Raw genomic sequence first — 138,418 nt, forward strand, 5'->3', positions numbered from 1 at the left:
AGAGGTCAGCAGTGACCACCGTGACGTCCAAAGTATTCCGGGACGACTCTTCGCGGAAAAGTAGTTGTCGATTTCTTTTTCACCGATACACTTTCGATATATTTTTGTTCTACGGAGTAAACATGAGATACACGTTAAAAATACAAATTTTCCGGCGAGAGTTGTCTTGGAGCATGTTGAACGTGTGATAGAAGCTTTTGAGGGAATTATTGTACGAGTAATTTTGAAGTCAGGGGTCACCAATGACCACCGTGACGTCCAAAGTGTTCCGGGACGATTCTTCACGGAAAGGTAGTTGTCGATTTCTTTTTCACTCAATACACGTTCGATATATTTTTTTTTCTGCGGAGTGAACACGAGGTACGCGTTAAAAATACTAATTTTCTATCAAGAGTTGTCTTGGAGCATGTTGAACGTGTGATAGTTGAACTTTTGAGAGAATTATTGTACGAATAATGTTGAAGTCAGAGGTCAGCAGTGACCACCGTGACGTCCAAAGTATTCCGGGACGATTCTTCACGGAAAAGTAATTGTCGATTTCTTTTTCACTCAATACACGTTCAATATATTTTTTTTCTGCGAAGTGAACACGAGGTACGCGTTAAAAATACTAATTTTCTATCAAGAGTTGTCTTGGAGCATGTTGAACATGTGATAGTTGAACTTTTGAGAGAATTATTGTACGAATAATGTTGAAGTCAGAGGTCAGCAGTGACCACTGTAACGTCCGAGATGATTCTTCACGGAAAGATAGCTGTCGATTTCTTTTTCACTCAATACACGTTCGATATATTTTTTTTTCTGCGGAGTGAACATGAGGTACGCGTTAAAAATACTAATTTTCTATCGAGAGTTTTCTTGGAGCATGTTGAACGTGTGTTGGAAGCTTTCAAGGGAATTATTGTACGAGTAATTTTGAAGTCAGAGGTCACCAGTGACCACAGTGACGTCCAAAGTATTCCGGGACGATTCTTCACGGAAAAGTAGCTGTCGATTTCTTTTTCACCGAATACACGTTTGATATATTTTTTTTCTACGGAGTAAACACAAGGTACGTGTTAAAAATACTAATTTTCTATCAAGAGTTTTCTTAGAGAGAGTAGAAAATATGGTGCAAACTTTTAAGGGAATCATTCTACGAGTTATTTCGGAGTCAGTGGTCCCCAGTGACCACCGTGACGCCGAAAGTGTTTCAAAACGACTCTCAACGGAGAGGTATTTTCAACGCATACCGGATGTTCATCTCGCTGGAAAAAAATAAAAACACGTCGACTTCGTTCTCACCGAACACTCGTTCGACTCATTTTTTTTCTTTTTTTTTTCTTTAAAAACCGACTTCGAAGATATCAACAATTTTCTCAAACCACGAAAGACTCTCTGCGCGCAGAATACAAAATATTGCGAGCAGACTAGTCGAAAAGAGCTGTATTTGCTCGAAGCGTATGACCAGAGAGCTTCGTTCTACTTGTAAGCGCGCGAGAGCGCTTATATTACTTGTCTATCCTTAACAGGATATTCTTTTCACAGACCAGTTCTACTTGCTTGGTCAGACACACTTATTCTACTTGGCGGCGTACAGTCGGTTCTGTACGTGTCTGGTCTGAAAAGTTCGTTCTCCCTGTCTGACCACAAACAGACCCTGGTCTACTTGGCTGGCTATATACCCGGATCTTGTTCCGCTCGCCTGCTCACAGACGAATCTCATTCTACTTTTCTAAACGCGTACGTGGCTCGTTCTGGTTGTCTGGTCACGTACACGGCTTATTCTACTTGGCGGTAAAAGGACAATCAGATTCGTCGCGAACCGGTCCTGTTCCATCGGTGTGCTCTTTGGCGCGCACGAAACCATGGACGATCGAAACGATCGTTCGAATTCACCGTTAAATTTCTCAGCCGCGCGTGCATCGAATCATTTTTCCTCGACGCTGCATCAACAGTCGCCATATTAACAAATTCACGTCCACGCGTTCCATACGAGTACTTCCCTCTGTCACCGACACTTCGCGGGATCGTAGTTAATAATTACCAGACCGTGGATTTTGTGCGTTTATCGTGTATGCAAATTAGAGAAACAGGGCGCGTACAGTGCACGCGGAACACATTTCATCGAGTGATACAACAACGTCGTTGTATCGTTCCTAGTATAGTTTTCAGTACGAACTATAAACAGACAAAATTCGTCAGTAATTACGAAGAAAGAGTAACGAAACGCGAAACCGTAACAAGTTTCGATTTACTCGTCCACGTAACTAAACGTAAACTATCGCGTGACACGTGGCCGTGAAACCATCGAAACGGTTCCAATGTGGGAAAAAAATAATAAAGAATCGCTCACGGGTTCGAAAAACAATTCGGTGCGTTCCTCGAGAAAAGGACGTCGCGGTTGGTGGGGGCCAAGCCACGCGCGCTAGAAATCCAGGAATATTCGAAAGCGACGTTTCCGCTCGTTACGTAGCCGGAAAAGCTTGGTCGCGATAAAAGTACAGTAAAAGGAATCCGAGCTCGGTCGACGAGCGTACCGACGTCTCTGGCGCGTTAATTGTAATGGTATTAATTACGATAATGGAGCCCCTCTCCTCCTCCTCCCACCCCTTTGGACCAAGCTATCTCTACCGGCAACCGGGCTCCTTCTACCACTTACCCTCGTACCCCTTTACCGTTTTTCCTCCCCCGCGTCTCGACACCACCTACCAGACCGCCTCATTCTCATCCCCTCACACGGAGTCAATTAAGTGGATATCTCAAACGAAAAATTCTAATAAGCTCGCGAGAAGCGACTCGACTACGAGCGAGCGCTTCGGGAGAGATCATTATTTCTCCATTCCCTTACCACCAGCCCCTCCCTTCCCCACCATCGTTTAAAACAGTTACGTTAATTCCTCGCCGGTTAGTTTTATGCCGAGTTTAATGGCGCTCAACTGGTCTCCGGGCGTTATTAGGCCGTCATCTCGGGTACTTTCGAGACGCCGCTCGCGTCGAATTTATTTCACGACTTTTCCTTACTCGCCAACCGAGACATCCTCGCGAGAAGAAGATCCTCATAGTTGTACCCGATGAAACGTAATCGCAGCGAACGGATCCACCGATGAGCGATTGGAAACGTTTCCCAGGTACGAACAAATATCGACCGGTCGCGAAATATTCAAAACCGTGGTCCCGTTCGTTTTACAACAATCTGTGTTTTCAATACTGGACCCGTGTATCGAGTACACGCGTTCGTTTCGCGATACATCCGTCTGAATTTACACGGGAAACGTTTCACAAGCGCTTCTCTGTTACCTCCGAATCGATCTACCACGCTTGAGGAACAACACGTGGATAGATTATTTAAATTCTTAACCGATTTTTTCGCGCGTACACGCAACGGTAACGAATAAAGGTGAACGAAATTATTTATCATCGAAACGTTCGTAACGAGTACTTCGTATATGTTCGCGACGCTTTGGAAAATTGTTCCTCCCCGAGCTTGCTTTCCTAAGAAAACTAGTGTAGTATCGGATTGTCCGAGTTCGTTTGGGCCTGCTTCGACCGCGGGCCTAAACAAGGCAGACCCAGGTCGAGGTAAAACATTTGATGCCAATCTTTTACGATAGGCTCGAGGATCCCTTTACAGGAGATCCTGCACGACGACCAAGTGAAAGGATGCATGGCGATGAAAGAGAGTACCTGTGGCTCGGAGAAAGTGAGGCATGCTTGGAAAAGACGAGCGATTAGGATGGTCGAACATGACCGAATGTCTGAAGTGAGAGAGACTGAGGAATAGAATGAAAGAGAACGAATGGGTATGACTGTATAAAGTGCGAGGGAATGTTTGAGGACAGTTGGTGTCCCGAGTGCAAGAGTACGACGACGAGAGTATGTCCGAGGAGTGTGTCACGGACGACGAAGACGATAAGACGAAACGATTAAAAGATACACCAAGACGAAAGGCCGGTGTAAAACTTAAACAACAAAGACGATCGAGACGCGTGCCAAAGGCACAAAGACGGTTTGCTTAGTTTAATACGCGGTCGTTCTACCTTAGTAGAAAGCGAAACCAATCACCAACGCCACGTTTAATACTTGTATCATTGTAATATATAATATCTTTAAATATACTTTTGGCGGCTCTAAGTTGGAATTTATGTGAGAAAGGAATAATAAGGAAAAGGGAGGGCGTTTCATCCCGGGCCTGCTAGTGGACTCGTCAGTAAGGCATCCTAGCAGGCTCTGCCTTATACGCCGGGACATTGGAAGATCGGTAAGGGATCGTATATATACCGATCGGAGCAGGTACGAGAACTTGCGGGAATCGGTTGGTGGTGAGTTTCCCTCTGGTGGCAAGCGTGGGTAGCGCCGCCACATACTTTAATATACCGTACGAGAACAACGGTTATTTGGGGGCTCGTACGGGGATTGATAACTTCAAAGATCTCTTCTCCGGTGATCCGAGAAGAGAGAGAGAAGAAAAACAACACTAGAAAAGAGAGAAGGTAAAAGAGTAAACGGTGGAGTCCGTTCGGGGGATGCTCGCGAAAAGCGAAGATTTTATTTCCAGTGTCTTCGCGGCGTCGTAAATTTCGAAGAAGAAAAAAAAACCGCTAACTCCGTCGAATATCCGGCGCATTCGTATTCAATGCCCCCGATAAAATCGTTCTCGCTATGTAAAGATACTTCCGGCATCGATCACAGCCCCCGCCGTTCCGTTGCTACTGTATTTCGCCATCGATATCACGGTGATCTTTCGTATCAATCTCGTCCTGGCACCCATCGACTCGATACGTAGCCGAGTGCCACTCGAGTACATTCCGTCGGCAGTGAATTCCCATCAGGGAGGGAGTAGGGGGGGAGAGGCGACGTGGGACGGGACGAAAAGAAAGAAAGGAGGGACTTCGGAGAATTTCAACCTTCCCTCGACGTATACCCTCGGCGGAACATGAAAAGAAGAAGGGAATCAGGACGAAGGGAGGGTCTCGAGGAGGGTGGGGTGGGCCGAGTGGCTGAAAGTATTTCCGAAAAGGCAAGTGGGAGGCTTTTGTCCGCGCCGAGAGGACGAAAAACTTTTGTTTTACCCCTTCTGTCGTTGCCAGCACCGGCTCCGCTCGTGTCAATCGACTTGGCCGAGTGTGATCCCCTCCAACCTACCCCCACCCCCCGCTGCGCGACAACAATCCGAGTGCAATCGCGATCCTCATTAATCCGTGTCTTAATTCGCGCCGCGTCCTGTAGCTCGTAACTGAGAGCGAGGAACGAGGAATTTGGGAATTTGCCTCGTTGGGAGTCGCACACCCGGATAACTGATACGATTTTTCCCCGGATAACGGGGACCGATTCTCGCGCGGCAGACGGCTGAAAGGAAATTCATCCCCCACCGGTGTCAGAATTCCGAATCGTTCGAATAAATGTATAAATCGTGGAACGATGGAATTTGTATAAATTGTGGAATTGTTATAATTGTATGAATTGTAGAATTATTAAAATTGTATAAATTGTAGAATTATTAACTTCAACGAGTTTCACGAGCGACTAGATTCGTTCTCTCGTAATACCGGTTATTGTAATATACATAAATTTGCAAAAGATTTCATCTTACTTTGTATCATTTCGGTTCACTTTATCTTATTTTATTTCACGATGTAATCTTAGATCGTTCGGTTCGTATACCTGCTTTGCGATACTTCGTTACACTAAATGTATAATACAAAGGGGAGACAAACCTGTTAATGTACCAATTAAGAACCAAATATATCCAATCTGAGTAATCTTTGAATTATTTTTTCACGCATATTTCTTTTTTGTTCTCGAGAACCAATCCTTCAAATTCTTATCGGTTCTCTGTCTCGATTACAGTAGGTGTTCATGGAAAAGAACTATTTCGTCGAATAATTACGGTTCACCACCGATCCCGAAACACATCTCGGACCCGTGGCTGTCTCGAAACGCTTCCGCGACAGCCAATGAACAGCCTGCGGATTCATTTGGTTCGAAATTACTTAACGCTGGTTAGTCAGTTGTGGCGAGTGGTTACTTAATCCGCGATGGAAACTTTTCCTCGGTTCTTGAGATCTCCCTCCGCGTAACGGAATTAATTTCCGACTGATGGACTTTCGAATCTTTTAATTGACAGAAATTATACGTGTTTGCGACAAGTGTGGGTGCACTTGAGAGATATCTCACCGGGACGATTCGAGCATTAATTTTCGCGGCTACTTCAATTACACGAAGGGCTCCAGCGTATATATAGAATCAGAATTTATAAGTGGTTGCGTTAATCGCAGATACGGGGAGTAGGTTCGGAATCTTAATTAAGAGATCGCAAGTTTTCAGACTTGGCCAAGTGTTGTAGACTGGAAAACACGTAACACAGGAGGTATACAAGAAAAATCTCTAATTGCACGTGTCTCGGATGCAGTTTCGAAGACGCGGTAACATCGTCGGGTTTGAAACGCTCTTCTTCTATTTAAAAATAATCTAAAGTACGTGAATTCCCTAACTAACGACTCTGTGAAAAAAATAATCACCGATGTTCGTCAAGATTGAATCGTATCGCTCGTCGTGCTCAAAAATTGGACATTTTCGAACCTGTCGAGGTTATTTCAAGGTTTATTAAGATATTCAATTTTAAGCAACTGGTCATAAGAACGTTTCATATTTGCGTTATCCTGTACGTAAATTTCGTAAACTGAATTTACTTTACTACATCACGAAGAAAATGTTTCGAAATTCAACCAACGGAATTCCTGCTCGGAATTCATTGCATAAACTGTCTCTAATTCTCTAATGAATTATTGAATTCCAATATCTACATCCAACAAAAGACGATGAAGCAAATTGACCCGTATGAACAATAAAACAACCACTGTATTATGATGTATACGTATGTGTACCTCAGTGTGCTTCGTCGTCTTTTGTTCAATTTAATATTGCAATAAATAAATAAATATAATAATAAATATATATATACATATATATACATATATGTATGTATGTATGTATGTATGTATGTATAATACATTTCATCGGACGGTTGCAATTGTACGATACGTTTCGCGATTGACTGATAAAATAAATTTCAAATTATTTCCCAATGTTACCCCGCGCCGATTGAATTAACGCAAAAGTATGAATTACTGATTAACGCGTCCCGGTCCAGGTTTGTTCGCCATGATTTATAATAGCGCGCCACAGCGTTAATTCGTAACTACACCGAGAAATTAATTATTCCGGTCAAGTTATAAATGTCCAGCGAAATTGTGTCGCTCCTTCGTGACGTGACTTATCGATGTATTAGTATTATACGATCGTTAAAAGCGAAGAACGGTGTACGACCGAGGGTTAACCGGTCTACAGGAGGTTGATTGCCCTATTCGTCATTATTGTCATACCAAATGAACTATTAATTGCAAATTTAACAACTCGAACCGCATAGTATGTAACGTTCACCGGTTATGGCGTAACAGAAGCTAGCTGAAACGTTTCGAGACAGATTGAAAAGTATTTTAACAACATCGAATAGGTTTAACTAGGTTCGAACGCGAGTTTGAGCAAGTTTGAACGATTAGAAACGGATTTGGGAAAATTAAAGCACTTTGGAGTATATAAATACAAATTGAAACGAATTGTGGACAGTTGCATCGAGTCAGGGAGCTTTCCAGAGGGTTCGAATGGGTTTGAACCGGTTTGAATCGATCGTAACAAATTCCAACGGTTTTGGAATCGCGGTGTCTTCGAATATAAACGCGTTTCGGCACGTCGCATTAATTTTAAATCAAGTCGCTCTGAATTTAAACGGGTTTGTACGAGTTTGAAATGATTCGAGCGTGTCAAAATGGATCGAAACGCGTTGGAGCGAATTAAAATTGATCGGATCGGATTAAATCGGGTTCGAGGGCACTGAAACGTGCTATAATTGTAATATACTAAACACATCAGATACGGTGTACGTATTTCAATGTTACGTGGCTGATAAAATTTTAATTTCTTGAAATTCAAGCTCGTTCGAACGGTTTTACACTCCACGTTCTCGATAAATCCGCGTATCCGGTCGACGTGGAGCAATTTCGAATACTTTTCTTCGAAATTGCAAAGCACATCGATGAACGACGATAATTCTATCGACGATTTAAATTCTCAATTTCTTGATGCATTAACGTCGATTGGGGAGCACCGTTGCAACGACCAAGTATCAAACTAACGAATCATCGACGCACCGGTGAAATTAATGAACCAAGAAACCCAATTCCAAAGTAAAAACACGGAACTGCGGTATTGTTCTGTGTAAATTAATCATTACCGCGTATCGATAACAGCATCATTATTTGCGTTCGACTCAATATCGTGTTTAATATTTCAACTTGGCGGGCTTAATGCATGCATCGAACGCGACTCCCGACCATGCCACGTTCGCAGGACGTGTCTTTCGTGACATAATAACCGATAATGCCGCGCGTTGCGCGATAAATTTCATTCTGCGCGAAAACCCAATGGCGTATCGAGCGTCCCGACGCAGTCGCATCCGTTGGTAAACATTATACATACGCGAAATATTTTTCGAAGACGCCGTTGCTCTTAATGCGTTTCGATGCTTACGGTTGGAAAAAAAAATTTCGATGCGCGGGCAAAAAAAAAGAATACCACCTCGAGTACAAGTACTCGAAACACTGTTTTCGTTCGCCAAGTTTCTATTTTCCTTCAGAGGTGCAAATGCACACGGAATGTGAATCTAATAAACCGCAATTTAACAGAATACGAAGTGCGTCGAATAACACGATTGGAATTCAACGGAACCGGAAATTGTTATATCGAGCGCGAGCGAGAATCGATACGAAAAAAAAAAAAGAATGCGTAACGAGCATTATCCGAAATTACGATCGTGTTGTCGTCGCGGAGAAATTAATTATAAAATATCACGTTTGTCTTCCAATTTCTTCGTACATCCCGATCTGTATTTATTTATAATTTAACGCGACGCTGTCCTGTTACAGGATCGCGATAAATGTTTATACTGCATAATCGTAACGTACAGGGTACCTCGCACTGTATTATCATCTTGATTTACGTCACCATTATTTTCCGTAGCGAAAAATGTTTCGAATAACGTTTTCGAGGTGTGCGCGTTCTGACGTTATTAACTTTATTACAAGTTAATAGGATATTTTAATTTGATTATTGCCAAGACACTCGACAAATATTTGCTAAATTAACGATTTTCGAATGTACACAATCTTTCAATAGTCTCTTATTTAGACACACGATTTCGTTTAAAATAACAAAATTGGTCCTTGCGAGTCTTGCACACCTCTACCTACGAAAAAAGAACAATAATATTGGTGTGCACCCCGCATTGAAATTATTTGACTTTTATCCGATACATTTTTCATTACGAGGGATAATAGTGACGTAAATCAAAGTGATAATATCAAGGGGGACATATACTACATGACGTATATTAATTTGCACAATTTGGAGAATAATTTTCGATCGTTTTAAAAATATCAGGGTTGGTTTTTCACCAAACGTTGTTAAACTTTGCACTCGATGTTCCTTTCACGGTGGTTGTTGGAAAAAAAACGAATGAAATATTTGTCGAAAACGGTATATGAATATATTATAAAAGGAAGGATCGAATAAAAATGTTGGCTATAGAGGGTGAAACAGAGGGCACGACACACCGGATGCGAAACACATAGAACGAGTTTACGAGCGTGTTCGGCCATCCCCCTCCACCCTCCCGAGATACACCTAACCGAAATCGTATACAAATTCTATCAGGGTTTTACCGTTGTCGTTAAAATTTACTACGTTGCAACGCGTCTTTCGGATAGAAACGAAATAACGGGGAAAAAGTGGAACACGTCCGGGACAGTTCGAATTCCAGACCCGCTCTGGAATAATTATACAAAAATAAAATCGTGTTTACGCGTGACGAAATGATCGCCGGGTAAATAGATTGAGTTCTCGTTATCGAGGAAAAACGACCCGCCCATTGGTTCGAACCAGCGATCGAACCGATCGAATACTGGTCGACGCTGGGAAGAATAAAAAAAAAAAAAAAAAAAGAAAAAAGAAGAAGTGCAATTAGAACTTAATTAGAAAACGGACGAATCGAACCGGTTCTTCGTTCGTGCGAAACGATACGAAATAACTGAAGCTGAAAAAATAGATTAAACACATGTTCAATTACGAGATGGAATATCAGTAGCCTCACCGTGCAATTTGTACAGAATTTTTTAAACGTTTCGTACAATCTTGAAAAATATCCCTGTACATCGTACCATTAAAAAGATAATAACCGGACAAGTACAAGCCACCAGATAAGTATACGAAACGACTAGAATTAAAAATAGATATTTAATCACGAGATGGAATATCAACAGCCTCGCGTGCAACTCGTACAGAATTATTCCAATGTATCACAGTCTTGAAAACTATCCCCGTACATCGAACCATTCAAAAATGTAATAACCGAACAAGTCCCCGTCGGGTAAGTATAAAATACAACTACAACTAAAAGTAGATATTCAATCGCGAGATGGAGTGCAAACAACCTGACCGTGTAACTCGTGCAGAGTCAGCCTCTCGAAATATCCCCGGATGGGTATCGAGCTATTAAAAAAGCGGTTTCTTAACCAGGTGTGCCCCCGAAGAGTTAATCGACGAGGTGGCTCGACGGTTGTCGATCAAAGGGTCGATTCGTTATACCGGGTAACGGGCACCGACAAACGCCGGGCGTAACAAAAATACACGAGGGGCGGTTCGGCGCGCGAGAAAGGAAGCCCATTAGCGCTCAGCGCGAAAGCGAAGTGGTCGTTCATTCATGAACTCGCCGAGACATTGCGTTGTACCTGCTATCGTACTACTATTACTACTACTACTACCACCACCACCACCAGCGCCGTTACTACGGCCACGATACGGCCGCGCCACCACCACTTTTACGCCGCTCCGCCACCGGCACAGGGTGCGCCTCAGTGTGGGTTGCGTGTTCCACCGCAAACCGGCACCACCACCCGCGGCCCCGTAGCAGTACCCGCGTTCCTGGCGTTCTTAACCGAAGGAGTTTCGAATACTCTTGCCCGACCCCGACCCCTTTCGATGTGCGTTCCACCCGGCGGCCACCTTGACACTGAAAGTGCCGCCGCGGCACTCGAACCCTCGCATAAATTAATTGTGAGAACTTCCACGGATTCGACGCCAGCCCGCGAACCGCGACTGTTCGAAAGCGAGACGGTACGGAGTCGTTCGACCGTTAACCTACAGAATCGTTGGAAAATTATGTCTCCGAACGGGACGACTTCGAGCATCGGTGAAACTTTCGTCTCGGGGTAAACCGTGACGAAACGCGACTCACGGTGTACGCTTTGATGGAGTGTATACCTACATCGTGGCGAGGATTCACTGGGAAATATTGCATTTTTTTTTTTCTTTGGTCGATTTAATAAATGTGGGTTTGAGCTGATTTGGTTTTTAGAGACGTGGAAGCTTAGAAATGTTGTAGATGGTTAGAGATGTGCGTAGAGTATTTGGTGTGCTATGTATAGAGTACGTACCGTATTTTTGTACGATGGTGTATAATTATATAGGTCTACAGACGGGACGATTTTAAGCATTGTGAAAATTTTGTCTCAGAGTAACCGAAGAATAACAAAAGCGACTCGAAGTGTATACTGTGGTGACGATCTATTGGGAAATATTGCACTTCCTTTTTGGTCGATTTAATAAATGTGAGGTTGAGCTGCTTTGGTTTTTAGAGACGTGGAAGCTTAGAAATATTGTAGATGGTTATAGGTGTGCGTAGAGTATTTGGTGTGCTATGTATAGAGTACGTACCGTACTTTTGTACGATGGTGAATAATTATATAGATCTGCAGACGGGACGACTTTAAGCATTGTGAAAATTTCGTCTCAGAGTAACCAAAGAATAACGAAAGCGACTCGAAGTGTATACTGTGGTGACGATCTATTGGGAAATATTGCACTTTTTTTTGGTCTCAAGTAACCCATAACAAAAAGCGACTCAAAGTGTACACTGTGGTGACGATCTATTGGGAAATATTGCACTTTTTTTTGGTCTTAAATAACCCATAACAAAAAGCATCTCAAAGTGTACACTGTGGTGACGATCTATTGGGAAATATTGCACTTCTTTTTGGTCGATTTAATAAATGTGAGGTTGAGTTGCTTTGGTTTTTAAAGACGTGGAAGCTTAGAAATATTGTAGATGGTTAGAGGTGTTTATAGAGTAGTTGTGCTATGTATAGAGTAGTTGTGCTATGTATAGAGTATTTTTGTATGGTGGTATATACACAGGTCTGCAGACGGGACAACTTTGAGCATCGGTGAAAATTTCTCCTCAAAGTGACCCCTAACAAAAAGCGACTCGAAGTGTATACCGTGGTGAGAATCTACTGGAAAATATTGCACTTTTTCTTCTTTGGACGATTTAATAAATGTGGAGTTGAGCTGCTTTGTCTCTCAGAGACGTGGAAGTTTAGAAATATTGCAGCTTGTTGTAGGTATGCGTAGAATATTTGTTGCTCGATGTACAGAATATTTTTGTACGGTGGTGTATCAGGAGAAATTAGTTCTCGTTTACTATCTGGATCCAAGGTAGTCATTTTTTTAAATTTTTGCAAGGTTCGATGAATAAATTCGTATAGTTAAGTCATTTTTTAATAGAGCTGGAGTCATTGAAAATTTCAGCTTGTTCGAGAAAGAAACTCGGAAAATAAAATGGGGTAGATTGACTCTGATGGTGTACCAAGAGTTTTGTAATTTATGAACAGGACCTCTGCGTACACTTGCAAGAAATACTTGTTGCACAGCGATCGTAAAATGAAGACGAAGACTTTGAATTACGAAGACGTTGTTTAAATATTACCGATCGAAGTTGGATAAGAAGTCTCGATCATTTTGTCAATTTGTCTCCATCGAGATGTATCCACCATATTTACGACAATTCGATGTTTTTCGCTCGAACGAACTCGAAAGGGTAAGAACAACCATTTTCGTGTCGGGACGGAGTTGAAAACGGATTAGAAGAATCGTAAAAGTGGGAGCCACGTTTCCGCATCGATGTTTAATCAATTTGAAGTACCTTCGGGAACAATTTTGCCCGGAGTGCTTCGATCGATAGCATATGATACGACGAAAACGAAAATTTAAAATACTTTTTTTACGCCTGCTACATGACGCTTTACGCTCGTTTTATAGGCGCTCGGTCGCGAATAAAGTTGTTACAGCTTGGAATAAAAACAGCCGTGGTGTACCATTTTACGAGGAATTTCAAAAGCCATTCTTCCCAAGGAACCTCGGCCGACACGAATCTCCGAATTATTGATCCACCGTATCCGCCGATTCGGATCGAGTAAAATATTCCCATCAAATGGAAATGTATTCGTCTTTTGATCTACCAGCCGTGGAAAAATCATTATAACGGTCCGTCGAGGATTGTACGAATTCCATTATTGCGCGTTAATACGGCCCCTTCGAGCGATCAAAATTTTATCGGGGCACAATTACGCGAAACGTCGTATATCGATTGCAGAATCATCGAAAACTAGCATCACCAAAAATGTACTTCGTAGAATCGCGTATTTGTAAATTCTTCGATCATCAGTCTTCGAACCGAGATTTTCTTCTATTATATTTCTTCTAAAACTCCTTTTAGAACTTTCGTATCGTACACGCGGAACGAATGAACACAAACGAACCGTAGAAAGATTCTTCGCGCAAGATCGAATAAAAAATGTAGAATAAACATCCCCGATAGGTACTTTCGTTTTCGAGAAAATCGATTTTAAACATTCATCCGACGCACGTGAGATCGAATACGATTCGAATAATGTATCCGACCCATTACTCGTTATTTCTACCCTCGTGCTTGCGTTTGTAAATCGCGATAGTGTTACAATAGTATCCGTTTTCCATCGATTTCACCACTCTCCGAGTACTTGGAATAAATTACTACGAATAACGTCAATATTTACAACCACCTGCACAAGTCATCCTCTACGAACTGAATTCTCAATGTCGATCTTCTCGAAAAGGAAATCTCCCAGGAACAAATCTTTTCGTCCATTTTTAATCGATTTTCTCCGCGAGAAATCACCGTAGACTTACCAATTAACTCAAGAATAATTCGAGCTACGAAACAAATACAATATTTCTTACTATAACGGTCGACGTTTGAAATTTCGAACAATCCTCTTCGTGTCTCGATTCGATACAATTCGAGCTTCCTCGAATCGAATTTTTTCCACCACTTTCCATCCAAGTTAATTTCCAAACGTGTTCGCACTCGCGTTTATAAACGGTAATTTCTTTCTCTTTTTTTCTTCTTCTTTCTTTCTTTTTTTTTTGTTTTTTTTTTTCCTCGCGTTAAACGTCTCCCCGCAAAAAATCGTTCGCACCACTCCCGAATTGAAAAGAAGCTCTCCCCCGAATGGAGCGTGAACCTTTTTTTCCTCCCCAACGACAGCGTCAAACGATTACTACGTACTGCGAATTTTCGCGTGAAAGACAGCCCCTTGAAAACAGTTCGGTTGACCTACTTCCTTCGTTCCAAATGACAGATTGAAATCAAACGTTTCCGTGAAAAATCCTCATGAAAATACTCCTCGCCGTGCAGAGATCAATGGCACGAAACGCTGGAGATTTTTACACGAATGTCACGAACGAACTGTCCCGCTGATATCGGTTTCACTTCTCTCTCTCTCTCTCTCAAAAAAAAAAAGAAAAGAAAAATTCTCGATAAAGAATGCATTCGAATATTTGCCTTTAGACGCGTTTCAAACATCACGAAGATTCGCATCGGAGCAAAACCTGGGTTCTCCCTACTTAATCGACACCCTGACCCTGAAAAGGTACCGAACTTCCTAACTTTTTAACGACTTTTCAAAGACTTGTTCGCGACTTTCGAACAGTTCGGCGGGTGAATGTGGAATTTCGAAACAGTTGCTCGAGGAATACAAGGTGGATCGCTGGCCTCGAGAAGATCAAGTCTCTCGAAATTACAGGAACGTTGGTCGGTTGAAATTTTAGAAATAAAATCAACGAGGGAACGAACCGGGTCCACTTCCCTCGAAACCGAACGTTTTGTATATTTTCCACGTGCTCGACGTGCAACACAGACGTTAAGGTTGCGGACCATGTTGCTCGAAATCGATCTCGTCTATACACGATTACGATAGCACTCAATATTCGAAAAAAAACTTTCGAAACTGAATTCAACGTTTCTTCTTCTTTGTCCGGATAAACATTTCGTTCTGCCCCCGAAGAGGACCCCAATGAAACAAGACACGTTTAAGATACATTTGAACACATCCTTCCGGACTAGGTGTTTCTTTGGCTCGATTTAGAGAAAGATTGGACACAAAAGAACGATCCGAACATGGAATAATTTCCACGAACAATCTAGAAATAAATATCGTTCGACGACGAAACGAACCCTGAAATTTTCCAAAGATCACTGAAGAGTCTCCGATCCGGTTACACATACCGAAATCGAATACAGATTCTTAAAAGAAACATTAACCGGGAACGAGAATACACTCGTGGAATCGTTCGCACTATTCGTATGGTAACTCATCGTAACTCATCGTAACTCATCGCTCACTCTTCACTCGACACCGGGCGTGACTCGCACTGAACGCTCGAACATGTTCGAGCTGTCACCAAAAGATTTCAACCTGTCTAGCTCGTCTCTGGTTGAACGCTAGCTAGCCGGTCGCACGCAAACCGGCGTCAAGAACACGTGGCGATTCAACGCGTTCCAAGAAACAGCTTCCCTTCTCGACCTCCGGAGAAGTTCCTCTCGGGTCGGTGTTCACTTGCACGATAGCAGGTAATTGCGTGGCGAGTTCGCGGGATAGACGAACCGTGATCCCGTGGCGCGATCGTTGACGAGAAATCGTGTTTCGAGTGGTCGAAAAACGAACGACGATGCATCGATAAGAACAACAACGACGAGAACTACAACGACGACAATCGTGAGCGTGGAACGTGTAGGAGAAACGAAAAAAAAAATGATATTCTCACCCCCCGCAGCAGCCAGGCCTCGCAGCTTCCGCTGGAGCTCCGACCGTAAACGCACGTCGGCGGTTGATCGCGCACTGAAGTTTCCACCGCGGATCCGGCATCCGACTTGGATCCCACACCGACGTGAACCGTTCCCCCCTCTCCGTGGAAACCGTTCGCTCGACACCACTACCACCGGCTACCCCCTCCCCCGCGACGCCAGCCGCCAGCCCGCCAACGGCGAACGACCCCCCTTTTTAACCCTCCCGCCTGCCCGACACTCGAAAACCGTCACCGTACACCTACGCACGCCACCCTCGTTCAGACCGACACCTAGCCGGCTGCCGACGCGCCAGGAAAACGTGAGCCACGGATGAAGTAGCTTCTTCTTACGTCGAGGGCAACCCAACGGAGAAAAGGGCGCCGATCGTACGCGAGAAGGGTTACACGCGACGGTGACTTCGCTACCAGTGGTTCGACCAGGTCGAGATTGAAACAAAAGCGAAAGTATTCGGGATGAGTTCGACATAAAAAAATTTGGAAAATTGTCTAGATAGTGATAAGTAGTAAGGTATTTTCAATAAGGAAAATTCTAATGCGCGAAGGGTTATCCATGACGATGACTCCGCTACCAGTGGTTCGACCAGGTCGAGATTCAAACAAAACCGAAAGTATTCGGGATGAGTTCGATGTAGGAAAATTTGAAAAATTGTCTAGACGGTGGGATAAGTAGTAGGGTATTTTCATTAAGGAAAATTCTAATACCCGAAGTAAAATGTTTTGAGCGTTTTTCGTTAGATTTCTTTAGCGAGCCATATCTCACGATATATACGATGTATCTTGTCATTCTACGACTTAAACGCGACATAACGTTCTAAGAAAAGGTTCACACGACAGTTTTGCGTTTAGTGAAACCAGTTGTGTCTTATAGCGTTCCAAAATGGAGGTAAAGAAAAGAGAAAATTCGGTAGATTCTTCGGTACCACTACGACCAAGGAGAAAAAGCGAAGCAGGCAGGCAAAAAAATTTGTACTGTTTAAAGACCCAATACAATATCGAATGCAACAGCAAAGCTGTGGTTCCAACGCTTCCGTTCTGGTAATAAGGACGTCGAAGATGAGACACAATCCGGTAGGCAAATCGTCGAAAATGTTGATAAAATCATGGAAATCGTCGAGTCAGACCGCCATGCGAGCCACTTATTCCATTGCCCTGGAACCGAAGATTAGCCAGAAAACCGTTTGGAACCATTTGCATAAGGCTAGTCTCGAGAAGAAGCTCGATGTATGGGTGCTACACGAATTGACGCAAAAGAACCTTTCGGAGCGAATCGATGCCTGCGATTCTTTGAACGAAATCGATCCATTTTTGAAGTGGATGGTGACTGAGGATGAAAAATGGATCGCGTACGAGCACAACAGGCAAAAAAAGATCGTGGTCCAAGCGCGGTGAGCCGGCCCAAACGATCGCCAAGTCCGGATTAACGACCAAGAACGTTTTACTGTGCGTTTGGTGGGATTGGAAGGGAATCCTCCTCTATGAGCTGCTCCCATAGGGCCAATCGCTCAATTCGGACCTATACTGTCAACAATTGACCAGATTGAAGCAACCGATCGACGAGAAGCGTACAGAATTGGCCAATAGGAAGGGTGTTGTGTTTCTCTGAAGACAACGTCAGACCGCACATATCTTTAACGACGCGCCAGAAGCTCCGAGAGCTTGGATGAAAGGTTATATCGCACCCACCGTATAGCCCAGACCTGGCTCCAAGCGATTATCACCTTCTCGAGCATTTGCAAAATTTTACAAATATCATAATTTTGCAAAAGATCCGCACGAATCTGTGACCGACGGTACCGCAATTAGTAAGCACCAACTCGTGCAAACCTTACTCTCATTCGCTCCAACTCGAGCAAACTTGACGCAACACGTTGGAAAGGATTCTTCGTTGGAAAGGATTCGTACCAGGGTTGAGGAGCGTTTGTTGTCTCGTTGTGGTCAGATTTAAGGTAAGCACAATCTTGGGCTTCATTTCTCACGTTTCCATTCGAACTCAACGAAACTACACAAGTAGGAGGGAACAGATACCACAATATAAAATTGTACTTTCGAGGTACGAAAGTACCCAACTACTTATCGCACTATCTGGACAATTTTCAAAATTTCCTTACATTGTAAAAATTGCACGATAGAATTTTCCAACGAAAAAGTTTCTCCTTGGAGAACAATTCTCGAATGAAAAGATTGCATAATATTAAGGGAAGTAATAGAGCCAGGCATCGGTTCTAATTAATAACAATTCGTGGGGAACTACTTCCATCTGCTCCTACACGTTTCAATTCGATTCAACTCGCTCCAACTTGGTCCAACTGTTTTCAATCCGTCATAAATTGCTCCCGACTCGACTGCGGTCTTCTCCAACTTGTATCAACTTACTCCAACATAGTTCAGTTTTCTTTCACTCTCTAGGTATCGTTCCCATTCCGTTCAATTTGCTCCAACTGTGTTCAATTCGCACCAACTCGTGCAAACCTTACTCTCGTTCGCTCCAACTCGAGCAAACTTGACGCAACACGCTCCAACGCGTCATAAATCGCTCGAATTCTTCTCAGTTTGTTTCAACTCGTTACTGCTCCGATACGCTCAAACTCGATTCAACTCGCTCCAATTCGTTACAAACTACTCCGATTCTTTCAATGTTTCAATTCGGTTCGATTCACGACCAATTAGCAATAGTATCGCAAGTGTAATACAAAAGAAAATAATAAAGAGTTCGATCTCCCGTTGGAGATCGACATTTTTTCTATCAAATCCTTCATTATTACGTGACACGTACACGTTAAAAGTTTCCATCGTATTCGTGGTGAAAAGAACGCGATACAATCGTAACACTTTGTACTAAGGGCCTCAAGGGGGGCCACCAGAAGCCCGCGTTGATACGCTGGAACTAATTATCCCGCATTCTGGTGGCGTTGGATGATTTTAACGCGACCACGTAAGAGGCTGGTACGCAAGGGAAGGTTAACCATCACGGCTAACCACGAGATCACCGCGAACCTCGAAGCCTCCGAGCTCACCGCGCAGGTTTAGCCGTTTACTGCACTTACTGAATCTGAAGCGATTAATAGCTGGTACCAGTTACGCGGACGAAACGTAAACGTGACCAACGAACGGAGAAAATTCACCAATAAATAATCCACGAGAACGCTCCAAACGATCGTAAATGTTAACGCTTCCATTGAAATTCTTTATAAACAAAATCACCGTTCGACGAACAATTTCAATCGTTAAATATTATACAGTTTGAGAAAAACGTATTTTGCTCGATAAATTTATAACAAACTTCCTGAGAGCTCGATGCATCGATTAGTAGCACTAATGGAAGCAGAAATTTCATCAATTGACAATATGTTCCGTACATCTAGTTTCTGTGTTGTTTACAGTTGTTATTACAGAACTTATTCATTGTATTTATCAATTAAGAAAAAAAATCATTTTACATTCCTTAATGTATAAATTGTACCTTTCAATTTATTCCTATTCTAACCTTGCACCGTCTTGCAGTCAATCTCAATGTTTACAGAGTTTTCTCGTCCTGCTTTTATATTCCAATCTTCTTCCCTCCTTCGTTTCATTCTCTGGCCTGAATCTTACTATTCTTCTCGTTCTCATCTCCCTTCCCATTCATCTTTATCGGGTACTCTATAGTCGTACATTGTACACAAGATAACCTACAATTAAGCTACATTTATGATAAACTACACGAGAAAGATCGCAACCCATTTGCTTATATTGCTCGCTGGGTAATTAATGATCGCAATACGCAGCTATCGGTGATACAATCGGTAATTACATACTAAATAAGATCGATTGCACCACGTAGAGGTTATTTGGTATACCGACCCGCCCTAACCACGTTCCAACCGCCCCCCACTTTCATACCGAATTTTAATACCTTCTGTCCACAGTCACCTAACACATGTTTGCAAACCGATCGAGATCGAAACGCTGTTAAAATCGAGCAACGAAGTGAATTTTTGGAAGAATCCGTCTACAAAGGACCAACAGCGACAAAAGTTTGTTCTACGTGGTACACCATACGCTTTCCATAAATTAATGTGTGTTCTAGCACGTGTACACTGTGCTTAAACAATCATATGTATTCAATTACTAATTATTCCTACGTAAACGTGCGCTTAAATTTAAATAATCTTTAATTAAACGCCGCAATACCTGTTTCTTTTTCTTACACTCTCACGACGACAATTGCAATACATTGACTGGAAAAAAAAATTAAAAAAAAGATCGTACATTAAATGTCAAACATTCTCAAAACTTTTGAATTTCATTACTGAGTTTTTCGGATTGAATTCTCCGATCCGTTGAATTATTTATTTATCGGCGTAGTTAACCTGTACTTTCCATTAAAATGTACTTCCATCCTTTGCGACAGAAGGTTATTTGATAGGTTAGTAAACTCGTTGGACAAAAATTTTAATTTCATTTTTGTTTAAATTCTTATAACGTCACGATCTGTGGTTTCTGAATGCCTTCTACAGACTAAACTGAAGCATAATAGTTTCGTCGCTCAAGTCTCTTTGTGCCTGTCTCTTCTGTCTGTGTTTATGAAACGTAACGCGAGTAGTATAAACACACTGCGACACGAACTTATTGGACGACCTAATGTATACATACACGCCCTATACATTGTATGTATACTCGTTTCATTGTAGACGAATGGAGAAGTTATTAGCACATATTCTATAAAACGTTTGGTTATTAGATATGCAAAGAAATACGAACGTAATCGAGTGAAAAATAATCAAATATATTCGACTTCAAATGGAAGTTTATTACCGTTATTTCAATGAATCGACGTAATTCCGTAAGCCTAACCAAGCACACGCGCATATGTGAAATGTACGTTGTGCACGGTATACTGATGTAGTATTGTTTGCGTTCATAAAGGAATTAAAGCATATTCAGTTTATCTTATACGTCGTCCGTGGTCACATATTTTATGGTTCTATGTATATAAATAGTTCTAGATTGTTTTAAACGTAATGCGCATTACCATAAGCTTTTACCCATGGGCTAGAACTGGTCCAAATCTTATTTTTCTAATAGACACTGCTTTAAGCAGACGGTTGCGCCATCTACCATAAAACGGCCAAGTCGGTAAGGAATGATTGTAGATCTTCGCTACTAGATGGCGGCATAAGTCCTACAATCGCTTCCCAGCAAATTTAATTTTTATTTTTTGTAAAGAAACACATGACGTGACTACTTGAGAAAGTCTTATTCATTAAGTTAAACTAGAAAATTATTAGATTGAAAAATTCTCAAACTAAGCACGATTGTAAACTTAAAGATAGCCATGTCATAGAACTATAATGTCTGAAACGAATGGATCGCGTCGAAGCCAGTATTATATTTTACAATGTCGATATTTCAGATCGTAACGTACCAACTCTAGACATTGCAGATAATTATCATGTTACATGAATCAAGAACTAGCAAATTCCCTTACCCGCTTTGTTACTTTTAACGTTATCAATTCAAATTAGAATACATTTTCAACGTCAGTTTTGGTTAGAAATGATAAATTACAACTATTCGCTCGTACCGATTTGGATTTTTCGTTTTACAACATGAGTAGAAATCAAACAAATAAAAATTTGTATATAACTTACTGATCGTAGAATACGATTCAATAGTACTTTGGTAATGAATGCTGCTGCTCGAGGAAAGACATCGCGGAAGTCATTGGCGAAATTATCGAGAAAGTTCTTCTAAATCCATGGATGCAATGATAAAATGCGAAAAACCTGTAAAAACAATGAAAAAGAAAATATTACAATTTGTTCTTAAAATGATGAAAATTTCAATTTAAATATAAAATACTCTGTATATGAAACTAATAAAACTTTCTGATCATTTAAAGAATGTGAAATCAAAATAACAAAATTTTTTATGTATAATACGGGTAAGAAACTGAAAATGGTTCTAAAATCCACATGCATACAGCATTATTACTTAACTGATTTTAATATGACGTATAAAAGAATAAAATAACGTTTATGCAGACGTGTCAAAAAATCGACTACACTACGTTGCGAATGTTTGACAACAAGTTCCATGTGTCGAATTTCTATTTCTTACAGTTTTTATTTAAAATTGTTTTTATAATAATTTTTTATTAAAAACTGCCAGGTTTTTCTCTCTGAACTACCTAATGAACCCAAAAAGGTTAAGATTGTTCTTTTAAACAGTGCCGCGTAGCTTACGAAAGATGAAGAACTACTGCTTTAGTCTGTCGATAATACATCGACAGTCGCCGGTACTCTACATATTTTCTTAAGAGATTAAGCATGACGAATCGACCAAATTTGGACAGAGTCACATGTGTTTAAGAGTATATCCCGATTTTCCGAAAGAATATTCTTAGATGTATGGAAAATTCAGCAAAATTCGAAATTGCATTTGATAACAAAAACATTTCTACGGATAGACACTTTCGTTTATACTACGCATCATCATACATCGCCTTTTTTCTCTTCACTTTCTTTTTAATTCCACCCACATGTTGGAAATATGGATATATTTAATCCAAAATAAAAAAATAAGGCCTCCCCGACGGGGAATCGAACCCCGGTCTCCCGCGTGACAGGCGGGGATACTAACCACTATACTATCGAGGACTTCCTACAGAATTTGTTTTTGGAACATCATTTAAGAAAATTCAATTAATTATTTTTCAAATTGATTTTTAAGTTTAATAATAAAAATATCAATTATTATGCTAACAAGAAAGTATTACACGGATAAAATTTATACTAGAAACATATTTGTATTTAGAATGATATGATATAGCTATTCATAAGATATCTAATATTTTTATTTAATGCTTGTGATGAATGGTTAGCAATGGTTAGAATAGCAAACTTAAATTAATTATAACCACCAATACTTGTTAATGTAAATTAATTATTGTTCATGGAATTAAATTTCATCGAGCGTTGAATTTAACAGTTATTTACGTTTAAGAAATTTTATATTACAAAAAATGCTCGTCATTGTTCAAATTTTTTGGTAAAGAAATTCATACCGATACCTGATTGTTTTTACCAACTTGATTGTTTCTTTTGTCGGAAGGTTTGTTACGTTAATAGTAGCAGTTTGGTTGATTTTGTATTATAATGTATTCCGATGATAATAATAATAATAATGATGATGCTGAGGATATCCTGATCACATTCGTTCTCGTGGTCTTGTTTGGATTTGATTCTTGATTGTTCCAATATCTTTGCCTATTTCTCTCAATTTAATCGGGTTTCCCGCGCGACGGACGATGTGGGTTAATTCTTCATTTAAAATCTCGAATGTCAATTTTTTTGTGTAAATTTTGTTCTTACTCTAATTATTTTGTTAGCCTTTCATTTTTTATGTTTAAACTGAAGATTATTTTTTGAAACTCTGCCTGTGAGACCATTTGTATTCTAGCTTTACAACACCACAATCTAATTTAAGAGCGCTGTTTAGAAACGTCCTACCTCGACGAAAATTCAAAGGGCAATGAGGATATTGCCCATATCACCAAGGATCGGTGCTAATCTTCTCAAAATTGGCAATACACTAGGCATCGCATTATACATGTAACTAATATTCTAATGTAAATTAATATTTTTAAAATTCTTACACTTCGAAAAACATTTCTTGTTCGTAATTTTGCTGGATCTAGTCTTTATATTTATTTCTCAGATCAAGAATCCATTTCGTTACCTTAACCGTTATCTACGTTATTATTTTAATATTTTATCGTATAAAACTTTCTTATCGTAATTGCTATTAACACAGTGTATTAAAGAAACGTTCCTGCAGTTTTAAATATAAAAGGTATAGTTAGTTTCTTATCAAAACATTTTCTACGTGACGTTAGCGTTTGAACATAGAAGGAATCTAGTATTACATGGGAACTTGTGAGAATCGGCTGTTGTCTACGGCTCTCTGGTGGCGAGACTAGGAAGTATCGCCGTATCCGATATTCGTAATTGACAAGCAACGTAGTAAGTCCTCGTAAGTCCATCTAATTATAGCGTCGTTCGTGGCGAGTCGGCAAAGAAGCAAGGCTCGCTCCGACTTCGCCGGAGCCGCAAAATAGTTGTCAAAATGGCGGGCGAAGGTTCTGCAAGTGTGAATCCGAATTGCGAGGTCGTTCGCGGACAAACGTTCGAGGTCGGCCCGCGGTACACGAATTTGTCATACATGGGTGAAGGTGCCTACGGGATGGTCGTGTAAGTGTCTTCGAGTCAGTTCACCCCATTACTCCCGAGAATTTTCAACCATGTATCGACTGGCTGACAGGCCGAAAGATAAACAATCAGAAATACAGTTGTTAAGCGAATTACCAGTTCTACTGAAAGATTCTCGTTCTTTGACGCGTATCGAAGATTTTACTCGTGACTTGACATCGTGTGCAGCCACTATTAAGCGCTACTCATCGTTATGTATTGTCGCCTTTTGGCGCCAGTTTTAAACACGATTGTCACACCCTTTCGAACCCCCTGCCCACTTGCGTGTAGCGTCACGACTTCCTTGTTCCTTGTCGCTTATCTCTCGCTTATCGGTCTTATCATCGTACCGTTAACGAGATCGTGATTACTTCCAGAAATTCTTTACTACCGTGGCGAGTTTCTTCGCATTGAATTTATGAACCTTCTTCTAAGAAATATGTGATCTCGAATTATTTGACGAAAACTAGGTTGTTTTTTTGACAGTAGAACAATGTAGGTCTTCCTTCTTTTTAATACGTCATCGGTATTATATGACTATTTTATTTCATGTTTGTTCCACTTTTTAACATTTCCTTGCGAAAATTTAGAATTTGCAATTTACAGTTTAACATTAGAAAATACATTTAAAAGAACGTTCCACTTAATTTACTGAGAATATTCTATGATAATGAAAAACCACTTCCTGTATTATGGTTACAGATTGAAGAACATGAATATTACTGACCGTAGGTTCCAAAATTTTACAAGATTTTTGTCTTATAAAAAAAATAATTTTCCATACAAGAAAAATATTTTTGATTTAGTTTACATGAAATATGTTGTATAACTTCATAAGAATTGATAAGATATTTAAATCAGAAAACTTTATATAATTTGTATATTCTATGAAATAAAATAAAAATAATAAAGTAAAATATTTGGTTTAGATACTTTAGAATTTTCTTTTTACAGATCTGCTTATGATAATGTAACAAATACAAAGGTAGCTATTAAAAAAATTTCACCCTTCGAACATCAGACATATAGTCAGAGAACTTTAAGGGAAATAAAAATACTGACAAGGTTTAAACATGAAAATGTGAGTGTGTCGTTCTTAATTCAAGGCAGATAAATTATCAAGTTGTATTGACATTATGTTTCTTTTTCAGATAATAGATATAAGAGATATATTAAGAGCACCTACTATAGAACAAATGAAAGATGTATATATTGTTCAATGTCTGATGGAAACTGATCTCTATAAACTTCTTAAAACACAGGTTGGTGTTATAGTATAACAGATTAAAATAAATAGATATTAAAATATGTCTAAACTTCCTATTTTAATTTTAGGCTATTAGTAACGATCACATATGCTATTTTCTTTACCAAATACTACGAGGATTGAAGTACATTCATTCAGCAAATGTATTGCACAGAGACTTGAAACCAAGCAACTTGCTCTTGAATACCACATGTGACCTTAAAATCTGTGATTTTGGTTTAGCCAGAGTTGCAGATCCAGAGCATAATCATGCTGGCTTCCTCACTGAATATGTAGCAACAAGATGGTATAGAGCTCCAGAAATAATGCTCAATTCAAAGGTAAGGTAGTAACTTAAACATTGAATTTCAGCTTAAAAGGGATAAAATAAAGTATTATATCTCATTGTCCCTTTTCACAGGGCTATACTAAATCTATAGACATCTGGTCAGTTGGTTGCATTCTTGCAGAGATGCTTTCAAGACGAGCTATATTTCCGGGCAAACACTACTTAGACCAACTGAACCATATATTGAGTATCCTTGGATCACCGTCTCCCGAGGATCTTGAGTGCATTATAAATGAAAAAGTATAAATTATCTTTTTGTATTTATTTCTGTATTTGGAAACTTATTTTCTTCGTTTTAAAATGTTATTTATTTTAGGCACGAAATTATCTTCAATCATTACCACATAAACCAAAGATTCCATGGACGAGTCTCTTTTCGAGCGCTGATCCACGAGCTTTGGATCTGTTAGATAAAATGTTGACGTTTAATCCTAACAAGCGAATCGTCGTAGAAGATGCACTCGCGCATCCTTACTTAGAACAATATTACGATCCCGCTGATGAAGTATGCATCCTTTTAATAAATTTCAATTTCGGATAGCAATAAACAAAAATACAGAAGCACGTTCTTAATGTGTAAAAATCAATACTATTTCAGCCTGTCGCGGAAGAGCCATTTAAGTTCGATATGGAGTTGGACGACCTTCCAAAAGAAGTTTTGAAGCAATATATCTTCGAAGAGACTCTATTATTCCAAGAGAATCATCAAGAAAACGCTATGTAGTCTACTGGTATCTGCGTTTACCTATACTAACTCAAATATTACACAATAATCAGCATTCAAAGCAAACAATAATATTTCAGCTGCGGCGAGTGTGCAGAACGACCAAAAAGGAGGGGAATATATGACGTCACAGAATTAAACTTCCTTTAAAGTCGTCTACTGATCGAAGTAAGAAGAAACGAAAATATTGATCGAGAAGGTCGGTCCAGCGATTAACGGGCGAAAGGAGCGGTGAACGAGGTAAAAAAAAACCAAAAACCGCAGTGTCCGTGCATACACACTTGTACATTCGCATGTCTCTACCGAAAAACAAAATACAGTGTTTTTTTGTTACATTGAATGCATAATATTAATTTGTACAATAACTTTTTATTTATCCCGAATTATATAGGTAACACTAGTTGACGATTATATTGTTAATCACCGTCATACATTGTCTGTGATTTAATTGCCGAGTGAGTGGACGCGGTCGGTGTTCATGTACGAGATATTCTGAGCCACGTAGCACGGCGACCGATGAGAATATGAATGCGCGCGAGGAGAAAACTCGAGAAAAAGTGTGCTTGTCCGTAAACCGAGTATACAATGTCTGTGTACTGCGAAACAACAGCCATTGAAGAAGTCACCGAAGTATTTGCAGCTAGTTTCCTTGTGTTATGTAACTCAGTGTCATCATTCTTATTATGGTAGTGCGTACCTTGCAGAAATTCTTTTCTGCCTTTTATCGGACTTAGCTTGTAGAGGGGAGGAAATGGAAGGGGGAAAGAGAGAATGAGAGCGCGTGCGCATGAAAAAGAGCGAGTGAGAGGCGCAAAAAAACGTTTATTCATAGTTAATTGCATACGATGCAGCTTCCAGTTCTTCTGAACCATTTAATTGCATCTTGTTTCACAATCTACTGGTATTATTACACTGATACTGCCATTCTTGTGCGAAACGCATGGTGTTTGTTTGAATGTATCTGTGTATTTTCTATACTTTTACATTTCCGATCTTTTTACACGTTAGAATACGTATCACTTTCTGTTTCTATTTAATTGACGATTCTGAGAAACTCCTATATCGTTGTTCAAGCAATTAGTATGTTGTAGTATATTCTTTTCTACATTTATTTAAAAACCAGCATCGTTTTAGAGCCCATTTATCTCTAGTGGGATTCAAACACTCACCATGTGAGTTAGATGTATGTAAACGTTCTTGTTCCGATTCGTGTTTTTTCGCTCTAAGTGTACGTGTATATTCGAACGATTCTTGTTTAATGTTCGACATACTCCTAATTAATGTGGCATCGCAGAGAAATGCGATGAATGGAGAAAGACAAATTACACTTTATGTACACGAACGTGTCGTCAACGGTCAAAGACAACCTTGTCCGATTGTGATAATGAATATACGAATTTCGGGTGATATCGAGGCACGAGTGAGTCGTGAAATTGTATCTAAATGAGTGATTAATTTAATTTCCATTTGCCTTGAATAGAGTTTAAATAATGCACAAAACTAATCGAAAAGAAAAAAACTCTTTGATTCCGACAAGATTGTAGTGTAGTTTTCATCGTGAAATCTTAATATTAATGACAATCGGATGACGAGGACACGCTTGGAACGAAAAAGAAAAGAAAAACTATTCTTGTCTCCGAAATCAAAGTCTCGATGTATCGCGCGAGGTAAATGATTGTAGATTGATGAAAGGTCAAAGCAGAAGTAGGATCTTGTTAATAGTGAGAGCAGAGAGAGAGAATGCAAGTGAGAATGATGCAAAGCGATAGAGTAAAAGGAGAGCAAAAAAAAAATATACGAAAGATGCAGTGTGAAACACTTTGCCTCCCACAACTATCAGATCTCACGTTCTTCGATGCATCTAATAAAATGTTCTTGATAACACGTCGATGGTGTGTATTCGTATTTTACTCGAGGCGTCGATAATCAATTATTTATGAAACTAACGACAGCGCTTCGTTGCCTCCGATTCGAATGGCATCCTTTTTGCGATTTAACGGAAATATTCCAAGGAATATTGTATTTTCCTCACCGGTGTCCTCTTCAATCTCTCAGCGTATTTTGTTTTACAGAACCTTGGAGAGTATTGGATTATTGATTCAGTCTTGTTATCGTTTGTGTCTGAAGCTTCGTGAACGATTTTAATAATTTATTAAAGTAATCAAGATGAGTTTCAGAAATTTAACAAATCAAGAATATGAAGGTAAAATTTGATGCCATTCCAAAATTGGCATTTATATTCGTATGTCAGAAATCCTAAAAGTTTATGAAGATATCTGTTGTTCAAGAAGATATTAAAGAAATGTTTGAAACCTTGAAATTTTACAAGGATATGTGAAAAAAACTTTTCGTTTGAAGAAATCAATATTTACTGATTCTATGAAATATAATTCTTGTTCGATAAACAACAAGAGTAGACATCAGGAGATTCAACAGGAAGTTTTTAATGTTTTTCTTTTTTATTTTTCAGTTTTCGTAGAAATAGTAATTTAGAGGAATACATTGAGTTTACTTTTCAGAAAAACACAGACACACTGTACGCGTTCCAGCAACGGCAAGGATCAAACTCGTGTCTTTTTATACTTCGTGTCCTTGTAACTATAACTGTACCGTTGACGTCGTCCGGATTTTTAGACGGTGATTTCACCCATGGAAATTAGTAATCAACCGATTACGTGGAACAACGCATTGATTTCCATTAAAAAAACTCCTTGTGAAATCGCATTTTACGCGAGTAATAGAAGAGGACACTTACTCGTTGAAATATATGTGCCATCTTATTGAATTCTTGATGTGTGAAACGTTTTAATTCGTATTTGCCATGCGCTTGATGATACTGAAAATTTTTAGAACATTATTAGCTTCAAAATTATTTAATTTTTCCTTATTAGTGTCTAATCTTTTATTCATCTCTCTAAAACTGTCAAATGAATAGGAATTCAGAGATTTGTTCTAAATCTTAACTATGATCCGTTGTTAGACGATAATTAAAAATAATAAAACTTGTCGAAATTTTCAGTACATCCGCTCATTTCAAGCACGAATCCATTTAAGATAGAATACAGGAAGAAAGTCTCTAGAAATTAGCGTGCAACTAAAAAAAATTTTAGCTTTAATTCTTATTAACATCTTTACACTGTATTTTCATTCAGTGAATTATAATTATGCAATACACTTTTAAAGCAAGAGATTCTTCTATTAATATTTTCAATGACACGGGAAAACGTAAAAGGATTACAAAAGTCTATAATTACAATCGATTCTTCAATTAATTTAGAAATAAAAAAATAATATAATTTACAAGAATTTAAATTTAGTGTAAAAGTAATAATTTGTACCTCATAAAGTCTATAGAGAAATGATGATAAATGACAATTCTTTCTTCCTCGTACCTTCCAAAATGTTGTCTTCAAAGCTTAAATAATCTTGAATGCTAAGTGAACTTGACTGATTTTTGTCGAATCCGACGTTTAAATATCCAAATCTTTCTGTGTGTACAGTGGCTATGTGTGTCAGACTTTCGTGAATATATACGAATATCTACATATATATATATATCTCTAAAGTTAATTCAAAGTTTCGTAGTTTTAAAAGAAATACCGTCAAGCGATTAGCACTGCGACATGTTTGCCGAATAATTTTCACGAGCTGCCTCGAGAAACCGAGGAGAAATTATTGGACCGGTCGGCTGACTCACGATATCGGTGTTTCAAATCACCTTTCACGTTGAAACGAGGATACTTGAATAATTTATAAACCTGCAAGTTCTACAATGTAGCTTCACAAATCATATTTTGACTTGTTGGTTTCTAAAAACATTGTGTAAACAATCAGTCTAGGAATCGTTGAATCAACAACTCTAAATCTCTATTTTTTCATAGACGTAAGAGTTACAAAAACAGTATCAAATATTATGAATTACTGCAATGTCGTAATGCTATTTAAATTCTATAAAATTTGTCTCCTTCTCTTCTGGATATCAAATATAATCTTCTACAAACTTGATGTTTAATTAGACTTCTGTGTTCCTGAATTGTAACTTAAAGCAAAGTATAAACTCTAATACAAAAAATATTGTAAATCCACTGTGATCATGATATATCAAATACCGCACCGTGTGCAAAGGTACAAATCACATGGAAGTATTTTTTCTATTATTAAGGATTGTCCAACCAAAATTCTTAAATTTTCAAACGATTGTAAAACCGTTGCTGGTATTACTGATTTAATTATAAAGTAAAAAAAAAAACAAAGAAACGAGTAACATTGGAACACCATTATCGCGAAGAAAGAAGCACAGGATGCAAGTCGAATGCGAGCAACGATAGATCGTAGTGTTTAATATACATTGATAGAAATCTTATCAATATCATCAGGCCTAATATACTTAACGTTGCGTGTATTTGTTGTTGTTGCCGATTCATATCTTATATATCCGAATATTGAAAGAATATTTCGTCTATGGATTTTCAATGTTATACGTCATTTATGATAAAACAAAAAGATAAAAAAAAAAGGGAGAAAGAGTGAGAGAAAACCGATGATGAAACGTGTCGTTTCAACAAAGAAAAACAAAAACAGTAATTAGAAAACATATTAACAGTTTTTATGTAAGATAGAAGAAAGAGATCCTCAATATCTTGCACGATTGCTTTTTAACAAACGAGATTGATATTTTTGGTTTTGCGCCAAAAATAAATAAGTAGTTGGTAAATATTGAGGCTAATTCACGATCGAGTAGACTGTTACAAGTAATGAACTATATGAAAATGTATACACATTAGAAAGTTGACTCACAACTTAGTGAATGTAGTTAGATAGTTTTCAATAATCACATCGTTTTGAATAAAGCACATAATATGATACAAATGTTCGAACGCTCAATAACATAAAAAATATCGCATCTCGTTTGTTAATGCATCAAATTACCTCGTGCCTCCAGCTGCATTCATAAAACTCAATCTTTGAATTGAGCAATTCTAGTCAGTAAACACTTTCATGCATTTTGAAGCGACTTCAAGTAGCAAAGCATTTTTGTTCTGGATAATGAACACTGCAAAGATAAGATTAATTATTAACAGAAAGACTCAAAATAACATTGTAAAAGTTTATGAATGCAGCTAAAGAATAATATTCCGATAATCCACTGTGTTCTTTGACGGGAAATCTTTCTTTTTTAAATTAACTTCAGCCATTTCTCCGAATAATTGTTATTCGTATAAATGATGAATATATATATTATACATATATATGTACTGAAATCGTAATTATCAATTATTGTATTTTAAATGACTATTCAAAGTATTATTGTGCTAATATAAAAGCGGCTTTATTGGTCAATTATTCGGAATCGATGTCACAATTATTCTTCTCCCTATTTTCTCGATTTCGATGAATCGTTGATTTAATTCTGCTTACTGTTTGTTTCGTGTCATGTGTGAAAAAGTTACACTTAACTCTTTGTTTGTCACATAACAAAAAGTTCGTTTCTTGATTAACGTTGAAGGATCGGTGATTTATCGTTATCGAACCGTATCTTTCCTTGTTTGTTTTCCTTTTTTTTTTAAAGTACAATTCTAAGAAATCACAGACCTCGAAATATTTCATTATTTGCAAAATATATAAGGAAAATATACTCTAAATGCTCTGTACGTGTCGTATTTATCGCGTACAAGTTTATTTTTATTTACAATTGTATTGAGTATCTTGAAGTCCCTCTTTTACTTTTTTACCAGTTTCATCGCTAAAATTTTTCGAAAGAAAAATGACATCTAAAATTACTACGTTGCTTCGATGCACCATGAATTAAATATTCGTTTGCATATTTTTTTCTTATGAGAATAAATTTTCTTCGTCAATTATGGAGTATCCCAAAATATTTATATTCTTGGACGATATACGTATTTTTTCAAACGATTTTCAACATATATAATATTATTATTATTAAATGTGCTCAATTTTTCATTAAGTATTTGCAGACACACAAACGAATATTTAAAAATACATTATATTTCCCTGCGTATCCAATGTATCCTTATGTATCCAATGCGTTAACGAAAGTCTGTTTTTTTCATATAGATAATATTTATATACATTCCAGGAAGCACTCATTACCCGTTCGTTAATATTTTATACTGTTTTAATAGTAGGAAGATAATGTTTTTAGTAAAAAATATTATGAGTAAAAACTATTGACACCAATGATCTTAAAAAATTAACATATATGTGAATTATACAACAGGACTAAAGAATACGAAAATATTCTATAGATATAAATATATATAATAGATATACATTACTTCAGGAAATTTGTAACTGAGGTTTGCAATATCAAATAATTGACTATTACATATAGCTGATTTACAGGCAGTGCAAGATTATTGGACCTCTCAAGTAGTCAATTAAAACTGTAACTTAAAGCTTTAAATTTAAAATACTATAACCGAAAGTCATACTTTGATAATATAAAAATTTGACTTAAAACAATGTTAAAATGTTAAAATATAATTTAGAATATTACTTTAGCTGTTTAAAATTTCTTTAATTAATATTGGCCATGAAAATCGTATGAAGTGTAACAGATTCGGAGTAATGAGTGCATTTTCTATATTTCTATACACCAATTATAAAGTTTTCACCGCGCTTTACTCTTCACTGAAACATAACGCCACGACCATGCCTCACATTTCTATGATAATTTGTTCAATTAATCAACAATTATTCCGTCTCACTTCCTTCTTCTGTGTATTTGTCATTTTTCACTTCTATCCTTAATGGAGAGCGTCCTCTCGTGTGAGCACCGATGCGAGAGCGAAGATCGCCACTTTTCAAAGTACTCCTTAGGTCTCGTACTTTTGATTGCCTTTAAAACATTATTATACGAGTTAAAACTATATACAAACTGTATATCAATTCATCGAAATTCTTACCTATCTTTGACAGAATTATCGATAACTTCGCTTTTCACGTGGTTCAGTCTTGCCCACACTGTAGAAGCAACACGAGGTTTATGCTGAACTACTTTTATTACACTGCCTTTAGGTCCTTGGACTTCTTTCGCTGGTTTGTCACTATCTTCGTCGCTGTAGTCTTCATCCTCATCTTTCTCTTCTTGCTCTTCTTCGTCGGATCCTTGCCATTCACCTTCTTCTTTTTCTTGGCTTTCATCGTCCTCTACAATCTCACCATCTTCCTCCTATGTAATAAAAAATACAATTCATATTTTAACTTTGCTATTTATAATTTAAAAGATAAGTATTGAAACAGTGATGGCTACCTCTGAATCATTGTGTTTTAACGAATTCGACTTCGATACATTTGTATTTGTTACAACTACTTGGATTGCATCACGGAACTGTGTTCCTTTTCTTGATCTTCCAAGCCTTGCTCGTAAATCACTACCTCTACTTAGGTTGCATAACATCGTCTACAAATGAATGATAATGTTTAAACAAATCATTGCTGCATTCAAATTTTTTCGATTAAAAATTTACCGACTTGTTGCCTAAGTTTTGCGCGTCGTTTGTGTATCTTTTCTTCTTCGTCATCCGCATGCATTCGCATCCGCAACACTTTACTCCTTTTGCGCCATTCATCTTCACTATCACTGCTCGAACTGCTTCGTGGTTCTTCCACGCGTGTTGGTTCTTTTGGTGGATACTTTGCACCGAGCCTTTCTTTTACACTACATCCTTGATCTTTATTATCAATTCTTGCACCAAAATCATCTTCTACAAAATCATCGAGACCCCAGCTTTCCGACAATGCACCCCAAGGATTTTTTATACGTTTCTTATCTTTAGCATCATCTTCTATTTCTTCTTTGACTCTTCTTTTACTTTGCCTAATTTGCTTGTACATTCGCTTGCGAGATTCAGTCAAGATTCCTTTAATACCTACAAGAAGAAGAACACTTATGATCTAAGATCAAGTTTAATAAGTCTTATTGATCAGTAAATTATCTTCTTAACATGTTATATTACCTCCAAAATTAGGGTTTCCATATTTCTTATAATATTCACTCATTTTTTCAGCATTTGGTTGCTTCTTATCAGCTCTTGTGGCAAACCTCAGAAATATTGCTTTAGATTTAGGATAATCTATACCCTTTCTCCATAAGCCAGGAGGCAATGGACAATCAATATCCTTGATACTTATATAGTCGTTTTGTGATGCATCTTGTATTATATTTGTACTTTCATTATCATCCTCCATTTCTATAGTACAGTCTTCAAGAGCTACATTATTTTCTTCATCAGGGCTGCTGTCATGCATCTTTATAGTTCTTTGTGTTTGTTTCTCCAAACCAACAATTTTTTTGGACAGTCCCAGCATGGCTCTGGCTGCAGACAAATTTTCTAACCAGACCACATTACCTATAATACATTCAATATCAGTGACATGTTCTTAGTTTGATATTCAGTGTCATATTACAACTCAACAAAAGTTTCAATTTTTTGTAATCATTAATGATCATATTAAAATATAATGTAACTTTAGAGCTATGGATTTATATAAATATTAATAAGATATTGAAACTTATGAATTATTATTCTTACACGACACGTCATTAATCCATTCAATGGATGCTGGAGCATAGTCCTCAAAATATTTAAAGACATCTTTGGTGCTCATTTCTTCAGTTCCTCTCATATGTATCACATTTAGTCTTATATTTTTTGTATTTTCGTTGTCCTCTATAATACCCATACTAAAAATCAAGATAATATACTGTACCACAGTTATCCAATCATTGTATCTTATCCATTGAACTAATATTTATCAGAATTTTCACCTAGAATATAAGTCTTGTTCTTGGTTGGATAAGCTAGTTTTAATCTTGTCTGTTAACCCGAAACGTTTAGCTCTTTCTTCCATCTTCAGTTTCTCCTCTCTGCTAAATATATCTACGCCTGTCATAAATATACCACCACGATTCTCATAACGGCTGTCTAATTGTTTCTATTTGCATAAAATAAATACACTGCATTAATTATTATTTCCATAATCCTAAGTACACATAATTTTTCATACGATTCGATCTTGCAAAATAATTGCTGATAAGAATCAGAAATCGACGAATTAGTAATGCATAACAAAGCTTTGAAACAAAAGGCTAAGAAGGAGAATTGATCAAATTAGGAGATTAATCGTGAAATGTGAGTAACGATAAGATTTCTTTACCTCTGGTACTTGCACATTGTTTGAATTAAATGTTTTTACACTCCCTTGGTCTGAATCAACAGTTTTACTGTCATCTACCGCGGGGACCATTTCTACATCTATAGGCTCGACTAGTTCATCCATTTTTTAAACTTTCGCTTCTACTTTCTCAAAGTATTATGAAATACAACGGTGAAAACATGAAACACCGGCTATTGGAACCACTTATTTACGATACAAAATGAAGGAGAAACAACACAATAGGTTATGGTGTACAACTTTGACTATATAAATATCAATGTTACATATTCTAGTTCTTACGTATAAGTTCTCGCGATTTGAGCGCCTCTACTAAATTAGCGGAAAATTCAAATTGTTTAACACCTTTTTCTACCAAAATGTTAAAAAATACTACAGTAAGCTGTGTAAAATAATTTATACTTTCAAAGTGTAGTAAGTATTTCTTATCGCGTGTGAAATAAAAGCATGTCATTAACAATTAACAATACTTATTATATTAGTGCATGAAATATATGATATTGAAAGTGATACTTTAATTTTTGTAACTTTTTATATCAAAATTATTTTTGTTTTCTAAATAATACATTATGATGAAAAATTATTTTCCTGTATTCAGAGTTGTGAAATTATTATCAAGATATTTTTATACGGTATCTATTTGGATTTAAACTTTCATTTAATCCAATTTTTCATTTAGTCTTTTTGAATGCAGGACTTTCTAAAAAGTTATAAATAAAATTTATCAACAATTTTTTGTATATTAAATAATCGGTAATTCAATATCGATAAATGATCTACGTAACAGGCCCAACGGTAATTAATGCCCCATCAGTACTTTTCAACAAGATCCCACAGCATACTATAGATAATATTATTTTTATCAATGAACAGTCGTATACAGGTTGGATTCCTTGGCAACTAATACGTGCGCTCAGAACAGATCTAAATCTAAATAAGACGTAAATCACGAATTGAAAGATACAAATATCGATTATAGAGAAATAAATTACGATTTCACTATCTTTAAATCTACCGGCGCCAAGTTTCTTTGAACAATTGCGGTATTTCGATTTTATGTGTACTGAATTCATTTGCGCAGCGCCTATGAATCACCAAACATAAATTACTCGTAATTATATAGAGTGTTTCAGAAAATTTGGATATAACGAGTAGCAGAAGTAATGTCAATAAAAAGAGTTACACAAAAATTAATACAAAACTATAATCATTTTATGCGATACTATAATTCGAACAAAGTAAACTGGCCGATTTAGTCCACTGGAGAACTCTCCCCACCATATCACTTAGTTCCACGTTCAAATGAACATTTATCTTATCCGATGGTGTCCTCCAAATTGAATACTTTTTACGTGTTCCTTTCTACAAACACGATTTATAATTCCCGATACAAACTATGTTAGTATGTTACACAACTATGTTATAATACAAAATTTTATCCAGACATTTACGCGTAACGTTCAATGTCTCGTGCACGACCTTATTAATTATTTATAAAAACATTCTACATGAAATATTGAACGTTGTTTACAAATATCTCGGTAATATTCGTCGTAATAACTCAGTTTAGAGTAAGAAATAAAAAACATACATATTACTTGAAAATAAGACGAAGTATAAGTTTACGAGGAGAGGGTAGTCAAATGATACGATGGGGTGAGTCTCTCGGTGACCTTCAGCGATCACTTGATTCTTTACCAGACAATAGCGTCGTCTAAAAACAATGATTCGCAAACAAATGTTTGCATAAATGTTTCATAGAGTTTCTATAAAACACCCTGTATTCGAAAACGGTGAATCATGAGTTTCTATTATCGCTAATTAAGTCCACTTTAATTGTGAACCTTGTAGTACTACACGTCGGTGGGATCGTTGTCGAAATCAATTGAGAATTTCACCAGATGTACGTCTCGCGTCTGTAAGCGGACATTTAGTGATAAATTAAGGAGCGATCGCGTCTATTGACACAGTTCGCTGCCATCTTCGTTTAAACGTAGATCGTCGATCGATGTTCGTCCGGTTCGCATCACAGAGACCTTCCGCGATACTTGTGTCGGTTCTCGGAGGATCATCGGCATTCTTCGTATCGGTGACCAACGAGGGTCTTTCAGTACATTGAAATCGGATTATTCGAATATCATTTTATCAGAGCGGTTTCCAACATGCCCGAAAACGGGTTGCAGATGACCGAAGTGGTAAGTAACTGAGAAAACTAGCGACAGTACAATATTCGCGTGGAAAGTTTTTACAATCGATCGTTAAAAATTTTACTGTTTTGAAAAATTCCTATCGATACAATTGCCAGCAATGTAGACCGTCTATTAAAGCGCGACACTGTTCTGTTCGCAGCAATTGGGGAATCTACTCGAATCACTGTCGCACCGAAATATTTACGTCGAGACGTTTAAACGAATTCAATAACTGTTAATAATCAACCTCTGTTTCCGGTATTTTCAAGAGACCAGATTTTCCGATATAATAGTGTGCTTTTAAATCGCTCGAAGAACTAAGAGTGAAACAAAAATAATTCTAACTATTTTTCCCAAGCTTCGATTTCATTTTGAAGCTACTGGATTACATTATTTTAAGTGCGAAAGTGGCCCGTACGGAAATATAATTATTTATAATAAAGTGTTTATATGTGAAATAGAAAATTGTATAAAAATTGGGGTCGAACGGGTTATTGTTTTTGATCTCACGGTATCGATGGAATTTTACGTTTAGTTTTCGCTAATTCATAGAATACTGTTCAGTAAACCTAGAGAGTGTCCTATTAAGAGGTCAAACAGTGTCTAACAAAAATTTTCCATTCACATTAGTAGAAGCCCATTCAGTGATACAGTTCCTGGTACGAAACAATGTTTATATTGTAAGATCAATCACAGTCGCTGTGAATCAAATCATCAACCGTGAATTAATCGATTCAAATGTATTACTGTAAACGATACGATTGAAAAATTAAATAACGATTAATCCTCACAATTTTTATAGAAATTAATTTAGGTGTACGGTTATCCGGATCGTTTAGATTTTTTGTGCAGCCGTGATTCTTGATCAAAAAACTCGAGGATACATTGATTCGTACCGCGACGTAAACTTAATCATGAACTTGAGCAATCGACATATTGTGAAGGACAGTATTGATGTATATTTAGATTGTAATCGAAACATTAAGAGCACGAACATCGATTGGGTCGCGTATACAATAAATCGACAGCAATTAAACGCTCGAGATTACAAGATACAATTCAACTCGTTGCCGTGAAAAAACAGATCTCGCTTCATTAAACACGTTCTGTCGATTATGTAAAAACTATTAAGCTTTCGTACAAAACGAATTAAAAATTTATTACCGTCATATTTCAAAGCGAAGATACTGTTTCTTATCAATTTTTTAAATTTTCTCGTTGCGTGTACACGTAGGAACTACCCTTGTCCCAATTCGAAGAAACAAGAAACGTTAGACCGCTCCTAATTTCGATTGATCTTCACGACAAAGTATCTTTCGATATCTTATTGTCAATAACGATAATTGTATGTAAAGTAAATGTACGCGATAAATGTGAAACGGAGAGAAACGGCACTGGTATTTGTAAATTCATCAGGACGATAAGATAATTTGCATAAAACACGATCCAAGTTATCTAATACTGTTTCCTTTAATTATGTCTTTTTTACTGCTTATTAATACAGCAACGTTATTCTCCGTGTTAACGAGCACAGCGATACAATTATCCCCAACAAGTTGGTTCTCTTACGTAATTGTGCAACACAGTTTCTTATTATAATAACAAATATTTTCTACTCCTCGCAGGGATGCTGTCCAGTTCGGTGACTATCCTAGTTTTTTTTTTTGCTTCTTTCCATATCCGTGTGTGTTCTCATTTCAGCGGCTCAAATTGGAGACGTTGCTTCCTACGGGTAGAAATTACGACGCCATTAAAAAATCGTGGAACTCCGTTTAAATATTTCTTAGAAATAACGAACCCGTTGTGTAAAATATTTGTTCAACGTAAGACAGTTTCATAAATGGTTAAATTACACAACGTCTGATTTTTTTGTCGTTTCAGGACATACAGAATTCGACCTTCAAGACGCAGGATAATAAAACCGAGAACAATGGTAACAGACGATCGAATCTTACATACGGAATTGACGACGTTCCACCATGGTACCTGTGTTTGTTCATGGCTCTCCAGGTACTCCGTGATACGTCGAAGAAGACCTGATTACAAAATTTCTCTTAACGAAAAATGAAATTTTATGACAACAAACATTTCAATTTGCCTCGCGAATTTTTCAACAGATTTACAAATTCTAATTAAAATCTCGAATACTTAGAGTTTGAAGGTTTCCACTATTTATATCTTTTGTCTTGAGAAGATATTTGAAAATATATGTTTCTTTTTACCGAATCAACAGTCAAGATTATTGTAATCGTTTCATGAACTTAACGATCAAATTCTATTTAACTCTAACGTGTGTTTTATTTATCGAATTGAAACCTACTGGAAAAAAAAAATAAAACGAGTATAATACGTTTTTCAGCACTATTTGACCATGATAGGAGCGATCGTCTCCATTCCTTTCATTCTGACGCCAGCTTTATGCATGGCAGAGGATGATCCATCCCGAAGTTACATAATCTCCACTATGATCTTCGTCACAGGACTTGTGACACTCTTCCAGACCACCATAGGATGCAGGTAAGAAATCCAACGAAAGACAAGTTGCGGAAACTAAACAAAAAATTGGAATTTTTTACGTTAATATTTTATTCATTGCTTCCTTTACGATCAATTATTTCAATCCACTTAACATGTTTCGTTCGATTTATGCGATCGGTATCGTATACTATATATGCTCTGTTCCAGTTTTGACTCACGAAAGAACTACTACCAATCATTCCAATCCATTAAGTCAGCCACAAGCAATGCTTAATAAGCGCACTCTAATTGTGCGCCAGTGTTACGGTCACGCGTAGATGGTTTTTGTTATCATTCATCGAATTGTAATTACTGCAAATAAGTTAGATAAATGTAGATAAATGAGAATTCGAACGATGAAGTGTTTATTAATCAATTATCTACTATTCAATTGTGAAAAATATGAGTAAGAACTTTATTCGCGTTACAAAGAACAACACATTTGTGGTTTCTTTGTCTTCATTCTTTGCTTTTCAGTAAAGAGTAAAGTCGTCGATGCTTCTCTTGAAAAATTCACACCCACTTCAACCATGATTACATTACTGATTTTCGTACGATTGACAAATGACTTGACACGTTTCACCAACAAGGTGTTAAATTCAAATTTACATGAATTTAAAAGTCAAGGTGAATACTCGAGTAGATACAATACTCCGCAAATAGTTACTGCATACTTATACATGTTTCATTCTTTCCACTGCAACTATAAATTAACTTGGCACTAATACTCGGTGACTTTACTACTCAAAGCTTGTTTCGTATTCTCATTCAATGAATTTATGGATCGTTCGCAGTTTCTGATCAATTCCAGGAAAATCTTGCTGTTCGATGTTTATTTAACATTCTTCAAAACGTCGCAATCCCATAAATTGCAGAACAACGCCTATGTGAATATATAAAACTAAGAATTTTAATTTCGTAATCCAAAGATCGAAACTGTAAAACTACTATTTAATAGTAAATATTGAAGAAGAAGTATTGAATAACTCTAATGGTAAAGTGAAATCTTCCCTTACTTTCGATAATCATTGTTTCCAATGTTCCTCATCGTAGATTGCCTTTGGTGCAAGGAGGGACCATATCGTTTTTGGTCCCAACTCTGGCGCTGTTAAATCTGCCGCAGTGGAAATGTCCAGCGCCAGAAATTTTAAACGAAATGTCCCCCGATAATCGCACCGAATTATGGCAGGTCCGTATGAGAGAACTCTCCGGGGCGATCGCTGTGTCCGCTTTGTTCCAAGTGGTCCTCGGGTTTGGAGGTACGAAAAATGAGCTCGAAACGCTTCTAAAATTCCTGTATACCTGTTACAAAATATCTATGCAGTATGTTTTCTCGTATAGGCATTATCGGTTATTTATTGAAATACATAACACCACTCACGATCGTACCGACCGTCTCGCTAGTTGGATTATCCCTTTTCGAGAACGCAGCTGATGCGGCGTCGCAACATTGGGGCATCGCAGCCGGGTAAGAATTCCAGAGCAATTAACTGAAAAATTAGGAATGTATGTTTGCTTTTTTTGATAGAATTTCTGTACATATATATGCATTCTTTGCTTACTAATATCATCGATACAGTACGCGCGTAGTGTGATCTGCTAGAAACGAACAACTTCATCGTTGAAATACCTAGACTTCTTCGTTAATAACTCTAATTGAGAAAGTATTGATCTTTTTCAGAACGATACTGATGTTAACTATGTACTCCCAAATACTGGTTAACGTACCGTGTCCAATCCTGGTGTACCGCAAAGGCCAGGGGATACGGGTCATCTGGTTCGAGCTCTTCAAACTGTTCCCGGTAAAAAAAAGGAATTGATATTTTCACCAGTTAGAAATATCAAAGATATTTACAAGAACACCATAAATATATTTTTAATTACTTCCTATTTTATCAAACCGCAATTAAGGTAATTAACGCTCAACCGATGTGATATCTATAATGGAAATTCGGTATCCCCTATCTCTTCATTTTGTTGTACAACATAGGGCAGAGCAGAAGAAAGTTCAACCAATATATGCTAACACCATATTTCATCCCACCTCTATCTACCCTCTACATCTGGTTCGAATTCACCCTATCCTGTTAATCGTGTAACACCCCACCGGTTGAGGGTAGCTAAGCATCTCATAATTTATAATTTATGCCCCGACTGTTCCATTATTCCAGGTGCTACTAACAATAGTAGTCATGTGGATAATCTGTACGATCTTAACCGTGACCGATGCTCTGCCAGTTGGTCATCCAGCGAGGGCGGATAGTAAATTAAAAATTATCAACCAATCTCCATGGTTCCGTGTGCCGTATCCTGGTCAATGGGGCACACCGACTGTAACTCTGTCCGGTGTATTGGGTATGCTGGCTGGTGTATTAGCGTGTACAGTAGAATCTATCAGTTACTACCCGACGACGTCCAGGATGTGTGGTACGCAATATCAGGAATTTTCGATTATTTACAGCGATCAGGGGTTCTTGTTTTTGAACAATTCGAGACCTTAAGTTTTTGTCTCTCGAGAGTCACATTAGCGGAACTTCTGGAAGAGATAAAATCATTTGAACACTATTTTAATAAAAAAAATTGTGAAAAATACTGACCTGAAAACATTCTCGTTGATAAAATCGATCGTGATGCAATCTTCAGGGGCTCCTCCACCACCGGTTCACGCCATTAACCGAGGTATCGGTATGGAGGGTCTAGGCACCATGTTGGCTGGTTTATGGGGCAGCGGAAATGGTACAAATACATTTGGAGAGAATGTTGGAACTATAGGTAAATAGTGGTATATTTTCGTAAGAAAAGAATACCGTGATTTCTATCCAGTTTTTAATTTGTTTAATGAATCCAGCAAATGCTCGCAGGTGTTACGAAAGTCGGTAGCCGTAGAGTCATCCAATGGGCGAGCGGGCTGATGATATTACAAGGATTGATCAGCAAATTCGGCGCCGTTTTCATCATCATTCCTGAGCCAATAGTCGGCGGAATATTCTGCGTGATGTTCGGAATGATTTGCGCTTTCGGTGTAGTAAAAGAAAAACAAAATAAGGAACACATTCCTCTTCTAAAAACACTCTGTATAATAACTTTGAAAATATTTACCGTCTTTTAGGTCTCTCGGCGTTGCAATACATAAATCTGAATTCGGCGAGAAACCTCTACATCCTCGGATTTTCCATTTTCTTCCCATTGGTAAGTTAGTTAATTTTTTTTTTTTTTTTTATTCCAATTCTAGCACATCGATTTTTTCCTAAAATAACAATGATTAATTAAAAATATTTTTCTCTCCAAATTCTATCAGGTTTTGTCGAAGTGGATGATCAAACACTCGGACGTGATCCATACCGGAAATGACATAGCCGACGGTGTAATCACTGTGTTACTTAGCACGACTATTTTAGTTGGCGGTGTAACGGGATGTTTGTTGGACAACATTATACCAGGTATAATACGCTCGTTGAATACGTGAGCAATATTTTGTATTTTTTGAATAATAAAATATTTAATTTTCTCGCGTTCTAAAACTTAAGGTACCCCCGAGGAACGTGGACTCGAAGCTTGGTCAAAGGAAATGGAATTAAATACTGTAACAGACGATGAAGATGATCAAAAGGAATACATACCTAATACGTTCGATTTTCCATTCAAAATGAACGTTTTAAGAAGGTAAACGAATGTATATTCTTAAGATGGCGGTTTGCAGCTTAAGAGAAGTGTGTGTATTTGAATCACTTCCTTGTACTGTACTTCTTATCCAGAATGATTGAAAAATGGCGTCACAATTTTTCTAAGCAAATTATACGTTTCAAAATTAAAACGAAAGTCTATGAAACAATATTAAATTACTTTATACAGTTGTATTAAACTCAACTAACCGTGCAATATCACTAAAGAACGATCATCCTAATCGGTTGAATACGCCGCTTTATCTCCTGTCTAGTTGTGCAACTCGCATAACTATGCATATATATGTAGTTCCGAGGTGCAGGAACTATAAATTATATGACACATTGTGTATTTTATTTGCATATTTTCTCACTAACTTGACGTATATTTTACATTCTACTGATTATCTCTCTTACAGATGGAAGTGGACATATTACGTACCATTTTTACCTACATACAAGCCGGGAATCTATTCGTGGAATCAGAAGAAATGATGAATACGGTAACATCGGTTTTACATAGCATACTCAATAATGCAAGAAACTTACGATATGAATGAATGTTGAATGAATCAATGCGCTAGCGACGAACGGCTAATTGAATATGTCTTTAATTTTATTGAAAACGAGAATAAATTTGTTTTTATATAAAGCACGATGGGTTTTATTTCTTCATAAATCTGGGTAAAAATGAATTTTTTGAGAGAGATTTTTCATATTACAAATTTAAAGGTACCTAACTTTATACATAGAGGACAGCACTATGTTCGGTATTGCTGTAATTACGTGTGTGGCGCGAATTAGACATTGTTGGCGAGTAGACGTTTAAATGTTACTTTTAACAATTCGCGTAAAAACGAATAAATATAATCATGGCTACATCCACAGACATTGCTACGGTACTGCAAATGTATATTGTTATTGTTTACTAACACAATCGACTTATGAATTGTTATGAAAACATAACCTGTACTTAACCTAAAACATTTTAACCGGCCTATTTCAAATGCGACAGGAAAGTAAACTTTTTACTAGCTTTATATGATCTTCTGTTCATAATGTTTATAATCTGAACAATGTACTGTACTTTGAAAATAAACTAGTACATAAACCAATATATACGTTGCATTCTTTTATGTTAAAGTATACTGGTATAATTTTTATAGTATAAAATGTATGCTAACTTTACTTACATGTATATAATCAATAAACTGTACTTATACATATACATCTATATATTATTTTATATCATAGCTTTACGTAAGTTCAATAATTGATACATTTACTTACCGATTGCTTTTGTGTATTACGTATACAGATCAGAGTGCAGAGATATCTGAATATGCCATTGGTACAGCGATGCAAGGAAATAGCAACGTTAATAGATGAATCCAGTACAACGGAATTACAACATGTATTTCCAATACTAATAGATTCATTATTCGGGACAACTGACAATATTGGTTGGGGTTTACATAGCATCACCTTTAAGAAAAATCCACAAGAATATGAAACACTTTGTCATTTCCTTAACCCACAGGGACCAGTTTTTTCTCTGTGTTATAAATTATTACCAGATTGTTACTTGAAGTACAATTTTCCAGTATCATATCTGCCGGTATGTTAAAACTTCATGTCGCTGTATTCATGGAAACAAAGAATATTAATTTTTGTTATGTTTTACTTTAGGTAAAAATACGTTCAATGCTGGAGGAAGGTGTAATACCACCATTTTACCTTGATAAAATTAGAGACGATCAGAGTACACGTGCTGTATCTGCTTTAAGCATGAGTATCCTTTTTTGTTGCTTTAATTTTGTAAGTACAGTAGAACACTTCTAAGAGAATTTATATAGACTATATTCTTAACATTGATACAGATCCTTTTGAATATTACATCTTTCACTTTGCATACCATTTAACAAACCCATGGTTGCAAGTACAGCAACAGGAAAATGTCTGGGTAAATTGGGAAACAGCATATGTTCAATTAGCTCATTGTTATTTATACCACTTTTTACCTAGAGATAATTCTCCAGTTTTGCCAATTATTGGCCCTTATGTTAGGAAAACACCTCAAAGAAAGTTAGTACAGTCACCTGAATCAAAAAGGTATACTAACATTGATAAACTTGCACTATTTACAAACACAACAATAAGTTAAACGTTTCATTCAGGGATTATTACAGATTACAAACTCCACGATTATTGAGAACATCGATATTATCGCCGGGATCTCCAAATTCCACGGTTACTGTACCACAGCAGCAATGTCTGCCTCAAGTTTGGAGAAGTGAAACTGTTGTTCAAGTTTTTCTCGACTTCTGGCTAGAATATACAGAAGAAGATCAGATAAATTCACGATTAGGCACACCATATGTTGCGACCGTTCCACGTCGAGTAAGTTTTATAGCAAATCATTTTTTATGAGATTCCTAAATTCACATATGATTTCAATTACAGCATAGTATTCATTCGGGGGAACATATACGTCTTGTACGAGCATTCATAAAGACTTTGCATGAATTTGCAAATAGCGTAATAGGCGATAAGAGTGCAATGGATGAACTAAAACGGTATTTAAAAATATTACATAAATGCGTTACAATTATCAAAGTTTTCTAAGTATATTTGTTACTTGCAGAATAATTTTGCCTTCTGTCCAAAGCAAAATATACACGTTTCTTCGGAAAGCTATACATCACTGGCCTTTAGATAGTTCATTTAGATTAATTCTTGAAGCATGGTTAAGTTTTATTCAACCATGGAGATATTTCCCGAGTATATCATATACTAAAGAAGGGTGTGTACACAATTTAAATGAGACCGTCGATTCATTATTGCTACAAATTTTTTCATTTTGTGTAGTAAATCAGAAGAAGAAGAACGAGGAAAAATCTACGACGCTTACAGATGGATGCCCTTCGTTGTAAACAATCTATTAGCTTATACAGCCATATTTCAACAATTACTTCCACGTTTTATGAGAACGGACCTTGTAGCGCCTAAAAATGCATTAATGTTGTTCAGGGTTACTAAGGCATGTGAATTACATCATTCAAATAATTAAAGCGTAACTTGATCTTATTGTATAAAACTTATAAAATATAGGTGTTTTCGCAACCTTACTTAGCAAAAATGATATGCGAAGTAGAGAGCCACATAGACGATGTTGGACTTAGTAGAAGCCGTGTGTCTTCAAATCAATGGACTTCAATTGTACGACAACAAATTTTAGAACTTCAAGGGCCGATGTATCAATATGTTCCAATGTTTTCGATGTCTACTGCTTCACAAGTATGTAGAATGTGTAATCACATCCTTATCGTTTAATTATTTTTGAATTTCTATCGTAGGTTGTGTGTCTCTTAAGCACAATTAAACAAGCACATTTAACAGCGACCAGTTTAATCGATGCATTGGAAAAGAAGCGAAAAAATAGACGATTTTTTATAACAATATGGGAATTTTTCAATGGCGAAGATTATTCTTCCGATGATATCAGTATAGAAGAACGACGTCGAGTTCCTATATATCTAGCAAATGCACAACAACAATTAATTGACATCTTTGAGGTAAATATTAATATAATACAAATAGATTAAATTTTGTAGGAAGTATTGTTATTTCTTAAGTATAATGTTTATAGATCAAAGTGGAAGACATTCCTCAAGTAGCTATTGAAGCTGACCAAGAGTATCATGAGAGTATTCTATCAACTTCCTTTTGTCATCAATCACAGGTATTAAATTAATTGCTTCTCTAACAATTCATGAATATTCTGTCTTAATTAAAGAATTTTAATACGCTAATTTTTCAGATGGACTCGAGTTTAGATTCAAGTAAACCAGGTGTTTTTGTACCAATACAGAAAGACAGACAAACGTGTCAGTACATTGAGTATATGGGAGATCCAGAATTACAGCCAGTGAGAAGTAACGAGTGTGCTTTCCTTGTTAGAAATTTGTATAAACTCTGTACTTACATAAACGTGAAGGTAAACATTTTAAATAGTTTAAGAAATAAAAAGTGACATACGAATGTTTCAAATTGGTATATTTCTAACAGTATCGACACAAGATAACTGGAATGTACCATCAGCGTGGTTTCTTCGGCAGTGTTTGTCGACAGATCTTACAACCACCTACAAAAATTGTGAAGCTACCAAAACGGACACAGGATGGGTTTTCCAGCGGATACGAAGAACGTATCCCGGCTCGACTGAGTTTACGACCGCTGGCTAATTATAGTTTTCTCCTAACTATATGTTTAGGAATATTTATCGCCTGGCTTACAAAGTACGAGGCTGAACCTTAACTGATGTTACGATTATTTTTGTCACAGAGCTAATGTTGATTATATAACGTCGATCTCTCTTTACAGTTATGGTGCCTTCTCATTTCTCGGATTCGTTCTTTTCCTATGGTTTGTATATATAATAATACGCGCAACATTGGAACCCTGGACAAGATGGACCATGAACAGATTCAGGCCCAATACAACGTTTCCCGTGAATTAAAATAAAATACAATTGTTGTGCTATTTAAGGACGGACGTACTATTGTACGATATTCAATGTTATTTAAAAAGTAAATTTGTATGCAATTTGTAATTTTTTAAGTATTTAAGTGAATATGGTTGTGTATAAAATAATTAAAAATAAAATACAATGCTTCGTTGGATATATAAGAAAGTTACTTAATAAAGAAACCAGTAATGAAATAAAGTAGAATTCCATACAAGTCAATAGAGACCACTGATAGAAGGTCACTTTGGCACGATGTCAGTGACTATAATAATTGATGGAGGCGTCTTCCACTTATACTTTAGTTGGTTAGTGCGACGCTTATGCGTGGTGAATAACGAGTCGAGGATTTCTAGACTTATAGGCAACAGTTTACAGTGATTGAGAGTGCGAATGTGTCCCGTATCTCGGCTCAAGGTGCAGGTTCGTAGACATCCAAAAGTGCATCGGTCAACGTGAGTCAGTCTTTAAAATCATTTTTTCAACATAAATTTGAATATCCTTCTATGACGTTACATGTTTATATAGACTGAAATATTCAGCCTACCCTATATCAGATAGGCGTACAATTTTGCTCTTGAAGCACGTACGTGCTCCGATTTGAATTTTGCTGGGCACTATCATTAACCCGTACTATATACGATATTCAATCAATACATGTTGCATACGAATAACCGATCACTTCTGTGGATTTCGTGCTGTACATAGACTACTTCATGTAAGTACGATGGTTCGTTAAGGTCGACATTGTACGACAGGAAAATTATATTGGACTGCTACGGTGACATTCCGCATGGAAGGAATCGACCAAAGAAATGAGAAGATATAAATTACAATTTTCTTTCATTGAAGAAGCAAAGTGCAGTTTGTAATTCTCTGACAGAATTTAAATTATTGCACTGTTTAATGTCAAATTACATTAGAGGGAACTTATTTACGTTTAGAAGTTTGCCTTCTTTTTTTTCTTCGTTTACCTACCTTATTGCTGTTTTTATTTTCATACGCTTATACACATCCTCGAAGCTGTACATACATACCGCGTTTAATGAAAACTAAACCCGTCGGATGAATTATACGCCGTGCACACGCCTCACGAAAACAGTAGCCCTTTAATTGGATCCCGCTACTTGCCACCGGACTCCAACACCTTCTTTATGTTTCCCTAGGCGAAGACTATCTCAATATATGTACATAACACCGAGCTAACTATTACTCGTAAACGCAATCTTCACAAAGTGTATTACATCAAAGCCGATTGTAGCTCGTTAACCACTGAATCGCAATTACATAGTAATTATACACGATGGCATTTTCAGTCTCTTTAATCTTAGTCTTTTGATCTACTTTAAAATACGAAGCGCCAAGCTAGCCTAAAAGGAAACACGATAAAATTGATAACACAGGGAAAGGAAGACGAGGAATACGTGTTCATTTATTTAACTTTTTATACCTAACTAGGAAGCTGGTGGTTGCGTCACTGTTTCCGAGCCCGCCATCAGCTTTCAATCGCATTAGTCGTATTAAACCATTAGATATTTAGTACGATGGGTGTGTTTATATGTCCCGTGTAACACGAACATGACCCGTTTTCGGTTTAGATCTATGCAACCGATATTCTTGCCGAGAGGTCCAACTTCACGAGTCATTCAGCTTCGCGACACGATTATGCATCCTTTTATACACCGTCAAACGACCTGTTATGCGCCTGTTACGAACAATAAGCACGTTTGAACGAATTACCTCGAATGGACTCGTTCACTATTCGTTAAGACCGTCTCTGCTAAGCGTCTTTAAGTCAAAGAACACGTGTCTGTTAAAATCAATGGCTATTAGGTACTTCTAGTGCAACTACACATTCATCGCGTGACGCCACCAGACTTAGGTATCGATACAGTTTTGATACCATTTATTTGTCCAACCGACAGCTAAAAAATGAAAATTAAATTATTTGTCGGATTATTTGAATAAAAAAATTATCCAAATAACTATCCAATCGAAAAAATCACGTTCGAAGAAAAATATATTCATCAACCACAGATAAATTTTATTTATCTACATATTATTCATTTCTATTCAATATCTATCGTTATCCAAATAAGGACATTTTACATTGGTTCTTCATAGAAAGACGATTTTATCGAAGAAAATGATCACGATATTTATATCGAGCTATAACATTTTCCTCGGCATAATTTCAATTTTCATCGTGATCTTCGGTTCAAGCGAATAAAATTTCCCCATTCATTTCGACGAGGGAAAACCTGAAACACAAACGTTAAAGAAAATATAATGCTTCGTGTAAATATTTAATCGCAAAAATTTTACTATCGTCGAAGTGCAACGAAGTTCGACACATTCTCCTTCGGTAAAGAAATCTAAAATTGATCAAAGTTAGACAAGGAAATGCTCTCAAGGTGCAGCGCAGGTTTCGCATCGAAAATATGTCTTTTCGTCCCACTTGGAAACTATGCCAATTCACACTTCGTACGTATTGATAACGATCTATGCAAGGATCTCGGTATCATAAATCACTGTGCTAATCAAGCTGTATAGACAACTACGAGCGAGCAAGTATCAAATAGCTACGAAGTTAAAGTACGAGACGCAGCGCCAAGTCTATTGTTTACGTGGTGAAACAGTGTTAAGTTGTTGGATAAATTTTGTCCGTCAACTTCGTAGCGTGTAGGCACACCAAAAGCGCAAAGATGTGCGTGTTTAAACGTTGAATTTCTGTCTCGTGTTTACCATGGGACAAAACTTTCGCTGCAACTTAATACGTTTGTAGGACCGTTTCTTTTTCTGCAGTGTCCGTGGGTTGTATTTCTTGGTGAGAGTACCCGGAGAAGTATACTACCGAAGAAGACGAATCTCCTGTGAGACAACAGTGTGTTTGGCTATCATCGCGAAACCGGAAATGTCGGTGTTGCCTCGTGCTTCTGCATATCAATTGGTCACGCGTTATTCCATCGATTTTCTAAAATGCAAACAACATTATTTCAAACTACGTCCTATCGAGTTTTTACATAAAAGCAAGGAAAACGTATTTTTTTCGAATCCAATCTCGATTTCAACGTATTAAAAAAAATAATTCATCGGTAAGTTGCAACGATATCGCAATATCGCTATATCCTTGAACTTTTGATAAAGAATAATGTGAAATGTAGGATAAAAAAAAATAAAATTGACCTTCGAATGTTCTTCTTCACCTCTGCACATAATTTTTCTCAACACGGCGTACCGTTTGCAAGTATTCCATTTACAAATTAAAAAAGTCTGAGCGTGTATTTTTTTTTAAGTGACGAGATAAAATACGTACTGTCGATCGAATTGTACGGTTCTATTAAAAGTTCCTCCTTCGCTTTCTTAAACGTACAACAATGAATTTCATGGAAGCCGGTGGCTCTCACTGCGTATCGGACTAATTACGTAATTGCCAGCTATTAGAACAATGTAATAACAGGCAAAGGTCGAAGACACGCTTAAGGCCACGCTGGCAATTAAAGTACAGCGTTAAGTTTATTGCGTCGTATAGTTTTCACATCGTCGATTGATTCATTGTTATCTCGGATACCTGGAACAATACAATCAAAAGCTTCTTTTGGGGTAAAAATAGAAACAAGAGAAAAATAATTTTCGAAATCACAATAACGATTTTAATATTTTCGTCATTAGGGATAAAAATATTACGTTCCGGAAAAATATTGAATTTCGAAAAGAATTAGTACCACATGAAAGTCGTAAAATACTCAAAAATAATAAGCAGTGTGAAAATCGAGTGTCGAGAAAAATAATTCCCCTACAAAAACCGTTCGTTCGTTTGAAATATACCTTTCCTCGACACACGCACTGAATATATCATCACCTTCCGTGAGAGAACGAAAAATCCGCAGACCCATTTGTCTGGCTAGCCTTGGTAGTAATCCGATCCTGTCTAATGTCGAACGGAATAACAAATACATGCTTGTTTACGAGACGATCAAACTTGATTGGTAGATCACTGTGTAAATAGACAGTCTATTTCTATGATTTCCTCGATCACGAGATGTCAGTGGCACGACACCAGTCACGTTTTAATTTAGAAAGATTTGAAAAAAGTACGTCAACATTGGAAGAAAGAAAACAATACGTTCGATTTGATTAATCAAATATTTCTGTTGAATTGAATCGGGCTGTTGCGTTACAAGAATTTATTTAAACACAGACACGATGATTCAGGGACATCGAAGCTTCCCGTATCGTTAGAATTTACACGAACAGCGATGATAAGAAAGTATTTTATATTTTCATGGACAAAATTGCACTCAATGTGCAAACGCGATCGTAAATTATAATGTTTTTTCCATTCTTTGAATTTTTCATTACAAAAATTATAAAATACATCAAAAAGTGCACTCAACAAAAAACCGCGGCAAAGATATTAATTCGTCCATACAAACGTGTAAAATTCGATTTGAAGTTTGTTCACTTTAATCGAGTGAAACAATTCAAGCTTTTATATTCGAAAATCGATAACCGTCGCAACGACGTTGTCCTCTGACGTTACTTGCTTCGAACGCTGAGTCTCGTTCTATTTGCACGCAAGAATTATCGAAGAAGTTTTATTTTTTAATATTGTCTCGGTAATTTTAATATATATTCGACCTCGATGAAACGTGCCAAGAAGAAAACCACTTTTTAACGTATTTCATCCAGTAAAACGTGTATAAGAATCACTCGTATGGAAAAGAGATTCGTAGCGAAGATTTCTCGTGAAACTCGAAATTGGCCGAGCCACTAAAATGAAATTCGTAAAGTTGTATGCTCCGAAGAGATCGCGACAAATAAGCCTAGCGTTACAAACGTCATAAGTTCACACCGGCGGAAAAAACTCTTAATTCCGCCAATGCGGGAGGACACTAAACTAATTTGTACTACTTACACCGGCAAAGAGCAAACTTTGCGCTCAACTATTTCATGCACGTGCACGTGCCACATCTTGTTCATGAAGAATTCTGTCAACTAACTGCGGTATAGAAACTTCGCTTGCTGTACGTTTATCCAATTACAAATCTGGTAAGGTGTTGTTACAGGAAATACTGAGATTCAGATAATGGCGCCACTTGTCAAACACACGAATACATGTAGCCGCGCCGCGTATTGTATTTCCTTATTGTTCCGAAAGAATGGACCTAATAGGTGACAAGCGTATAGTATTGTATGGTTACATACGTGCACCCTGTTAGTCGCGTAAAAAACATCTTTTTTTACTTTACGACTATCGTTTTATGTAACATCCGTTTAATGTATCGACAATTAGTAAAAATTTGATACGCTTGAAGATTTATCGTTAATATCGATCGCGATAGAATGTTCATTGCAGCGTCGCATTGAAATATGCAATGCAATTACCTTATCTACCGAGGCGTTCGGTCCATTTCGTTTTCTCTGTAAATCCAGTAGAGCAGAATCGCGTCACCGCTATAGAGTACCGTCGATTTTCTTCACGAGACTACCACTACCGCCATAACCTATAACCGCCTCCATTCCACCTCCACCGTCGCGGTGTCTCCGCGTGTCACGAGGAGGAACTCAGTTACGCGCCACGGGGTTGAGAAGTCGGACGCGTTTCGTACACGAGCGACGAAAATTTTGCGTTTAATTCGCGAATTTCACGAGAACAACGTCACACATGATCAACGCCGATCATCGATCGATCCGCGACTGTCCTTAAAGAGCGCGCTGCATCACCGTTTGACGTTGATTGGTTCGCGACAGGACTCGCGACACGCTGATTGGTTATCGAAAAAAGTCGAATCGGTTTCCTCGACGAAGTTGAAATTAGCGAATATCGCTCGCGATGTAATCGATTCAGTGTTTTTTGAATTAAATTCATACTCGCGAAGCACGAGCTGTTTTTATCGGAACAAAAATGAAAATGTCTGTAATGTCCAAAATTTTAGCAGAGCAGGTTATAACGATATTCGGTGAATGATACGCGAAGCCTCTATAAATAAATATGGACGTAAATGCTTAGAATAGAGTATCAAAAGTGTCCAATATTGTTAAAACACGATCGCACCTACTATTATTTACGATGACTCTAATATCTTCTCTACTTCTTGGGTCTTGGAGACACGAAGCCAAGTCTTTTAATAATCACTTGCTTGGTATTAAAGTTCGTTCAGAAATACGGTAGACCGACAGAAATAAAATTCTATCGTTTCGTTTCACGTTAAATACACACGAAGAAACAAAGAAAATCGAACTTCCGCGAATGATCGGTATCTCGCAGCATCTACCGGAAACTTCGACAGCTTTTGACATCACGAGCTGCTTCATTAATCTTCCTGTCAGCTGTTTTACATTCTGTTGCGAGACGACCCTAACTTTGAAATTGTGTCGCGACGTAATCACGATCGAAGACGATCGACGTTGATCCTCCCTTCGTTAGCGTTCCAACTTTACCAACCGTCGCCGTGTCCCCGTGAAATTAAAATTTTAATCCGTTTCTTTCTCCGAAGTTGGTGCAACTTTTTAATCATCGACCGTGAGACGAACAACACGATTCGTTAAACGGACGAGTCTCGAAATAAGAATTCCGCAGAATGGAGTTCGTTTCGTAGGAGTTTCTCGAATTTCCATGAATCTAAACGCGCGACGAATGAAATCCGGGTGAAGCGACGATCAAAGGACCGACCATAATAGCAATCTCGTCGTCGTCGAGCGTGTATCGTTCTTCCGGATGGCCAACTACAACGACGAATGGAATTATCGGACCGTTTTCTCTCGAATTTCAACTATATCATACTATCCGCGTCTCGGTGCACCCTCTTAATTGCCCGAGGAGCACACCGCTCAACGAATCTCGAGCGCAGGAAAAGTGTACAAAAGAGAAGATATCTTCCTTTCACGGTTAAAACACGTGAACCATAAATCACGCGGCTACCGTAGGATGATATTCCAAAGATAAAAGCTGCGGTATCGCCGAATTTAAGTCCAGAAAAATTCCACAAAACTGAGATAACACTCGGTGAGGTTCTCGCGACGTTTCTCCCAGGGGTTCGGTAGAAATTGGATCTGAAAGAAGAAGAAGAAGAAGTATTTAGTCCTGGACGAATTGGATCGTACTTGGAAGAGCGTGTGTTCGATTAACTACCGAAACGGAAAGTTTAGATACGTGGAGCTTACGTGCGCTACGTAGTAACCGTTAGATTCTCATCGATTAAATTATTTCGACGTTTCCTTTTTTCTTTTCGCTCGATTTCCGCCAACTGGCGCGAAGGAGGGACAGAGATCTTCAAGAGAATGGGGGTAATTGAAAATCCGATAAGAGGAGCGATCCAAACACTTCGGTTCCGTCGCGCGGAAGAGGAACATCTCTGGAACTTATGATAGAGGTACACTTCTGGAACTTGAGATAGAGGATCACTCCGTGACCCTAATATTCTACAAACGTGGCCGTCGCCACGCGCGCTGCTTACGTAGGATCACCCTCCGATGAACATGCTCTGGAAGGTCGTGGTGGCTCGTAATAAGCTTCGAAACTGTACGGCCAAAACGTGGCCGGACTCGAAACATCGATACAATGAACGCCGCGAATCAGGACTCGTCGTTCCCGATCACATCCACGCGCAATGGAAAATATGTTGCTGTTTCGTAGAACGGAGTTCCCGGGAGATTCCTTAGACCATCGGAGAACCAATCTGGAGTCCTGGTATATTTGCACGAGGCGTTCACGAAACACGTAATCGGCATTTCGGCCAACCTGGACCTACTAAATATTCAGAGACTCGAAGAATCTAAAGAAGCTGATTTTGCACTACAGTATCGTGCTCGGTTATCTCGAGACTTTGAGATAATCTTTGATAATATAATAAATAATTGGGATAATTTATCTTGTCCTTTGAAAATTTGAAGGACTATCTCTCGAAGGGACGATCGACGTGGACTGAGTATTCAGAGGCTCCAAGAATTTAAAAAACTTGATCCTGCGCTAGAATATTCTGCTGGGTTGTTCCAGGACTTTGAGAGCTAATCGTGGAACGCGGACAGAGACTAGACTTGTGTCCTTTGAGACTTTGGAAGACTATCTGTCTCATCGTCGATGATCAAGGTGGACCGTGTTACCAACGGTTCACCTTATACACAATTCTCTAATCGTTGAACCATTGGTATCGATGTAACTCTGGACACCCGACGAAGACTTCCGTGGGATCGTAGCTCAACGATTCGCGTGTACCTCGGCTACCGTGGAACCTGAAACAAAGTACATCTTTCAGCTCCGGGAAGAAGAATAATCGCAAACCGTAGCTTCGGATAGCCTACCTCGCGAGTCCTCGATGTTCCAGTGTTGCGTACGCGGTGGATCAATGCGAACCGCTAAACGGTGTCGGGCGAGCCCTGTTGCGTCGTAAGCGGAACAAATATCGGTGATCGGGGACGGCCCGCGTCCATGCAAATAAGCAACGATCCTTCTTCCAGGATCCTATTGTCGAACACCGTCGTTGAAACCGAAATCGATCCGTACCACGAACCCCGTCACGATGGATTCAGAAACGCGACGGAGGTCGTCGTCCCTCGTAGTTTCAAGGATCAGGAAGGGATAGACCAGGACGAATCGAACGACCGTTTCCTCCTGTCGTGTTGACACGCAATTCGCCATCTCCGTTGTTCGAAGGGACGTCGAACGTGGCTCTATTTAAAGACGCGGATACGGCTACGAGGCTCGCGTGACGCTTCAATTGTCGAGCTTGGATATTCTCTGTACACAGAAATTAAAAGGGAGAAAGACAGAAGGATAGAGGATTCGTTGAAAAACGACGTAGAAAAAGGTTGGTCACGCGAACCACGCCGATGCGTGTTTCCCTGGCTCGCGGCGACTTGGTTGTTCCCAATCGGTCCACGCCGAGATAAATGTACGTCGATCGTCAACGTGGACGGAGCTCGGTGCGTTCGACCATGGCGATCGTTCTCCCCGTGTTGGGAATTTCGTTGGTCCCGATGGGTGTACGGAAACACGGTCGACTCGTTCGTCGACGAATCGATACGTCCGTGAGATCCAGATGCGATCGCGATTAAACGGGACCGCATTTGAACGAGAGAGAGAGAGAGAGAGAGAGAGAACCTGAAACCTGCGTTCCAGGTGTACCAGGGTGTACGTAGCGATGGAATTTACGTCGAACGCCACCGAGCTGGCCGACAATCTCACCGTGACAGCCGTGAACCCGTCCACGCGTTTCGAGCTCAATCTCCCGTACACGGTTTGCGAGGTCCTGGTGGCTGTGTGCGCTGTGTTCGGCAACGGTTTGGTGATCACCGTTTTCAGCAAGGAGAGGAAGCTACGCAGACGTACCAATTATTACATAATTTCTCTGGCCACGGCCGATCTACTGGTGGGCCTGTTCGTCATACCGTTCGCGATCCTGGCCAGCATCGGTCTACCGACGAATCTTTACGCCTGTTTGTTCACCGTCTCGATCCTGATCGTCCTCTGCACGATCAGCATCTTCTGTCTGGTGGCGGTGTCCGTGGATCGTTACTGGGCTATACTCCACCCCATGGGATACTCGCGCACCGTACGCACCAAAACTGCCATAGGTAAGGGATCACCGGAGATCCTGGAAAACGGGAACAGGATGTTAGGATTAACTGGTTTCGAACGCGGTGATTATCGAACGCTGTGGTTTTGTTAGATGAGTTTCAAACGAAATTTAATCACTCTTTTACCGTTGGAAGTCCAAGTATTGCGTTTCGACTATTTATAAATCCTCATTATTCAACGTATATTCGTTGACCCGATTCGTCCTGGATAAATTTAACAGCAATCTGAAAACAGAGAGCGAACATTGTCGTATTAATGGACACTTTTTAATTCGATTTAATCTCTTTGCGGGCAGAGTTTCGAATGCAATTTAACCACTTTTTTATCGTTGGAAGCATTTCGACTCCGTACAGATCCTCGTCAGACGACTCGATACATGTTTCTTTTCTTCGAATTTGCTAACGATATAAGAGCAGCGAATAGAATTTCTGGAGAAAGAATTCTACCGGGGAGAAGGTAGTTGCAGACCGAATAAGTTTAACGAGCGTAAAGAAAAAAATATTTGTCGCGTTGATGGAACTTTCGAATGGAGTCTCGAAACAATTTTCACTCACCTATAGCCGAGCCACACAAAATAGAAAGTTCTGATTCTGGAAGACCAATCGGATAAAGGTTTGTTTTAGAAAAAAGGAGTGCTCTTTGTAGAACGATTAAAGAAGCTCTGCTACGTTTACCATCCTTTCAAACGTTCTTTTATCTTGAATTTATGAGTCCAACTTTTTGTAATCGCGTGTCGAACATCGTAAACAGTTTACGGTCCCGATCGAAGGCAATTCGCGAATGCAAGAACGACCTCGTAAAACCGCAAGTAGTAGAAGTCGATACTTGGGTCGACCGACTGAAAGCTTCGAAGAATCGAACACGGTAAATTAGGTAATTGTTGTCGCGAGCGTTATGCAAACCGCGGGTCAAATTGAATTCGCTTCTTCCCAGAAATATTTTGCACAACGAGCACGACCGTTTAATCAAGCAGCCGTGAAACAATATCGATACGAAGCCGTGCAATTATAATTTACGGAACTGTTTGCACAGGGGCACCTGTTACGCTCGCGACTGAACATCCAGCAATGTTTCCCATCGCGTCGGAATCGAGTGTTACGCGTTGCATAGTACGCAAACAACGAACCTGGAATATGGAAAGCGTAAAGAAACTGGAAAGTACTCGAAAATATTGAAGCGTGCAGTATAATTGCGCCCGGAAAAATACTTAGGAGTATATTCTACGAAATAACGAACGACATTCTTTTAACGAATGTCTCAAGGACATTTCAAGGTTACTCTTTTTAAAGAAATAGTAGTATTCTTCGTTCCGTCTTCAAATATGATTATTCTTCAAAGAAAGTCATTAATCTTCTTCCTGTGGTTTTGCGAGGTCGCTATAAAATGATCTTAAAGCACATTTTTAGATTGATTATAATTTACAGCTGGGCTTGCCCATCGCACAGTGATTCATTTTTATTTATATCTCTGTATGTTTCGTTTCGCCCTTCGATTCTTATTGTATATAACTCTGGAACAAGAAATACGTATTATTATTATCTGTGCTTTCGAAACGATTTCGTGTTTCTTTTCGAGAAACTGCTGAGAATGATCGTCGAGGAGACATTTTGGGAGTCAGTGGGGGTAACTTAATCTTCTAGTTCTCGTTAATCATACTGTCCTCAATTTTTAAGAGTTCGTTGACTTGTTCTCGAAAACAAGGTTCTGTACGAAAAAATTTTGTACTCAATTTTAGACACGGAATCACATCCTTCTCAGTATTACTCGTTGCCAGACACTGTGTGTACGGCTCTAACGTATTCCAAACGTAACGAAGTCGTGCTCGAAATCGTGGAGAATCGTGAACTCTCTGTTTTAATTGCGCGCGATAATGAAAGTCCATCGCGTTCCGATATGAATTAGAATACAGGGCATCAAGCCATGTCACAACTGATTAGACAACATTGTACGGATATATTACTCCGAAGTGCCATTGTTGCCGGTTCTAGTCCTTATTCAACGGTAACGTTACAGAGAATCCGTGAACACGATCGTTTAATATTCTACATCGAGCAATATTTCCTCGTGATCCGTGTCGATCTAAAACAATAAGATTATAATTTTTCACGCGACGGTGAGTAGATGCAGAGCTATATAGAATGAACTTCGTGTGGCAACAGGTGGTGTTTACGTTCCCGGTGAATAAGACGTTCCAGATAGAGCAACGTTAATTATGAATCCGTGCTCGACGATCCTCGTAAAAACTTTGTTTTATCGGTCCACGAAACAAAATTTTACATTCGGTCGTCAGTTTATAGACCTCTCACGTGTTCCATAACTCCGTGAAATACTCCACAATATTCTTATACGATTTTCGGTCAATGGTTCGATGATTCTAGGACCAAGAAACTTCGCACGATTGGAAACTTTCTTCTCGTTTGAAACGTTGCCGGTTATCGATCGCGAGCAAACGTATCTCGTCCGCGTTTCCGTGCTCCCTCCGATCAAACTGTTGCTCCCGTAATAGTCCTCTGAAACACAAAGTTCGAATGAAAAGTACACACGGTGCTCGGTGACTCGTGGACGCGGGTAACGGTATCGATTCGGTCTAATGAATTAACTACACGATGGTTAAGTAATTACCGAAGGAATTCAAAAAATTACAGCCACGTTCGATACAAACACTGAGATGATATCAAAGTGAGCGCGCGCGCGCTCACGATGCGAAATACATCGAAATATATATTCCCATTCGTCCGATTTCCCAAAGGACTTTATTACCTTTTTTTACCGGTGGATATTGATGGAAATCCGGTTACTTACATATCTGAGAATCGGTACAACGCAAACAAGATCTCGCTAGAGTCAATCTAGGCTTTGGCGAACATTCTCCGTGAAACATCGGAGAATCCATTGAAAGAGATCGACATCGCTCGAGAACGCGTCGCTCAGAATCCAAAGGATTAACGACGACGCTACCTGTGACGCGTTATTACATGTTTTTTTTTTTAAGCAGAACAAGACGAATAGCGTGTAATTTACGCCGAAGGGCGCGAGAATCCCCCCCAATTACGAATCAAAGACGAGCTGGCAAAAAATGAATGGCCGGGTGAGACGTTCCTCATTTCGCTTGGGCCAGCTGGCCGTGATTAATTCAAGCATTTCGCCTGTTTATGGCACGACTGATTTTAATTACGACCACACCGAGCGATACCGTCTCTTCCAGCGAGCGAAAAAGGCGCGTTTATTACTCTGCTCCACAATCGATAATGTTCACGTGTACTTCTATCATCGACACCTTTGACCGACTTTCACGCTATTCCCTCCAAAACACTCGCGCGTGGTTGCTCCATTCGTTGGTCAAACCAGTGTGGTTCCAGTTTTCATAAATCGCAGCAGCGCGAACATTGGTCGATCTGGAAGAACGATGTAACTAATATGAGACGAACCGAGGATATTTTGTTGATAAAAGAAATTCTATAAATTCGATTCTCCGTGGTATATATCAACGAATAACATCGTATATTTCACGTCTTGACTCGCAAAGCCTGAAGTATATCCCTACCCTCTAGAGAAAAAGGTTGTTGACTCCTGTGTCGAGACGCAGACTTTGGTTGGAGGATTTGAAACACGTTCTCTAGAGAAATAGGTTCGGTCCGCTTTTTCGCGAGAGAGAAAACTGAAAATTTTTTTAAAACATGTAGTTACACCTTTAGTATTTGTGTGAATGTATATATTCGAGAAAAAATTGATTAAGATTGAATTCCATGGCCGAGAACTTGAGAGGTGTTCTATAAACTTTGGACGAATGAGAAAGAAATTGTATTTAAGAGAATAAACAAAGTCGACCTTAAAGTGTCCTTGATAATTATGTAGTTTTTTTAATTGCAGTGTTTATGTATACCTATCGATACGTTCGAGTGTCTTCTTTATACCGTATTTGTAATTCGGAGTCGTGTGCGCGTACCAATCTAACTCGAACAATTGAAACGTAATGGCGGACATAATTTATTCCAGGTATAATTTGCGTGTGCTGGATAGCCGGGACGCTCATCGGTTTCCTGCCGCTTTTAGGGTGGAACGCTGGCAAGAAATCCAACGAGAAATGCATCTTCACCGAGGTGATGGATTACGATTACTTGGTGTTCCTGTACTTCGCCACGATCATCTTTCCCGCGCTATTAATTGCAGCCTTCTACGCCCATATATACAGAGTGGTCGTAAAACAGGTCAGATACTTTTACCGTAAATGTAACGGCAACGGTTGTATACGTGTGTGATCTGTAAACATGACAACGAATTAATGAAGATCGCCTCGTGTTCACGACCCCTCGAAATCTACCTTTTTTAATCGACCAAATATCTTACGACGTCACTGTCGCGCCAATTAGTATTTTGTATAAATACGTTGGCACTCACAAAGATTTATATAATTTCGAACGACGGTAAATACGTGTTTCGTGATCGATATTTATTCAGTCGAGCATGCTCCGCGAAAATATATTCGTAATATATTTTTTTAATATAACTTTTTACCATATATGGACGTATCCATCCGTCTTTCGTTTCGTATCGAACAAAAATTCGTAGTACGTGACGTATTTGTGGCGCAGAAAATTAATGGTCGCAATGGTTCCTTCGTAATTTATTGGTCACACCGTTCTTGCGTTGCTCGAGAAGCTTCTTAATCGGTCCGTTCCGCTTTCGTACTATTATTAGCAACAAGGTCGGTGAATCTGCATGAAAATACAAATCGAAAATATGGAATTAAATTTTTTCGTCCGAGGCTTCGTTTCGGAGAAAATTGAGTTCGAATACGAAGTAGATGCGTTTGTTGAAACCACTGAAAGTCTTACCCCTACTACCCGCCACCTGTGTATCTTTAACGGCGCACGTGCCCCGTGAGCATTCAAAATCAATTTTCTCAATAACGAGGCTTTTGGTAATAAGATTCGATTGCGCGTTATTTTGAAGCATTAATCTTAACACAATGGCAGTTACAGCAAATGGTTACAATGAATCCGGGACGTCGATCCGGAAATCAAACAACGGGGACGATGCTGCGTCTTCTCGGTGCGGCCAGGAAACGCGAAGTAAAGGCTACGCAAAATCTCTCACGCATCGTGATCTTCTTCATCATCTGCTGGTTTCCCCTTTACACCATCAACTGCGTGATGGCGTTCTGTCCGCGGTGCAAAGTAAACGATGTTCTCATGAACTTTTGCATTATCCTGTCGCATCTGAACTCAGCTGGCAACCCGTTACTTTACGCTTACCATCTGAAGGACTTTCGCGCAGCGCTCAAAAATTTCATGTGGAGGCTCCTTTTCCCGCACAGCGACGTGAAGTCGAGTATGGTCAGCGTAATACACGAACGAGGCTCGCTCGTCGGATCACAAAGACAATTTCAGAGACAATCGATCGGTCTGCACCAAGCGAGGGGCCAGAGATTGAGTTTATTGCGTCAGGTAATGTTCAAAAGCTAATTTTGTTTTTGTTTACTTACTTAATAATATTTTTCCTACTCTCAAACGATAAATAATTATTACTAACCTGAAAATAAAAAATAACGACATAATTTCCTTATGAAAATCACAAACAAAAGGAACGAAAGATTAAAGAACTCTCTTTTTCATTAGGGATGCATAAGATTGTCATTAAACTCGAATAATCTTTCCCTAATGATTCAGTCGTTATCACTACCCAACAATTGCAACTATCACTACTCATATACGAGTATCACTACTCATATACCATAGTACCGATAAATTAGTTTTTATGGCAAAGTTCCCACTACTTATTGAAAATATATCTTATCTTATCAAGAAGGTAGTCCCATTAGAGTAATAAAGTACATTTTATAAACAGGTATCGGACGTCAGAGTAAAGGGATCTTTTTCCACACCACGCAATATTTCGATTCGTGAGAAGGAATCGGGAAACGCTTCGAGTTCGTCCCAAAGCGACAAACAAGAAATCGATGGTTGCCCCAATGATAACGCCAGTCAAAACAGTAACGAGAATCATGGAAGCGACAGCGATAACTATACGAATAATAGAATCGATTCGAGTCTTTCGAGAGCACCATCTCGTGTATCTTTGATGGAACTTCAAACTTCCAAACCTCTGGTACCACTTCTTCCAGCGGAAATCGATCACGTCGAAGAGACGCCACCGGCGTCGATTTTCGTTATCGAGGTAGATGTAAATCATATCGATTCTGTCCGCGAGAAGGTGGACGAAGAATCGATAGAAAGTAAAGAAAAGGGCTGATAACCTGTTTAGATTCGTATAAATCTGAATTTGATGGCAGATTGGTTGAACAAAAATATCTATCAATGCTGCTTCCATAGTCGGTAATAAATTATCGTTCATAATAATTTATGCATGATTGAAACAGTCGTTAATAACTTTTTGAAAAGAGGATACAATGTATTTTTGGTGTTACTATCGTAATTCAATGTATGATATTCCGAGTTACACACTGTTAATACTGAGATATTGCGAAATAATTATTATACTGTATTAGATATACCGACGCATAGAATTCTCAATTGCTCGATGATGAGTACATTTAGTTTCCATACATATTGCGTTAACAAATTGGACGACTTGGTCCTATTATTGAGACTGCAAATACCTGACTGAACAGATATAGTTTGAGATTAGATTTTACCATTTGTTGCTAATGTTCAATGTTAGATACATATTATGTGACAGTGTTAAATGAAAATATTAGAACTAAACTTGAATGTTAAAAGAAGTCAATGAATAATATTTCAAAAGTATACACATAGTGTGTTATGTAAACTTTTTTGAAGTAATTTATTCTTTATAAATAATAAATGGAAAAGGAATATGTTTTACAAAAACATAGTAACATATCTGTCATAACATATCTAGTACGAGAACCATCGATCTCAGACGAAAATTATCTTTAATCGTAACAAGTGTACGATTAAATTTCTACACAAAGTTCGATTATCAATGTCTTATTCGTAATGTAAAAATTATGTCAGTCGACAAAAGTTAATGCGAAAAGTTACTATAGAATTGTCTGTATGTTAGTTTTCATTCCATATTCTGTATACTAAACATCAGACGAAATAAATGTCATAAAAATGGTCATCCATATTGTAACTGAAATATTCGACTTTGTAACCTAAGATTATTTGGAAAACAAATTATATCTCTAAAGGTAATTAATTTACATCGATTTACTCTAAAGATACCAATGGTCGATAAGAGTAGAAATAAAACGAGAACATGTTTTACCTACAATGTGTAGGAGTATTTTCTTTACTTTGAAAACGATTTTTTAAACATGGACACTTTGTCGTATGTGGAATGTTCCTTTTCTTTTAAACAAGCAATTAATACGTGTTTATTTACTGAAAAATATTATAAGTTGATTTAATTTTTAATAAACCGTTTTAACATCGCGCCTGCATCTTGAATGCATTTGAAGTTAGCATATTCAGCAACAGGTAGCGTTTTAAATATGGCAGTTGGCAAGTTCGCGCCAAAAGTTATTCTCAGTGGCAATTCAGATGCGATCGAGTAAAGATGGTCTTGACGATGTTGAATTTTTTGGAGTGAAAATAATTTGAAAAAAAAAAAAATTGATTCTTAAGTGATGGATCCGAGTGAAGTGGAATTCCTTGGTGAAAAAGAGCTGGTCACTATTGTGCCAAATTTTAGCTTTGATACGATTCATTTAATATCGGGATCAATAGGTCCCTTTCGAGCTGGTTTACCTGCTCAAGTTCCGATTTGGTTAGCAGTGAATTTAAAACAGCAACAAAAGTGTCGAATTCTTGGTCAAGACTGGATGAACACCGATGACTTAAACGAAGTCAAAGAAGAAGAGAAATTGTCGAAGTAAGTGGGAATTTCTTTTGTTCGTTCTTTTCGGAAAGTTTCTTGATGCGATGAAAATTGTATATTTTTTAGATTATTCACAAAAATGCCGAGCAATCATTTTATGGATGAAGCGCAACTTTTACTAAGCGTTGCGAGTGATGATATATCTGATGCAGATAGAATAAGAACAGCAGTGAAGGTAGGACAGATGTCAAATGTGTATACTTTTCTAATACTAATGTATATTTTAAACTACAGGATATATGGGACATAAGAATGTCCAAGCTTCGTACATCAATAGATGCATTTTTAAAAAGTGAAGGTTTACATGCAAAATTGGATCATTTAACTGCCATGGAAATAAACAGTGTGCGTCCATTACTGCCACATGCCTTAGATCAAATGCTTAGAATTCAAAGTGTATGTGTGTTTTGTATAAAATAAGTAAAATTTTATTTTTATTTACTAACCAAATTCTGACCTTATAGGTAGGAAAGACAACAGAGTCCCAAAATCCAGAAAGTACGCAAAACTGACACAATTGGTACCTATTATTGTTTATAAATTATTATTTTTGTTTACATTGTAAATATATATGTATATACTTACGAACCATCTTATTATTGAATTATATATACCTCTAGAGATAATTTAATTTTGGAAAGAAAGACAAAGATGCTGGGTAAAGAAAGTCATACAACGGTAATATACAATATACGAACATGATATAATAGTTTTATTATTTCGTACTCTTAAATCATTACATACAGTCACTAGCATTTCAATCACAATTTCTCATTATCACTAACATGTAGCAAATGCGTATTTACATTGGTAGATGTCTCTTGGACTAATTACTCGCTTGCTCGCTCTTTTTTCACAATATTTACATTTCCTAAGCTTATAGTACACAGTCCTTTAATAATCTTTGATTTGAATTCTTAAAGGTATATCGCTTCAACAAACTTAACGTTGCTTGACTGATGAAAGTGGAATAAAATTGCGATATTGAACAAAGAATTGATTGTTCATTTATTAATTTCGAACAATTTGAATATGTCGTTAAGCCTGTAAATCGAAACGTTCATTGTACGCTGTGAGGAATGGAAACTTACATTGGAAAGCAAATGATAAGAAGAATTGGAAACCGTAATCGATATGTCAGTTTGACGATACTAATAAGAGTTAATATTATCAAAAATTTATACAAATTCCGGGACGCGATATGAACACTTTTATACAGTTTCCATTGAATTTTAATTTCCTCTTAGAAAATTACTATTATCTTATAAAATTTTCAGAGATACCCTGAATCAATTTTACTATGGTATACTGTCAGTGCAACGACGTAAGTACCATGTGTCCTGTATGTAAAGTACTTTGCACTATCACACCAAGTACACGGCCGACGTTAATAAATACGGTTATCGTTAATCATTTACTGGACTGACATTACGTTTAACATAAGAAATGCGTAACAACCACATCGAAGTTTTTTACATGTAACGTAACGATATTAATTGTGTTACGTGAAACGATAGTAGGTCGAAGTTAATATGGTACAAAATTGGGAAACGGTTAAACCGTTCATTTAAACGGCCACGATTTTACTAGGATCGACTTTTACCCGAATAAACATAGTATTATCTTTAACGAAGTGCCGTTTTTTGACCATTTCGTGAGAAACGAATCTGGGAAAGCCGAAGCCAAGGGAATCAGGCTCGCGGCTGGGCCTTTGGAAGTTTTTCCATGTAGGATCCGGTATAAAGCTTTCGACGATATTGCACGCCTTCTCCGCGACCACCGTTTGATCGAATATGGTGAAAGACACGCTGTGAGAAAATGGCCATCGCAACAGAGCATCGTATTCCCCGGGAAGTATCTTTATGTATATTGAAATGTGACTTCCTTCACCGGTGCCGTTTCCATTTAAGAAAACCGATGCCTAAAATGATCAATAATGTTTGTCAACGCAACTGTACATCAGGGATTTATTTAAAAATTCAGGTACCAAATATTAATTAAAACATATACCTGTAGCTTGTAACCATATTGACTAGTATAAAAGGGGGGGCTGATCAATTCCATACCCTCCTTAGCTTTTGCCTCAGACATTTTGGCACTGTAGTCTGTGATCTTCCATATAAGCGTGCCCGTATAATTTAAGGACAATTTGTTGATGGCGGATTTAAGGCTGGTTATCTGATGCTGCTGCTTCGTCACAACGCTGCACATCAGGCTCAAGTGCATCTTTGATGATTCCTCCAAGTGTTTGTCCAAAGAGAATCTGTTACCCTGGAATAAAAAACAACATTCTGTTATAGTAATATACAATATGAAGAGTATGTTAACTGAAAGATATGCAATATAACAGAAATTAAGACCATTTATCAGCATACCTTGAAACGACAACCAGCATCCTTAAAAGTACAGGATAAAAGGTGTGTGGTGCAGTGGTCTTTCAAGTGGACTTCCAGGTCTTCTCTCGGTAGAACGGCAGTTTCACAGCGATGAGGACAAGCAACCGGAAAACGGCCACACTTGGCGTGATGGGCACCCAGCGTGTCGAAAACGAACTCTTTATTGCAGTAACGACAAGCCACCAGTCTTTTCGCGCACTCTCCCAACTTGTGCTGACTGAGATGCCTTCTTTGCACCTTCATGCCGCATTTGTTCTCACAGTAGAGAGGCTCGTAACCACATGTACCCGTGTGTTTCTGCAATAAAATAAATAGAAACATCGATAACGAAATTGGAAACATTTACAAAGTATTTATGAATTTTATACCAAAATTATTAAGAGAAGAAGTTGTACCAGAATACTGAATTACTGGATCGCAGCAGCAATTGTTGTAGGTTTGTTATCATAAAACTGCAGCTACATATTTATTATGCAAACTAGTAGAGTTGTCTGATTTAGGCAAAGAGATGGTAAAAATCCTCTAACAGTTTTAAAGTAATTTGATGTCATCACTTTTAATTTGAATATTCAGATGTGTATTATCTGACCATTACAGCAACTTCTCATTATTTTTAATTAATGCTTGAAGTCACCGACGACGTTGAAAGTTCAAATCAAAGCTAGAATCCACTTTAACTTGAAGATACTTCAAGATATTAACAAGATAAGGGGATTAAGGACCATCGTTGGTGTGCTCTTTACGATACAGTCAGTACAAAAACTTCAAACTTGTTAATATCGTGACTACTCGTTCGTTACAAATTGAAGGTAATGATTAATATATTTTACGTGAAAACCCGCAATAATTGTCACAGCAATCTGGTATTCGGAAAATCCAAAATATTTTCCTTTCGTTTATACGCTTTTCCTTCTTCCCGTTCTCAATTGTACAGTTAATAGCTGGCACTCGATCGTGGTTCTCTAATTAATGCAGGAGCAGTTACCTCGAGCGTGTGACCGGTGAATTCTTTGGCACAGAAGTCGCAGCGAGCTCGTCGCTGAGCGCAAGTGTACTTCAAATGGTCCTCCATGAGTACACGCGGAATCATTGCGCCGCATTTATTGTTGCAGGGCACTGCATCGTGCTTGCAGGTATTCAGGTGAGCCTAAAACGGAACGATGCAATTATTGCAATGTAACCGACTACTAAATATCCATTTATTTTATTTGTGTAAAGTGTTTACAAACTCTGGACGAGGGCTAATGTCAAAACTATCTGAATTTCACAGAGAAAAGAATCAGTAGGTGTATCCGTCCGGGGCATGTCAAGGCCGCATTATTTCATCGTGTCTTTGTAATCTCGAACGATCTTGCGCGATGGGAACTTGTCTCGAAAAAGATTTTTATCCCATAATACAAGGAATGTAATTACATTAAAAAAAAAAAAAAAAAACTCAATCGACCTTGAAGCGTCCTCAACACGCTTACTAATTATTTTGTGGAATTGTAATGACGGTAAATCTTTGAACCCCGCTACGTTTTCTATTAATTCAACGCACTTTCTAAAACATCTATTTATGGACTTAAATGGGACACTATATCGAACCAAACAACTATACCTTACCGAGCGGTAAGTGTCTACGATAGATGATCTTTCAACTATTTTGAACAGTTACTCAACTAATTACCAACATCAATTAATTACCAAAGACCATTGTTTTCACTGTTTATAGAGTAGAATTACAATATTCACCTTCAGCTTTCTAAGTTCGTCCGACCACTTGCAGCCGTCCTTTTGATGTATGCAGTACACAATGGAGCCCATTATTGCCTTTTCTGCTTCCAAGTCCTGGAAATTCTGGAACACACAAAGGAGACGAAGATCTTATCGACTGTCGTTTTCCCAGACAAAAAGCGCGAAGAACTGCTGCCTATCGCGACAGATCCGCCGAAGGAAACATCAATGATTTATGCCGTGTACCGGTGCGCGTGAATGGAAAAACGTGGCTTATCAGCGTAACTGAATGACGATCATCAACGAGAGAACCGACGAAATTTCGCAGCTAACGAGGTAGTCGACGAACGATTGTCGTCAAGTTCCTGGAGCGGAGACGAATCGTTTCCCCACCATTCGCGCCACGATCGGCTAGAACTGGGCCTCTTAGAACGTGGGTAGCAATTAATTGGGTAACAGGTAGTCGTTACCGGGCAGGTATGTCCACGACAGGGCTCCGCGGCGGTCCAACAAACAATTCGTTTGGTATTCTGAGACATCCACGATATAATATATGATAATTAATTTTCTCTGATGCCCGTATATCGGAAGGTATGGCAACAACGCATACCGGGTGGTTTCTCGTGAAAAAATACCACCTATACCGTAGACCTGGAGAGAATACCACTGAATGGAATTTAGATCTAACGATCAAAATTTGTAGAGAGAGTTATTTTGGTCAGACTTTGAATGGAATTTAGATATAGCGATTAGAATGTTTAAAAATAGTTGCTTCTAGATATCTCTCGATAAACCACCATGCGTACTAACAATCTGATGAGAATGTCTCTGGATGGAATTTAGATCTAACGATCAGAGTTTTTGGAAAAAGTTACTTTGATCAGGATTTGAATGGAATTTAGCGATTACGAGTTATTAAGATTCAGCGATTAGAATGTTCAAAAATTGTTTTACTATTGGCGATGATTGCATATTACATTTACTGACGAAATGATTTCTCTTAGATCGAGAACATCGCTCAGAGGCATTCTTTGTAGATGCTTGCAATACACGTGATCGAATCTCGCAACGATAGGACTGATCCGTTGACGTATCCACTAAATCCGATACATATCAATTCGCAGGTATCGTGTTTCTGGCATCAAACCGGTATCGAAATGTGTGATCGTTGGTTTAGTATCGATTAGATAGATACGAAAATACTATAGTTTCGAACGTAAAGATATCAATGCATTGGAACAGGTTTCGATCTCGTCGTTACTTACAACCGAGCATCCTCAATGTGTTCAATATGGTGTCTCTGGATAGAGATTCGAGGTTTTTCGGAAACAAAGAAGGAGAATATTTTATTTTATATTTACTTCTCGACGTAGAATAACATCCGTGGTTGCACCATGAATTAAGGTCACATTGCGAGTTTTGTTGCACGCTCAGCGCGTCAACTTCGAATCACGATGACGACTCGAGTTTCGTTCTTGGTGTACGATTTTAGCGAATAGGAAAACTTTTCTCTTAAATTTACGGACCTGGTTACGCTTGAACGATCATATTTTTTTTTGCGACAGTGCGACAAGATGAAAGCAGGAATACGGCGGTCGTAACATTAGCAAACGGAAGAGGAAAAACTGGCTACTCGAAACAGCACGATAGTGACTGGAATTATCGAGTTGTCGACTGATAAAGTTCACTAGGTCTAGTTCACACGAATTGAACTTTCTCCGGATGCAACGAATGCATATAAATGGTTCGTGAATTCGGAATGGTTTTGGAACAATGCAATCGGTTACGTAATCATTCATTACCATGTGACCGAAGGTTCATTTTTTTCTCTTCGGTAATTCGCATAGTAATACGCTTTTAACGCAGTATTTAAATTGAATAGAAGATACCATACGATAAGCGTTCCCATGGTTTGTATTACCATTCAACCATTTTGCCAATGGAATTTAAAATTGCGGTTGTTCGAGGCCTCTGTAAATTCGAAGTTCATGAAATGTAGATTCTAGATTAAAATCTGCATATCATCAAGTTCGAATTAAGCTGATATCACAGTTTAATTCAACTGTGATTTTTTCACGCGCGTATGTGTGACATTCTTCTTCGCGCATTTGTTCGCGTTTTCTTGTCAAAGAATTTCATAAATGTAACTCGCGCTTTTCTTAAAGAATTGAAAATTCACACAGTGTACGAAGACATTTTTGACTCACCATACAAATACGAAGTAAGTGGAAAAAATAAACTGCGTTTGTTTCACTTATATACATACGTACGTGTAAAATAAATTTCATCTTTTTTTATCTCTTTCAGATTGCAAAATAAATTTGCGAAAAACAACAGCCGAATAACTTTCTAAACGGAGAGAATCTTTTTTTGCCAATCGACGAAGAAAACATCTGTTCCTGTTGCACAAGAATATATTATTTATTTGCTTTGAGCGGAACTCGCAACACGAGAACTTTTATTATATAAGTTCCGTTTCAACGGAACCTATTAAAAAAGTTCTATAACCGTTTCAAGCACCGGCCGAGAGTAGCGAAACGTTCGCAAATAATTCAGAAGTTAATGGTCAAGATCTCGGAAGTCGTGATGGCGTTTAAAAGATAACAGAAATGGCGATCGCCGAATCGTTATTCAATTTATTCGAAAGTAGAGGAGCAATGAAACGGTTAACGAATAAATACGAAAACAAACGTTCCCGAAGGCGTGGCGTTCTCTAATAAATCTAAATCTGTCCTATAGGAAGCTTTCCCCGCGGAGGAGCGGCACGCGCGGACTTCGTTGGAGACGGCATTCCGATCCTTTTAGAATTTTCATGCCGCGTTGCTGGTTCCAGGAAGAACGCGTACGACGGCCGCGGAGTCGTGACGGTTTTCGGAAATAGCGAGTTCAATAATAACCCTGATGCAGGAGGTGCCCCGTACTGAGAAACCATGCGGGAGGCGAAAACGGGAATAAATTTCACAGCGTTACACGTCGTGCTTGGAAATCATTATTGCTGCCATTAATACGCACGCGACAGGTCAATATATTGCCAGCCGAGTACAATAATACCAATCGAGTCTTGGCTTTGAGTACACAGTAAGTTCATACTTCAACGATGGAGGCTAAAGATACACCGTATCAAATGATCGGAGGATCTACACGAACAAGTTTATTCCTCGACGAGATACGCGTGTTACAATGCTACTTGTAATTATTATCGTTATTGATACGTTTATTCAAATAATGCGAGAGAGATCGAGTTGTACCAAGTAGACCATGTTCGCTCGAAAGATGGAGACGGGAGATGTTTCGTAAATGATGGGAGGATCCCGAACAAGTTTATTCTCCGGCAACACGGACCATAATGTTGAGGTAATTATTAACGTTGTTAATATGCGCGTAATATATATTGCTATTTAAATAACGCGATCAATTCTTTTCTCCAAGTAGATCATGTTTGCTTGAAAGATACACTGTCGAGATGTTGTGGATAATTTGGCGGGCCTAATGAAATACTACAGAACGGATTAACACTTTTAGTCGAAAGGAAATCTTCCCATGCTGTAATAAATATTATTCTACTCGTCAGGAAATGTAAAGTATCAAAGTATTTTGATTACAGGAGATTATAAGATTAGAATGTAAATAGAGTTATATCGATCTTAGGCGCCGTTTATATGAAACCGAGGAAACATTAAATTTCATTTATGGGTACGACCATTTGCAAATAAATCGTAGCGAAAAGGGTTAAAGTATTATCCGTGGAGCTATTTTCAGTCCCAGCGATAGAGTCGTTTGAGTAGGCGACCGTCTATTGTGAGCAGTGTATACAACTAAATACTTGGTAGAAATATCGCTCCATTAACCCTCAAGTGATAGGGCGTGGTTAAACGACCCACTGTTCCTTCAAACCCTCTTAACTGATTGATTATGGCAGCCGTCTGCGCGAAACTGCACATTCTGATAAACTGACTAAAAAAATTCCACCGTAGTTTGTGCGTTCGTACACCAAGTCAATAAAAGGAGTGTCGATGGGCAGTCGTCGGTAGATTTTTGTAAACATTCAAGAATCTCGCGTTTGGTTACATATCTCTATCGATCGTCACTAAGCTTTTGATCAGGAACGATAATCCTTAATTTCGAAATTGAATTTACTTCGTAGCCACACCCAAGCCAACTCGGGTATCACCGGATAAATAAACATAGATAATAAAATAAAAGGTGGAATATAACATTCAAAGTAAATACTTTCGTATTTATTTCTGAAAATGTTTTTACACGCTTCGAGAAGTGAAATAAGAAAACGTTATATTTTTTAGATCTACTGGCAAAAAAAAATCGACAACGAAGCGGTTAAAAGACACCAATATTGGCAGTTTTCCTCGACGAGTATTTGCAAAATATGGAACAATAAATAGGTCCTGAAAATTCTGATAAATCTCTCATCGTTTTCTTTGCCTGGAATGGTTAACGTTTTAACAACTTCTGGGAAACGTGAAAGCATCGTGCAGAAGAAACGTCGATGTTTCCCAGTTAGGCCGAATAATTGGTCCAACATCCGAGAAGAGCAAAACTCCCAAGCGTGTTCGAAGGATCGAGGACGAGGAGAAGAGGTGGGTTTCCTTAAAGACACCACGCGGCCGCGAGGCGTGCAGACGAGTGTCCACTTTCGTGTCAAGTATTTCCACACAGGTACACCCGGTATACACGGAGACGTCTGGTGGTGCCTGCGAGTTGAAACCTGCACGACCGGCAAGGTCGAGGAACCTAACGCAACCAGCCGCTGCCGGCGAGATATAAACACCGCCGGGAATGGAAGAGACAGACCTACCTCTTCAGTTTCGAGATTGCGAAGAAGAAGAGGAGGGACAAAAAAACGAGCGAAAAATAAGAACACCGACCGCGCCACGATCCCCGGGAATAAAAAATACACTTGCACTGGTCGCGATCGAGTCTTGATCCCGCTCGACTCCCTTGGAGTTCCTCGTTTCGTTTCGAGACTTTTTCTTCGAAAATGAAGAACGTGTGAACGCAGTGAAGTACGTTGTATTTGGAAAGCGTTGTACGAATTTGGAAAGTCGCTCCAAGGTCATTTTGTACGCTTTAAACGGAATATTTTCTTTCATCGTAATTGAAGAAGAAAAAAGAATATTATTAACGATTTATTTAAAATATTTAATTATTTCTACGATCGAAGATGTTAGCTTTGATAAAAGAAATGGTAGAAATTTCTCGTCTATTTAAATAATTTTCACTAACCTTTTACGAACAAAATTACAAATGTTACCGTTGTTGTTCTCTAGGTAGCATTACCACGGAGTACTCTTTCATTCAGTGTCGTTACACGAGACATGATAAATTGATTGTTCCCTTAATTACTTAGCAATGAACTTCGCAACTAACGTTTCATTAGCACAATAACGATACTGTTATGCACCATCCATGAATTCGCGGAGCATGTGCCGCGCGGAGTTCAAACAGGCGTACGGAACAATTGAAAGAAACACACGGGCCACGAATTAATTAAAACAAAGAGCGTCCAATTAAACCGGTGGGGGCAACGATCCCGCCTTGCGCAAGTTCCGTAATACCGTCGAAACGAGACCGTGCTTTCTCTCTCGGGAGGCTATAAGTGCTATAACCAACGGAAAATCATATTACCGAAAGCATAGTTATGTAAGTTCGAAAGTTCGACGATGCTCGTCGAGAGATCAAAGATCGTGCAATAGTTCGATTTCGCGTTTCGACCGAATTACTCCCGGTTATCTCTTATTGTGCAGAAGAGCGTACAACGAACGAGTCGCTTCTTCGTGTGTTCTGGGAACACAAAGGAAAACGTAAAGGTATGAAATTATTATATGGAAAGAAAATCGTACAAAGGGAAACGACACAGAAGTACGGTAGAAGAAACGTGTAACGATACCGTAAGAGAAGAGGTACTTCGTTACGTCACTCGCAACCGAAGAAGTGACCTTCAACGGTCAAAATATTTGGCGCTGACCTAGTAAGGAACTCGCTGCCCAAAAATCGGATTCACGACTCGTTTAAAAGCTTCGGAAAGAATACTGGTATTCGTTGACCTCGCTTAGTCTTCAGATGCTACAGAGTATAAAATACAGAAGAATATTTCTGAGATTTTTTATAAGAAATTTTCTTTATGTTAGAATTGAATTCCTCTATGTTACCAGAATCTGAAATTTTTTTTCAGTCGTTAAACCCGTACCGGATAACATCGGTTCGCGAGAAATTATGAACGACTTGAACGTCCATGTTTCTCGATGTACCTTTACCAAATGCGTGTACCGTCAGGTCTGCCGAATTAGAATACTGCCATCGAGCATCGCGAAGAAGCTGACATCACGTGTCGGCTCTCCGGTGCTGTTACAGCGGTTACAAGTCGTCGTGACGTCACGGCGAAATAACGGACACGATCTTCGCGTACGTTCCACTTATGCTCGAGGACGATGGTGATCTCTGCGCTACGTGGTGTCACTTGGAATTCTCTAAACCTAGGCGATCGCCGCGAAAACTTGAAAGGAAACGGGAACACCGATTCTAAACCAGTCCGTGTAAGTGCTGAACCAGAAACAGTGGAACGAAGTAACATTAACTCGTATGTTTGGATGCGTCTAACTAACATGGCGCCGATTAGCTTATCGATGAATTTTGTTGACACGCGATTTCTTGAATATTTCACGCTAAATCGTTGAAATATTAATTATAACGTATACGAACGGATTTATTTCTTATACGGAGTTTGTTCTCTTTTTCAGTATTCGTTTGGACAAAAATGCAGCGCCAGGTCCGCTCAAAATTCAAAGAAGAGATGAGAGTCACCCAGGAACCTTTGGAAAATATATTTTTGTTTGCCATTATTTATAACCGATACGACTTATCCGAATGAGATTTGTTTTATCGATTCTATTCGAGACGATCTTTCCTAACGCGTTCGATTAACCATGGTGGAAACATATTGTTCTTTTGAAGAAAAAAAAACGTCGAGGTAACGATCAGCCGGGAATCCACAGTATTTTAATGAAACGGAAAGCCGTTTGACGAGCGAATCAAATATTCGAAAAATTCTCCGCCGACATTAGCGATGCACGAACGTGACGGTTACACACTCGAATCTCCAACGGACGAATTTTTTCGTCGCGGTTGGAACCACGCGACCTTGACAAGTCGATGGCCAACAATTACCATACGCTGCGCTCGTTGATCCGTGACGAGAATCGTTTCGATCGAATTTTTGAATTTCTAACGACATTTCTTCAAAAATTCGTTTCAAATTTTTCTCCCGGATTGATTACCGCTCAGATTTTCCAATATGGCGAATCGTTCTACCGTTGATGAAAATTTCGTTTCTCGAGTTATATTTTCGATCGACTTGCACGTTGCGTCGAGTAAATTCTTTGCAAAATTCGAGATTCACGTACACTTCGCCAAGGTATGACAAAATGGCGAAAGGAGGAGAATAAGTTGTTTCCCTTTTTTTTCCTCGTTAATGTTCGTTGCAACGCTAAAAAGATACCGTTTGATTACGAAGTATTACCTCCTTCGTGACCACGGAACGTGCAAGAACGATCAGAAATTACGGTTTCTTTCGTCGATCTCAAAGTTTTTTTCGTTGCAGTTACGTTCGGCGGAGGTTGATCGCGATCCGCGTCGAGAAAGGCAGGATGATCGCGTGCGAAAGGAAAACTTCCTGTCGGTTACATGCGCGCATAGTCCTGCGGACGGGGTTCGCTCGGAGAACGGGAAGACTTCGAATCCCATAAATTACTCGTCGTGGGACGCCATTGAGCGATTTCCAGGTAATTCACCCATGACCTATGAATTTCACACGAGACCACATTCTTTTCGTTGATCGTAACTAGGATCAAATACTGAAAAATTTACAAATAAGAAATTCCAACTTTATCGGATAACAACGAGCGATAAATGGGCGGGGTTGATAAACGACGAGCCGAGAATTGCAAAGTTCGTGTATCGAGTGAAATTAAAATACGCGTGAGAAGAAATACTTTTAAATAAAATTTGTTTGGACTCGATTTACCAATCAAAGTATACCCATGAAAAAAAATTGCTTTCCTCTTTTATTTTTTAGGGAGGACGTTGTCTCGAAGAAATTTTTTGTTCCCCTCTCGTTCAAGGTAAAGGCTACAACGTGGGACTCTGAGGTTTCAGGGTTCACGACCGTGAACGGAGGAACTAGAATATCACTCAGCGCATTTTAATTTCAAGCGGTACACGTTCCAGCAGTTGAGCACCTTTTAAACCCACCCGAGAGCAATCCACGCGGAGAAATATTAATTTCTCTCGACGATACCATCGAAATGCTTTTCCGCGAAGACAATAAACATTTAAATACAATACGACAACGATGAATAATTTGGATCGAGTTTTACGAATCGCATCCGGAAGACCATGCGGTGGAAGGGAAGCATTTATCGCAACGAGTTGCATTTTCGACTTGTATCGAACCAAGTATCGAATATAGTTCGTATCGTCGTGTATCCAGCTGTTTTAGAAGAAACCTCGAACGAGAGAATTCCAAGTAAAAATACCACCGATAGCCTTTTTATCTCGTCCGCGCGCCTTCGTCCTATCTTATCGAGTAAGAAAAATCTACGAACTTCAAAATCTCAATCGTCCGTGTCACGACCGTCTCTTCTGTAATTTCACGCCGAGGACGTAATTATTGTCTTATGCGCAATCTCGGACACGAAAACAAATACATATATATATATATATATATATATATATGTATATGCTTCTCGTTAACGCGGCCGCGTTACAGATATCAAAGGCTGCTCGAATCGTTACGTAAATAAGCAAATGAGATAACAGTCGCTACTAACATTGACTACTGTCGCTGATCTAATATTAGATTTTCCATTACCGATGTTTACCGACTGACCCCTCCCCTAACCATCGGACAAAATAAATATTGTGTTTTCCAAATCTTACTGTACCCGAATTCTCGTGCCGATAAATAATGCAATCTTTAATCCATGAGAGCAAATAACCATTAAGGAAACAAAAACATTGAGAAAGTGATGTACGGTGACCCACTGATAATCAGTTACTCAACAGAAGACTGTATAATATATAAATACATAAAAAGAATTCTTCTCTGTAATAAACGCAAGACAATATTTGGTTCAATTTATTATGTATTTATATATGCAAATGTAATACGTGTATAAATACTGTTTGATATTTACTAGAATGAATTCATTTTTATGTACAGATATAAACCATGGATACACTTCCATACACATGTAAGTGCATAATAAATTAACTCAAATACAGCCCTGCACTTATCGCAAGGAAGAATTCATTTTTGCCAATTGAATGGAGTTACGAGCGTAACATTACGGAAATCTTCTGCAATACCGAGTTACTCGAACCGTCGAGTATCCTCGAAGTACCCGGAAACGAACGCGCAACTGCGCCCGAGCTCGTATTTGCCGAGCCCTGTTGAATGCAATTTCTATCGCGATTACTGTCGCACCACCTATTTCTGAAGGCGAGCAGAACGAGAAGTTCATTACAACGGAATGCGCTCGGAACAATGCGCAGAGGAGGAACACCAAACACCGCAGGACTTCCGGCCCGCGATGAAGGCGGTGGCCTCTATGAGAAGGGGGACGGGGTCCGCTTTTAAATTAACACGCCGTAATTACCACGGCTTGTAACCATCCGCGTTATCTCGCATTCCTGAACGGGGGTCACAAGTGACTAACGCGCGTAGCTTAATAAGAGCTAACTAAAAAGCTCCGGCTCTTAACTCACCGACAGCTAATTTGGTGATACTTTGAGGAATACCACGCGGGATTAATTATTTGAGCGAGACATTGTCGATAAATGGAAGAGCGGAGTATCTGTATTATTCGAGTCTCCGAACGACGACGATTCGTACGATACAAATTTCTCGAAACAAGTTAGTATTTATTCGATCGTGGTACTCTTATTCCGAGGGATTTCTTTACGTTGATCTTTTTCATCGTACCGATTACAGATCTTCTATGGATTCTAGAGATGCGTCTGACAGACAATAGCTACGTTCTAAAGTTACTGACACAGATCCTATCTTGTAATTCCTACGCGGGAAAAGAATTATCATTAAAACGAACGCAGGTACAATTAAATTGTTGTATATCGTTTTTAAGACACGTTCATCCGATAAATGTATGAAAAATTCATGAACTTGGGAAAACTTTCCCCCGTTTCACGCCGCCCCGACTGTATTTGACACGCGCTGCGTACGAAGTGAATGCTCACCGATTGTATTATCGACGGCTCTATGTTGCGAATATAAAATACATTTCTGCTATAAATACCGTCGAACGATGCAAATGGCTATGGAATTATTAGTCATAGTTACGTTCAACCGGCTGCATCGAACAATATCGTGTATGCGCACCCGTATTGCGCAGCACGTGACCAAACACAACCAGAAAGTGCGAAGTGGGGAAAAGTTTTATGCTCGCATTCACGAATTGGTTACGAGACGCGTATTCGTTGTGTGCTCGTGCCTCGTAGCAATGGACGGTAATTTATTTATTTATTCTCAAACGGATCGAACAGGACAAGCATCCTTCGGTAAGAAAACCCTCTCGTTCTCGACTGCTTCGATTCGAGGTACAAGCCAAAGAACAAAAGTAACACTTGTTTTCCCGTTAAACCGTGCGACTGAACCGTTGAATAAACACAGAACGATGGTGGTTCACTACGCGATTCGCTTTTCATACTGGACGAGTCCCACTTTCACAGTGGCGCCAGACTCTGTGCAATATGCGTTCGTAATATATTTGATGGTTGCCCGAAATACGGACATCAAAGAGAACGAGATTTTTTCAAGTATACTTTCTTCTTTGTACGAAGGTAACACCGAGTTTACCGTGTAGTGGACTGGCTGGTCGCTCTGACACGACAGAGAACCCCTGCGCGGTGAACAGATAAACTGAACCAAAATGACAACGGTCCCCGAGTATGCGTGCTATTTCCTGAAGATTATGCACCCGTGAGAGGCCGCGACACTTCCTGTGACAATTTCCTGTAACATTGTCATCTTCAATTTCGCAGAACTTTCGCGATTGTCTGATTAAATTCTCTGGAATGTCGGCGACCTCGTACGCGTTGGGAAAAATATTTCTATCATACCGTAGCATTTGAAATAGAATCTCGACGCACGGGCACGGTTATCATTGAAATTTGCTTAACCTTGACAAATTTATTTTCGTTGCAAGAAAATTTACAAAGTAGAATCCTCGAATGTTCGAACTGATAAACTGTCGATGATAGTCAAACAAGTATAAATAAAAGTTTATCACCGGTTTTTACCACGTTCATCAATAAATAAAATTGCATACGAAATAACGTCTCGACTTCTGAAACGTCCAGATTTAACCGCTAACACAATTTTACGATTGCCCCTAAAATCTACTAAAGTGTGTCTGGACGATTCCTGAGGCCTTACCGATGCACAACCGGGTTAAGTGCTAAGGTTGCTCACTAGAGCACGTATGCATCGACACGCAGTATATCCGATTGCACTTTTTGTTTTGCATCGTTACCCTCTTAACCTATTCCCTGATCCCAATCGAACGGTACGCTTTGTAAGTCAATTATACAACCCTGTTTCTCTGTGCCGTTTAAACATCTGTTTTTCGCACATGCGACGATAAAAGTGTTACAACATAACTTGTGAACTTGGATTCTTTCGTCGAGATCAGCTTTAACTGTGCAATTCGTCCTACGATACTTCCCAGAAATGTTGCGAGAACACTTTCAAATTTACTTTCATGGACAACGAAAAGTGGAGTACATATGCAGGTCGAAGAATTTTGTTTTTAATTGGCGGTTGAAATTGAATAGGATAGAGTTACGACGGGTGAATGGACGTAGGGTGCAAAGGGTTAACGAATCTATTTTTCGCGAGAATCGAGTTGCATCGATACATAGGCCGCGAAACCCGCGAGAACGGAAAGCAGAGTCGGTGCCACGGAGGTGCACGAAGGAGGCCGAGCGTGTTCGGAAGCAGCCGAGGCCATCTGTTACGCTCGGTTCCCACGCTTCCGCCGTCGCCTTTCCCCGCCTTTGGACCAGTCCTCATCGCGTCCTTTTCTTGCCCCCACCATCCTCACCCGACACCGGCGGCTCTCGTCGACGGTTTATTTTATATACCCGGAGAACACCTCGACATCTTTAACCGCGAGTCCAGCGTTTCTGTTACGAGGGGGTTAACTTTTGCCCATTACCACGGGATTTCTGTGCCCCGACAATTTCGTCCAACCAGGGACCTCGACGTGTTAAGTAAAAGTTACGACTTGTCGTCTCGTGAAAATCGGGCCGACCAAAGTAGTCATCTTTCGGTCCCGCTTTACTCGCGACATGGTAACGAGAACAAGTGTCTTGCGGCTGCTGCTGTTACCTTGTGTACTACTTTAACGTTCCACATGTACGCGGTGTATTCAAATCGGTTACTTATTTTATATCGAAGTTTCGTTTCCTGTGTATATACTTCTAATTCGAATAGTTGATAAACTTGGGTTAACCTCGCTTTCTCCGGTTTGTTCATCAACCGTTCCTAATGCTCGAAACTGGTCCATATACGTTCTCGGTAAACGGAATCCTTTTTCTCCCGGTAGAGAACCATGTACGGTAGGTAGAAGAGATATTGGTAAATTATGAAATTAAACGAAGCATGAGCGAACAGAACGATGTAAGTTAGGTACAAGGGTACCTTTCTTTTTGTCCGTTAGTCGGCATCGACTACCGCTTTCGAGACCCGAAACAAGGGTTTCGAGTTTCATCTCATTCGGATATACCCCCGTGGAATTCCTTGAATCGTTTCGTCAGCTACAGAGATACAATCTCTCTTCAAATTTAACGCTAGAAGTATTTCGCTCGAAGTATAATTCGTAACAGACTTCCGGTGATGAATAAGACTCTGTGACAATCGCCAACACGGGCTTTAATTATTGTTTTGAAAACCAGTCGCGTTCGACACGGTACGAAACGTCGGTAGTTCGAATTCGTTTGCAGAGGGAGATGTCGCTTTCATGCCGGGGCACGTGCCGCCAACCGTCTGCAGTCGCACCATTGTCATCTTCCCAGAGGCTGTGTTTACACAAACGAACCCCCTCCACCCTCCTCCCGGACGACCCTGCAGAAACTTGGCACTACCGACCACCAGTCACTGTCTGCTCCCCGTTTTTAAACGTGTTCGCACAAAGGGAATCGTAAACGTGGCGCACGTGTGTTGGCAACGCGACGTCAAGGGGGCCGCGACGATGAAATCGACCGCAAAAAGAGACGAACTCGATTCCCCAAAGTACGCCGGTAATACAACGGGGGAAATTACGATGACAGTATCAAGAGACTTCCAACGACCCCTACTTCATTAACTTATGAATAAGTTCGATTTACTTTCAATACACAAGAGCACGCGACTAAATGAACGTACAAACATCGTTAACGGAAAAAATAGGTACGTATGAATGCATGTATAAGGAAGCGTGTGTGAAAAATGCACGATCGATACGGGGAAAAATGTAGATTCATTGGTTAGAAAATTCAACGAATGTTGGTAATACTCGTATGCGACGATTACATGAAACTCGAGTTGAGGATCGATCGTTACACGCCTCGATTGGTAATAGTCGCGGTATGCAATCGATAATAAAGGGACGAACGACCGACCCTACGAGTGAAGTCGAGTTTCAAAGGTCCGTATCGAGAACATTTTGAAAGTACGTTACCGGCTGTCGTGGCATAAATCACGCGGTCCGTCGACGCGATTAGAAATTCTTTCTTCGGAAAACACGCGATGGGCAAACAAGTGAACGGTTTGGTTATGTTCACGGTCTCGTCGGAACATCTGGGTGTCGCGTCTTGTCACGTAACCATGGCGACGTGACTTTTTCTGTCGCCGTTATTCTTTTAGCAGAACGACGTACCACAAAAACCTGGTATTGCAATACGGGCCGAGAGGACCTACACAAAGATCGTCAAAAAACAACGTCTGGATTATTTAGAGCTTTATCATCGTTGTAAAAAATGTAACTAAAAGAAATAACTATTGATTAATTTTTGCAGGCAGAGAACCAATAGCACGTGGAACAGATTTTTAGAAATTGTATACAACGCAATGGAACAAAAGACGAGTGGAAGACGAGGCAAACAAAGAAATCGTTTAGGTATGGTATACATTGAATGTTTCTGAAGAAGGACAGGGAAACCCTCTTTCGGTGTTCAAGATTTATAGAATGTTTTGTGCTGTCAGTCACAAGAGTGCTCACGGTTCGATAGCCACGTACGTACGTATTTACATCGATAAGAGCCAATATGCAATGGTACTTAACAGGGGCGCATTCGTAGAATGAAATCCGTGCCAACAACGTTACGATACGGTAGAATTATGAATGGTCTCGTTGTAAACGATATCGAAACGTAACCCTCCGTTTCCGTTTTATCCAATAATAGATTTCCCCCATTCTGCGGTTTCTCTTTATTCGCATGAATATTACGTTACGCACATGTGAAGGGCTGTTACGAATACAATAAACGGGTATACGTGGCGACGATCGAAACTAACAATTCTTACTTTTTCCAGTTGAAAGTAAATTTTCATCGAGGATGAGTCTATGCGGAATTAATTAAGATTAATCGTGCACCTTGTCTTTCGAGAAGTCTTCTTCTTTCTATCCCGGTGCACACAATCGACAATGTGAAAGTAAACAATCGTGTGAGGACGCGTAAGGTACACAGATGGGGAGAACCGAAACGCGTAACCAGCGATTAACCGTAGCTGGTTGAAGCGTATAGCAACAGACCGTTATCTGAAACACGTACGACGATAAACTCGAAACTCTACTCCAGTATATTCGTGGAATGACCTGCCTTGCACGCTGGTATGCCGAATGCGAATTGTTTGCAAATTGAACGAAACGTGAGGACAATTATTTTCCGTGACAATATTTAAAATTTGGACGTCACTGAATCGCATAGTATACGGAACAATGGATCGCGAAAAAGCCAATTCCATTCAAGTCAATTCGAATTCAATACCACGGAGAGAGAATTTACAAATACTATCGCCGTAAATAAACATTGTGGAAACGTCTTATAGAAATAAAAACAAAAGCAGATGGTCTAACCTCGTCGGTAATAATCGGCGCCTTGTCCATGTTGTCGTTGATCGGGCTGGGTGGCGACGTAGGGCTAGCACTGGGACTCACATGAAACCCCTTGGACTCCTTGGCAGGCCTCTGGGGGGACACTCTCGCGGGGAAGCTCAAGGTTTTCGTCCACTGCGACAAACCACGCACCATCTTTTCTTTTTTTCCTTCTTTCGTTTTTTTTTGTTTCAAATTTCACCGACAATACGCGATATATGTGTATATGCGTGTGTTAACAGGGAAGGTGCCGGAGGAAATCGGTGTTCAACACTCGCGATTATTTAACGAAACCGATACGAACGATGTCAGCATTTGTTTTACGCGAATCCTGTACCCGATCTTCTGCTCTCGAGATACGAATTCACTTTAGAGCGTTAACCGGCCGCTTATAAATATTAATAAGCGTTCAAGAGATCGGCTGGCATGTATTCGTATCGTGACACGCATGGAAACACTCAAGTCGCACGCGCGCCAGCCAAACGCACGCCACGAAGTTTACTGACAGACTGTTCGCAGTCCAGTCGGTCGGTTCTCTCTACGGAACGGTCGCGTCATGCCCGCTGGACCAAGCGCGCTGATTGGTGGGTTCGATAGAAAGCGACAGGCTACGCGCACTCGACGAGGACAGACGCACGGAAAATGGCCAACGGGGTGGTTCGCGTAACGGGAGGGAACGGGACAGTACGATCGACGGTCCCGTGCGAAGAGCCGCGACGAAGATATAATTTTCTGAAATATCCTCACTGCAAGGGAGTTGCCTTGTTGCTCCTCGACTCTCTTCCTTCGAGTGAACGAAGGGAACGAAGAGGAATGAAGAGTTCCAAGGCATCGGAGGGACGAGGACAGCGACCAGGGAGAGACGGTGAATGAAGGAACGTGTGAAAGAGATTATCGGATATGTGGCACAAGTACGGTCGACTCCTGACTTCACGGATCGCGGTTTAGAAATCGCTCGAGGTTCCACGAAAACGATCGAATCGATTTAACGAAACGAACCATAAAAATCACTTTTACAACCGAACCGCGAATAAACGGGAAACGTATTTCTCGATCGTCTCGAGCAATCAACGTGCAGTTTCGGTAAATATTAAAAAAAATATCGCCCGTATATTTTACCCAGTATATAGATAATGTAGCGAATATTCTATATGTTGCAGCATAGATTCCTTTCCTAAATGTGGCGGAACGAATACGCAGGATAAGAACGTAAATTTCTCGTAAATATGGTTCGAAATTTACCTGCGCCTACACGGTTCGCGTTACGGTAGGCAATCTAACGACTAATCAGGATTATCGGTGAACTGATCGGCGCAGGTAGTCGGAGCGGGCGTGTATCAAAGCAGTACTTTTACTGGCACCCTTTCGGAGACAAAGAATTTGACCGCTCGGTGCGACGGGTGATCGGCAAAGACACTCGTGTTGCCAACTGCAGGTCCGCGACGATGGTGGGGAGGAAAACGACATTGTGAGGCCCGATTGGCGAGGCATGTTCCTTACATTCAGCCGCGTTCAGTTGTATGTACGCGGACAGGATCTAGCCAGCTGCGGCCTTCTTCGACCTTCCCCCCACCAGCCCGGAATCGAGCCTTCTGACCAGCTACACCAACCGGTACCGGCGTTCTACCAAGGAACATCCGCGAAACCACCGCCTTCGATCTTCGCGAGACACCGTCTCACGGGACGATCGAAAATCGGGCCGTCCCGACGATGTTTTTGTCGTACGACGGAAAGGCTCGCGGCAGTATTTACACCATCGTCGCGCCAAACGAAATAAGAAACAGGTAAATAGGTAAGCCGACGTAACTGTAGCCCAATTGCAAGTGCCGCGCGAAGGTGGGGTACAGTTATGTGCTGTTGCGAACCTGACCTTGAGGTCGTTACACGAAAAAGAATTCCTAGGAATTTCTAGGGCTATTTTAAGCATCTATCGCCCAAGTGGGGGTAAAATGAAAGGCACTGGTCTTTAAACGCGTTGGACCCGATTGTCCGCAATAGGCGTTTGTCTGAAATTTTTTTTAACGGATGTCATCGACGTTGACGATGCGTTTACGATATTTCGTTCAGCTTTCGGATAAAAAAAAAGAAAAATTGCACGAGAGTATTTGTGCAATTTGTTTTTAAATTTAAACCTTTCGAATTTCCGAATGATCAATCAGACCTCACGGTCGGTACCGTGACGTTCGGAATACTCGAGGTTAAACCCTTCACGGAACAATTTGAATTTTTAATTCACCATGGCCCGCATGGGTAAGAGTTCACACCATCTGTTCCCGTTTCCCGGTTTCCATTTCTTTCGCTCCCCGGCACCCGAAATTCTTCCTCGCGCGTCCAGATAAGCCGCCATCCATTGTCCACCACCCTTCTCCACGGGGTGTGTCTGTTCTAAATTTCGTTCGCTGCTTTCAGGGCGGGTCGTGTCGAATTCGGGCCACCTTCCCCCACCACCGAATCGCTACCAGTCGATGTTAATTGGCTCGACATATGTTCCCGCGAATATTCGTGGTTCGTCTCCCGTGAACCCTTAACTTCGAGGAATTGCGGTACCCAGGACGCACAATGTAATCCGGCGAACACGTACCGTAACGGTTGTTAGAGGACGATCGGTGTTATTACGCGTTATGTCGGAAATACCTAAGCTCAGCTTAGGTACCAAGCGATTCCTATGGTTTTAAAACCATCGATCGTTTAGTACCGTAAATCGCATTGTTTCCGGTTAACAATGCATCATTAACGCGGTACGGTCTTTATTGTTCTCGTCGTTCGGTTAACGTCGGTTCCGTCCACGCACCGAATCTAATATAAATTAATTCTTGCAAAATGTGCCCGTCTACGTGTCCCAGTGACGGGAATCGATATTCCCGAAACACGTTTCGGTATCCTTTTATTCAAACATTGCAACAGGTGCGGCCAGGTCAGGTCGTATTAATTTCTCTGAAGACGTACTGCAATTTTACAGGCCTGTTATTCACGATCGCGCACCTTTTCGAACCTTTTTATACGACGGGCAGGTGTATCTCCCCTCTTCGCCCTGTAGATCAAAATCTTCTCCCCTCGGGCCCAACTGCGCGCGTCGCGGATCTCTTTGCTCGGAAATCCATCCCACCTTACGGATTTTTAGAACACCTTGTCTTCGTTTCTCTCTCTCTTTTTTTTATATCGCGAAACGCTACCGTTCGGGAACTCGGGGCACGCTCGAATGGTTAATCCCGATCGTTACGAAAGAATCGCGTATCCACGGGTCGCGTATGCATCGTTCATCGCGAAAGAAGACAGCCAGCCAGCCGATCGCAGCTGCAACTCGTACTCGTTTTCTATCGGCACGATTCAGGCCAGTTTTGCGATAGAGTATCGCACGCTACTGTAATTGGTGCGTAACGTTTCTCGTGTCAAGGGATCCGATATCCTTAATAACCAGTCTCTCCGATTTCCAAACACGTCCCTTAGTCACGGCTTATCGACACCGTATGCGCCGCCACGGCTAACCCACCCTCCCACCCCTCCACTAATGGGAAACAGTAGGGCCCTTGGAAACCGCCCTCTCATCAGTGTCACCCCCGAATCGATCCAATGAACGAGGAATAGACGTGACCCAGACGGAACTGTATCGGAGTAATCGAACGTAATCCGTATAATTAACAAACGGGAAGCTCGTCGAGGGCACGGTCGATCAACGGCCTCGATGTTCGAATCTTCCGCGACGTCCCGCGGACGGTTCTATCATCATCGATTCGTAGATCTCTCCCGTGACTTCCGGGTTTTCCATGGATTCCATCGCGAAATCCGTGAACCGCGATTTTCCATCGTGCAATCGCAATTACGTTCACCGCGTAAGCCTGGCATGCAGTCTCCTGACGTTCAGTCCAGTTTTGCATCCGGCACAGGTAGATACTGGGGAAAGGTCGAGCGGCTGACCTGAATAAGTTGACGGTTACGCAATAATTGTGGCGCACTGGCGCGCTTTTTACGGTGCAAGGCTGTGGCACCGTGGACGAGGATAATGGATCTCCGATTAGAAGAAAATCGAGACGAGCGAACGTCATTCTTCCTTTTTAATTTTTCTTTTTCTTTTTATTTTCCGTTCGTTTCTCGACTCTTCGGGCCGTCGACGCGGCAGATGGTCCCGTCCAAGTTTAACATTTATTCGAGTAGGAACGTTTATCGAAACAAACGCTCCCCCGGGACACTCGAAATCGATGGAGCTCACCCTGGATCGATATTCGAAGCGACGTATCGCGCGGAGAGCGGTTCCGTGCTCACCGTAGGGAACAAAGAAGGATTTTTCGAGGCGCCGGTGTGAGGAGCACCTGGAAAGGCGACGGAGGGACCACCATTCGGAGGATAGGAGCGGCCGGGGAATAATATTGGGAAGTCTGCAGCTGTCACAGCAGCTGCAACCCTCCTCCCTTGCTCACAATCTGACCGCCAGCTTTTCTGCCTCCTCTTCCTCCTCTGCCACCTTCTCCTCGTGCGCCATCACCTCGTTCTCGTGTCTCAACTTCTGTTTCGCGTTCCTGGCTTCTCGTTTCAACGTTTCCGAAAAGCTCGTGAAAACCGCCCAGCGAATTCAACCCTCTCATCAACGTCCTCCTGTATGAGAATCTCGGGGAGACTGGAGTTGACGTTGCAGAATTTTATAGCGTCCACTGTGAAAGTTATTGATGTTAAAGGTACCTCGAACATTGATCTTCTGTTACCGATTTAATGGGCAAAAATACTAGAGAAGCTTCACCGAGAAAATTTCCATGTGTCTTTTTATAGGAATTTTTACGATGGTCGTTCAAGTTCGAGTAAATAAAATTTACACGGTGGAGGATCGAAGGAGTGTTAAAATTGGAGTATACGCTTGACGTAAGAGTTGTAAAGAGTGTGATCTAACGATATATTGGAAATGGACAATCGGTGATCGTTTCGAGATGAGAAGAAACGATTAAAATCGGCTAAAGTTCGGTGAAATGAGAAATATCGAAGGAATGGATATCTTCAATGCGAAGATCGTTTCGAGATGAGAAGAAACGCTTAAAATCGGCTAAAAGTTCGGTGAAATAAGAAATACCGAAGGATATCTTCAATGTGAACAACAGTAATTGAGCCGTAATTATAAAAAATGATACGTTCGCGGAGCGTATAAACGCGGTGCGTTTCGTGCTCGATGTATATCCTTCGAAACGTGGAATGAAACCGTAGAGGAAATGAATGTGCCCACAGCACTTTAATGGGCTGTTCTTCAAAGGGGGCCCCCTTCGTTTCCGTACCCTCGCGAACATGTGGGTGTATCTAGGCTGAACGGAGCTGGCTCCGAGCCGAGCAATCATCCCCCTTTCGAAGCCAACCACCGAGACCATCCTCGCCTCTCCTCGAGGAGGAATGCGCACGTCGGTCAGCTGCTCCTCGTGTAAAACTAAACTTCCTGCGCCACGTGTACATCTGCTCCCCTTTGCTGCAAGGTGGGGGTAATCTCGTGGTCTTGGATACGCGTGGCCACGTATCCCATCCAGAAACTTTTGGCAGGATTTGAATACCAATAGATGCACAAAAGCATTCCTCCGCGTTGCGATTTGCATTCTTACTGTTAGAGATTGCAATCTATTATTAGCAAAGTGAGGGTAATCTTTCTGGATCCACGTGGCTATGTATCCCATCCAGAAAGTTTTGACAGGATTTGGACACCATTGGTGAGATTTTAACCGGCAAGATTTGAACACAAAAACGTTCTTCCATGTTGCAATTTTGCATTCTTGCTGTTACAGATTGCAATCTATTATTAGCAAAGTGAGGGTAATCTTTTTGGATCCACGTGACCGTATATCCCATTCAGAAAGTTTTGGCAAGATTTGGACACCATTGGTGAGATCTTAACAGGCAAGATTTGAACCCGAAAACGTTCTTCCATGTTGCAATTTGCATTCTTGCTGTTAGAGATTGCAATCTATTATTAACAAGGCGAGGGTAATCTTTCTGGATCCACGTGGTTATGTATCCCATCCAGAAAGTTTTGACAGGATTTGGACACCATTAGTGAGATTTGAACAGGCAAGATTTGAACACAAAAGCCTTCTTCTATGTTGCAATTTGCATTCTTGCTGTTACAGATTGCAATCTATTATTAGCAAAGTGAGGGTAATCTTTTTGGATCCACGTGACCGTGTATCCTATCCAGAAAGTTTTGACAGGATTCGAACACCATTGGTTACACGAAAGCATTCCTCCACGTTGCGATTTGCATTCTAGCTGTTAGAGATTGCGATCTATTATTAGCAAGGTGGGTGCAATCTCGCGATCACGTATCCCATCCAGAAAGTTTTAACACGATTCGAACATCAAACGGATACACGAAAACGTTCTTCCACGTTGCGATTCTCGTTATTGTCGTTACAGATCACCGAATAATTGACAAAAGAATTTTCACCATTCCCCACTTCTCGCCCAACGCGATATTTAGATCGCGTTTCCTGTGACCGCGTTTCCCATGAACGTCGGGTTCGTTTCGAATTAACCGCAGCCCCTTTTTAACGCACGAATTTACAATAGAAGCCACGGGACCGTCTTCAGTCACCCTCAATTAACTCAATTGAATTTTCTCATCAAGGGGCTTTAATGAACTTAAGTACTTTGTTTAGCAGTGGCAAAGGTTAAGCTCGCAGCCGCGTCCCGGTGTACGCAACAATGGTTCAATGATTCCGATGCGAAATCCAACGCGATGAAATTGCATCGTCGATCCGCGAACATATTCGTACGAAACTCCCGACCCAACGATATCTCGATATTCGAACATCGTTGCGAGACCGTGGGACGACAATTCCGCGTCCGCGGAAGGAAAATAATAACCCCGAGTAACCTTCGACGGTGATTAGTGAGTTCCATTATCCGATATTCACTAACAATTTTAACACGGTCGCTAATGAAATTATTACTCCCGTCTGAAAAGTGTCCGCGCGTCGATTTAACAATTATCAAAAGCCGTATAACGAGCGTTAACCGAGCGCTTCGGTTCGCGATCGCGTGCGCATTAAAATCGACGCTCGCGGTTCGCTCGTTTCGTCGAACACGGGGACAAATCGCGCTCGCGGAACGCGCAACTTATTCCGCGTCGCGTGGAAAATCGCCGATGACGTTAATGCGCTTATTACATCGTTAGCGGTGCATCAATCGTTCCACGTGAAAGAGAGAGAGAGAGAGAAGGGATGTCGGAGTGCATCCGAGCGATGCACTTTTTAATTAACCGGTCGTTGGTATCCAACGTGGGCAAATGCCCGTGGCAGGAGGTCGATCGCGCTTGGGACCGGAAGTCGGAACCATTACGACCGATTTCGAGAGAGTGTACGGTTATCTGGCGCAATTACATCGTGGCCTGCATGAAGGCATCGTTACGAAACACGACCTTTTCCGTGGCGGGATTTTACATGAAATCGTTCGCGAAATTCTTCGCTCTCTCTCTCCCACGTTCGTGACTACGATAAATCTCGACGGCCGCCTCCACGAGGAAGGTTCAAGTTTGTCGTGGAATCTATGCATTCCGCTCGAGCCGCGCGATTAACACGAAAGCGGGAACGACCACGTCGCCGGAGTAGAATTCTCAACAAATTGTTTTCAGCCGCGACTCGCCGTCTCTCGATTACGCGGGAAACTTGTCCGCTCGGTGATAGTCGGTGTTACTCGTATCCGCGAGTGGTACTCGAATTTCTCTGCCCCCTTCGCGAGGAATTCACCACGGTCCCGCCAACGTGGAAATAAATTTCTTTCGGTGGTCGAAACACTTACACGGTCGCGTTTTCACAAATTTATTCGCCAGAACGGTTTCCACGAAATAATTTTAACGCGATGTCGTCGGACCGGTTGGGTATTTTGTAGAAGAACCGAGGCGATGAAACTCTAGCTTTGTAAATTTAATAAAATTTCATAAATCGTAGAAACAGGACAGAGTATCCAATAATGAAGAACGATGTAGCTTTGTTTTCGGTTTGCTCGCGACACGAATGATATCGGGCAATAATGATCTTCCGCCATTGTGTCGAGCACCGTCCCGGTAAGGTAGAGATAATTATCTATACGGGGTAGTGTAATTTAACACTATTTTCGGTCGACGTCGAGTACTTTATTTGTCGGAGCGCATCGATCCGATACCGCGAGTCTCTCGTTCGATGCCGTTTCGGAAGAGTCGTTAGAATTCCACGTAAATGGGATACCCTGTATTCGCATGGTTGTGTAATCGGCCTTACGGATAAACGGATACACACACTCACGTGAGTGCATTCGCAAGCAGGGAGGTTCGTATCACAAAACGGCCAAGTGAAAGGATAGGCACGAGTTCATCTTGTGTCTCAACCTCCCGAGCAGCCTTCTCGGATACATCCTTTCGTGCTGCAAGTGCGTCAGCTATTCGCATAAAACAACAGTTAATTCAACGCGCGTTCGTTTCGCTGACAAACGATGCAGTTACATCCAGTATTTTATAATAAAACCGACGCGATTATTTATAACCGTTTTACGAGGACAGGGAAGACCCATTCGGGGAAATATTGCGCCGGTAAATTTCGCAAAAGGAAAAATATCGAACTTATGTACCTACTCGCGATCTACTAACTCCGTTCGATAAACCGGATACCTTCGTTTCGCGAGAGATACGCTCCGTGTTCTCCTCGATCACCTTTCGTGTAATCTCGCTACGAAAACACTGCTTTCTTCCCCACTTCTCGTCGGGACACGCTTTTAATATTACCGTTCTGTTTCTACTTTCTCTGTTTATTCTTCTGGTCGGAGCTGCACAGTCGAACGCCTCGATTCGCGAAGGTGTATCATTTCCATAAATAACGCAATTTCGCGTAGTGAAAAGAAGAGCATTATGCAACGTCACGCTGCCGGCCCGGAGCGTACGCGGAATAGTAATTCCGAACGCGTCGATGGAACGCGAGGAGAACATCTTGAAGGAGTGCGGAACATCTGTTTGCAACGATGTTGAATCGCCGCTGGCTTCGACGAAAGGAGAGAACGAACGAAAGAAAGAAAGAAGGAAGGAAGGAAGGAAGGAAAGAAAGAAAAAGGAACACCGCTTTCAAACTGCGACTGGTCGTGCAGTTCGAAATAGCGTCGTGCCAAAATCTCGGTGCACGGCTTGCACGGCCGAAAGATGCACCTGCATCGGGCTGCATCTTTCGCCGATCACCGGCCAGATGTGCCCCACACCCGTGTTAAACTCGGATGCATATTTCTGGCTGGCCAACGGAGATCCTTTGGGATACGTTCAACCTCTATTTAGAGCGAATTTCGGAACGATTTATGCGCCAAATCATTTTACAGAATGGATCTCCACTCGTTGTGGATCGAGATCTATTATCGTTGTACTATATTTATCGATATAATTCGACGTTCGCGAGTACTGTTACTTTACACCGATCGGGTTTAATTATTTATCATTAACGACGGTGAATCGATAATGCATCGATGCATCGATGTCGCGATATTAATTACGGTCGCGTTAATATATCGAATCTGTCGCACAGACGTATCGATAACGCGGTATCGATACATCGATGTCACACTCTCGATATTTCAATACGAAACGTTTAACGCGTACCTTTCTTTTTTCCCTTTTGCTCGCGAATCGAATATTCATCAAAAGGTACTAGTTTTTCATTCCCCCGAGTTCTCGGACTTTATTAAAACTTTTTTTTAAGGAACGCGAGACGCACTTACTCGTAATAAGCCGTAAAATTAAATATTTTACATTAATAGTCGAGTACAGTGGGTAATCTGAAAGCGATTCGAGGGGAAATAAGAATACTGTTTTCGTTAAATTTATGTTCCCCTTACGCGGGATAATTTGTACCTCGAATAACGAAAACAAATAGTCGAAGAAATCATAAAATCGATCCCAATTCCATTGCAGTTTTTGTTCATTCCCCCTCGGTGTATCTCGTATTTAAAAAACAAAGAATACTCTTTCCCTCCGTGCTTTTTCTCTACGACATCACGAGAAAGTGTTTATACGCTCGGTTCGTAAAAAGTTTAAATTGTTAGTCGAAGGCGAGTGCTCAACTCCTATCAAAATATTTGCTAACCAAGGACTACGGTGGTCGGGCAACGTGGAACTAATCTGCGATTTATTCGCGCTACGCCTACGTAATTTTCTATTTAACGGCCGCAATAGTACCGGTAACGACGATGCACCTACGATGGTCCCGTATGTAACTAAAAACCGTGGCCTTATTGTACAATTTTCAAGTGGATATTGAAACCCTCGATACGTATTAATATCCACCGGTATAAATCAAAATGCCGTACGGCCGATGTATGCGGCTTCATTAAAACGTTCATGGGCCCCGTCGGATAATTCAATGTCGCGAGACCCCGCGCGCACGTGAAATCATGGAATCATCCCAATTAATTGCGCCGTTATTTATCGCGTAATAGGATATTTTACAGCGCTCGCGTCGCTTCCCTTTCTTTCTTATTTTTTTTTTTTTCCATGGGGTTTTTATCGGCCGGCGGCGTGCGACCGGCACGATCATACCGCGTCCGACGTCTTCCGCACATGGAAACCAGAGTAACCAGTGCAGTGAGTAAAAAGCAGCAGCTGTCACTGCACGGCAGCTGCAACGCCGGTGCATCGGTGCTAGCGATGGGAATAACGTGATTCTATGTTCATTCCGTATTCACGGTGATTTCCAATTTCCCGTAAATCCACTCGTGGATCTTGGCGTTCGCGTGACGACACGCGAATTGAACTAATTTCTCGTCTCGTGGCCGAGCAACTGACACCGTCACTTCTCCACGGAGTTTCCCTCGTTTGTGAAACAATCCGTGGAAGATTCACGAAATGGGTCACTGAATTGCGTTCCGAGGATATCTATTAATTTCTCGTCTCACTTTGCTCGAAATACATTAGCCTTGGAAAGGGAAAGGTTACTCAAGGTTATCGAATCGGGGAAGAAAATTTGCTTAGTTTTAATCAGTTTTAGGTCATTTCTATGCAAAGCTTACCTAATCGAGAAAACAAATCTTTCTTTAGTTCTTTTTTTATCATTTGTAGGTAATTTTTATACAAAGCTACGTAATCGAAAAAGCAAATCTTTCTTTAGTTTTTTTTTTATCATTTGTAGGTAATTTTTATACAAAGGCTAACTAATCGAGAAAGCAAATCTTTCTTTAATTTTTTTTTAATCACTTTTAGGTAATTTTTATACAAAGGCTACCTAATCGAGAAAGAAAATCTTTCTTTCGTCTTTTTAATCATTTTTAGGTAATTTTTGTACAAAAACTACCTACTCGAAAAAGCAAATCTTTCTTTCGTCTTTTTAATCACTCTCAGGTAATTTTTATACAAAGGCTACCTAATCGAAAAAGAAAATCTTTCTTACGTTTATTTTCAATAATTTTCCCGCGATCTCCAAAGACTCGAAATCTCGATGCAGAAACTAACGGTACTTGAATTTCGTTTCGGTTTCGTCTCACGACGAATCAAAGATCCCAGAATCCCGACGATTCTAAAATTGCGCGCGATTTGAAAAACGCGACCAGTTCGACGAATCGATGCATAGAAAGGTGCGTAAAAACAAGCATCGCTAATCGGTCAGTCCCGACCGTTTCAACGTTACGGCTGTTTATCGGTCAGCGCCAGCATTCCGTGCATATGCAACTGCACACCTAAGATGGATGCGCGGAGATGAGAGAAAGTCGGGGATCCTGGCCTCGAGGTTGACTTCGAGAAAATAACCAAGTGTTCGTAGCACGTATGCACACGCGCGATCGTCGCCGATCAGGTAGGCGTGATCGTGCTGCGAGGATAATGTCAACGAATGTCTTGCCATCCCCCCCCAATCGATGTTGCTATCATTTCTTTTCAACAGAAAGGTGATTGGTGGGTTCACCGTGTCGAATAAAAGAGAACTTCGAGTACTGTCCCGGTTCTGCAGTCGATACCATTTTTAGGATAATTGTTGCAAGTCTTGGGATCTGTAGCTTCGATGTTAACTTCATCGAAGACCGTGCGAAGTGTTCTTTCGAAAATGGAACGCACTTTGGGGATGGATACTTAAAACGAGTTGATAATACGGATTTACGAGCAAGGAAGCTTTGAAATTTTTATAGACACATGGGTCATCGCGGATCACGAATAATATAACGATAATGGAAGTGAAAAGTTTCCAATCATTCGAGAATTATTTTCAATATTTTCCGCTAGTTAGATATCGTCGGTACGGTTTTGATAACAACGTCGTATTTCTTCCGGTAGATCCTACGATTCGTTTACGTTTTAACTCGGTGAGACTTTTAATAAATCCTAGACACTCTGTCTACTGGAACTAATGAATAACGCAGGTCTGCGAATGAGTTCCTCGACCTTGTTTCCCCGATTGTGGTCATTATTCTCTTCGAATGAGTCGGATGTATGTGTATCCGTTCGGGTGATGTTTAAACCGTCGCATAAAATTATCCACGATAACGTGACGAATTCGATGCAGAGATTATCGCGATAAAAAGCTCCACAGTGACTCAGAGCCCCGTCTTGCGTGGAATAATGAAGTTGGTCTTTCGTATTTGCATATTTTCCATCGAAACGAAACGTTAGACACAGAGTAGGCGAGAAACGACTCGTGGAAGCAACTCGTACACGTGGCCGCAGCTGCATGCGATAATAGGTAAATAGTCTGGGGAATGGCTGATGCATGTGTCCCCATTATTCTCCCTCGTCAATCGGATTGTTTCGAATTAATAATTCACCGTACCGGTTTACAGCGGCCTCGGCCATCCTCGATGCACACCGCGCCAACCGATATCAATGACCGGTGTAATTCAATATTCGTTAGTCCGTAATTAACGTAATCGAATACGGGGATAAGTACGATTCGACGACTTTTAATTGGGAGCTGGGAACCTTGGGATCGAATTCCAGTCGCGACTCGACGGGTAAAATGGAACTTTTCCGTTGATAATGAGTCGCTATCGTAATTGGATCGTCGTACCCTATGAAACGTACTATTATTTTCGATAAGAAAAGTGCACTCTGTTTTCGTCCGCGTGTGAATTTAAGTTCCGCGAAAGAAGAAGCGAACGAAAGATCGGACGTCGCACGGTCTTAGATACTCACGGTACAATGTAATTCTCTCGATGCAAAAACACACCGTGTCGATGTAAATATTAACATCGTGATTAACGATGAAACGTACACCGCGCAAGAACTTGTCCAGATTTCCAGGTACGTAGAAAATAAAACGACGCGAGATGTTGCAGGACTATCGCGCGAGGATAGCGCTGAAACCACGTCGCCTGTAAGTCCTTGCTAACAGCGTGGAATTTATAAATGTGGTATACCCGAGTTGTCTCGATGCGACCCCGTGGATCCATCGGGTATCTAGGATATTTTACGAAAAGATTGTACAAACCATAAACTGTCCAACGGTTGTCTTTCTGATCGTTGTTCGTCGAAAGAAAAGGAACGTCCAAACGAACACAAATCCCCCTGATTCATCGTGTACTTTTGTTACGCGAAACACATGACGCGATAGCAGGACTTTGTTCCGAAAAAGCTTGGGCAGCGAAATTACTGGAACTCGGGGCACGTGTGAATCCGTGCCAAAGGGACGCCATTACGGTCACCCGTGAGGCAGAGGCGAGCCATTGTCTCAATGGGCTCTCCTACCTGCCGTGACTAGCAATGTCCGAGATTTGTTTTTCAAATCGCGACCCTGGAATTTCCGTGGGCAACCGGTACCGTCGATCGTGAATATTTAATGGCCTTTTCTAACGACACCTTGAAATCCAAATGCGCGTTTACTTTTACCATTTATACTGGTTCGAAAACGAGACAACGAAACTGCTAGGTACGACGAGCTCGAATCGCCATTTCGTTACGCGTGAACCGCCGACGAGGGAGCTCGGACTTTCGATTTCGATCGCGCGGAAACGAAGTGTCGCACGCGTTACGGAAATCGTTTAATTTCGATACGGGAGCGTGTTGGATCGATCTACTTACCGGCCACGATGTCCCGATGTCATTCTAACGCACCGAAAGGTCAACGTTCAGGGGGGCCTGTGGATGTTCGGAACCCGAACACGAACGCCCGAACCACTTCGCGCGAGATTCACTTGGTGGAAGCAACGTGACACTAGAACAGTCCTTCGAGCACCAACGGAGAACTCGCGAGCTTCTCGGCCGTTGGATCGCGAAATTGGAAGCGCACTCGATCCTGCGTAACAAGGAGGTTCCGTGACCCTCTGCGTCGTTCACGTTGTTACCTCGTTCCGCGTACGATCGTCCCGCCTTCTCGTCGTAACGTGAAAAATAAAAACGTCACCCGTTAAACAACAACCTCGGCCCTCTCCGCGACAGAAATAATATTTCGACGTCGAACAACCATCTGCCCGGGGACCTTCCAACGAGATTCCCTTCCACGAAAGTGGACAATGGCTCTCGTGGATCGTAACAGCCACGGTGGCTCGTCTCGATCCCGTGTACCTGCCATTGAAACACCCGGAGTCGATCTTTGATCCCTTCGGTACACCCGTTGGAAGAGTCCCCGGGCCACGGATAGAGGCAAATACGGTACGAGGTACCGGGTGACAGGGAAAAGGAGACGAGCGATATCAAGGATTCGGTTACGATTCTCGAACCTTTGGATCCAACGGAGGATGCGGCGTACTCTCACGGCCCGGTACCAGCCACGAGGCGTTCGCTGTGGACACTAAATACGAGCGTGCTGGCACCAGGATCACCCGGTGCGAAGCGAGGCCGTTATCACCGCGAGGGAAACACCTCGATAGTCCGGCCGTGGTGAGCGACAGCGTAACATCGACTGCGTAGCGTACTCGATGTGTTTCCAGGTGGAAGGTGCAGTAGGCGCAACACACCGTGGCTGGCGAAACGAGCGGGGAAACTGAAGTCCCATAGGATACACGGTTAGCTCTATACACTGTGTACACCTAGATAGTTATGAAGGCAGGTGCCGGCAGACAGGTGAACGTGGCGGAACACAGGAAGTGCCAGAGACAGAGAGGCATTACAAAACCGTGGAACGGTGGGGAGAGGGCAATGGGAAAGAAGGGAAGAGCCCCAGGAAGAAAGAATGCCGTGCGACTCGAGTAGTCGCGTGCCCCCGTGCCGGCGAAATTAATATTCCTCGATAAATTCGTCGCTCCTCGGACCGCTCGAGTGGTCCAGCGATCCGAGTGGTCCGCACTTGGACTCGTTTTGGTATTACTTGCAGGTAGATACGACAAAAAAAAGAGACAATTTTAAAGGATACTTGGGCAACAATCTCCCAAACGCACCACCGAAACCGACAACGTTCGCGTACGGGTTGGACCTGTACGAGTTTGGGCCGAGTGTATATGCCCGTGCTCCGGCACCTCGCGACCCACAACCCTCGAAATGACTACTCGATCACCTGAACCGTGCGCGTCACCGTCTCTCGAACACCGACCAGGGGAAAATCCTCGTGCCCCGACCTCCCGTTCACGCCATAAACGGTCATCGAAACAGCCGTCGGTAATTCGTGGAATTGACCGCTCCAGGTAGGTAAGACGCTTGATTAGCGTCGAAACGAGCGAGACTCGAGGTTAACTAAGCGAGGCACGACGCGCGAAACGCGACTCGAATCCTTCTTCTCCTACCATCGGGTGAATTGGAGAATCGGTGGTAGTAGTAACTGGAACGTGGCTGGCGTCCACCGCGGTATCGCACGGTCCATGGAATCGTCGCGAGCTGGAAGCGGATAGGCGAGCATGGTATTCGACGAGATCGCGTTATCAATCCGCCACCCTATCTCTCGAGTTGGCCTGCCGCGCAGGGACGCACACCATCGAACGGTGCCGCGTTGTTATGCTACTTGCGAGCCGACGTTGCTACAGGAATAGCATGCGCCGCGCAGCCCCACCTAAGCGTCCCACGTGCGTGTATGCGGCACGCCATATTTCCCGTGCGCAGGAGTGCAACACCGTCCGACGAAGTCGTTGACTGGAAAACGAGCAGAGGAGAAGCACGGGGAACGGTGGCGCGAGTACACCGACATTGGGAAGCGGGGGGAACGGGGAGAGCAGGGTACTCTCCTCGTTTATTCGCACTTTTACCCGGTTCCGTTCTTAAGTGCGGCCGGAGTTTGTTTATCGGTCGCTTCTCGAGGAACGAATCGTCCGCGCACCCCCGATCCGGTACCGGAAGTTTCGATTTCAGGCGATCGTGCAACACCGTGCCTCGCCACCGATCTCCTCGATCGGATATTTTAAGAATGTCCGACGGGACACTCGGACGTTGCGTAACGTTCCCTTTCATGGTACTCGCGGCATTGCGAGGTGCCGTGGCACGAACCTTCGGAAACCAACGTCGAGATTTCGCCCGCTTCCTTTTCCGGAAGGACGTTAATCGATTTTACGTACGATGCGTGCGTGCGTTTGCCTTACACGCGTCATTTTCCAGGAATAAAAAAAAGTAACGTCGGACCGTTAAACGCATCGCTGGCACTCGGATACGTACCGTGAGCCCATCGTCGGGGATCAGGATACGTGCCAGTCCCGGAGTCCCACTTTTTACGCTCGTGGAAAATAGCGTTACAGATTTCGTTTCTTTTTTCTTTTTTTTTTTTACCAGGGTCTCCAACAGTCGATACAGTCGGCGAGAAACGCTGGTACGATACTGAATATCATTCGGATCGATTAGTCACGGTGCTTCTTGCCTCGATCAGGCGGAAAGAAAATAGCAGTAAAAATTGCATCGTGTCCGTTCGTGTTCGAAACAACGGAGCTTCCTTGTTTCGAAGTAGGAAACGAACGTTCGAATTCGAGGGAACGATACAGAGAGATGAAATACAGGGGGGGATACCACGTTGAGAATTACGAGTCACAAAGAAAGAGATTGAGGAAGCTCGAACGAGGTAGGAAATCCTAACCTACAAAAATAACCGGCAAACTGGCAACGTTAGAGCCTCCATATTTTTGTTCCGTTTGTAAATGAGCTACATTCGTTGGGAAATCAGAAATTATGCGATGCGCTGTTCGAAGGATTTACTCGCGATCGTAATGTTACGTTCGAGCTGCGTGACTTCCGGTGGAACCCGCCTTTCCTGTACCCCCATCGAGCGACTCACGAGCTCTAAGGTTTCTTTCAAACATTTCCTTCCCGTCGAAGCCACTTCATCGAGTGCCATGACAGCGTTATCTTTCGCCAGCTCGGTTCAGATGGCAGTAGAGTACAACGCGAGCTCGTGTCTGCCAGACAAAATAACCAGAACAATATTAAATTTTTTCTTCGCGTCACTTCTGTTACATTCTGTACACTTTATGGAGAACTTGGTTCACGACAGATTACTGAAACAACATCCTTCTGTAAATCGTAGAAACGTGTTTACTGTTCTATGCGATCGTTGATATTATTCTATTGTATTTGGAACACTTCGCTAAGAATTTGTCCTAGTTATCGTTGATTCAACATTTTCACGGCGGAAGAAATCATTCTCAATGTCTCGACTTCGTCTTCCGAAAGCAGAACCGCTTTCTGCACTCTGTGTGGTTTATGATTACTTAGAGAAGGATCGTGCATGGACACTCTGCTCCCATTCTTGAGGTCAGAATCATGAGAGTAATTAAAGTGCTCTAATAATCTTTCTAACAGCTCTTGAATCGTGCATCTCCTTTTTTCCCGAAATTGTTTCTCTCTCAAAGGAAACTGATTTTTCTCGCTTCCTGTTACACACTGTTGTCTTGAAGTTGCTTCTGGTCGTTCGTCGTCCGACGTTTGCGAAGCTCTGTTCACTGAAAATTGTAAGACACTAGTAACTATATTCGGTCGGATTGCTCGTTTACTTTTAATATTGGATTTTACCCAATATAATGCTGCTTTCGCTTATGGTTGACAAGAAATTTTTTAATTTGTCCTTCTTGTCGTGCCACTGATCGCTAATGAAATTTATGGAATTGTTTCTCATCCTTCGATACTTGTTGCTAATCGATGAACCCCTGTTTCTTCTTAAGGATTTGTCCAAATCGCTATCATTGTCTAGTTTGTATTGCAGAGAATTTTCTTCGCTTCCTTTCTTTTCGTTCGCAATAAAATCTTTAATTTCCATATTTCTCAAACTTGGAGTATTTTCTAATTCTTGACCTTTCACTCGAGGCACCAAACTGCGAAGTTTTGCGTGCAGTTTCTCGATTTCTTCGAGTTTCTCTAAAATATCTTTCACGTATCTTTCAGACATGATACGTTTTACAAAACACGTTACACTCTATTTTGATCAAAAAATTTGTACATTGCAGTATTTCAAGGAATTTATGTATATATGTAGCTATGAAATAATATAATAACAGATGAGCCACGTAGGAAATTGAAGTTACCGCATAAGGCTAACATATGACATAACCTATATTTCAGCAGAAAAAATAATGGACACGTTCAACGAAACACGAGAAAAATTATTTATTGAAATCCATAAAATGTAATATTTGCTAACATTTGTTGGCATCGGTAAAAATGTCAACATGTTCGAAACAAGCAAGACCAAACCGTTGTTATTGTCGAATCCATGATGAAAGAATAAGTCTAAATGACATTGCGAAAATGATAACCACTTTAAATGATAAAACCCTGCAATTGCGAAACGAGGTTAATGCATTTAATAATGACGACGGTAATGACGAGAAAAAATTGTCTAAAAAATTCGAGACCACACATCCAGGATTGTCTGCACGCTGTTATGAAAGACAGTCTGACATCGTTAGAAGTGATGTAAAATGTGATCATCGTTTGGTTCCGGAAAAATTTGAGATTTGTACAGATACATTTCATAATAATTTGGTAGGCAATTATAAAATTAAACAGGAAAAATTCGATAATGAAACATTTAAAAATATAACAGAAATAAACAATTTGCCCACAAACGAAGAGTTGCGAGTGAACGTAATATCCCAAACTCAAGTAAAAAATAATACGGATTGTAATTATATTTCTACAGATTTGCTAAAAACAAGGGAAAAGAAAATTTCCAGAGGTGCTCAGTTTGATTCAACGATAGAACGTAAACGAAAACGAAAACGAAATTTTTTTAATTGTTTTAAGACTGAACCAGAGATTAAGGAATATAAATTATTACACCAATATAAAAAAGCTAAACGCACGCCAAAGAATAATATTTGCATGTACTTTGATCTTCAAACAGAAGAAAATGATTTATTAAATAAAAAAAGAATGAAAGATGAAAATATGTTTAAAGATGTGCAACAAGCAAATAATGAGGAAAATCAAAGTTTTCTACAAGGAAGTGCATATGACGAAAAAAATTCATTCGATAAAAATGGAGTGTTTAAATCGGTTGAAATTGAATCCAAAGAGAGAAAAAAAACATTAAATCAGTTTGAGAAGTTGCAAGAAAATAATATTTTAAAAAATGAACAGTGTGAAGATAAGACAGTTCTACAAGAGAATATAGAAAACAAATGTCAAACTTTCGAGCATTTGGTAACAAATCGCATGGGCGGGGACGCAGAGTTCCGTGAGAATCGTTTAATTTCGGACTTGAACAATAAAATACGAAATATTAATTTATATAAGAACGTAAAATTCGACGTAAAGAATGTGAAAAAAAGATTGGATATTTGCATATCTGCACTGAATGGAATAATCGAAGATATTTCCTTAATCTTCCCAGATTCAGATACCTTGAAAGAATAAAAACATTGAAATACTTCGGTAACAAGTGTTTTAAATATTAAAAGATAAAATTTTCTGATTTTAACCAAACGATAATATTGACAAATTTATTAGGTAGAAAAAAAAGATCGAACTGTGATTAATATCCCCCATTATTTTTGTGAAATATTGACATTTTTTCTAACAAATTTTGTACACGAAACCATTATTTTAAGTAAACTATAGTAGGGAATTTCGCCGTATGGATAATGCAGGTGTAATCGCGTGTGCATGCAACAGAGACTATGATCGTTAATACAAATGCACATTACCCGGTGCAATTGAATCAAAATCTCAAGATGCATGAGCGATTAATGTTCAGTGAGTCCTACGGGAGGGAGAAAGACAGATTTTTCGTCAAATCGAAAGGTAACAACCTTCTGATGTATTAAATGTCACTAGTGCACCTAACCTATTGTTTATTTTGTCCTGAAGACGAGCAATCGATAACCGAAGTGTTGTCAGACACGACCAGGACAAAGTCGTTTTATTCTTATTTCGTATCGATTGCGAAAGAGGTATTTTTACCTCAAGGATATCCCGACAGTGTTCATCCTGATTATACTCTCTATCAAATATGGGACACAGTACAGGTTAGTTTATATAGGCCTTAACAGAAGTTGGGTCAAATATCATTAATATTATTATTTACAAATGTCATTATAATATTTTGTGTTTTGTTTTAGGCATTTGCAAGTACCATATTAGGTACTCTTACAACACATTCCATTATGCAAGGGGTAGGTGTTGGCGAAGCTGCAGCGACTCCACTGGCAGCAGCAATAACATGGATATTGAAAGATGGAACTGGAATGGTCGGTCGTATTGTTTTTGCATGGTGGAATGGGTAAATGAAATCATACACCAGAGCTTGATAGTCCTATTTAATTTAAATAAAAACAAAGTTCGTTTTTAATTCATTAGGGCAGATTTAGACGGACAGTGTAAAAAGTGGAGACTTTTTGCAGACATTTTAAATAATTTAGCAATGGGTATAGAATTACTCTTACCTTATTTCTCTTCCCATTCACTTGTAATATTGTGCATTTCAACAGCAATGAAATCAATTGTTGGCGTTGCTGGTGGAGCAACAAAAGCAGCGCTTACACAGCATCAGGTACGCAAAGCCTGAAAATAAATTTATTTATTATTCATTCGATCCTTTTTTATTACATGGAATACTCATTTTCATTGCAGGCACTGCAGAATAATGTGGCAGATGTTTCAATCAAAGATGGAAGTCAAGAGACATGTGTAAATTTAGTAGCATCTTTAGTAGGAATTTTAATACTCTCTATCATTCACAATAGCCGGTAAATATTTAGTTACATGTATTTATTATCACCAACAATGATAATATCTAATCTTATATTAAATGCGGTAATAGTATTGTTGATGAACCTATGGCATATATAATCTGCATGTAGATACATAATGGAACTCTATCTCTTTCTGATGGTAGTACATCTATATGCAAATTACTCGGCTGTGAAAGCACTACGTTTAAATTCTTTAAATGAAGATCGTTTTGCTTTAATAATAAAAAGTTATTTTACAAACGAAGTCATTCCTGAACCTGAGGAAGTTAACAAAAACGAATCAGTGTTGTTGCTCACAAAACCTAGTAAGATCATTTGGTTTTAACTTTATATTGCAAGTAGATAATTATAAATTGTTGCCTTCACTAATTGGTTTTTCTTTTCAGCTATAAGTATATGTGGGTTTAATATAAAGATGGGTGTTTCTCTAGCCAGTCTTATAAAAAAAGACATAATTCCAGCAAGTGACACCGAACTCTCGTTAAAACTCTTTTTAGATAGGAAATATTTGATTTCTATCGATGTACAGAATAGAACTATTTTTATATGCCTTAAAAAAGATGCGCAACCGTATGATGTCTTGGAAGCATATTTTCATGCTTGCCTTTGTGGATTATTCATTTGTATGTCTTTGAAAGTGCCACTTGTAAGTAAAATATGTCAATTTATATTTGTGTTCATTTTAAAGATATTGTATTTTTACAGGATCTTTTCGTAAAACCCGAAGTAAGCGATCTATCGTATCCCTTAATGCGTCTTTATGTACTTCATAAAAAGTATTCTAATTCCAACAATGGCGTGCAATCGTCAAAAGCTATAGAAAGCATTTATGCTACTAACTTATTAATTTCTGGCGAATACAAAGCATTTATTAGTGGCCTTGAAAGTAAAGGTAAGTAATTCTACTTTTATCGGATAATAATTTTGTACTTTTTTTTATTTATACAGATATTTCTTCTAGGATGGATTACCGAAACTAATCTGTTACCAGTGGCAGCTTGGAGATTTTTATAAAAATCATAAAATGGTAAAAACAAAATACGAACATGAAACAAAATATTGTTGCTCTTTTCTTGATATTATTTACCTTGATAAAATTGTATAATTGTTGATTATTTAAGTGATTTCATTTGCATATCTTGTGATTATTTGTTGGCAATGAGATAAATTATTTATAAATATTTTTTTACAAATTTTTATCACAGGTGATTATAGCAGAGTAAAACTGATATGGAAACCAGTTTATTTCCAATAATTTATAAAAATATAACACGCCTTTAACCTGTACAAAATTTGTGAGAGAAGTTGAACTAAGACTCCTGTTCTTGTTTAGGGCCAGTTTGTGATAAATGTTTTACTATGTCCACCCAGTCCCATCCTCGTGGTCTTTCACCCTTTCCATCTGCTTTATTCCATTGCCTACGCTTTTGGGCTTTACTCAGATGTTCCTTCTTCGGCTTCTTTGTTGCATCTTCGGACTTCAAATAATTCATTGGATCATTTTCGTGCACCTCGAATTAAATCTAGTATTAAATATAGTTATTTCTTACCTGTTGCTTTTCTTCTGTTAGTTTAAGCTGACTAGTTTGCGAATTTATTTCAGCAACAGAGTCTGGTTGTACAGACACTAGTTTCACATAATGTTCTTGGACAGATTGAAATAACGTATAAGTCATGGCACTTCCTAACCATTGATCTGCTTCTGCTTCCACGAGTTTCACCACATTGTCTTTTACCTCTTGTACACTGTATTCCAATCATTCACCTTTAATGAAAGCAACAGAATGCAAGAATAGTCAAAGGACAGCATAGTTGGACTTACATATCCTTGTTGTAAAATGTGTTCATATTAATAGTAGGCCTCTCCGATGGATATGTTGGGCCCCATGATATTTCCAATAAAAACGATTTCAAAGTGTTATCTTCCCCAAACTGTACATAAAATCAATGTTACATATACATGTATAATCTAACTTAAATATCGTAGAACCTAAATAAATATGAAGATTTAATCCTAATTGACGTTAGTTATCGGTGTACTTTACAGTTTGGACAACAGTTTGAATATTTTGGTAAAGTTTTTAATATCATTCTGAACAGACCTTGTATTGGAAGGTAGTAGGTGTCAACTGTTTAAAAGCTGGATCTCCATCGTATATTGAAAGAAGTACTTCTCTTTCCTCTTCCTGAAGTTCGGCATCGCTCATTTCCTTTTGTGAAATGTTGATAATCTAATTTTCTTTACATGCGCACCGTTCATGCGTTATGTTGAGGTTAGAAAAACAGGTAGATGCAGTTGGAAGTACGATTGTGCTGCCTCTATCTCGTCATGCGCGGTATTTTTTAACATTTTGAACGCTTATAAGAGCTAGACTTAAATCAAAATTCACATAAAATACAAAAACTTGAAATTAAAAATTTTTTAGATAATGAAATTCATAGTTTATTATATATACTTGTGTAAACTAATAAATAATAGTTTAATCTATGGATCGATTATCTATAGAACAATGAAAATACAGCAACGCTATAAAAGGTAAAACGCTGAACTTTGTAGAGAAATAGTTTCGGTTCTTGACAATAGATGGCGCAACTAGGTTTATTTATGTAGCGTTTGAAATATTTTTATTGTGGCAAACAGCGAAAATGAAATTTACATGAAAGAAGAAGGAGCGTTCGTCCCGGATTTGCTAGTGGAGTCATCGGTAACGCATTTTTAGTAAACTCTTGCCTTAAACCTTTCATCCTATAGATACGAATCAACTGCTGATCAATATTCAGTGAGAAACAATAATCGATTACGATTTCCTTGTATAGACCGACAAGAAAGGTCGCTACAATTGGTAGCTAATCAATAGTCAATTTATCGGATGCTCGAATGAAATATAGGATAGACGTTTCATCTTACAGGAGGTGGTGCACGGACGAGATATCGAATACACGTTTTATCTTACGACAGTTGGTGTCGTACGATCTGAAATATCGACCTCGTAAAATATCAGTGGTTACTGAGCGACCTCTTCGTTTAAGAACGGTGATTCTCGGAACTATTTTCGATTGAACCACCGAAGTCGAACAAGGTAGTAAACGTACAAAACTCGTCCCTGCGTATCGTTTTTGATTCCATCAAACCTATCCAGTCTTGGAGAATATCGTAACAATCTCCATTCGTTTTTACAGCTTGATGCGACAACAGATGGAGTTTGGAACATTTCACCACCGCGAAATTAAGAATATTTTCAAAGTCACAGCTGTTCTAACTGCTACAACTTCAACTTCGGTCTCTCTTTCTTTGTCTTGTAATTCAGAAAGGAAGTCCGCAAGAAAGGAAACAGAGGTAGCTACTGGTCACACTTGGAACAACACTGAGCGTAAGAGACAGCAGAATTCGACGAAAGTGTTCGCGTTGAATTCGTCGAGTTTTCGGTCCAGTGAAACGGTGCAAAACGCACACGGGTAAAAGAAGTTTGAAAATTCAGTCGGCGAAAGAACAGAAACGAGGTTATGGTATCGGTGGCATCAGTAAGTTATCATACGTAGAGATACAGACATTTCCCGCGATATCAGTGCGCCGCACGAGGAAACGTACAGACCTGTCTGCTTGGCCGTATGCCATCGTGGTGAATACCGCGATGTTATAGCGTGTTCGAGAGAGAAATGAAGCGAAAAGCGGATAGCGAAAGAGCGACGGGGAAAACTCGTGGGAGGGAAAAAAAAGAAAAAAAAAAAAACGGAGTACACAGTAGCCGAGTAGCGAGCCGCGGATTAATGCGAGTTTCCACTCGGCGTACCCCAGCCCCGCATTTACACGAACATCAGTTCCTGACCCCGTTTTGTGTTTCGTTTAAATTTCCCTCATCGCGGTACGGTGTATCGGGAATCGAAGAATGCGCCAGCTGTAACGACGCATCATCGGCTTCTTGTCGAAGAAATTTTTCATTCTCGTTTCGCGGGCGATTCGTCATCGATACCGATAACGTTCTTCTTTTCGAATCTCGAGCGATAAAAGTGTCTCGAAAGAAGTCACGAAAGACACCATCGTTGATATTTCTTCACGGTTGGAACGATTCTAACCTTAATGCTCTTTTAATATTTTTCAACCAAGATTCCATTTTCGAATCGTAGATGGCGTTGATTTAAATCGCAGGATCGAGCGGTACCGGTGGTGCTATCTCGGAGGTATCGTCATTGAGGAAACTAAAAGAAGAGGTATCAACTTCTTCGAAGAGTTATAAAACTGTCATTGAAACGAGCCATGAAAGATTCAATGTCCGATATTGGGAACAGTATTGACAGTAATAAACGAGAGGATGATTTGAAAAACAACTTTTCGTAATTTTCAGAAACTTGGTACGACCTCGGTTAACAATATTCAATCGAAAGTTTACGCAGCGCACGTATAAAAATTCTTGCATATTTTCAGGTACAAAATGGCGACCGAGATTCAATTCTTACGTTCGCGTTCCACAAAATTCAATCGGTTCAAGGGAGGTTCGAGCAAGCAAGAAAATATTTATTTAAAACCGTACGTTACCCGTTTGTAAAAATGTACATTTTTAGGTTCAAAATGGCGACGAGGATTCAACGTCCTCCCTTGCCTTGTTCAAGGAAATTTCGAGCAGGCAAGAAAATATTTATTTAAAATTGTATGTTACCCGTTTGTAAAAATGTACATTTTTAGGTTCAAAATGGCGACGAGGATTCAACGTCCTCCCTTGCCTTATTCAAGGAAATTTCGAGCAGGCAAGAAAATATTTATTTAAAACCGTACGTTACCCGTTTGTCAAATGTACATTTTTAGGTTCAAAATGGCGACGAGGACTCAACGTCCTCCCTTTCCTTGTTCAAGGAAATTTCGAGCAGGCAAGAAAATATTTATTTAAAATTGTATGTTACCCGTTTGTAAAAATGTATAATACATTTTTAGGTTCAAAATGGCGACGAGGATTCAACGTCCTCCCTTGCCTTATTCAAGGAAATTTCGAGCAGGCAAGAAAATATTTATTTAAAACCGTACGTTACCCGTTTGTCAAATGTACATTTTTAGGTTCAAAATGGCGACGAGGACTCAACGTCCTCCCTTGCCTCGTTCAAGGAAATTTCGAGCAGGCAAGAAAATATTTATTTAAAACCGTATATTACCCGTATGTAAAAATCACTGTACATTTTTAGGTTCGAAATGTCCTGGAGGATTCAAGGTCCTCCCTTGGCGAGTTCCTCGGGTCCCGTTCAACACGGTCGAGTGATCCTGTTACCGAGAACTCAGTGGGTGATAACGTGAGATCTACGGTCTGTTACTTAAGCAGATCGATGGCCGATCGGTCGGGACAAACGAGCTCGAATCGGTGAACGCGCGCGGGACACGTGGCGTGCGTAAGTCACGCCAGCCCACCCTGAGTCCACCGCAAAGGCGGCTTCGTCGAATTCGTCGGCGATTCCGTGAAATCCCCGGGATTATATTGCTCCGGCGCACCTGTATTTCGCAGTAGACGCGTGCACGGGACGATCCTCTTCTACGAATTCGGTCCGCACGACGTCCAACGTTGGACGAAACGCTCGGACCTGTCTCCATTAATTCATCGCGACCGTGCACGCACGTTTCGTGAGCCGATTTTTCGTTTAACCCTTCCATCGGCTGGTCGTTCGTGCGATGCCCCGGACCCTTTGTCGGCGTGGAACACTCGTTGGAAAAGCATTAAACTGTTGCGCATCGTTCGGCGAAAATGGAACACGATTCGGTGGGGTATTGATATAATTATGGTACACCCTGGAAAACATGTGGGCTCGGTCTCCCCTTTATGGACCCGGTGTTTTAATAATTTGTCTCCCGGGCGTGGAAGACGCACCGTTGAATACGCTTTGCCGAGGTTGTAACGTACGGAAGAAAATAAAACTACGAGTTAGTTGACAGTAGTTTATCAAACACCGTACGGAGGATCTTGCCATGGACGCGGCTACCTCGAGTCGATTATCAAGAGCGAGCAAAATGTCGAGCAGAGACCTTGCGCGCGAAACTTCCCTCGAACATTTCGACCGGTGAGAGTTATTGAAAATTAAAAATTAAAGAGTCGGGAGACGACGATAATGGCGTAGTTCGGTTCGAACGAGAGGTTTACGGAATAATAAAAGGATCCAAATTATCAGCAAGGAAGCTTACGTCTCTGCGTAATCTCAAGAAGATATTTTCGTAGCGTCCAAGACCGAGATTAAACGATCGGATACAGAGTACACGTGGACTGATACGATCCAATGCGATCGATCCTATCCGTCATCCCCTTCGATGGAAATAACCTTCTCGTAAATTCTCTCCGTCGAGCTCTACACCCAGAATAGTAATTGTTCGAGTAATTAAATTCCACAAGTAATTGTAGAATCGCATTTGGGATTTTCAAACGAAATCGTTCGAACGGTGACGTTCGTTTCGAAAGTAAATCGTGAGGGGTTGGAGAAGTAAACGATCGAAAAATTCACGTTACAGATTCGCTCGCGATCGGACACCATCCACGTCGATCTGTCTACCTAAAATCCGAAACAACGACAAGAACAGGAACAGCTGTAGGCGCCGCGGTGTCGCGAGTGCATCGATCACAAAGAGTCGCCTAGGTGCCCCGTGATTCAGAGCAGCGGTTACCTCCCTCGGGTTGTAAGTGCCTCTACGTGGCCCCTCTCTAGCTCGAGCACGAGGAGCCTCATGAAACATGGATCGTGAGTCGCTCTGGAAGAAGCTGCGGGAAAGAAGCTGACCGCCTGCCGCGCGCTCACCGATCGTCACCGATAGCGATGGGACCAATACCCTCGCGCACCTTTACCGATACTCTCGCCACGATCCCTTCCGCGGGAGCCTCGCCCATCCCTCGATCGTACGTCGTGCTCCGTCCAAATCACCGTAAATCATTTATCCGTTGATCGATGCACCGACGTCGTCCAGAACGGATGCATCTGTCCGATGGAGGGAATTCAGGACGCAACTGGATGGTTCGGGGGAACTCGAGGCGTCGAGGTGCGTCGATGTGGGATAGACCGAGTACCGCACGAAGGATTCGGGGTTACGTGAACGAGAGGATCGGAATCGAAGAGCTTCGGGCTACTCGGTATCACGGAAAACGTTGTCAGAAGGTAACCGAAGGGATACGAGGATTTGGGGGTTTGGAAGGACAGGTATGCACGGAGAGACGGATACCTGGAAATTTAGATACGTGTTTCTTCGAAGGTACACAGAGAACCTCGAGGTACGGGACATCGTTGGAAGAGGTTGAGACGAACCGTGGAGACGAACCTTGTCATTCGAAAACGAGAGGGCAAACCACCAAGAGACGTTTTCAAGTATCACCATATTCAAGGTGTTTCAACGATGACAGTCCAGGGGTAGCAAGTTCAAGAAACTGTTCGAAGGAGTCGAAGGGTTCCCGGTGATTCCGCGATCGGTCCCATCGCTAATCACCCGATGTGACTAGTCCGTGGTTGCTGGTCTTCGGCCGGGAACGGGAAGCAAGAAAAGCTTCCTGGCGCTGTACGATTCACGGAAATTAGTGCCACCGCGATGCTTGGCCTGAACATTACTCCGTACGCCGATATGCATTATGCAAAACCGGGAACTACCGCGTCGTAATTGTATCGTTTTGATAAGTAAGCTCGCGCGAGAACCACGCCGGTGTTCTGGCTCCCCGCTTCTCTCTTCTCTTTGCCCACTTCGCCACCGATGTTTCTTCTTTTCTTGCGATTACCGTTCACGATAATTGTACAGGGCGTTGCACGAACACACGTCGACACAAACGACGAATTACGTATCGAAGGAATTATCCGTAAACGTAGATCGCGGATACGCGGCCTTTTAGTTATGGGTGATTAAGTATAGATCGAAGAGGCTAGAAGACGATACGAAAGACACGATCGAAGGTTTCCGGACGTTTCGTTATTCCGTGGTGATAAGTAGTTGTAAGGATAATTGTACCGTTAAGTGTGGAACAATTTTAGGTGTAAAAAACGATCGTGTTTTAAAAAGGAAAAACACGGTCGAGAGTTTGACCTATCTTGAGTCAACGAAACGATTATGTAAACGAATGCCAAGATGGCGGTCTCGAGGCTCACACTCTGTTGGTCTTGAGAGACGTTTGATAGCACCTGTCGGCACTTTATACGTCAGGGTCGATAAAATACAAACGAGTTTATTTAGAACGTACGATACACTCGATTTAGACTCGGATACGATCGATATTTTCTATTTTACTGTATCGAATGTTTCGTACCGATCGTGAAAATTATCATCGAGGTTTTACGAGTGTTCGAGTATTTTTAAAAAATGGTTCACAATTCGAAAAGCCCGACTGCGATTTTACTCGTTTCGCGTGGCTATTCATCCCCCGAATTATCGACACGCGTTTATGTGTCGCTCTGTACCTCTGTGTCGTTGAATGGAACCGTCGACAGTGTTTGTTGCTCGACGAGATGCTGGTTAATGTTTCTGAACTCGCCAAGTACCATTGAATCTCGATACAGTTGCCATTTTAACAACCCGCGATGGATTTTACGACCCACACCCCGTTCACCGTACATCGAGAGTGCATTAGAGTCGAATGGTGTAAAAGGCTTAACTAGATTTATTAACGAGAACGTATAACAACGATAATCGCCGGTGTATTTAGCGCTCGGGTATTAGGTAACGCGTTTATGAACAAACGATCGAAGATTACTGTAATCGCGGCGCGATTATTTCGTCGTATTAACTCTTACTGAATAGCTGGATCGAGTGTAATTCCGCGTGCGGCATTGTATCCCCTGAATCCGTTATCATTTTTTCATTTCGCACTCCGAGCACGGGAAATAACGTTGTATTTCGTTTCACGAATTGCAAGGATTCTAAGCGAAATATTCCGCGCACAAAATACGAGACGTAATTATTAATTGATTAGAGGAAGAAATAGAAAACGTTTGGTTGAATCGACCTCTGAAACACTGTTAGAGGAATTTCTCGAATCAGCGATTCCGTTTTGGAAAAATGAATTTTTTACCATTCTCTAATTTTTTATCATTCTCCAATTTTTTACCATTCTCGAATTTTTTACCAGCTCTCATCGATTTATGAGAGCGAGGCAAGATTTATTTAAAGTTTGTTCAAAGACCGTTGATCCGTACGTAAATTTGTTAATACTTACGTTGACGGTGAAAGTATTAATATTTTCCATTTTCGGGTCTTTGGTATTTTTGAGCGAGGAATGTGCGTATTCCCAGCTCGGGGTACAAATATTGGTAGAATGACCGTAACAATAAAAATGAATAAATAGCTTTCGCGCAAAAATGAAAATCCTCGCTTTTTCAGACGTATGGTGTTATTCGAATAATTACGAATGGTTCTCGACGCGGACGGCAACCGGGACGCGGGTTTACTACTTCAAAGAGGAAACGAGAAATGTTTTACGAAATCCATCTTGCTTGATTGCGCCGAGTCGCCCGTGGAAAATATTTGCCCGCGGATGAAACATGTGGACTGCAATTAGAGGTGGACGTTACTGTTTGAAGAAGTAAATGGAGGATGTTTTAGGGAACTCGAGCTCGCCACGGACGTCGCCGAACGATATCGCACGAATGAAATACGCGGAGTGCAATTAGAGCAAAGAAGAAACGACACCGTATGTCGCGGACAACGAATGGCGGATATTCGGAAAAAAGCTTGGACAAAATACGAGGTGGTGTCAAAAAATTTCCGAACGAGCTTCGTAAAAAGAATAACCCGAGATTTTTAGCGGGCAGCGTCCCTCCGAAAACAGTCCTACGGGTAGTCGATGCAAACGTAGCGATTCAGTCGTTGTTGGAACGTCTTCTGTAAGTCCTTCTTTCGTGGAGATCGAGACAATCTCTTCCGAAATCTCTTCAACTGTGCCGGATCTGCTTCGAGCTTCGCTCCAAGACAAACGAACCCTCCTCTTGCACTCTGGTCTTTCGATTTGCTCATCCTTTAACTTGTTTAACATTTTCTCAAAGTCCTTCGTGTTGATCGAAATAAACTCTTCAGCTGTGTCTAATTTCTTTCCAGCTTTGTCTTCGTTCCAGGGCAGAGGAACACTTTTTCCACGGTCTAGTTTTTTAATTTGTCTCCGAGGTTTAATCTCTGACTTCTTCAACTTCTCCTGAAGATTGACTAGAACAGTCTTCGATTTTTTCAACTTCCCTTGAAAGTTAGAACAATCTCTGATTTCTTCAACTTTTCCTGAAAGTTGATAAAACAATTTCCGAATTTTTCAACTTTTCCTGAAAGTTGACTAAAACAGTCTTCGATTTTTTCAACTTCCCTTGAAAGTTGGTCAGAACAATCTCTGATTTCTTCAACTTCCCCTGAAAGTTGGTCAGAACAATCTCTGATTTCTTCAACTTTTCCTGAAAGTTGATAAAACAATTACCGAATTTTTCAACTTCTCCTGAAAGTTGACTAGAACAGTCTCCGACTTCTTCAACTTCCCCTGAAAGTTGATCAGAACAATCTCTGACTTTTCAACTTTTCCTGAAAGTTCTCCGGTTAGAACAATTTCCGATTTCTTCAACTTTCCCTGAAAGTTGGTCAGAATAATCTCTGACTTTTTCAACTCCCCCTGAAAGTTGATCAGAATAATCTCCGACTTCTTCAACTCCCCCTGAAAGTTGATCAGAATAATCTCTGACTTTTTCAACTCCCCCTGAAACTTGATCAGAATAATCTCCGACTTCTTCAACTCCCCCTGAAAGTTGATCAGAATAATCTCCAACTTCTTCAGATTCCCCTGAATGTTGATCAGAATAATCTCCAACTTCTTCAGATTCCCCTGAATGTTGAACACAGTACAATCTTCGACTTCTTCAACTTCTCCTGAATATTGAACACAATATAATCTTCGACTTCTTAAACTTCTCCTGAATATTGAACCCAATATAATCTTCGACTTCTTCAACTTCCCCTGAAAGTTGGTCAGAATAATCTCCAACTTGTTCAAATTCCCCTGAATGTTGAACACAGCACAATCTTCAATTTCTTCAACTTCCCCTGGAATAAAAACACAACTCAGAGGAGATTCGAAACATTTGAAGAGATTGTTCCAACACGAAGAAAGAGTACTATCAGGCGTTCCAACGATGACGGGATAGCTTGGACAGTTGCATCGAGTCCCGAGGGTAGCATTACGAGGGACGGTGGCCGCTAAAATCTCAGGTTAGGTATGTCACGTTTTATAGCATCCAAGTCCGGACATTTCTTGACAACAGGGTCGTATTTGTCGCATCGCGACGCGCAAATCGGCACCGTTCCTTGCTGCGCGGGCATAATTATGTTAAAAGCTCGAAGGAAGACAGCCGTGCGTCGTGTGGAAACTAATTGAAAGCGCTCACCGAGCACGCGGAACGGAGGGCTGCATTACGAAATTAAACAGGGAGGACGGTTGCAAAAAAAAACCCCGGTGAACATTTTTCTGTCTTCGACAACGAAACTGAAATCTATGGCGAGTTTTAATGTCCATTGACACACGCCACTGGGTGACGTACGATGTTTACTAGGAGATCAGTTATACGCTTACGGTCGATATCGAAGTGAAACCGGAGAAGAAGAAGAAGAAGAAGAAGAAGAAGAAGAAGAAGAAGAAGAAGTGGAATAACATAATTCTCCAACATTTCCAAAAGAATTCCAACAAACGGATTTCACCCAACGGTGCTTACGTAGCTGAATTTGACTTTTAAAAGTACAGAAGATTTTATCTCTTCGAACTTCTTTCATTCGTCTAATAGTGACCGAGATAGAGGAGCAAATCCATCCTTAAATTCGAGAAACGTTATCACCTCTTTTGTATGGACATTTCACGAGCCACGGAACGATCATTCTGGTTTTATCCTCTATATTGAAACAAAGTTGAGAAAGAAATAGTCGAAGTTGGAAAGGACTCGTCGCGATCATCACCTTTCGAGATTTAACCACCAGGATCCAGCTCTTTGACCTACAGAAGTTTTAGGGTTGCGCTCGCATCTCCGAATCGACGAACCGAGAAGTGTCATCGGATAATCATCCCTGTATCATCGTCGTCGTTATTAACGCAGACGAAAAAGAGAAGGTCACCGAGAAGGTCACAGAGCTACTTAATTTCCCGTATTAATCCAGTGGGTACTGGGGAACCGTTGGAAACGCAATTAATTAACGTCTCTGTTTCATGGTTGACGCTCGCCGTGGAACTTTCTTCGTTCAAAGGGGAATCCCATCGATCATGTTCGCCTCGACGCAAGCGAAGACACTGAAATCGTCGCCTCGAGACGAAGGTGGTTGAGCGGAGACACACGCTCGGTGGAGAAGCGAGAAAAAAGGGTCACTCGATGGGAGAAATTGATCCAAAGGAGTAGGATTGTAGCCTCGTTACAAAATACTCGATACTCACGGGAGGTCGGCTTTCGTTCGAAACGGCTCTATCTTCATGCGAAACCAGAGTACCAGGTGGCTACGCGGCCATAAATGGGTGATGTACGACGTAACGATCTCTTCACTCTCTCGTTCCGACATCACAATTAGCCATCTACGTAGACACGGCTGCGAACCAACAAACCGACCGAACAAACCGTCGCCGCGCAACGAGGAATTGCGTTCGTTCAATTAACGACAGACTCGATTAACTGTATTCCCCGTTGGACGCGTGGTCCGGCGCGAATATAAATTAGCGACTTCGATCGATTGTTTGCCCCAGGTCCGGGAGAGATCGGTGAAGTGTCGCGTCAGAGGTGCTGGAAGTTCGATAGACTTCGATCACGAAAGTGGACGATTCTCGGTTCTCGGCAAGATGGAGAGGTCTTGGTACGGAGGATTGGTAGGTTCTGACACCAGGAATGGGGAATTACAAATTTTCGAGGTAGTTGAAAAATCCTGTAGATGGCTCTGACTACAAAATGAACGATTCAAAGGTTTCGGGAAGATGGTGAAGTCTTGGAACGGAGGATTGGTAGATTCTGATAGCAGGAACGGAGATTTTCGAGGAAATCGTGCTGACAGTCTTTCAAAATGGACGACTCGAGGTTACTCCAAAATGGACGACTCGAAGTTACTCCAAAATAGACGACTCGAAGTTATTTCGAACTGAACAATTCGAAGTTACTCTAAAATGAATAACTCGAAGTTACTCCAAAATGGACGCCTAGAAGTGTTCAGGAAAATGGCAAGGCAGAAACTCGGTTTTGACTTGAAGATGTTTACAGTTCTACGTTTTCAAAAAGGTAAGAAGATCACGAAACGGAAGATTGCTCGGTTTTTACTTATAACTTTACAGTTCCAAATTTCCACAGAAAGAAGAAAATTGTGGAACGGAATTTTATCGAGTACTGATTCCAAAAGTGAAAGATTCTGTTTTAAGGGAGAGATTGGAAAGATCGTTCTGTTCCGACTCAAAAATGTACAGTCTAATGTTTTCGAAAAGACCGAAAAGACGCAATAGAGAGAAAACAAAGACAAAATAGAGGGAACCACGAGTTTTGACAATTCCAATACATTTACTTTCGATTTCACAATTCCAGCTTCATAGTGGAGGGAACCACATGTAGACAAATTACACTCGTAGCAATGCTACTGGTCATCATTTGACCGCCTCTTATCTTCAAGATTACTTCACGGAACCAAGAATGAGTATTTCAAACCCTAAGTCAAGATCTCACCTAGGGATCTTCGAAAATACATTTACCATTGAATTTCGAGTTCTGAAGAGGTGTACATCGACTCGACCGAAGCTTCTTACCTTTATCGAATTACTTTCATTGTCGCGTTCGACAATGGGCGCGAAAAAGAACGATTGTTACAACCGAAGCAGAGTGCTACTCTCTCTCTCTCTGGCACGGTACACGAACGGATGATTTTTTGATCGGACTTGGAATCGGATCAGGATGTTTGTAATTGAACGAAAAAAACACGCGCGCGCGAGCACGGATCCACGAGGGTAGAAAAAAGAAAAAAAAAAAAAAAAAGAGGAAAAAAGGAAAAATGGGGAAGAGAATGAAATCCATTCGCATTCGTCGAACTGAAATTTCGAGTAACGTCGCGCGCGTTTTTGGTCCCGCACTTCCGACATTTTACGAGCTTTTCAGCGGCTGCCAGAGATTTTCAATGGGATTGTTCTGCGGGAAGAGTGACTTCAAAGGGAGCAGCATTCGTAAATTGAGCGGGGTCCGTTGGAATTCTCGTTTTGTTTTTGAGCACACGCGCATAGATCAACGAATCGCGAAATACGACGCAGGACCGTTAACGACGAAAAGCGTTTACCACTCGACGTCGCTAACTTTCGTCGTTTCGTCGCAACTCATTTGTCGCGATCATCGGCCCCGTTATTACCTATATTATCGTCGATATTACGTACATTACCCTTTTACTCTTTGCGAGAGATTTTATCGACGAAATGTACCGGAAATTGTAATCTTCGTTGCACTTTCTGTTGCATCTACCCGTAGAAATTGAAGCTGTAGATAGCCTGCCCGGTAATAGCGATAGAAAACCGAGTCACCGAGGAAGAAATGGAGAAAGAAATAGAAAAATGAAACGAAACTCGATCTATCTTGTATTTAGTGAGCTCTTAAATCTATTTCAACAGTTGCGATTAATAAACTTACGGCGTACCTGATATTTTCTTTCTACCAATGATAAATTAACTATACACCTCAAAAAAAAAAATAATACCCTGAGTTGACGATTCTTCAAGAAGTCCAAAAATGACGTTAAAATCGTTACGTCGATTCTGAGCTTACGTCGATCGAAAGTATCGAATTTCGACGCGGGAATATTTAAACAAAGCGACGCGGCAATATTAAACAAAGCGGGATCGGGGACTCAGTCGGAGAAGTCCCAAAGGTAAACAAGAGACGCGTCGAAAGACACCGTTTGCATAAAAATTCGAGCACACACTCGATTCGAAGTCGTCGGAAATCGAAACGTTACTCGAAAGCTTTCCAACATTCGGGGGTTCGTTTTTCCGCAGAGAGGCCAATCCATCCGCGACCAGTTCAGCGTTGAATAAAAATGAAAGGATTGTTCCGGGATGCTGTTTGATCGTTCATCCAGCGTCTCGCGACTACGTTTCTTCCCTTCCCCGGTGTTTTTTTCCCCCCTCCCCCTCCCATCGGCCGTATCGCGAGCCCCAAGAGAGGATTCTCTTGTGCTCCGGGACTCCAGTTCCCCAGATTTGTCGGCGCAGCAAGATGGATAGACTTGTCCACGGCACGCTTTTCTGCGGCGCGACGCACTCCCAGCATCCTGATTGGCCCGTTTCGTGTAAGTGACGTACAAGGGAATCGTTGCGACCTGTCAGACGCCGGTTTAGACGAAACTTTGCACAAATTTCACGCTGAGCTTCGTCTTAAAGGAGAAATCATCCCTTGTATCGGGAGTCACTGGTTTTATTAATGTCTGTCGCTTTTTGGTTTTTTTATTTACTCGCAGCTTGCGTATACTGGTAGAGATAATAATAATATTGGTTTGTTCGGAAAGTGATTTCGTTTTCCAAAATGGAGGATGTATAATTTAAGAAAATGTTTATACGCACTGAAAAAATCGTGTTTCATTTTCATAGAAAAAAGAACGAAATTACTTTTCGAACAACCTAATAAAATAGTCGCAATTGATACCGATTGTGAAAATAATGATATTTGATCAAAATTTAATGAAATATTTGGTTAGAACATTCTAAAAAATAGGTCTGTGAACCTAACCTAAATTGGTGAGGTAATTTTTATATCCTAGCAGGGGAATATAATTATATTTTAGGGGATAACTTAGGTTAGGTTACAAAATTCTTTTGTAACCTAACCTAAGTTATCGATATAATTCCCTGTAGAAGGTTTCTAAGAAGCTTACTTGTGGAAGGTTTGGAATAAAAATTGAAAACCGGGACGTGTAAATTGACAGGAAGAAGTGTTCGAAAATGGAAAGAAAAAAAAATATTTATCTCAATATATCGGTGTCGCGTTTCGTTTCCCGGTTTATTCTCTCCCTCCCGCCATTTCTACCGCTACCGCACACGCGCACACGCTTTTTCCGGGCTAATACGAGCCACACGGGATTGAGTTCGAATCGAAAGTGCGTCCGGTTTTCAGCGATCGCTTACCTTTTCTCCCCCACCGACCCGCGAAGACGGAACAACCGCGACAAGTTTTTACCGGTTCTACGAATCGCCTGAGTGGCTGGAAGATTGAATTATTTACCGACCCGATCGTTCTGCTTCCGACTCGGATGAGCGTTTCATTACGACTACTACGGATCTAACTCTTTATCGCATCAATTTCATTCGATGTTTAAAATACTATCGAAAGAAATTAATCCTCGAACCTCTAACGCAACTGCTACGAACCTGATCCTCCATTGCATCGATTTTCTTCTATTTTTCAAAAATTATTCCGTCCTTGCACGTTCAAAGAGACGAAACTTATCTACGAGAAGTGACTCGGTTTCGAGGGAATAAACAACGCAAAGAATTTTTCCATTTTTTTTTATCGAATCGCAATAAGTGGTTGATGAAAGAATTTCATCTTCTTAAGTATTTGTACGAGCATTGATCTTCCTTCAATCGCGATATAACTCATAAAGTAATTCCTAGTTGTAACCTAGAACTTATAGAATGAAACCAACTCCTATTTCACTCCAACGAAAAAAAAATAAGAAGTATACCGTCGACACCTTCCTCCAATGCTCTTCAGGTTCTCCGACCTGTGGCAGGTTAGCTGAATCGAAGATTCGATCTCGTTTTCGAGCGCTCCTTAGCCCGAGGCTTCGAGAAGGACACGCTTCTAATCCGCTGTGGTCCCGATCGAGGCTTAGATCGGAGATTAGCTCGTTGGATCGCAAAGTTGCTCGGCCACGGTTTCTTCGGGAGGCGTTGTTGAACTCCACTTTCGGTTTAACATGCCACGGAAGAGCACGACATCGGAAATCTCAGTTTCGATCCCGGTTGGGGGACACCGTGGCTGTGTAAAAAAAATTTTATACGGCTGCCCGATGATACACCGATAACTGAGATCCTACAATAAAGATCGATCGGTACGTTCGCTGGGATTGAAGTTCGTGGATGCTCGTGTCGAACAGTTTTCTCTAAAACGGTGGGAGATTGCGTCATTGGGTCCGATTTGTCCTTGAACAGAGACCCTTTATGGTATTTTGTCCCGAGAGTGTCTTCTCTTAAAGATCATTCGAGAGATTCAATCAGTATTAATAATAATTGAGCTTTTGGAAGGTTAAATCGATCAAATTCAAAAATAGAAAGCAAAGAAAATTGATCACGTCGAATATTGTGATCAACGCATATTGTTTTGCAAAATTTAAATAAGTTACAAATTGTGTCGAAAGTAAAGTTTCATAGGTTCGTTTTCCAAGAGGCTTAATCGATATTAGTCGTAACTAATTCCCGCTACCTGTTCTTGCCTCTAGTACAAACAAACATCGAGTACTTGTATCGGAGACGGAGCGTGGGTCTGCAGGTTGATGCGAGGGCACAGATGGCGCGATGGGCGTGGCCAAACGTTGTGGTGGGGGACGAGCCTGGTGGGCCTCGAGCGGCCAATGCGGCTCAGAAACACTTTCACCACGGGCGGAGAAACATGCACAGCGACTCTCTCGATGAAACGAGGTAAAAATCACCGAATGTTTACACGACCTTTTCTTTGTCGTATTCGCGCGCCAAAATCACCTCTCTCCTCGCGTTCGTAGTTTACGAAGTGGCGCGTAGAAGTTTGCCAAAGATTATTTACGACGTTACGCTGGTCCAAAGCGGAGGAACCGGAAATAGAAAATATCAGGGGAAACGGTTAGCAATCGCGTATTCGTTTTCTTGTTCGCGGAGCTTACCGGTTTCCCTCGCTCCGTTTCGGCTGCCTTTATTTCATACTTTTATTGTTTTTTATTCGTTCCACCCCCGCCCACCGACTATCGGTGTACAGGGAAACATCTGAAAAGATGAGTTTCGCCGGTGTCCCATCCTATGCAAACATCCTGGTTATTTGTACAGCGTTCCGCATCTCAATGGAAACGTTATTCCGTTTCGAAATCATTTTACTTGGTAATACGATTTTCTGTTTACCCCGCTTTCTTTCCTGCAACGAAACCGCGCATGAAATTTTACGCTCGCCGCCGAACGGATTTCCGTGAGTGTCCCCGTACCCATGGAAAATTATTTTCCAACCACCGTGCGATCGGTCCGCTCCGTTTCTTTAGTTCAAACGAAGTACCCGTTCTCCTCTTTATTCGCAAAGGGACAGTCTGGCAATCTCAGATCGGAAATTAAATATTTTACTCAATTTTCTTCAAGACTCAAGCCTTGAAAACATTACCCTGAAATGATTGCCACTGAAATGAGAAGAAGCGACAATTTTTTAGAACTTTGGATTTTAAATTTTATTTTTTATCTCGAAATACACTCGGCCGATCGATTTGAAATTTCAGTATATTACAGGGCAAATATTTATCCAATAACTGCATTATTTTCTTAAAATTATGAATACTTCCATTCTTGAACTTCCTCGAGAAAAAGAGTAGGGATAGAATAATGAAAGAAACCGATATAGATTGATAATCTTTTTGATCTTTGACATCAGTAAACTCTCGACGGTTAAATTTTTCCTCGTTCGATCTCGGAGTAATTTATTACGTAATTCGAATTATAATTTACCCCCCGACGAGTATAAAGAGATCTTTTCGAAATTTTGATCCGGGCAGACATTTTTCTCATCGCTACCACCTTAATGGCGCCTCGACGCGATCCGTCGCGGCGTTTCGTTCCCTCTGGGCGGCAAATATCGCGATCGGAACAGTCGCTGGAATAATTTCTGGCCAGCTTTTAGGTCGTTTCGCGCGCACGGAAATGTATTGCCCGCCGCAAAGTGCGCGGACGGGCAACCGGTGGGCGATAAAAAACGAAAGTATACTTGATGCATGCAGCGTGTCCTGCGGAAACTATTTCCCTGCTGGAAATTTGAACGTTCTGCTGCTCCAGGGAATTTCTCCTTCCGGTTGAAAACTGCTCTTCCAGTTGGATGCTTCAACGAAACCGCTCTTTCGTTGATAACGCTAATTTTTTCTCGATTTCCTCGGTGAATTCACGAAGGGTTCACTCACCGGGATCCTCTTATCATCGTCGGTTGAATTCACGTTACACGGACAGAACAAACACAGACATTCGACCGGAATATACTCGCAATTAGCGGTCGAACGTACTCCCCGAAGTTGTTTGTACACGTAAGAGTCTGAGTCATCAGAGACCCTCTTGACGGAAGCTCACCGATCCGACTCCAATTAACCTGATTCGAAACCGTAGGCTACGTACGAACTATAAATTATAGGCTGGATCGTAGACCAGATCTAAATTTAGATACAATTTTACTATACTCGACGGATTACACTTCAGACGAGTCTCCGTTTCCAACTATGAGAAGTTATTTAGAAAGTGTAGGGTGCTCGATTCTTTGCCCGTGACAGTTCTCCCATCGTTGCGTTTATTGAGTAGCAGATTTCTAACGAAACACCGATCACCCGACAAATGAATTCTAACTGTACAGGTTAAGTTGGAACAGTAGTCCGTAGAATCGATGTACTATTTTTAGTCTCGATGTCGATCTACAATTGAATTTGAAAATGACGATTTATTTCTCGAAGATTATTTGCCTTTTGGAAGTATCTTTAAAGTAACAGCACTATTTGGAGTTCTTTTACTAGGAATACTACCGATACGTAGCCTAATCGTCCTCAAAACTCAAGTGTCCCTTCCTCCGAGACTCACTCCATCGATGTGAGCTTTCCAGCTAGATTGTCCCAAGAACCCCATCCAAATTCTAACTTCTAACCTCTAAATTCCGTGTTAAAGTCACACAGAAACCAATTGGAAAAGAACTCTACCGATACACAGAGCCTGATCATCGTCCTCAAAACTCAGGTGTCCCTTCCTCCGAGACTCACTCCATCGATGTCAACTTTCCAGCAAGATTATCCCAAGAACTCCATCCAAATTCGGACCTATCCTCTAGTCCGTGATCCAGGTGCATCTCACAGTTGGGGCAACTTGAGAGGGATCAACGGGCTTTCGTCATGAAACGACGTATCGGACGGTGAAGAAAGGACGGTCCGATCGTTTCCATGGTGGAATTACGCATTCGTCGTTACCGTGCGGGAGGCCAGGCGGACCCGGGGCTTGGTAACGCGGCAGAAACCGTGGAGGAACATGCAAGGAGGCACGTTCGTGCCACGGAAATCCCGAAGCTCCTTGAGAAGCGCGAGCTAAAGCCGTCGTAAAGTACATATCCTTGCAGTTAGAGCCGAGCATCGGGGATCTTTGCATGAGGCGGATCACCGGCGTCGTACAACCTACGCGGAGGTGGCTGCAGATAAGAGGAGGAGGGAGTACCAGCGGACGGGGGCGGTTGGAGGGAGGGGTAGCCGAGCAAAACGAAAAAGTAGAAAGAGGCAAGGGTACAGGTAGGTAGGGGAGGTGGAGAAAGGCAGAAAGAGTGTTTAAGTGCACGTTAGCGGGCGCGGAGGGAACGACCAGAAGAGGCGGCTGAGGACGATAAAAGAAAGGAGAGATGGAACGTAACTCCAAGTTCGACAAAATCTCGATATTTCCAGCTGTTTTCCCCCCGTATGTACGCGATTAGGTACGAGTGTATAATTCCGTGCCCCGAATGCCTCGAATCGAGACCGAAATCCCTGTTGCGATAGTGTAGTCCCGAGTCTATTTGTAGGTTAGAATTCTACGCGTTCGTAAATAGTTTCGAGAGATAATTTCCAAAGTAATAAGGAAAATTAGTGTACGTTTCTCGTAGATCGTAACTAGTTTAGAAACATTGCCAATGCGACCAATGTACTTTTTTTCGAAAAAGTACTATACTCGACGATTAAACGCGCCCATTGGCCACACTGGAGCCAGTGTGGCAAACGCAACGAACTTTTCACCGCGAACGTTCAAAAACGGATCGTATTCAAAATCGGAAATACAGAAACTAGAGCGAGGACGATTCCAATTGGCGGTACAGCGTAGTAACGTGGACCGTGTTAATGTTTTCGACCGTTTCGTTGCGTTTGACAGCGAAATAATTTCGAAGAGATTTTGGCTGGCGAAAGGTGGCAAGGCGGCGCGCGACTCGCGAGTGCACCGGCCAGGGGAGGGGAGGTGAAACGAAACAGGGGACAGGAAGATGGTAATAAATCCGACGGGGACACTTACGATAGCGTGAAGGTGGATCGAAGCGGCGGGGAGGGGGGAAGGACGTCGCGAAGGATAAGACCCGGCGGGAATATTCGGGAAGAGGAGAGCAAAGGGAGAGGCGATTCGGACGAAACCCGTGGGTAAACGCGAAGGGAAGAAAACGAAGAGAACACGGAATACCCGTGTACGAACGGGTAAAAATGCTCACGGAAGGATGAACGTGGGGGCAGGAGTTATGAAGCAGAAGAGAAAATCACATGCTCGCGGGAGGAAGAGGCAGGCGGAGAGAAGAAGAACGGGTACTTAAGCGTGCCTCGAGCGGAAGAGGTGAATAAAGCGCGACAAGAAGTCGTACGGCGGGGGGAGTGGGGGGTGGAGGGGGAAGAAGAGAGAACGAGGTGAAGTCTACTTCGCGGTGAAGAAGATAATTACGAAAACGACCAACGAGAACGTCCCGCACGAGTGTCGTGCTATTTGCGGATAAACGCGCGACGAGGGATCCGGAAACGAAGAAGAAAATGGGCACGAGCACGGAGAGAGAGAGAGAGAAAAAGAGAGAGAGGGAAACATTGTCAAGGGGATGTACTTATAGTTGAATTTGTGAATGGGGGATTGAAGATGGCCTTTATTCTTAAAGGAGAGACGACACCACGGACTCGAGAGTAACAGAGATCGTTGGAAATTTCACTTGCTTCGTGAGAAATTAACGCAGAGATCCGACCAAACGGAGTTGCGCTAACAACGTAGAGGAGACTCTACGAAGCTTACGAGTTCGTTTCTGAGAATTCAGCGAAGATTCCATCGATAGATCGATTTCGTGGCCAATTGGTAGCTGAAGTCGAAGTAATTCGACAATTTTTAAGTTACTTCGAATTTTGTCAGCGAGCACACCCGAACTTAAGAACTATTGTTCTTTCAGATCCTTCAAGATCAGTAAAATGTCTCACTGATCGCGAACAGAGATTCCTATTCTCGACCAAGATCGCGAGAACCTGACGTCTAACTGTAGAGTTCGTGTTCGATTAACGCGAAACGAAAACTGTGCTCACAACGTGGAGGAAAGTTTCTCGAACTTGTTCTTCGGAATCCATTCCGAAAACTTACCGAAAAATTCCATACGCATTGTTTCAATACGCGATTCCAATACGTATGGAATTTTTCGGTAAGTTTTCAAAATGGATTCCGAAGAGCAAGTTCGAGAAACTTTCCTCCACGTTGTGAGCACGAAACCCCGTCGTCCGCTCGTAATTCGGGTTCCGAACTAGAGCGATTCGAAGACGAGTTAGTCGATGCGTGGTTAACGGCGCACGCTCGAAACGTAAACATCGCGATTAACACGAAACGACCTCAGAAATTGTTTACCGGTTCGTGCAGTGTCTCGCGAGGAGAGATCCGTGTCATTCGTGTCGTCGATCGCAAAGGTTCGGTAGATGTTTCGTGACAACGAAGCTCGCGCGACGCCTCGATTTCGTGTCGTGGTAACGCGGGTAGGAGCGAGGTAGAAAAATGGCGGAACGGGGGTCGGTCGCGGTGATCGGAAAAGAAGAAACGTAACGTGGAAGACTCGCGGTGCGAGAGGAGGAGGAAGTGTGGCCGGTAGGGCCGAGGAAACGAGCAAGAGAGCGGTATCGCTCGTGGAGGAAGAGACGGTGCCAGAGGACGAAGTGGAAGAAGAGGAAGAGGAAAAAGAAGGGAGCCAAGGTAAAAGGGAGAGACGTGTGCGAGAGAGGTGGCGAGGGGACCGTGGTCTGGGTTGGGTAAGGTGAGGGCTCCTACGGGTGAGTACCACTCACTTCATTGACTCGTGCGTACGCCCGCACGTCTGTCAGTCCCATCCTCACTCACTCGATCCTCGCACGGTCTCGCAGCCGCTCCGCGTACTCTCCCCGGTTCTTCTTCTCCTTGGATCATCACGGTTTGAATCCTCACGTAGCCGTAAGCGCGCGACCCAGCGAGGTCCTCGGTCGTTGATTCGACGTCGAATCGCCGCCCGAGTATACGTGCACCCGCGATACATCGTTCGGTTTCGAGGAGATCACCGATGGACCGGAACCAGCCCGCCACCGGCACCAGCAGGATGACCATGGCCAGCCTGGGAAGGATCCTCGCGGTCCTTGCGTTGCTGCTACTGGAAACGTCCTGGACGAGGGGCAAGCCTCAACAGATCAAACCAGGTGAGTCCTACCTTACGACACGGTCTCGCGGTTGCGATTTTACCGGCTTCTCGCCGACCGTAACTACAACCTCAGCGGTGCTCAATCTGTTCTCGTCACTGGGCCAAATCGAACGAAATAAGAGTTTCTCGGGTTGCGCGCCAACGATCCGAGCGAAGTTACGCGGACCAGAGTTCGTTGTGCCGGACTCGCGCGATACGATGAGAAAGTAGAGAATTAGTTACTTAAAACGTCGTAGTTGCATAAAAGTGTCGTGGTGTCCCTTGCGGTGCACCTTGTGCAGAGTGTTCCGCAGCATGCGGCGAGTACGAGTTCGAGGCATTCGAGTCGAGAAAGAAGGTTTATATGTACAAATACGTTCTACTAGAGCCTTGTTTTCCCAGTTGCAGCGTTCTTTGCGATTGATATTAGCCGTAATTCGAGTACAACAAGGTAGTTCAACGAGGTAGCAGATCGCGCGAATTCGTGAACGTCGTCGTCGTGGACTTGGTGAACGCGTTCCTATCGAGGATGTAGGATGTTCAACTTGTTATCACTGTCGGTGATTCGTGATGATCTTGCGGCAGGTTCTGGTGCGGTTCGGTTCAACCCTAATGCGTTACTTTTAATTATAATTAACGCTACGGTTCTCGATGCATCCAGAAATGCACCCGATGCATCGATGTACCCGCACGCTGAAATAGAATTCAATAACGCGAGTTTGAAAACCTCGCCCGAATGGAAGAACGCATCAAGGTTAACAGAATACGAAACCCAGTTCGTGCCCGTTCGACAATTTTCTCCTCGTCTGCTCGCAAGGTTCACCTCGAACTGTGTTCCACGACACTCCGTGGAGGTGGTTCTAGCGATTTCCGCGGTGTTTGTTCGTCGATGTTTTTCCCAGCCGGGTGGTGTTAAGGATGGTAGATCCTATCGATCGCGCAACAATCCTCGCTCGAGTTTGCTCACCCGAACAATACGTTCCTACAATCGCGACCTTACGCTGTTACGAAATTGTTTTCCTAGTCCGCGTATCTCACCGCTGTTAAATTCCATCTAGCAACGATCGTGTTAAAGTGGAATCTGTCACGGATTGTGGAATTTCCAGCGGCTCTTTACATATGGATCTCGCGTATCGAGCTATTGTTCCGTTTAATTTTATTCCCGTAGATGGCATCGGTTATAGAGAAATGATCAATTACAATGCCAACGTATCCGTAACGAGGGAAGAGATACTTCCTCGTTCCCTCGCTCGTTATGGTTCAGAGTTTATCGATGCTGGATCTTTCGGTCGTGGAAAGAAAGAAAAAAAATTAGAAGCGACCAAGCCATTGTCGAGCGGGTGGGGGTATCGATGGAACTTCCGAAGAAAGTCCACCGATCGGCAGATGTCAGGAACGAGATCGTCGCGCCATTTTTTTCTGTTCCCACGTGCTCCGCGTGGGAGACTCCGAAACCCATTGTCTTCGACCTGGACAAGATATCCTCGTCCATTGCGCAATCCGGGTCGGGCCAGGGTGAACGCACCGGAGTCGCCGGAATTCGTTGGAGGCGCGATCGATCGGGATCGGGGATCGTGATCGATTACACGGGGGATACGGACCCGTTGTCAGGATCTTCGGTTTCGATTTTGATCGCTCCACGGACGAGAAAGCGTTCGGTTAATTCATGCAAATTTATTTAAACGGATTCCGTGCGTGTCGCGACTCGCCCGACGCGAATTACGCGTAGTATCTTCTTTCTCGCCGAATCGAGACTCGGTGTGTTCTTCGAGCCTCTAATGCGAGTCGATAGGCGATTCGAGTCGACGGATTTTTGTTATTCGAGCAACCGGCGTAGAGACTCGACTTCTCGAGGAAAATTCGGAACCGATCGAAACGCGCCTCTTACGGTGAGATCGGTATTGGAAAATGTGGAAAACGTTTGTGGGTTTTGGAAATCGATCGCGATCTTTGGTGTAGCGCATCGATCGTTTGGGAATTTAGTCGATGAGACCTGGACCTCGATACTTGTATACGAGACCCCGTTTGAAGGTGCATCGTGGCGACAAGTGGGAGATTGATTTCAATCTTGGAGAACTTTTGAATTTGGAGTACAGTTCTTCTTTTTTCGAACGTAGGGCATTGATTAGTGGAATCGATAATATAGTCGTAGTAACGTAGACCTCGATATTTGCATTCGAGACCCCGTTTGAAGGTACATTGTGGCGACAAGTGGGAGATTGATTTCAATCGTGGAAAACTTTTGAATTTGGAGTACAGTTTTTCTTTTTTCGAACGTAGGGAATTGATTAGTGGAATCGATAATTTAGTCGTAGTAACGTAGACCTCGATATTTGCATTCGAGACCCCGTTTGAAGGTACATTGTGGCGACAAGTGGGAGATTGATTTCAATCGTGGAGATCTTTTGAATTTGGAGTACAGTTTTTCTTGTTTCGAACGTAGGGAATTAATTAGCGAAATCGATAATTTAGTCGTAGTAACGTAGACCTCGATAGACGAAACCTCGATACTTGCATTTGTACTTTGTTGTATGGTAGCGAGACAAGTTGGAAAATCAATTCGAACGCTAGAGATTTTGTATGGTTTCGTGATCGAATCTCTCCACTTTCGAATGTAACATTTTAGTTCATGCACAGTAGACCTCGATAGATGCTCGTCACTTGCATTAAAAGTTTCTCTTGTTGCGTTGACGAGTGAAAAGTGTAGCTATCCAAGAGCAAATGAAATCACGACGAACGAGGAATGGAAATATAATTCGTAAACGAGAATATTACTTCGATAATTATCGCATTCCTGCAACTATCGATGTACCATAATACTCGATGTAAAAGTAGAACTTTCTCCAAGGATGAAGGTCTTTTTTTCCCGATCGAAGCTCATCGATCGTATATTTACGTCCCTGTAATAAGGCAACAGGTTCATAGAACGAATGTATACTTTCATATACAGGGTGTCCCAGAAAGAAACCGCGTATCTTTATTTCAAACACTTTCTTTAACCTACACGAGTAAACAAAGAAATACATGAAAATAAGATAAAAATAAGAAATACATCAGATAAGAAATACATAAAAAAATAAAGAAAACTATTACTCCGTTCCAATTACTCACACGTAGAATCTACTTGTAAATAAAAAAAAAACGAGCAGAAACTCTATAGAGTACACAACCTTTCCGATTCAGAACTCACCGAATATACCGGTAAAACGATTCGATTTCTCTCACTCTGAATAAGTAAAACATTTAATAACAATAAAGAAACCTTGAATAGATTCGAACTCGCGTCGAGTTCCGAAACTCAAATCGGAGAACTCGGGTGTCCACGCGACCGTAACCGCGTCCCCTCTTTCGTGTCCACCGAACGCTCGGGTAGTCGCGAGGTCCCCGTGGGAGTTCAGTCTTCACGAAAAGATTAACCAGATCATTAACCGTACCACGAATGGTCCCACATTTGGATCCGGATCGGCGAAAAATGATCGCCGGCGTCCCGAAATTTGCGTCCCGTTCCAGTGTTTCGGTTCTCGTTTAACGATCTGTCTGGCCGGGGGATTCAGTGGAATCGTCATTTAAGCGCTGAACCGAGGACGCCGTGTGCAGTTAAGTACTACGGACGTCCAAGAATAGTTGGCGCAACGATAGGACCGGGCGCTTAGAGTTTACGTACCTTAGTACACCGCGCGCTTCTGGCGTTACGGCCGCTGTAAATGTCTAAGAACTTTAGCTGTTTCGGTTAAGGCACGTATATCCCGCTTCCCGATGGGAAATTATTGTCTTGTCACGGGGCTGAGGCCGCTGGCCCTGTATCAAAGTTCCCTCGGCTGTATAAATATCTCGTCCGTACGAACGAAAGAACGAAACTGCTGGAAAACGTCGATCGAAAGAGAACCGACCAACCCCCGTATGCGCAGGCTGTTTGTAAAGCGGTATCGCGGAATTTACGGCCCGTATTCATTTTCCAAATGGACAGAGTCTATACTCGGAGGCTTCGAACGGATTTACCACGTTCGGTGGAACGGTATCCAAGTTGGCTCGTGCCGAATCCACGAAAGCCAAGGTGACGCGACGTCTATAGTTCGATCAGTCGGTGAGGATCCTCGTGGTGGGGGAACGTCGATTAATCTTCTTCGACCAGGTATTCTCGTGGACTCGATAGATTCTCTTCCGTGTCTGGTCGTTTTCGTTCTCGGTAGACTTCGGTCACGCCCATTGGGGATCTTTTTTAAGATCTCGAACTATAGATACCATTATAGGTATCCTGTTTGCCTAATGGACCCTCGGAATCCTTTGGAATCTTTCGATTTGCATTGCGTCGTTCTCGTTTTCATTAGTCAGGCCACGCCCACCGGGGATCTTTTTCAATTTCTCAAACTATACACTTCGTTACGGTTCCTGTTTTCCTAAGAGATACTCGAAATCCTTTGGAATCTTTCGATTTGCATTGCGTCGTTTTCGTTTTCATTGGTCAGGCCACGCCCACCGGGAATCTTTTTTGATTTCTCGAACTATACACCTCCATTAGGATTCCTGTTTTTCTAAGAGACACTCGGAATCCTTTGGAATCTTTCGATTTACATTGTTCTATGCGTCGTTCTCGTTTTCATTGATCAGGCCACGCCCACCGGGGATCTTTTTCGATTTCTCGAACTATACACCTCCATTAGGATACCTGTTTTCTTAAGAGACACTCGGAATCCTTTGGAATTTTTCGATTTGCACTGTGTCGTTCTCGTTTTCACCGGTCAAGCCACACCCCCGGGAATCTTTTTTGCTTTCTCGAACTATACACCTTATTACGGTACTTGTTTCCCTAATGTACCCTCGGAATCCTTCTTTCGACCCGATCAGTCTGTGTAAAAAGATCTATGGACCTGTGGAGCTATCGAGGTCCCTCGATATCGGACGCGAAAAAGCAGCGAGAATTGTTGCCCTCGATCCCCGTGTAATTCGTCCATTAGCCGCAGCTTACGAGTTGTAATTCCACGAAGTCATTCCCTCGGGTGACCTCTCTCCCTCCCCGATGTTTTGTCGCGCTCGCTGGACAGCTTAACAGGCTCCCGTTACGCTCCATTAAATCCACGAAAACCATCCTCGCAACCTATACCCCCCCCCCTCCCGACCATTGCCTTTCGAAATCTTTCAAATCGAGTTATCAATCGAAACGGAAACCCAGACGTTCCGTCCGATCTCGAACGTTCATAAATCTCCAAGCACGGACATCTCTCTCCTCTCCTTTCCGGTGCGTCTACAAATTGGAGCCACTTCGCACCGTCCACGACTCCAGTTCCCCCTCTCCAGCCCTCCGGAGCTGCGTGTACTCGTGACGCACGCAATTCAACGTACGCTCGTCAGAAGCACAGGCCACTGGTCGATCTTTCGCAGAATTCGCCAACGAACATCCATTATCTTTGGTTTCGCGATCGGATCATCCCCGTCCACCACGAATTCGATTTCCCCACCAGTGACCAGCCCACACCCCTCACCGTGGCTCGGTTAAGTGATTCTTTTCCGTGCTACCAGATTGGCCGGCTCGAGGCGAATGAATCTTACATGGTACGTCCTGGCCAGGCCCGACTCTATACATCATTCCGCTTGGAAAACTGTACCCGATCTCCTTGGTTGTCCCTCCCCACCGTTCCCCCCCGCCCCATCCCACCTTCCAGGACCAATTCTCCGTGCCAAATGCTCGGGGATATCTCGGTCCAGCAAAAGCGATATGGAACCGTTCCGGTTTATCGGAGGCGGCATATGCACCCAAACATCTGGTCCGGTCGCGAGATATATCGTCAACGCACCGAGCAAAGCCAATTTCGAAGGTTTCACGCTCGTTAGCCTTCACCGTCGTGAAACCATACGTTTTCTACCGCGAATTAACCCTTTGACGGTTCGATCGGAGCAGCAATGTTCAATTCGTCGAAGACATTGGCGTGGTGAATTATTCGAGGTACACGGTGAACGGAGATAAAGTGTAGTTCCTCGGGTCTTGTTAGACCTATCCTCGTATTGCGGTTGAGTCTTCTGTATTCGAATCGATACGGTACACACGTACAAGGTGTTCGGATAATAGTGTTCTTCGTTTATCCAGCTTGAAATTAAGAGAATTGATAGTTTGTTTAAATATTTAATATGCATTTTGTTAGACCTATTCTAGTATTGCGTATTATAGAGTCTTGTGCATTCGAATAGGTTACATACGTACAAGGTGTTCGGATCATAATATTTTAGTATTCTTCGTTTATCCAGGTTGAAATTAAGAGAATCGATAATTTGTTTAAATATTTCATCTCGTGTCTTTGCGGTAGTCGTATAATGTAAATAAGAGTATCGGTGTTAGGATGTGGGAGATATAGTGTTTTTCTTCGAGTAAAGATATTAGAATAGATGGACCTGGATGATTGTATACTTTCTTGGTCTTTTAATTACGAAATTAATAGCACGAATTACGTGTGTTCGGAATATGTTACTAGGATTTTGAATTGAAAAACGTATTAAGGTTGAAATATCGACTGCCAAGCACGAGTTAACTCCTAGTCCATAATCCATCATCAGACTCCATCTACGAGTAAGTAATGGACAGTGAACGTTTGGAAGTGGAATAAAAATGGGTATATGCTAGAGGAGCGAATATTTAGTCATTGTGTATATGTAAAATATACGAGATAATTGTTTACGAGCTTCATATATCAAACTGTTCAGGAATAGGAAAGAAAGGGAGGATAATACCACTCGTAGTATTTATTTCTTTTATTTTATTTAACGTCTTTATTGCACAAAGCGATATACGTGTAAACATATTCATTTACCTCGAGAATCTAAGTGCTGTTTTCCCCACCATCGCGCACATTGTCTCGGCCAATAGCGACAGTGCGAGCAATGGTGGGGAGCTGATAGACTCTAAACTGGAGTGGGGATGTAAACACTCGTTAGTCTTCTTCTCGCGTACGGACAGTAGCTCCTTGGACTAATTTTCTATGCCTGTATATATTTAAATATTAAACAAAATTTCCTTTTCTTCAATTTTTCTTCCCGTAACGGAGACCCGTAGCAGACTGTAAACTACAGTGGGGATGTAAACACTCGTTAGTCTTCTTCCATGGCACGTGGGTGTGGGTTGCGTCATTCGAAGATTCACTCAACAGACGACACGTTCTTCAAGACGAAACTAACATCAATAAAAGAAAAATCGCAATTCTTTCACCGACCATATTTTGATCGTTTTAAATAACGAAAATGTTAACAGGTGCTCGCTAGAAATTAGGTCGAGGAGTCGGTCGCGACCTTGTTTCTTGCCCTGGGAATAATTAGATCGTTCGTCTCTGCTTTTCTCGAAATTTCCCGCCGTTTCCTCCTTTTTCGCTCTCGAGCGAGGAGCTTCTTGCTCGGGTCGCTGCTTTATCGTGTTTTCGCGCTCGTTGGACTTCGTTGCTGTTTCGCGACTTCATCCGAGGAGTTGTTCGACAGTTGAGCGTGAGATCGCGTTACTTGTTGGCCTTATAAGTCGTTGGTAGAGACGGTTTTCGGCGCGTAGCGTCGGTTCGTTACTACAGGTGGTTGAGTTCGAAGAAGTGACTGTGCCGTGTCGCGAATAGTTTGGAATTCTTCGCGAGTGTAGCGTCGACGAGTGAAAATAATTCAGTTACCCACCTCGTGTCCACTGTACGGTTTCTCGTGGATTATTTTTGCAAAATCGATGCACTACTCGTCGACGATGAAACAGTCGCGAAATCGATTCACGTTAACCGTACTGTCTTCCTTTTTTGCAATTTCGTCGTGTTCACGACAAGGTAGCGCCTCGAAACAAGAAACCTTCGTCGCGGCTATAGTACGCGCGCGGGGAGATTGCATCTGAAATTACGACGGGTCGTAGTCGTTCGGGGGCCATATCCTCGGGTTCCTACGGCACAGATTATGCACTTGGAGATAGCCCCTGAACCAATAGAACGCACCGTAACTCCAGATGCAATCTTCTCGCTCGCGTACTATAGGTGCAGCCACGAAGGGATTAATGGATACTCGTTCGAGTCAACGTCGTCTCTCTTGTCGCGCATTTACTTCAAAATTTGGTAAGATTCGCGACAATATTTTATTATTGTTACAATTTCGTAAATTTGCACATGGTTTCTCGCGATAAAAAGAATTTTCCAATACTTGTGCATACTCTTTTATGCGGTTATCTAGTACCTCTGCAGTATCGACCTACTCAATTAATGTGTAGACGTATAAATAACCGAGGAATAATTTTCTCTTGTAATATCGTTTGAAAAATGATACAAAGTTACTGAAAAATAGTACAAAGTTCCTGCAAGATAATACAAAGTCCCTGCAAAATAGTACAATTTTCCTGCAAGATAATACAAAGTTCCTGCAAAATAGTACAGTTTTCCTGCAAGATAATACAAAGTTCCTGCAAAATAATACAAAGTTCCTGCAAAATAATACAATTTTCCTGAAAAATAGTACAAAGTTCCTGCAAGATAATACAAAGTTCCTGCAAAATAGTACAAAGTTCCTGCAAAATAATACAAAGTTTTTATAAAATAATACAAAGTTCCTGCAAAATGATACAAAATTTTTGCAAAATAATACAAAGTTCCTGCAAAATAATACAAAGTTCCTGCAAGATAATACAAAGTTTCTGCAAGATAATACAAAGTTTCTGTACCCTATTTTGATACAGTTAATTTTCAAT

At 40.9% G+C, this 138,418-nt stretch overlaps 14 protein-coding genes, 5 long non-coding RNA genes and 1 other non-coding gene across 44 annotated transcripts; 11 read left to right on the top strand and 9 right to left on the bottom strand.

Moving 5' to 3' along the window:
- Positions 1-22,625: 22,625 nt before the first annotated feature.
- Trnad-guc (transfer RNA aspartic acid (anticodon GUC)) lies at positions 22,626-22,697 on the bottom strand. Its single transcript has one exon. It is a non-coding gene; the product is annotated as a tRNA-Asp (tRNA).
- A 1,411-nt stretch (positions 22,698-24,108) lies between these two features.
- Rl (Mitogen-activated protein kinase rl) lies at positions 24,109-31,946 on the top strand. Of its 4 annotated transcripts, none has more exons than XR_012994340.1 (10): positions 24,109-24,290; positions 25,242-25,368; positions 25,439-25,549; positions 25,623-25,874; positions 25,955-26,122; positions 26,199-26,387; positions 26,481-26,613; positions 26,687-28,498; positions 28,679-28,809; positions 29,126-31,946. XR_012994340.1 is itself a non-coding variant. In XM_076327625.1 (8 exons), the coding sequence occupies exons 1-7, from the start codon at positions 24,166-24,168 to the stop codon at positions 26,604-26,606; spliced, it is 1,098 nt and encodes a 365-aa protein (XP_076183740.1). In that variant the 5' UTR covers positions 24,109-24,165; the 3' UTR covers positions 26,607-26,613; positions 26,687-31,946. The 4 variants fall into 4 exon arrangements, 1 of the variants encoding a protein (XP_076183740.1); XR_012994341.1 differs by having other exon boundaries at positions 26,687-26,846; positions 26,998-28,809; XR_012994339.1 differs by having other exon boundaries at positions 26,687-28,809.
- Positions 31,947-32,261: 315 nt separating this feature from the next.
- On the bottom strand, positions 32,262-36,043 carry LOC143155184 (uncharacterized). Its single transcript, XM_076327624.1, has 8 exons — positions 35,790-36,043; positions 35,401-35,567; positions 35,165-35,316; positions 34,589-34,981; positions 34,104-34,501; positions 33,883-34,032; positions 33,536-33,801; positions 32,262-33,468 (listed from the first exon to the last, which is right to left on the bottom strand). Exons 1-8 carry the CDS (start codon positions 35,910-35,912, stop codon positions 33,324-33,326), a joined length of 1,794 nt encoding a protein of 597 aa, XP_076183739.1. The 5' UTR covers positions 35,913-36,043; the 3' UTR covers positions 32,262-33,323.
- Positions 36,044-37,743: 1,700 nt separating this feature from the next.
- Positions 37,744-44,827, top strand: LOC143155368 (solute carrier family 23 member 1). The gene is made up of 13 exons (XM_076328014.1): positions 37,744-38,002; positions 39,878-40,006; positions 40,356-40,513; positions 41,567-41,772; positions 41,855-41,981; positions 42,195-42,315; positions 42,685-42,940; positions 43,157-43,285; positions 43,375-43,533; positions 43,623-43,702; positions 43,812-43,953; positions 44,041-44,176; positions 44,595-44,827. The coding sequence occupies exons 1-13, from the start codon at positions 37,970-37,972 to the stop codon at positions 44,668-44,670; spliced, it is 1,752 nt and encodes a 583-aa protein (XP_076184129.1). The 5' UTR covers positions 37,744-37,969; the 3' UTR covers positions 44,671-44,827.
- LOC143155369 (uncharacterized) lies at positions 41,776-42,360 on the bottom strand. The gene is made up of 4 exons (XR_012994400.1): positions 42,242-42,360; positions 42,076-42,165; positions 41,903-42,003; positions 41,776-41,815 (listed from the first exon to the last, which is right to left on the bottom strand). It is a non-coding gene; the product is annotated as an uncharacterized LOC143155369 (long non-coding RNA).
- On the bottom strand, positions 44,133-45,605 carry LOC143155370 (uncharacterized). Its single transcript, XR_012994401.1, has 3 exons — positions 45,466-45,605; positions 44,386-44,501; positions 44,133-44,297 (listed from the first exon to the last, which is right to left on the bottom strand). It is a non-coding gene; the product is annotated as an uncharacterized LOC143155370 (long non-coding RNA).
- On the top strand, positions 44,965-48,855 carry LOC143155367 (sphingomyelin phosphodiesterase 4). The gene is made up of 14 exons (XM_076328012.1): positions 44,965-45,074; positions 45,494-45,793; positions 45,865-45,967; positions 46,056-46,287; positions 46,365-46,575; positions 46,639-46,751; positions 46,820-46,978; positions 47,044-47,215; positions 47,287-47,472; positions 47,532-47,750; positions 47,825-47,917; positions 47,996-48,172; positions 48,244-48,473; positions 48,559-48,855. The coding sequence occupies exons 1-14, from the start codon at positions 45,048-45,050 to the stop codon at positions 48,692-48,694; spliced, it is 2,358 nt and encodes a 785-aa protein (XP_076184127.1). The 5' UTR covers positions 44,965-45,047; the 3' UTR covers positions 48,695-48,855.
- Positions 48,856-50,738: 1,883 nt separating this feature from the next.
- Positions 50,739-54,440, bottom strand: LOC143143223 (uncharacterized). Of its 3 annotated transcripts, none has more exons than XR_012991063.1 (4): positions 54,089-54,440; positions 52,017-52,271; positions 51,446-51,674; positions 50,739-50,961 (listed from the first exon to the last, which is right to left on the bottom strand). It is a non-coding gene; the product is annotated as an uncharacterized LOC143143223 (long non-coding RNA). The 3 variants fall into 3 exon arrangements; XR_012991064.1 differs by lacking the exon at positions 54,089-54,440 and adding an exon at positions 53,619-53,854; XR_012991062.1 differs by lacking the exon at positions 54,089-54,440 and having other exon boundaries at positions 51,887-52,020.
- A 3,395-nt stretch (positions 54,441-57,835) lies between these two features.
- LOC143143222 (adenosine receptor A2b) lies at positions 57,836-65,512 on the top strand. 2 transcript variants are annotated; one of them, XM_076304248.1, is made up of 4 exons: positions 57,836-58,276; positions 62,277-62,488; positions 63,257-63,727; positions 64,128-65,512. In XM_076304248.1, exons 1-4 carry the CDS (start codon positions 57,844-57,846, stop codon positions 64,530-64,532), a joined length of 1,521 nt encoding a protein of 506 aa, XP_076160363.1. In that variant the 5' UTR covers positions 57,836-57,843; the 3' UTR covers positions 64,533-65,512. The 2 variants fall into 2 exon arrangements, with proteins under 2 accessions (XP_076160363.1, XP_076160364.1); XM_076304249.1 differs by having other exon boundaries at positions 63,263-63,727.
- Positions 65,513-65,836: 324 nt separating this feature from the next.
- Positions 65,837-66,825, top strand: Psf2 (DNA replication complex GINS protein PSF2-like protein). Of its 3 annotated transcripts, XM_076327168.1 has the most exons (5): positions 65,837-66,140; positions 66,213-66,321; positions 66,381-66,542; positions 66,611-66,666; positions 66,767-66,825. In XM_076327168.1, exons 1-4 carry the CDS (start codon positions 65,896-65,898, stop codon positions 66,656-66,658), a joined length of 564 nt encoding a protein of 187 aa, XP_076183283.1. In that variant the 5' UTR covers positions 65,837-65,895; the 3' UTR covers positions 66,659-66,666; positions 66,767-66,825. The 3 variants fall into 3 exon arrangements, with proteins under 3 accessions (XP_076183283.1, XP_076183282.1, XP_076183281.1); XM_076327167.1 differs by lacking the exon at positions 66,767-66,825 and having other exon boundaries at positions 66,611-66,730; XM_076327166.1 differs by lacking the exon at positions 66,767-66,825 and having other exon boundaries at positions 66,615-66,730.
- Positions 66,826-66,830: 5 nt separating this feature from the next.
- Positions 66,831-85,981, bottom strand: Traf4 (TNF receptor associated factor 4). 6 transcript variants are annotated; one of them, XM_076327159.1, is made up of 6 exons: positions 85,408-85,981; positions 70,277-70,381; positions 69,528-69,689; positions 68,522-68,839; positions 68,157-68,417; positions 66,831-68,067 (listed from the first exon to the last, which is right to left on the bottom strand). In XM_076327159.1, the coding sequence occupies exons 1-6, from the start codon at positions 85,579-85,581 to the stop codon at positions 67,714-67,716; spliced, it is 1,374 nt and encodes a 457-aa protein (XP_076183274.1). In that variant the 5' UTR covers positions 85,582-85,981; the 3' UTR covers positions 66,831-67,713. The 6 variants fall into 6 exon arrangements, with proteins under 6 accessions (XP_076183274.1, XP_076183275.1, XP_076183277.1 ...); XM_076327160.1 differs by lacking the exon at positions 85,408-85,981 and adding an exon at positions 76,525-76,779; XM_076327162.1 differs by lacking the exon at positions 85,408-85,981 and adding an exon at positions 75,500-75,613.
- LOC143154992 (uncharacterized) lies at positions 72,333-81,550 on the top strand. Of its 7 annotated transcripts, XM_076327173.1 has the most exons (13): positions 72,333-72,479; positions 72,566-73,612; positions 73,691-73,834; positions 73,907-74,480; positions 74,560-75,461; positions 75,544-75,916; positions 76,021-76,346; positions 76,449-76,809; positions 77,014-77,243; positions 77,874-78,054; positions 78,348-78,857; positions 79,494-80,186; positions 80,265-81,550. In XM_076327173.1, the coding sequence occupies exons 12-13, from the start codon at positions 80,111-80,113 to the stop codon at positions 80,438-80,440; spliced, it is 252 nt and encodes an 83-aa protein (XP_076183288.1). In that variant the 5' UTR covers positions 72,333-72,479; positions 72,566-73,612; positions 73,691-73,834; positions 73,907-74,480; positions 74,560-75,461; positions 75,544-75,916; positions 76,021-76,346; positions 76,449-76,809; positions 77,014-77,243; positions 77,874-78,054; positions 78,348-78,857; positions 79,494-80,110; the 3' UTR covers positions 80,441-81,550. The 7 variants fall into 7 exon arrangements, 1 of the variants encoding a protein (XP_076183288.1); XR_012994295.1 differs by lacking the exons at positions 79,494-80,186; positions 80,265-81,550 and having other exon boundaries at positions 74,560-74,853; positions 74,920-75,461; positions 78,348-79,433; XR_012994297.1 differs by lacking the exons at positions 79,494-80,186; positions 80,265-81,550 and having other exon boundaries at positions 74,560-74,853; positions 74,933-75,461; positions 78,348-79,433.
- LOC143154993 (uncharacterized) lies at positions 82,984-85,698 on the top strand. 3 transcript variants are annotated; one of them, XR_012994302.1, is made up of 3 exons: positions 82,984-83,738; positions 84,347-84,563; positions 84,864-85,698. XR_012994302.1 is itself a non-coding variant. In XM_076327174.1 (3 exons), the coding sequence occupies exons 1-3, from the start codon at positions 83,659-83,661 to the stop codon at positions 84,908-84,910; spliced, it is 228 nt and encodes a 75-aa protein (XP_076183289.1). In that variant the 5' UTR covers positions 82,984-83,658; the 3' UTR covers positions 84,911-85,698. The 3 variants fall into 3 exon arrangements, 1 of the variants encoding a protein (XP_076183289.1); XM_076327174.1 differs by having other exon boundaries at positions 84,347-84,447; XR_012994301.1 differs by lacking the exon at positions 84,864-85,698 and having other exon boundaries at positions 84,347-84,793.
- On the bottom strand, positions 85,426-100,422 carry LOC143154860 (uncharacterized). Its single transcript, XM_076326880.1, has 4 exons — positions 100,377-100,422; positions 100,036-100,298; positions 99,398-99,685; positions 85,426-85,560 (listed from the first exon to the last, which is right to left on the bottom strand). The coding sequence occupies exons 1-3, from the start codon at positions 100,420-100,422 to the stop codon at positions 99,422-99,424; spliced, it is 573 nt and encodes a 190-aa protein (XP_076182995.1). The 3' UTR covers positions 85,426-85,560; positions 99,398-99,421.
- Positions 88,927-91,292, top strand: LOC143143032 (uncharacterized). The gene is made up of 3 exons (XR_012990998.1): positions 88,927-90,095; positions 90,187-91,100; positions 91,176-91,292. It is a non-coding gene; the product is annotated as an uncharacterized LOC143143032 (long non-coding RNA).
- LOC143143031 (uncharacterized) lies at positions 91,288-95,185 on the top strand. Its single transcript, XM_076303869.1, has 2 exons — positions 91,288-91,687; positions 94,194-95,185. Exon 2 carries the CDS (start codon positions 94,326-94,328, stop codon positions 94,782-94,784), a length of 459 nt encoding a protein of 152 aa, XP_076159984.1. The 5' UTR covers positions 91,288-91,687; positions 94,194-94,325; the 3' UTR covers positions 94,785-95,185.
- A 1,425-nt stretch (positions 100,423-101,847) lies between the features above and the next one.
- Positions 101,848-103,874, bottom strand: LOC143154861 (uncharacterized). Its single transcript, XM_076326881.1, has 4 exons — positions 103,803-103,874; positions 103,747-103,755; positions 103,238-103,637; positions 101,848-103,167 (listed from the first exon to the last, which is right to left on the bottom strand). Exons 1-4 carry the CDS (start codon positions 103,872-103,874, stop codon positions 102,830-102,832), a joined length of 819 nt encoding a protein of 272 aa, XP_076182996.1. The 3' UTR covers positions 101,848-102,829.
- A 1,329-nt stretch (positions 103,875-105,203) lies between these two features.
- On the top strand, positions 105,204-107,657 carry LOC143154987 (RUS family member 1). Its single transcript, XM_076327158.1, has 9 exons — positions 105,204-105,466; positions 105,533-105,690; positions 105,784-105,944; positions 106,022-106,214; positions 106,295-106,410; positions 106,525-106,721; positions 106,803-107,062; positions 107,122-107,308; positions 107,378-107,657. Exons 1-9 carry the CDS (start codon positions 105,343-105,345, stop codon positions 107,428-107,430), a joined length of 1,449 nt encoding a protein of 482 aa, XP_076183273.1. The 5' UTR covers positions 105,204-105,342; the 3' UTR covers positions 107,431-107,657.
- Positions 105,724-108,706, bottom strand: LOC143154990 (RWD domain-containing protein 4). Of its 4 annotated transcripts, none has more exons than XR_012994293.1 (6): positions 108,519-108,706; positions 108,239-108,348; positions 107,967-108,162; positions 107,699-107,894; positions 106,108-106,225; positions 105,724-105,977 (listed from the first exon to the last, which is right to left on the bottom strand). XR_012994293.1 is itself a non-coding variant. In XM_076327171.1 (5 exons), exons 1-4 carry the CDS (start codon positions 108,621-108,623, stop codon positions 107,727-107,729), a joined length of 579 nt encoding a protein of 192 aa, XP_076183286.1. In that variant the 5' UTR covers positions 108,624-108,706; the 3' UTR covers positions 106,023-106,225; positions 107,699-107,726. The 4 variants fall into 4 exon arrangements, 2 of the variants coding, with proteins under 2 accessions (XP_076183286.1, XP_076183285.1); XR_012994294.1 differs by having other exon boundaries at positions 107,692-107,894; XM_076327171.1 differs by lacking the exon at positions 105,724-105,977 and having other exon boundaries at positions 106,023-106,225.
- Positions 108,707-111,628: 2,922 nt separating this feature from the next.
- On the top strand, positions 111,629-113,699 carry LOC143143225 (uncharacterized). The gene is made up of 3 exons (XR_012991065.1): positions 111,629-112,452; positions 112,895-113,532; positions 113,627-113,699. It is a non-coding gene; the product is annotated as an uncharacterized LOC143143225 (long non-coding RNA).
- The last annotated feature ends 24,719 nt before the right edge of the window (positions 113,700-138,418 follow it).

This window comes from Ptiloglossa arizonensis, chromosome 2 (assembly GCF_051014685.1).
Source record: "Ptiloglossa arizonensis isolate GNS036 chromosome 2, iyPtiAriz1_principal, whole genome shotgun sequence".
Classification (NCBI taxonomy): Eukaryota; Metazoa; Arthropoda; class Insecta; order Hymenoptera; family Colletidae; genus Ptiloglossa; species Ptiloglossa arizonensis.

What these genes read in the sequence shown, in the direction of transcription:
- Rl (XM_076327625.1), top strand. Translation starts at nt 24,166, where the DNA reads ATGGCGGGCGAAGGTTCTGCAAGTGTGAATCCGAATTGCGAGGTCGTT. An exon ending in AAATAATGCTCAATTCAAAG is followed by an intron (nt 25,875 to 25,954) that starts GTAAGGTAGTAA and finishes CCCTTTTCACAG; the next exon opens with GGCTATACTAAATCTATAGA. An exon ending in AGTGCATTATAAATGAAAAA is followed by an intron (nt 26,123 to 26,198) that starts GTATAAATTATC and finishes TATTTATTTTAG; the next exon opens with GCACGAAATTATCTTCAATC.
- LOC143155184 (XM_076327624.1), bottom strand. Translation starts at nt 35,912, where the DNA reads ATGGATGAACTAGTCGAGCCTATAGATGTAGAAATGGTCCCCGCGGTA. An exon ending in ATGGATTAATGACGTGTCGT is followed by an intron (nt 34,982 to 35,164) that starts GTAAGAATAATA and finishes AATGTATTATAG; the next exon opens with GTAATGTGGTCTGGTTAGAA. An exon ending in GCGCAAAACTTAGGCAACAA is followed by an intron (nt 34,033 to 34,103) that starts GTCGGTAAATTT and finishes ATTCATTTGTAG; the next exon opens with ACGATGTTATGCAACCTAAG.
- LOC143155368 (XM_076328014.1), top strand. Translation starts at nt 37,970, where the DNA reads ATGCCCGAAAACGGGTTGCAGATGACCGAAGTG. An exon ending in TTTCCATTTTCTTCCCATTG is followed by an intron (nt 43,703 to 43,811) that starts GTAAGTTAGTTA and finishes AAATTCTATCAG; the next exon opens with GTTTTGTCGAAGTGGATGAT. An exon ending in AAAATGAACGTTTTAAGAAG is followed by an intron (nt 44,177 to 44,594) that starts GTAAACGAATGT and finishes TCTCTCTTACAG; the next exon opens with ATGGAAGTGGACATATTACG.
- LOC143155367 (XM_076328012.1), top strand. Translation starts at nt 45,048, where the DNA reads ATGGCTACATCCACAGACATTGCTACG. An exon ending in TGTATCTGCTTTAAGCATGA is followed by an intron (nt 45,968 to 46,055) that starts GTATCCTTTTTT and finishes ACATTGATACAG; the next exon opens with ATCCTTTTGAATATTACATC. An exon ending in TTTATCGCCTGGCTTACAAA is followed by an intron (nt 48,474 to 48,558) that starts GTACGAGGCTGA and finishes CTCTCTTTACAG; the next exon opens with TTATGGTGCCTTCTCATTTC.
- LOC143143222 (XM_076304248.1), top strand. Translation starts at nt 57,844, where the DNA reads ATGGAATTTACGTCGAACGCCACCGAGCTGGCCGACAATCTCACCGTG. An exon ending in ACGCACCAAAACTGCCATAG is followed by an intron (nt 58,277 to 62,276) that starts GTAAGGGATCAC and finishes AATTTATTCCAG; the next exon opens with GTATAATTTGCGTGTGCTGG. An exon ending in GATTGAGTTTATTGCGTCAG is followed by an intron (nt 63,728 to 64,127) that starts GTAATGTTCAAA and finishes TTTTATAAACAG; the next exon opens with GTATCGGACGTCAGAGTAAA.
- Psf2 (XM_076327166.1), top strand. Translation starts at nt 65,896, where the DNA reads ATGGATCCGAGTGAAGTGGAATTCCTTGGTGAAAAAGAGCTGGTCACT. An exon ending in GAAGAAGAGAAATTGTCGAA is followed by an intron (nt 66,141 to 66,212) that starts GTAAGTGGGAAT and finishes TATATTTTTTAG; the next exon opens with ATTATTCACAAAAATGCCGA. An exon ending in GAATAAGAACAGCAGTGAAG is followed by an intron (nt 66,322 to 66,380) that starts GTAGGACAGATG and finishes TTTAAACTACAG; the next exon opens with GATATATGGGACATAAGAAT.
- LOC143154992 (XM_076327173.1), top strand. Translation starts at nt 80,111, where the DNA reads ATGGAAGAGCGGAGTATCTGTATTATTCGAGTCTCCGAACGACGACGA. An exon ending in ATACAAATTTCTCGAAACAA is followed by an intron (nt 80,187 to 80,264) that starts GTTAGTATTTAT and finishes TACCGATTACAG; the next exon opens with ATCTTCTATGGATTCTAGAG.
- LOC143154993 (XM_076327174.1), top strand. Translation starts at nt 83,659, where the DNA reads ATGAATAAGTTCGATTTACTTTCAATACACAAGAGCACGCGACTAAAT. An exon ending in ATCGTTAACGGAAAAAATAG is followed by an intron (nt 83,739 to 84,346) that starts GTACGTATGAAT and finishes TAATTTTTGCAG; the next exon opens with GCAGAGAACCAATAGCACGT. An exon ending in CAAACAAAGAAATCGTTTAG is followed by an intron (nt 84,448 to 84,863) that starts GTATGGTATACA and finishes TACTTTTTCCAG; the next exon opens with TTGAAAGTAAATTTTCATCG.
- Traf4 (XM_076327159.1), bottom strand. Translation starts at nt 85,581, where the DNA reads ATGGTGCGTGGTTTGTCGCAGTGGACGAAAACCTTGAGCTTCCCCGCG. An exon ending in CGCCGATTATTACCGACGAG is followed by an intron (nt 70,382 to 85,407) that starts GTTAGACCATCT and finishes TGTGTGTTCCAG; the next exon opens with AATTTCCAGGACTTGGAAGC. An exon ending in ACGAACTTAGAAAGCTGAAG is followed by an intron (nt 69,690 to 70,276) that starts GTGAATATTGTA and finishes GTTCCGTTTTAG; the next exon opens with GCTCACCTGAATACCTGCAA.
- LOC143143031 (XM_076303869.1), top strand. Translation starts at nt 94,326, where the DNA reads ATGGAACGCGAGGAGAACATCTTGAAGGAGTGCGGAACATCTGTTTGC.
- LOC143154860 (XM_076326880.1), bottom strand. Translation starts at nt 100,422, where the DNA reads ATGCCTCTCTGTCTCTGGCACTTCCTGTGTTCCGCCACGTTCACCT. An exon ending in GTGTTCCGCCACGTTCACCT is followed by an intron (nt 100,299 to 100,376) that starts GTCTGCCGGCAC and finishes ATGGGACTTCAG; the next exon opens with TTTCCCCGCTCGTTTCGCCA. An exon ending in ATCCTCCGTTGGATCCAAAG is followed by an intron (nt 99,686 to 100,035) that starts GTTCGAGAATCG and finishes TACGACGAGAAG; the next exon opens with GCGGGACGATCGTACGCGGA.
- LOC143154861 (XM_076326881.1), bottom strand. Translation starts at nt 103,874, where the DNA reads ATGCCAACAAATGTTAGCAAATATTACATTTTATGGATTTCAATAAAT. An exon ending in CGAAAGCAGCATTATATTGG is followed by an intron (nt 103,168 to 103,237) that starts GTAAAATCCAAT and finishes TACAATTTTCAG; the next exon opens with TGAACAGAGCTTCGCAAACG.
- LOC143154987 (XM_076327158.1), top strand. Translation starts at nt 105,343, where the DNA reads ATGATCGTTAATACAAATGCACATTACCCGGTGCAATTGAATCAAAAT. An exon ending in ATTTTTCGTCAAATCGAAAG is followed by an intron (nt 105,467 to 105,532) that starts GTAACAACCTTC and finishes TTTGTCCTGAAG; the next exon opens with ACGAGCAATCGATAACCGAA. An exon ending in AAATATGGGACACAGTACAG is followed by an intron (nt 105,691 to 105,783) that starts GTTAGTTTATAT and finishes GTTTTGTTTTAG; the next exon opens with GCATTTGCAAGTACCATATT.
- LOC143154990 (XM_076327171.1), bottom strand. Translation starts at nt 108,623, where the DNA reads ATGAGCGATGCCGAACTTCAGGAAGAGGAAAGAGAAGTACTTCTTTCA. An exon ending in CTACTACCTTCCAATACAAG is followed by an intron (nt 108,349 to 108,518) that starts GTCTGTTCAGAA and finishes TTTTATGTACAG; the next exon opens with TTTGGGGAAGATAACACTTT. An exon ending in TAACAGAAGAAAAGCAACAG is followed by an intron (nt 107,895 to 107,966) that starts GTAAGAAATAAC and finishes AATTATTTGAAG; the next exon opens with TCCGAAGATGCAACAAAGAA.